Source organism: Cyanistes caeruleus, chromosome 6, assembly GCF_971803275.1.
Source record: "Cyanistes caeruleus chromosome 6, bCyaCae1.hap1.1, whole genome shotgun sequence".
In the NCBI taxonomy this organism is placed as follows: Eukaryota; Metazoa; Chordata; class Aves; order Passeriformes; family Paridae; genus Cyanistes; species Cyanistes caeruleus.
In genome coordinates this window covers 56,245,704-56,375,579 of record NC_141706.1, presented here as the reverse complement: position 1 = coordinate 56,375,579, position 129,876 = coordinate 56,245,704, and the positions used below count along the sequence as shown (strand labels likewise).

Below are 129,876 nucleotides of genomic sequence, written 5' to 3'. Positions count from 1 at the left end.
GCTGTGTATACAGGCAAACATGGCCTTGAGTGTACTGTAGTCTAAGGCCCTGGTTCTGCAAACACATGAATAATCTGAAAAGCAAGAGGACTTACTAATATGCTTAAAATGACACCTGCTTTTATCTTCATCTCTTCTCTTTCCCCTATCAGTATACTTCTGTTTCTGGATAGCTAGTTTGAGTTCAGTGTCTCAACTAAAATTTTAGTACAGAAAAAAGAGTGATTTTTTTTTTTTTACATAATCTCAATTTAGAGGCTGATCTCATCTACATATATTCAATAAAATAAATAAAATCCAATTGTGTCCTGTCCCAGCTAAGATTCAATATGACACCTTATCTTTCAGGAAGGTCTCAGGAGGGGTCATGCTTCAAAAAAAAAAGTTGATATACAAGGGCATTGCCATTTGGAAAAAATTGTCTTAACCTGAAGCAGAAAAATTTAGATATGTACTTCAGTAGGTGATTGCTTTGCTTTGCTTATAGACATTAACATATCTCTTAAAAAAATATATTCCTTGGGAAAGTATCTATTGAATTATTGAGCAATTTAGTGGAAGGCAGTGCAATTATCTGCAATTTTGAAGGGGGATCAGAAAATTCACAAAAGATAGAATGAGCATATGTATATATATATATATACACATATATATGTTTAAAAAATAGATTTCAAAAAACATTTCTGGGCTTTGGTGTGGAGGCTCCGAGCAGCAGCGGAGCTTCCTCTTCTCAGTAGCTGCAACATCATTACACAAAGATACAGAGACACGGGAGCCACTATTCAAATGCAGCCCCTCAACTTTGTGACCACAAGTGGGTTCTATTTTGGTCCTTGCTTTTGAGGCTGCTTTTGATGAAGGGATCAGAGTTTTTTAGCTCCCTGCCACTACATGTTGCTGTTGACCTCAACCTGCTTGTAGCTTTTAGAACTTTGTTTCCATTTCCATTTCTTTAGTGTGAAGGTTGGGGATGGGATCTGTATTTTTAAAACCTTGGTGCCTACTGCTGTGTCTGCTGTACTGTGGCTGACTTTTACTTCCCTTACATTTCCTCTTGTGTTTCTAGATCTAAGTTGTCCAAAGTATCTGCTGGAGTATGGCCTCTGGACCCACATCTCCTCGTGACCTGGTACAAAAACTGTTGTATGATAAATCCTGACTTGATCAAATTGGCAATAAAGTCTCAAGAATTACTTACATACCTAATGACCATTGGTTTCAGTATCAGCCAAGCCTCAAATTGAGAATTTGTGCATTGTTTTTCTGTGGCTTGGCGTGTCCCTTCAAAATCAGAGTATTTTCTAGACTTTTCTAGCCTTTTTCCTTCCTCCCCTCTGTGCAGACAGTAGCTTTGGTTACCCAGCACTGCTGTTGTAAGATCTCCAGGCAACATTTCCAGTGGGCTGTCAGAAACCTTCAGTCCTCTTGCATTCCATGTTATCTTCAGGCAGCCGTCAGGCAGGGTTACAGCACAGGCCACGGGTAAGGAGCACTCACCCAGCAAATTCAAGGGTGTGCAGGTGCAAAACTTGACTACCATTTCTGTATGACATTGGGGGAATTTACTCAAGCTGAGCCTTGTCTTGTACAGCTCAAGAGTAATCACATGACATTTTCAGATTGCCATTTACAAAGAGAGGTAGAGGTGCTGTTGGGAGGTGGGTTTTAGCAGTTTAGAGAACCATTTCTCAGCCTGGTAATCTTGCATTTTTGCTTCAGTCCTGCAGCTTGGCTGGGTGACCTTTCAAGGTTATAGGAACACCTTTTATGCCTCCTTTTTCTTATTATTAGGACAAGCATTTATATTGTTATACACCTTTGTAAACTACCTGGAGATGCATGGGAGACATAAATGCAAAAGTAATGTTATTGGTATTGTATTATTATTTTCCCCAAACAATTCACTGTTTTCTACAAGTCAGAGCACATGATTTCTTGTTTATTGTGTAATAATAGCCCTGTGTTGTGATGGTAAGTAGGACACAGATACAGCTTTTCAGTGATGTACAGTACTCTTTCTTATCTTTAATTAAATGCTATTCCCTTGTATTGGAACGCATTCTGTGATTACATGTGTTTACAGTCTCTAAGTAACTTACCATCAAATACACTAATGAAAATCAGTGCCCCAAAGCAACTTGTGCCTTTTGTCCTGTACCGTACCACACCTCTCTAATTTTTTATTTTTTTTATTATTTTATTACTGCTTCCAGTTTCCATTTTAAAAATTAAGGGGTTGAATTAAACACTTTTTTATGAATTTCCTCTAACCATCTCTGCTTTTGATCTAGGGACATGTATCTATCTAGCTCTCTGCCCTTCCCCAGAACAGTAACCCCTGGGGATACCATAGAGCATAGAGATGATACAATTTAATAAAGTCACAATAAAACATCCAAGGCCTTTCATACTTTTTCACTTTCTTTAACTCAATTTATTTTTCATTTCATGGACAGAGATTTAGTCCTGGTATTAGTTTATGATTTTGCTGAAAGAATTACCGAACACATACAAAAAGGGAATATTATTTTTATTATTTATTTTGTGCCATGTATACCATAGGAAAAAAAAAAAAAAAGAGTTGAAATCACTTCAGTACCGCTGTGTTTTTCATTACAAAGTTATTACATATAGAAATTACTCCAAATTATCTGAAATGAATGGAAATTATGAGGTTTAAATTCCCCAGGTTACTGCAAGCACAGCACTGGAAATTTATTTTGTCATCTTGCTGAACATAATTGCTACAACAAAATTTCTTCCATTTTACAACCACAGCATAACTTATTTATACCAGTGTTGTTGTAATTTTACATCAATAAGTTGCATGGGAAGGAGTACACAGGTGGTAATTGAAAACAATAATTTGTAGTGGGGTCCAGGTGGAACAGTTGGCTCAGAGAAGACTTCATTTGCTGCTGTACATGCTCCGCTCCTCGGTGGCCTTTGACTAAGGTGCTATCAAACTTCTGGTCCACTCAGCACTGAGGTGGCCTGATCATCCTAAATTACCTCTCAAAACAGCAGGGGAGGTGAGGGAAAGAACTGATCTGTCCTTGTGGCACTGACCTGTAGCTCACAAGCCAGAAGTGAGGTGCATGGGGAGAAGGTGAAATCACAACTGGGAGAGTGGGAAGCATGATCCTGGAGTCAGCAGCAGCATCCTTGAAGGAAGTGAGCTGGAAGGGAACACAATCCAGGGCTGGAGCACGTGTGTGTGTGTGTGCACATGTGTGTGTTCTCAGTGCGTTATGGCCAACATCAATTGTTGCCCTTGGCTTTCCTGCTCAACTGTTCTCAGCAAGTGTGGCAAGACATTGTCATTTGTTTGTCGAAGGGAATACTGTTATTTGATCATTTTCAATTAAGATGTGAGTAGTTGCCTGAGACACGAGCAATGACGCTAGCATTCATACTTTGCTCCACTCTTTATGAACAGGAATGTGTAATTTGGGTGCAATATACAAGCACTCCCCGGCCAGGCATCCACATTTCTGCGGTCCGCAATTGTCAACAGGAATAATGAAACTGCAGAGGCTGATACTGAACCTAGAAACTGATGAATTTCCCTGTTTGAGTTCTGTTGCGTGAGTTAAAATAGTAAAAATAATAATAACAACGATGCTAATTTGTTACTATGGATATACCCTATTTAAATAAAATAAGGTAGGATGAAGGTAGAAGGAAAAAGAACAAGAATGAATGAGTTTCCGCTCTCTTCTGATGTTCAGATTCAGATTTTCATGATTCACAAGGGACAGGCTGGAATGTTTCTGTCATTAGTTCAAGCTGAAGATTTCATTGCAACATTCAGAGCTTAGAGGCTTTTGTTACTTTAAACAATCTAAAGATTTCAAATCCTCTTAAAATCATCTGAGAAGGAAAAGAGAAGAAATTGGTTGAAACTTGCACTTGAAAAAAGAGGAGAGCTGTACCAAATTTCTGCTTAAGTTCTGAGGAATACCTGCAGAAGGAAGAGGGTTTCTTTGTCACCACCACATGCCAGCCAACCTGTACATGAATCTCTCATGCAAGACTATGTTACACATTTCCATAATGGACCAAGTTTTGAAAGTACTTCTTCAGATAAAAACAGCTCTCAAGTTCAATTGTCTTCAGGAGGTTTTCAGGGATTTTTTTTGGGGATGAATTTAGTGCTGGTTCACAAAACTTAGCTTACTGCACCAAGCAATGATGGCATTTGTTTTCCAAAGGCACAAACAATCCTTGGATTGAAGTTGTTAGGAAAGATGTGCCAGTTTTTTTTTTAAAAAGCCTCCCCAGCAACAGCGGGTTTTGCCCATCTTCCCTCAATTTTTTTTTTTGTCCTAAAGCAAGTGCTGTGTGGATGCACAAATGGCATTCATAGTGGGATGGAGTACTTATAGCAGATGGAATACTTGACTCCTTCTTGTGTTGGATGCTTGTAAAGCATATTCTTTGCCTGTCACCGTGACACACAGGTGAAGGGAGTCCTTTTCAGGATTAGTGAAGGTGCTGAACAGAATTATCTTTTAGAAAGGCCCTCAAGTTACAAATGTAGGGGCAGGTTTGGCTCTCCATGCAATCCCTGAGGTCCTGCAAGTGGTTTCAGAGGGGACACAACTGGATATCTACTGTCACAAAGTCTGAAGCTTAAAAGAAGAAAAACATAGACTGATTTTGCATTTTATGTGATTTTTAAAAAGCCTCAAAATTGCAACAGTGTTTTTCTTCTGTTCTGACTTGCTGGTTTCATGAGGGGTTTTTTGTTGGCTTGTTTGTTTTTTCTTTTGAGAAATGGCATTGTTTTGCTTCTGTTTGTTTTTATCAAAAATAGGTGTGGGGTAAAACTCAGCCCCAGCATTTGGACTGTTATCTAGTACATTTGACACTTGGAAAGAGCTGGAAAAACAAGGGACTCTGTGTGAACTGAAAAAAAAACCAGCAAAAAAAAACCCAGCAAAAGAACTCTCAGACTATTGACTGAGGAAGAGACTCCAAGGAAGGTTTAGAATGTAAATGTTGATAAAAATCTCATTTTCTAAATTCAGTCCTAGAAACATCAGCAAGTCACAGGCACCAAAAATAAGGGGACACCAAATGTCTTGAAAACAGAGTAAAATCTTCATCGCTTTTGCCTCAGTTCAAAAAGTCTTGGGAATGGGGCAGAGGATAATACATTATCCTTTTAAGCCTTCATTTCACTGCACTCTCAAATACACTAGTGTCATGGAAAAGAAAATCAAGTGAATAAATGTTGCAATTTATATATATTTGGATAGATAACAAGAACAATTTTACTGTTTGCCATAAATGAAAACCCCACCAAATCATTCCTCTAATTGAGGTTCTGAAGCTCTGTTTATGGCTGCAAAGTGATTTGATACAAAAAAATTACACATTTTGAGTTATTATATCACCCAGAAATTTGATGCCACTTAACTATGTAATTTTCAGAAATGATATAAAACCACTGCAGAAAAATATTCAGGGAAGCCCAAAAGACCTCTTTTTATCTGTTTTTATGGGTCTAAAATGAGAACTCGCAGAGATCCTTGCTCTGTATGTGAAGGCTGAACTGCCACCTCGGGAGCTTTATTAATATGTATGTAAATATGATCTGGTTGGATCCTGTGTTTCTGTGCCGTTTCACAAGGTGGAGCGGCTAACTAAGCCGAACAGATCAACGCCCTGTGTTTATTTTCTTTTTTTTTCCCTCCCAAGCAGCAACATTTAAGGATTCAAAGAGAATGAGGACAGCAGCCTCATTTATGTCAAGATTGTCTCAAAGCTTCCTTCCTTCCTTCCTTCCTTCCTTCCTTCCTTCCTTCCTTCCTTCCTTCCTTCCTTCCTTCCTTCCTTCCTTCCTTCCTTCCTTCCTTCCTTCCTTCCTTCCTTCCTTCCTTCCTTCCTTCCTTCCTTCCTTCCTTCCTTCCTTCCTTCCTTCCTTCCTTCCTTCCTTCCTTCCTTCCTTCCTTCCTTCCTTCCTTCCTTCCTTCCTTCCTTCCTTCCTTCCTTCCTTCCTTCCTTCCTTCCTTCCTTCCTTCCTTCCTTCCTTCCTTCCTTCCTTCCTTCCTTCCTTCCTTCCTTCCTTCCTTCCTTCCTTCCTTCCTTCCTTCCTTCCTTCCTTCCTTCCTTCCTTCCTTCCTTCCTTCCTTCCTTCCTTCCTTCCTTCCTTCCTTCCTTCCTTCCTTCCTTCCTTCCTTCCTTCCTTCCTTCCTTCCTTCCTTCCTTCCTTCCTTCCTTCCTTCCTTCCTTCCTTCCTTCCTTCCTTCCTTCCTTCCTTCCTTCCTTCCTTCCTTCCTTCCTTCCTTCCTTCCTTCCTTCCTTCCTTCCTTCCTTCCTTCCTTCCTCCCCAACTCCCAGACCTGTATCAAAAACAATTCACTTCTAACTTAGCATAAGCTTTCACATTAAAGACTGAGCAGAAACCAAAATCACATCACACAGAATCTGCAGCTACAAATTTGCTTCCACTGAAGAGTTACTTGACCAAATGGGGAGAAAGGGGAAAAGCATTTGAATTATCCTCCATGTGGATATTGGGACTTCCCCTTTACACTGAAGCTGATGTTACTTATGTATCTATATCCGTGCCAAATTTTAGCTAAAGACATTGCACGATTAAATAAAAAAAAATAAAAAAAAAAAAAGGAAAAAAGGAAAAAATAAAGAGAAACCCAGAAGGTGAGACTGTGTGCTGAGAGTTCTCAACTCAGCATGCCTCACTGTGTATAGGATAAAATGGAATATTTGACATCAGATAAGCTTGTTTTTCCCTATAAGGATGGTGTTTCTGTATGAGAACTCCTCAAATCCCTTACATATTACGAAGACAGAAAAGATTATTACCTTCATACAAGATATTTAGTGAAAGAGAGTGCTTTCTTTCCCCTAATTTAAAACAAGGGACCATAGTACTTCTAAAGCTAGAGAAAAGCTTGTTTTCTTCTTGCAGGTTATGCTCCCATTTTGCTTGGCCTTTTTTCTTTCTTTGGTGATATTTTTGTGGGTGTTTTTGGGTGTTTGTTGCTGTCGTGGGGAGTTGCCTCCCCGAGTGTGCAGGCCGGTGGCCGGTGAGCTGCATGCCCAGGAGAGCGGAGCGCTCACAGAGGGGCTCAGCCCCGTTTGCCGGCGGCGAGCGCCCGGCACGGCCGCGCAGCTCGGGACAAAGCGGGGCCGCCCCGGAGCCCCCGGGGACCCTGGGCCCTCTCAAGGGGCTGCTGCGGCGGCTGGGGGAGAGACAGAAGCGCAGGGCCAGCTGCAGATGGAGGCAGGTCGAGGGATAGGTCAAGGTTAGAAAGAGCCTGCTATTGATCTGGCTTTGAACGCGAGACAAGGAGAGCAGAGAGACTAAAGGGGGAGCTGTGAGACAAGACATTAACAGCTTTCAGTGCTAATGATCACAAGTGCCAGACAGGGGAGGAAAGAGAAGACTGAGAAATCACTTTGGAATTTTTTTTCCTCTGTTGGGATGTATTTTCGGAGGAGGAGGAGGAGGAGGAGGCAGGCTGGGGGCTCAACCTCCGAAGCCTTGCCCGCAGCAGGAGAGACGGGAGGTGACTCGCGGCGGCCCCGCTGCCCCGGGAAGCCGGGGAGTCCGCCTGGTCAATCATTGCCGGCCCTTATCTCCTGCTCTCGGTGCCCACTGGAAGACACTGGTTAATCAACAGATGATGCCCAGTAACTTCCCGATAAGCCGCGCTCCCGAGGGGTGCAGCTTCCTGCAGCTCGCTGAAGAACGGCGCCGGCCGGACTTTGCACCCCACGAGGGCCCCGCGGCCCCGCGGCGTGGCCTGGGGACGGGCCGGCCACACAAAGCCCCTCGGCCTCGCCAGCCGCCAGCAGAGCGGCACCAAAGCGGGGAGAGCCCTGCGGGCGGCTCCGTCCCCGCTGCCCGGCCCGGGCCCCTTCCCGCGGGGGCGGAGGTCAGCGAGGGGTCGGAGCCCCTTCTCCCGCCCAGCTCCCCCGCCGTGGTGCCGTATTCTTTATCCCGACTCGGGCACGGCTGCCCCGCAGGGCACGACTGGGGGCTCCCCCTCGGGGCCCCGGGGCCGTGGGCCCTTCCCTCCCGGCCCAGCGGCGAGGCCCCTGCCCTCACCACGGTCATTTTCCTTTGCAGGACCCCGCAGAACAAACCAAACACGCAGGGCGAGCAATCGCAGCGGTTTAAGCGCCGCTAATGGCCCTTGACGTGCCTGTGGAGCGCTGGTAGAGGCGAGGGCCGGGCGCGGAGGGCAGGGCCGGGCTGGCCCCGCGCCCACCGGCCGGGGCTGCCGTGCCCGCCGCCCTCGGCGCCCGCCGGCCCGGGCTGCGGGGTCTGGCAGCGCCGCAACGCCAGCTGTGAGCGGGTTGGCGGCGTGGGGAGGGAGAGGCAGATTTGCTGGAGGAGGCGAGAGCGATGCTGTTTAGCCAAATTCTTCTCAAAGCTGATTAAGGGCACCGAGATGAATTCTGGTCCCCTCAAGACTCTCATGCGATTTAACACGAAAAACACTCATATAACGTGGAAAGTGAATGACACGAGTGCAGCGCGGGTCTCCGAGTGGGCTCCGGGTACAGGCTGGTTCCTCGGTTTTCTGCTCCATCTGCCTCCGACCCCCCAGGCCTCCCCTCTCCCCGCTCCCCTCGCCCTGGCCAGACCTGGTGCTGAAAAGCTGTTTGCACCGAGCTGTTTACTTATCGGGGGAGGAGGGAGAGAGAGAAACAATCTCAGGAGATGGGCCGGGAGAGCGGAGGTAGAGGGGGGAAAAGTTGGTTTCCAAGAATCTTCCAAGTTAGAAACGCACGCAGTTGTGGGCATTTACCTGCGTGTGAAATAGGAGGACAAGTGCACTGGGATGCGGTTCCTGGGAACTCGGCGTCTCTCCGTTCGTGGCTGAGATTTAATTTCTCCAAGGAAAAATAGTCTCTGCCAGGATTTTAAGGGAAGGGGGGTTGGGGGGTGGGAGAAGGTCGGAGCGTGTGTGCGTGTGCGGATCGGGTGTGCGCGCGTGTCCCGCTACCATCGCACTTCGGGTAGGGAGAGAGGAGGGGGGGGGGAAAAAAATCCCTCTCCCCAGCCCACACAGATATTTGTGTTGTTGTAAAACTGTTTGAAAGAAATGCAGGGGGAACGCGCTCGCCGCCGAGATGCTGCGGCGGCGCCTGGAGGGAAGGAAGAGCAGCCCGCGACCCCTGGGGAGCCTCCGCTGCTGGGCACGGACGGCGGGAGCACGACCCAGCGCCGAGCCCGGGCGGCGGAGAGCGGCGGGCGCGATGAGCAGAGGCGAGGCGGCGGCACGGGCGGGCAGCGCGGCACGGGCGGGCAGCGGCAGCGCCTCCCCCCGCCGACCCCGCGGACCCCGCCGACCCCGGCCGCCTCCCCGCCCGAGCCGCCCCCGCTGCGGCCGGCGCCGGGCTCGGGGAAGTTTGGCCGTGCGTAAGGATGCGGATTTATTCCTTCCCCCTTCTCTTTCCCTGGCCGCCGGCGCTCGGCGGGCTGAAAGCGGCACTGCACAAAGCCCGGAGCGGCGGCGAGCCCTGCGTGTGCCGTAGTTGGTGTGTGCGGTGTGTGTGCGTGTGCGTGTGCGGTGTGTGCGGTGTGTGCGAGTGGCGTTTCTTGTTCTCTTGCAGGGTACAATGTTAAAAAGCCACCGCTAGTCGCCCCCAGTGCTCCTACTCTCTGGGTCTTTTTGTCTCTAGTGCAGATTAAACGTCACGTCCGCACTTGAACTTGAATTTTATCCCATTGTACAGAGGCAGCCCCAGCCATAGAGAGACAGAGCGCTCCCAGAGAACCAGGACTCCGCCATCTTCACATTGCAATATATAATAGTAATAGCCAGCACCAGCCCAGCTGCACTGGGGGCTTCCTTCCTTCCAGTCCCAGTGCCAGGCGAGGGGGGAAGAGTGCAAAGTGGTGCAGGAGCACTGGCAATCCAAAAGCACCAGGGCAAAGCAGTGCCACTTGAACTGGGAAAGAGGAGACACAGTTTCGGCTACCCCTTTTCAAAAAAATTCTCTCTATATATCTACCCAGCAAGGGTCAATCTCTGAGAAACATTTTTTGGCGATTTTTTTTTTTTTTTTTGTGTGGGGGCTATCCCAATTCTAGTACTTTTCTTCTTTTTTTTTTTTTTTTTTACTACAGTTTTTTCAAATTTTTCTTTTTTTTTCTTTTTTCTTTTTTTTTTTTTTTTTTAACCCTCCTGGTGGAAAAGCGCACTTGCCAATTTGCCAAGCACTCTGGAAAGAGGGAAAGAAAAAGTGTCACTGGCGGTGCATATCCTCCTAAGTTCAAGAAGAGATCTGGAAGTCCAAGCAGTGGAGAAAAGACAGTGTGTGAAAGAGAAAGAGAAAAAGAGCGAGAAAGAGCTTTTCCTGATGATGATGATGATGATGATGATTTTTAATTGAGAGGGATTCCCATCCAGTGCACCACAGCAGCAACAAAAAGGAGGCTTTTTTTTCGTTTTTGATTTTTTTTTGAAAGAAGAACTCGATAAAGAAGAAGAAGAATAAAGAGGAAAAAAAAAAAAAAAGAGGAGGAGGATCGGCCCCCCAACACATCCCCCCAAACCAGTGCAGCTCTCCAGGCGATGCCAGTGTAAATGCCAGGGCAATGTCCCGTCGCAAGCAGGGAAACCCGCAGCACTTGTCACAAAGAGAGATTATCACACGTAAGTTTGAACTTGGAACCAGACCGAGCCGAAATCGAGAAGCAAAATTAGGGAAGGGGAGGAAGCGGTTGGGGAGAGGGGGGGTTGGGGGGGGGGGAAACTCCAGGAGCAACCAAAGCTGGTAAATGACTTCAGAGAGAGGGAGAGGAGAAGGGAATTAAAGAGGGGAGGGGGGTGTGTGGCTGGGGGGGATGGGCTGGGGGTGGAGGGGGGGAGAAGCCCGAAGTTTGCTGTGCGTTTTTGCAGCGGTGCGGAGGTGAGGCGGGCAGGCAGGCGGGAGGGCAGGCGGCGTGGAGCGGGGAAGGAGCTGCGGGCGGGCAGAGCGCGGCGCGGGGAGGCGCGGGGCTCTCCCGGGGAGCGGCTGCGTGTGCGGGGGGCGGCGGAGCGGGGCGCGCCGCTCCGGGCCGGGCCGGGCCGGGCCAGCCCGCCGGGGCTCCGCCGCTCGCCCGCGGCCCCGCTCCTCGTTCCTTGCTTCGGGGGCAGTGCGGAGCGGTGGGAAAAGTTGGCCGAGAGCCTTGCCTCGGCGTGACAGCCGGGCCGCGGAGGAAGCGGGAGGGAGGAGGATCAAGGTGGGCAGCAAGGGAGGGAGGCGAGGAACGGCCGGGGGGATTTAGCGGGAAGCACATGGAGACCGTGGGCCGGCGGCGGCGGGGCCGGGCCCCCGGCACCGGAGCGCGGGGCAGGTAGAGGGACGGCTGCGCCCTGCCCGCCCCAGGTGCATCGCCGGCGGGGGAAAAAGAACTCTCCTCTGAATGGCGGGGCAAGGCAGAACCAGCTCGGCTGGGGCTGGAGGCAGGGCAGGGGCTGCCGAGGGGCCGGGTGCGCGCTGGAGCGTCTGTCGGTGGCGGGGGGCGCGAAGAAAGCCGAGGCGGGGACCGGGGATGGAGTGCACGAAATACGGGCCGGGCAGCGGTACCGGCTCGCCTGCAGGGCAGCAGTGGAGGCTGCACTTTGCTGAAGCTCCCATTGTAAGTGAAAACACACACATATCCTCCCCCATCACCCACCCCCCCCCAAAAAAAAAAAAAAAATAGGGAAGGAAAAAATAAAGGGGGGGGGGAGGGAAGGAGGCATCCCCCCTCCCCCCAGCACCAGAATCCCCCTCCTCCCCGTTCCCACCCCTAAAGCTGCGGGAGAGGGGCGAGTGCCTGCAGGCAGAGTAGGGGGCAGGTTCCCGAGCGTTCCCCACTCGGCTGCTCCGCCGCTCCCGTCCCCGGGGGCTTGTGCGGCGAGGCGGGGGGGGGATGTGGGGGCGCCTCCCGGGCCGGGTGGCCCTCAGCACTCCGCGCTGCTCCGACGCCTCCGGGGCACGGGGGAGGTCAGGGGGGTCCCCGTTTCCCTCCTATAGCGTAGGACAAGTTTGGGGAGCGGTAAGGAAATGCCCGGCACACCGTGGCCCCGCAGCCGGCGAGCCCGCTCGGACCCCTGCCCCCCCCGGCCCGCAGGACGAGCCCGCAAGTTGTTGTGCTGCGGGGGGCGGCGGCTCGCACGGAGCCAGCCCGGGGCTGAGCCTGAGCCGCGGCGGATCCGAATATTTATGTTGAGATTTTAAAAAATTTAAATAAATAAATAAAATATTTCCCCGGCTTCTCTCCCCTCCCCTGAAAGCCAAGAATAGGAGCCATCTGCCAGGAGCATTTGGTGCTTGCGAGCTCCTCTCTTTCTTTGTTACCGGTGATAAATTTCTGTTTGTAAGATTTCCTTGGGAATCGAGTTATATATGTGTATATAATTTTTCCACCTCCATTGGGATTTTCTTTTCATAGCGGAGAGCTGTTGGGGGACGGGTTGAGTTCCGAAATATAAATTTCTTTCGCTGTTTCTGTATTCTTTTTCTTTTTTTTTTTTTTTTTTCCCTTCCTTCATGCATACATACATATATATACATATATGTATATACGCATTTTTTAATGTAGGTCTTTATTTTTTAAAAAGTACCCCTCACCCCACCCCCAGCCCATCAGCTGGTGGAACCTTGATGAAGATGCATCTGGTATTCAGCTTTTTCTGGGGGGGGGTTGTTTTTAATTCATTGTTATTTTGAAGCCAGATTTGCATCACCATAAAAGGTGGATTCCCCCCTTCCTCAGCTCCCCTCCCCTTCGTTAATTGCATATTTGATTTTAACCATCCGGTTTGGAAAATGTCTTACCCTTTTTGTTGGTGGCTTCTCATTTTCCCCTCTTTTCTGTTTTCAAATTTTCTTTTTAAAAGAAAAAGCATCAACAGCCACCTAAATCGCCCAGTGTAATTTCTCCCACTTGTTTTCTGTCTCACTTGCGAGGAGATGTGGGGTGTTGAAAGGGGGTGTGCGGAAAATCTGTTTTGTTGCGCACGTCTGAATTTGTTTCAATGGGTGAAACATTTCTTTTCTCCCTGCTGTTGCTGCTGGGGGGGGGGCGGGAGGAAGGGGGGTGGAGAAGAGAGCCAGGTAGGTTTGTTATTCCAATTTGATCTCCTTTTCTGATCGCTGTAGTTGAAGGTAAATAATGAAGCAGGAGAGTATTAAAAGGTGCCGAGGAGCTGCGTGTACAATGGGTTTAGAGGGAAGGCTGGGGGAGGAATGGAGAGCAAAGCAGTACGAGCTTCCCTCCCTCCCCTCTTGTATTTATCTATCTCTCCATCCTGAGGAAGCTGGCGGAGAAATCAGGCTGCATACTGAACAGTGGCAGAAAAAAATGAAGGTATCCAGGGGAGGAGGTGGTGGGAGGCGGGGGAGCGGGGGGGAGCTGCGTCGGGCTGGGGTTGGGGCTGGGGAGCAGGAGCGCAGGCATTTCAGCACACAGGTCTGAGCCTCAGCTGCACGCTGGCAGGAGAGGGGGTCGCAGTCTCTGCACTCCTTGGGAAGTGTCATTCATGGGGGAAAAGCAGCCAGGCAGTGTCCTCTCTAAAGGGGAGTTTGGAAAAGTAGTGGGCAAACAGAATAGGAAACCAAAGCACTTATAACAAAATAGAGTCAATTCTAAGCCAAGCCCCCAAAGCCAGGATGAATCGATACTGTTTTCAGAAATCTTGCTTTTATGTTGTATTTAGCTTGGGCTTCTTCTCCCTGTCTCCCTTTTTGGCATTTGTCAGGGGAGTTGCATTTCGGGATGGATTGGAGGTCTCTGCCAGGCAGGGAAAGAGATGGGGAGAGAGACAGAGAGAGAGAAGGGTTTTCTGACACTGTTCAGCTGGAGTTTATTTGGTTTCATGCACTTGATGTTTGTAGAAACGTTTAGATCCTGAGTGTAAGACAAACAAACTCAAAAAGCAGAGAAAGTGCAATGTAGTTGTGCTCCAGAGTTGCAGCATCTCATTAGCACAGTGGTCTTTCAGACTGCAAAACGGAGCGGCCTGCCTGTCCTTGCCAGGCTCACCCAGGCAGCCTTGTAACGGTGTATGTGCAGGACAGAAAAAAAGAGCTGAAACACATGGGGAGAAAACAGCAGCTCTGGACCTTTCTTCAGTGATGGTGGACAGAGCAAACTTGATAGCCAAGCTCATTTAAATGGGTGGACTGTGCAAAAGAACTGATTATGTATAGAGGAGGAGGCTGAAGTGTTGAGCTGCTCTGTGCAAAGAAATGTTATTTTGGTTTGGTTCAAATTGCTGATTTTCCAGCTTAAGATCTTCCATTTTTAACTTAAGAAATCTGTTTTCAAACTAGCCCTGCATTTTGCATTTGAAGGAAATGTGAAAGGCAAGAGCATGTGAAAAGCTCGCCGGTAGCAGTTTTGCAGAAGGCGGCAAAGCAAGAACATTTCTGTAGAGCAGCAGCAAAGATTGAAAGGGAAAAGCACAGGAAAATCATACAATTCCAGGCAGAGAACCAGGTTTCCCAAGGCAGGTCTTCAGTACCTGGTCAACAGGTTTCCTAGGAAGAGCAATAATTTCCTGTATCACTTTGTTTTGTATGTAGTCATTAAAAATCATAACAAAAACCCCTATGATTTTTTGCATGTCAAAGTTTTGCAGATTGCTTCAAGGAGCTTCTCTTAAAATACATTTAAATTTAAAGCAATTAATGCACTTTCCCTGCAGAACAAAATCCACACCAATGTAATCAACTCTAATACAAAGAGAATGTAAGCTGTGACTGAAGAATTAGAGAGGAAATTACTATTATTTTAAGGATGGATGACTTTTTCATAATACCTGTATGGCTGTGCACAGAAAAGCTTAACGTGCTTTTAAAAGACATTACATGTATTTACTTTACAGAGGACAGGGGGAAAAAAAAATGTTGCATGTTGTCGACTCCCAGTTTGTCTTTCATTTGAATATATTTGTATTTGACTTAAAAGATAAAAAAAATACTGGCACATTTTCATAGTTTCTGCTCCTTAAAAATATTTTTTAAAACTGGTGCAGAGTAACTAGGTTGTGGCTGTGGGTTGTTCTGACCTTTTTGGTTGATGTGTCCGGTGGCTTAAATAGATATACAGTGGGTGAGAAACCATTTTGCAGTTTTTTTTTCTGGTCGGCAGATGCAGAGCATATTTTGTCAGGCTTATTTAAATACTGAGAAATAGAACTCTTCAAGATTTTACAAACTGTCTGCCTTTAATAGGGATGGTGGGAGCCCTTGTTTTGCACAAAATGCGTGTTTCTCTGCAGAACAACGGCTTGTCTTCTGGCATATTTGGCAATAATTATGACTTAGAGAAGTGTGCGCTCGAAGAAGTAGTACGAATTTTTGATATCATTTATAGACTGGTTGACTTCAGCTGCTCTTCCCAAGGCTGAGCTCGCTGCGAGCAAACATCCCTGCTTCAAAAATGCCTCGCACACGATGCTAGCCCGTCTCCCACATTTCCTACCTGGATCTCTTTGCTCTTTGTGTTGTTTGTTGATGGAAAATACTTTCCAAAATAAACTTCGCCGGCTGCCGGAGCCTGCCGTGTGTCCCGGCCGCCAGTGGCGGGGGTTGGCGACTAGGGGGAGCTCCCAGCCCGTGCGATGGCCCCGCCGCGGGACGCGCGGGATGCGCCGCCGGAGCCCGCAGCGCACCGAGATGGGCTCGCCACAAAGTTGGACTATTGATTTTCATGCGAAGATCTATATAGGGCTAGCCGAGAGAGGCTGACAGCGAGACAAATCTATTTTTAACTAAATCGCGGCTGATTAATTGACTCGGGTGGACAGGAGTTTTTAATTAAAATTAGTTTTTAACGGTGCTTTTTATTGTCAACAGACAATGTTTAAATTCTCAATTTGTTGTTGTCAGATAGCGATCGGGGTAACGTTACCTGCACACGAGTCAGCTCCTGTGTGGCGGGAAGCAGGGGGAACCCACAGAGATCCATGTGTTTGGTCCAGTGGATGTGAAAACAGAGTGAAGAAGCTGGAGTTGTAGGACAAGATGTGTGCAGCTACAAAGCAGACATACACGTATAGAAATTGGCTTCGATTACATATCAGAAAGCCACATGTGATCCTGACCAGAGGATTTGAGATAGTTTGCCGCACTTTGATCCTCCGGTCCTTAGAGCAAACTATCTGTAGTGCCTGCAAATGAAAATAAGCATTCTTTTTTTTTTGTTTTTCCTAGAGAAATAAACACAAATTCACATCTGTCACGTAGAAGTTGCTGCTGAGCAGCTCACAGGCTTCTCCGACGGGCTTGTGCTGTTCTCTGCTGCCGTCGGCTCGCGTGTCGTGGACGGACTTTAGCAGGACGCTTTCCTGCCCAAACGTAAAATTTAGTGGCGTACACACGGGAAGCTTTGCATATCTGTTTCACCCATCCTGAGAAGTCCATCAAGTTACAAGCGTCTTCTTATTTTTAGGGTGCAATATGTGCATGGAGGTTATCCTGTGACAGGAAAGTGTGCTTTATTCTAACCTTCAAGAGAAGTAAATTAGGTCAGACAAAGGATCAGGGCTGTCATCAGCTGTACAAAAACCCTTCACTCTTGGGTAGAGAGGACCAGTAATTTATCTGATGATTTCTCTACTTCATTTAATGTTTGAATTGAGCTAGTTGGAAGCATATAGACAGCAGCCAGTTCATTTGACAGACCGGTAAGCTGAAGAGCACAGTGCCTGGGCCGTTGCTGATGCTAGTGTTGTACAGCCATGGGGAAAACCTTCCTTTCTTCCCTCCCAAAACCTCAGACTTCACTTACTGTGGCTTTCCTTCCATTGCATGACTGTTAACTGTTATCAAGAGAAACAGCTATCCCTCTCTCCTCCCCCCCTTCTCTGCCCACCAAGTGCACATACACCCATTCTCCCCTTCCTCTCGTTCCCTCCTCTGCCCCCCACCCTTCCCACTCCCTCAGGTCAAAGTCTGGTGGAAAAGCTTGCTTGCAGAGACCTGTTACCCCAAAATTGCTCTCAGCCTCCTCACCAGAGCATTTCCTACTCTTTGGTTGCAGTTCGGTTTCTCTAGGGTTGTAGTCCAGTTGTTGGTTGAATTTAATCTCCCTTCGGCACCGTCCAGAGAAAGCATGTGGAAAAATAAAAGAGTGGCTGGGGTTTATCCACATGCTTTAAAGTTAGCAATGCCACTAAAGCACTTGGTGAAGCATCAGCATCGTCTGTAGACAGCTTTATATGTATGTATCTTTTTAATGAGGGAGGGAAAAGGCATCAATAACTGCATGCATTGATAAATGCATGATTCATTCAGCCGCTTGTACTATAGCACCTTCCTCCTCGGTGTTTATTTACTTCTTTAAAATGTATCTGGGCAGGCTGCACACCATTTCTCGGCACTCAGTTGCAGCCTCAGAGGCTCCTGAACATCAGTTAAATTTTCTTGCTGTCTGCCCTCCTTCTCAAAAAGCTGTTGCTTGCTCAGTACTGTAGACCCTTGCTGGAGCTTTAAGTAGCAGCTTATTTCTTTGCTTTTCTTTTTTTTCCCTTTCTTTTTTCTTTCTTTCTTTCTTTTTTTTTTTTTAAAGATATATAAAAAATGCCTAAAGCAGGCTATTCGAAAACAAATTAAAGTAGAGGGACACACTTCATGCATTGCAGGCACGCGCCAGTAGAAGGGGGTTAGAAGAATATAATCATTTTACTGGCAAAAGTGACACCAGATTGGGGATTTGATTAATGGTGCAGCATTCACAGGGACTTAGTTCTGTATTTTTGACACATGCAAGTCTTTTGTGTAGTTGCCTCAGTGCAAGAAATTCTGTTTTGGTTTTTTTCCTCGAGCAGCTGATAATTTGTGTGTGTGCTGGATATGCCCAAGGTACTTTCCAAAGACTAAGCACCAGACAGCACAGTACAAAAAAGGAATCCAAAGTTAAGGGAGAGGAAAAAAACATACTGGTTTACTTAACTTTTTTATGACCCCTTTTACTAAGCCACTGGAAGAAGCCATAAATTCGCTGAATGTTATAATGAGCATGTTTCTATGAAAGTAAAAAAAAAATAAAAAAAACCAAACCTCAAGAAAATCGTATATCAGCAACAGTGTGCCGTAAACAATTGAAAAATGCAGCCTCTTTTGAGTCTGATATTTAAGAAAAGAACAGAGCTGTGGTGTGTTTAATACATGCTCAGAACTAATTACTTAATTTTGATCATGCTTTTTAAATCCTTGGGTAAGAATCTCTGCTTCCAGTATTATTTTCTATGCCAGTTGAAAGCCTGTACCCAAATACCGCTCCTTCTCCTTTTGTGGCACCGAGCACTCCTTTCTCTCCTTGGTTGTCGTTTAGTTTTAAATAAAACAAATGTATTCACTGGGGAACAAAGAATGCTTTTATATCACATCATCACATCCCATTTTATCTACAGAGATTTACAGCTTCTGCAGTCTATAGAAGAGCCTATACATTTTCGGATTTCAAAAGCAGTAAATATTTTTTTATGAATGTATAGTTTACTTAAGAGACACACTACTCCCTTCTGTAACATTATACATAGTTTCTGCAGAAATAACATCTGACAAGTGCTGGAGATTTGTGCAGATTCTTGGATATTCTTGTCTTTTGTCCTGTTTGGGTCCGGCGTGGTTATTGTGACGTTTCCCTTCTTCTTTTCCCCAAATCCTGATGTGTTGGCTGGCTCTTTGTGGCAGTGCTTGGGCTTGTTCTGTCTCAGGTGCGTACAGAGGGTTAAACTGCTTTCGGAGAGATTCGCTCTGGTGCAGAAGGTGTCTGAGGTACCAGTGCTGCAGCACAGTCCTTCACCTCGCAGCCCTCTGCGGGTGCTGAAGCGTTGGAGTGCCCGGGTCATTCCTGGCCCCCTCTGAGCACGGCCGCGTCCCGGTCCCTTGCGGTGGCGGCGGGGGCGGCGGGCTCCATCCTGCGGGCCCCGGCACCTGCCGCCACCTTCGGCCCCGCCGGAGCGCGGCTCTGCGGCTGCCGCGGGGCCGCCTCGCACCGAGCGCCACAGCCGAGCCTGCCGCTGCTCCGGCCGCCTTTGTGCACTTTGCACATGCCGGAGAGTTGCTGGGAAAGTGAGGCGGAGTGCGGCCACCCGTGTTTCGGGGGCTCCTTCATCGAGTTGCCGCTTTTGGTGAACTCAGCCTCAGACTATGAATTTATGAAAGAATTAAGTATCGCAAACAATTGTTTTGCAGTGTTCAGAAAAATTAAAAATTGGTGGCAGATAAGCGGTGCCTAATGCCGCTGAGTGTGATGCTGATGCAATATGTAGGCATAATCTCAACTCTGCACCTTGCGGCTGCAGGGAGCTGCTGGGATGCTCTGGAAGCAGTTTATTGATAAACTTCGACGGCAAGGAGCCACGTCGCCCGCTTTGAGCAGCGTTAGTCTTTGTGCAGCAAGGATCCTGACACCGATCTCGGTGATAACCCAGCCAGAGAGCGTGTGATTCGAGCTATTTCCGTTAAGCATGTTGATGTTACAGTAAATGTGACATGTGGGTGTTGATTGAAGGGACATCATTTTCAGGCCTGCTTTGGGCCAACACCCTGAAGAGCAAGGCAGTCCTTTGTGCTTGCTCCCCAGCTAGGCTGAGCTCTCTCCGACTGTGCCTTCAAGACAGCAGTGACAGTGTGAGGAGAACAGTGCACTTGACATGCTGCAGCACATTTCTAGGCAGCGTCCTGTACCTGGCCACCAGGAACTGTGTCCCCATGGTGGACTCACCCCCAGCTTGTCCCAGAGAAGGGTGGCCCCTGGGGTGGCCTGTGCCTTGTCCCTCAGGTGGGCACAAGGGTGGGCAGTGGCTGTGGCAGTGTGCTGGAGCAGGCAGGGCTCCAGCAGCAGCTTTGCAGTGAAGGCACCGGCAGCGCTCACCTTCACCGCCCCGTTATTGATTTGTGCAGAAACCAGACACGGGGGGGAAGTTTCACACGCAACGCTTTGGCCCAACACCAAAATATTTCCTCTTCCCCATTTGCCTCATTTTGATACTGTAGAAACAGAAAATTGAGGAAGAGAATAGATGGGCAACTTCTAGACTCCTTACTCCAGATCTGCAGAGCAATAAACAGACAAGAAAATAAATGATTGCTGTCTGGACCCAGCCTCACCCAAACTCTGTGAACAAGCATCCATGAGTCTGTCCTTTAAAGTCTTGGAAATGATTTTTAGCAAAACAGTCTCTTCCACTATTAGTGGGTAAGATTTTAAGACAACTGACAGGCAGAAAGTAGTTAGCATGTGCATTCACTTTAATACTGGGCATGAGAGCATTGTTTGCATGGGGCACATATGCTCTAATGATGTCACCACGGTGGAGTGGGAGTGCTGGTGGCTTTGTGATAGTGCCTTTATGGAATTAAGGGGTTTGTCCACTGTATTTTAGTGTGGTAGGCAGCCAGAGATCTTGGAGATGCTGCTTAGAGTCCAGTCAGCAAGTGTAACGCTTTTTTAAGTAAAGCAAATGATTTAGATTGTCCGGTTGCATTAATTTCACAAAGCCATCATATAACAACAGTGTCACTCATGTCCCTGAAGACTGCCTGTCGCCAACTCACTGTGTTCCCTAGGCAGGCAATGCCAAGGTAATCCTCTGTGTAGGAATGTCTGGATTTAGGGAAAATACTGGGCGCACCTTAACACGCCTGAAAGAACCAGGGCACGAGTCCTGGCTGGAAATAGCTCATTCACTCTTTTTTTACTTTTCTCATGTAAGTGACACGAGATGTTTTCCCTTCTCCTATTTTGTGTGGCCTAATTTCTTCTTCTTCTTAAAAAATAGAAATTAATTTTAAATAAATACTTGTGAAGAAACACCCTCCTACCTCTAAACGCATCTACCAACAACAGCAATAAAACCACAGAGTTAAATTCAAATAATGTGAAGCGACTCATTTTAAACCCACAGACACAAGCAGAGTCAGAACTTTAGATTGAGACTGGCCTAAATTGCCCCACTGGTATTAAAGGGCTCCTTAAACAGCCTAAGATCTTGGCTGTTGTATTAACCAGGCATGACCCGATGTGTTATGGGCTGGACTTGCAGGCTTTTTTCTCTTTCCCTTTGTGGGTTTTAAATCTCTCCTGTAATGTTACTTGAATGTAGGTTTTTAATGGCTTAATTGAGTTGTCAATAGGAAGCCTTTTCTTTCTTGTTTTTTTTTTTTATTCCGAGTAAAAAAAAAATAAATGCAAATTGACATGGATAAAATGCATTTGAAGATCTATTCAGTATTTTGTTTTTCATTCTTTTATGTCTGTTTTCCATGTTGTGAATAAGGGGATGTAATATAGCTTCTGCATTGTTGGGTGAATAGCTGGTCTCATGATTGATGATTTATTAAGCTCAAATCAGAAATAGAGTTGGGTAAAAAAAATCTTTTGATAGTTTGAAACCCAATTACTACTAATCACGAGGGCTCGGCATACCAAGAAAACGAAAAGCTGATTTTTGGTGATGTGACGACTGCCAAAATATGAAGGAATACCAGATGTTATTTTAAAAAAGTGCCATTGCAGAGTCCTTGGAAAGAGAGAGTGAGCGAGTGTAAGCGAATAGGCATATGTGGATTTAACTAATATTCAAATGAAGTGTAGAACTGAAAAGAAAGAATTCGTAACAGTTTAGCTGTTCAAACCTCCTTCGTGTTTCCACAGATGCCTGGTCAGGACCCTTATCAATTGCAGCAATTTTGCTACGTTTTCTGAAGAGCACGATCTAAATCACAGGCAAAAACAAATATAAATCCTCACATCAAAAAGATAATAAAGTTGATATCCGTGCTTTTCTTTCTATTTTTTACATATATATAAATGCCAAAATTCAGCCTTTGTAATTTAAGACACGGACTTTAATCAAAAAGCTTTGCAGGAATGTTAGTGAAACTAGTAACAAGCGTTCTCCCCTCGTGCCATCTTTTATTCTTACGACCCTTGGTTCAGTTTCTGTTTTCATGTTGTCTTTTCCAGCTCTTTGTCCCATCTCCTGCTTGTGTATCTTCATGCCTGTGTATGCCTCTCTGTACGGTTTTTTAAAATATTTTGACACACTGCTCCCCCTTAATAGGAATTCTGGCTACAAATTGCGTGCACATTTCTAAAAGACCCTTTTCACAGTCCTTTTCTTTTGGCTCTAAAATGATCTATATATAATTGGTAATTAAAGGTGCAAGCTCTCTTCAATATAAACAATATTGCTCAATGTTAGATCATTAAAGGGAACTGCAGCACTAAATAATTACCTTTTGCATTGTGACACACTGTTCGCAGGTATCCGCTCCCTTCCCAGCAGTGCCTTTTCAGCACAGGGTTATAAGCACATTTTCACTATGGCAAAGAGACATCTTTTCATGATATAAATTGGTGCATTAATTGCATAGTATTGTCTTCAAACTCCTTTTAAACTTAGATTAAGGGAAAAAAGGTAATTAATGATTTTCAGAATGAGTGAGTTGGGGAACATAAGCCTTCTCATGCCTATCATTGGCTCCAGGAGGATGGTCCATGCCTGGCCACTTCTCTGGGGTCCCTGTCCTTTTCTGCTGGCGCTGGCGCTGCTGCTGCTGCTTTCCCCTTTGCTGTTAGAGAGCTCTGATGCAACTTGTAATACAGCTGGTAGATATGCTGATCAGTTATTTATTCTGGAAGGCAGAAGTGGGAACAATTCTTTTTCTAAACTACCTTTTTGCAAGGGCTTAAACATTTTTGTTGCCAGGCAATGCATTCCACCTTCTACCTCTTGCCCCTTTTCTATGTGTTTCTTTTTTTGTTTTTTTTTGCAATTGCTGAAGAGTGGGACAAAAATCCTTTTGTTTTCAGAAAGGAGAAGAGTCCAGGTCTGAATTATAATATCTGTCTATCACAGTCTTACTTCTTTGAGATATTTGTGTTACTTACTGTCCCAGGAAATCAATGAGGAAACTGCTCGGGCTAATAGAGAACATTTTTCCTCCTATTCCTTTAATCCTGATTCGATTAGAGGTCTCAGTCACTGATTTACATACTGTTAGTTCCTCTGTTTTTCTCAGCCCAAATTCTATAGTCCTTGCAGAGGCAAAACCAGCCTTAGGCAAAAGTCAGTGGAAATTTTGCCTGAGTAAAGTCCAAGGTTTGTATGATTTGGCAGTTACATGGCAGAACAAGAGAAAACAAACCCCAAACCATGTTTTGCCCCAGAAATGGATTGTGATCCACAATTATAGTGTAAAAATTATCTTCTAAATACTAATTTAAAACATACTGGGTTTTATTATTTGTGAAATGAGAAGTTACATATTTCCTAGAAACTGATTCAGGTCACTCAGAAATTCTTTCACAGTCTTTGGGGGTAAAGGTAGGAAATTCAACAGGTCTGTGGACAAGATTTAAACAAAAAAACTTTTATTAGCCTATATAGCAATGTCAGGGTTATTTGGCATTGGAAAAACAGGGTGGAATATTTCAGGCTCAGCCAATATTCCAGTATGTTAAATAAGTGCTTCATTCCCTTTCCCACTGTACACACTTTTGAAATCCCTTAAGTGCTCATGAGACCATTACCTGTTTATGCTAGTCTTGCAAGCAGTTTTTGTAATTTCTGCGAATGGGTGGTCATTTAATCTTGCTGGTAACTCTGTAATGGGACAAGGTGGCACTAATTTTGTGTCACACGGAGCCTGGTCCTTCTAGTTTGGTCCATAAAAGCTTTCCCCCTCTCTCTGAAAAAGAAGGGAAGATTTGGGTGCATAAGCTTTGCTGGATGGGGCCTCGGCCAGATGGCTGGGAGACGCGGAGGGAATGAGAAGGTGGGATAAAAAGAGAGGAACTATTTCAGAATGTGACTCGGGGCTCGAACGCTTGCAAAATGGCTCTTTGCTGATATCCTTGCAGTGCTGGCAGCAGTGGGAAGGAGCTGTCAAGAAAGCTATGCCAGGTCAGCCTTTCCATTTTGTTTCAGGCAGGCTTGGTTGCAAAATATATTGAAATCATTCTCGGAGAGCGGAAAAGCTGAAAAATAAAAGAAAGATCTAATCAGGCTTGGCTCCTTTGAGGGGGGTGGGGGGAGGCTGTGCCTCTGGTGATGCATCCTTCAGAGTCTGTGAACACTCAAAGCAATCTCTTTCTCTTTTCCCCTTGTCCCTTTCCTCCCTCTTTCTCCTTGTCCATGCAAAGCAGAGGCTGACCATGTGGAACCGGCACTGGCCGACGAGGACGAGAGCCTGGCAATAGCAGACCCAGGTGGCATCAGCATCGCCGCAGGCGGGACAGACCCCGACTTGTTAACCTGTGGACAGTGTCAGATGAACTTCCCGCTGGGAGACATCTTGGTTTTTATAGAGCACAAGAGAAAACAGTGCAATGGCACTGGTGGTGTCTGCTATGAAAAGAGCATGGATAAGAGCAGCCCTCCCCCCTCCTCACGCGCCGAGCTCAGGAAAGTGTCAGAGCCAGTGGAAATCGGGATCCAAGTCACACCCGATGAAGAAGACCGTCTTCTCACGCCTACAAAAGGAATTTGCCCCAAGCAGGAGAACATTGCAGGTACAGCACGTTTTACACTCAATCAACTTGCCTAGGTAATCTTTTAACTAGAGTCCTCTAGAAAGTGCCATGAAACAGGCTTCAGCAACACCTCTTTATCGGAGCCATCCATCTGGAGGATCCTCATGGCCCTGCAGGGCTGTCCACCCCCTGTTTAATCCACTGTCGCTGTCTGCGCAGGGCCAGCTGCTGGAGAAAAGGGCCTCTTATCAGCTGGAAGAGCTACGGGGCAGTCTGTACATCTGGGAAAAAGCAGAAAGTTGGGGTCAGAAAACACTTCAGGATCATCCTTTAGCAAGTAGCAGTGGCAGAGGGATAGGAGACTTTGGTGAGGTTCTCAGTTCATTTCTATTCCAGACACCCTTTGTCCCATCCAGACTCACTGGGAAGGACTGCATCCTGACACTGGTGATGTCAGTGGAAAAATCCTCTTCCCACTGACTGGTAGTGGGAAGAAGATTTTTTTTTTTTTGTGAGGGCTAAAGCAGGGTTTCATTAAGTCCTTCATTTTTCCTTTCCTGGGGTAGATGTCAGCTTCCTGGCCTGCGCTGCTGCCTATGCTGCCTGTCCTGGGTCTCCTTAGATGGCTTGGGTTGGGTGGGCAACACCTTCACTCTCATGCACAGCCCTGACAGATCTTCTGAATGAGGATACAAGAGCACAGGCTGGCCTGGGTGAGCAAATTGCAGGCATTTCTTTTTCTAAAACTCTTATATGTGGTGAAGTTAATGTTCATTCAGTGGACCTTCTCTGTTTAGATGTGGGCAGGCAGGTGATGATTATCCACCTAGGTGAGGTGGTATGCAGTCGTTCCTGCAGAGTGCCTGGCATGGGGCTGCTTCCATCAAGCAGGGTGTTTTTCCCCTCTGCAGTGGTGAAAGGATGACTCTCCTCCCTGCTAGTGAGTGGGGGTTTTATGTTACACAGCAGGATCTCCCCTCAAACGGGCCTTTTTTGTTCAAACCGACTGCATCCCGTACAGAAGACCAGTGACAGTTTGTCTTTGCTGCCACTATCCCAATTTCTCTAGGAATTGTCCTTTGGGATTAGATCTGACAGTCTGGGATCCCGCCTGTGGTAGAGATGCTCCCATGAGGGGATCCCCAGAAGACTGGTGAGAGGCTCCTATCTTTACAATTGCGGCTGAAGAGATTCCCGCTTTTAGTGTTGGAGGTCTCTGAGCCAGTCCCCAGCATCTCTGACAAGCTTGGTCATCACATCAGTGAGGATGTGGGCTTTAAAATGCTGCAGTCTTCAGACCTCCTGTCTTTTAGGATAGGGCATACGATACTCATTGACTACACTGTTTTCTTCTAGGAATATTCTTCTGGGTGCAGCCACCATCTTGACATGGGGCAGCTGATAGCTTTGAGAGCATTAGCTGTGGCAGGCCTGTGCTGTAGCATTGTAAGCACACCTAACATAAGGCCTGACCCCATCTTTTTCTCACCCTTTTTCCGCTTTCCTCATCCTTTTGCACTTGTGAATGCATTTCTTGGTAGAGATGACTACATCATGGTGTAGCAGATTTGAGGGCTAGATTTCCTTTCCATTTGGTGGGAGCAGAAGAGAAATATTCAGGACCTTCTCTAGTCTGCTGAAGGCTGCCTGAGTGGTGCTGAGCTATGATCCTCATAGCTGTTGATCACTGTGCAAGCTGATGGTGCTCAGCCCCTTGGGGAGGGTGTGCAGTGCTTAGTACGGCTGGTTTAGGAGAGCTCTGCCGCAGCTGAAGTCCAGAGCTCATCTCTTAACTAATCTCTGCCCAGGTTCAGTCCATAGTACCTCAATGGCTTCTCCCAGAGGGTGCTGTCAAATCCCAGCTTCTGGGGTCAGCAACAACTTTACCAAAGCTTTTGCCATGCAGAAAATCTGCTGGGGTAGGAGGTCGTGAAGGAGATGTTCACATGTGGAAAAGGCATAAAAAAATTAAAAGCCAATCTGGAGCACCTAATCTCTTTCAGACTAAACTGAATATCAAATGAAAAATATGTAGGAAAGATTTTGAATTGAGAAAAATAAAAGGGTTTATCATTTGATTGGCATTTTCTCAGCAATGTATGGAGATAGGGGCATCCACTAAACAGTGCTGTAATAATACTTTCTCAATTAGGAGCCCAGCTCTGAGATAAAAAGGTGCAGTGTCCTTCCACATTTTTTTTTAATAGCAGCGGATAGTTTTCAATAGTAGGATAAAAGCCTCACATTACAGCCATGGAGGGTAGCCATGAAAAACCCACAGAAGTCATTCACTGGAAAGGCTTTAGTGGGATATACCAAACCCCTTATTTATATTTCAATAGAAAGGCTTTCTGCATTAGCCAAGAAAATCAGAATCTGCATTTAACATTAAAGGTATTTCCCAGTGAGCGGCTGTAGAGCATTGTTGTTAGATTTGTTAAAAAAAGAGACTAAATACGATTTCATAAAAGGGAAACTTAATCTCTAAGGCAGCTTTCTCCTACCCTGCCACCCCCTCCCTTTATTTTTTTATTTTTTTTGTAATAATGCAACAGCCTACAGTATTTTTACTTTATATGTGACGAAAGATATTCTTAGCCTTTCTGTACTGCGACAGGAAGAATGAATTTCTTTATTCCACCAAGAAATATGTAAAATAATCCCTTAGAAGTATGGGGAGATATGTTTGTTCAAAGCATTTAAAATGTTATTTTAATCAAAGGCACAAAACACTCTACATGCTGTGTCAGCTAAAGGAGACCATTACATTTTAACAGCAAATCATGTTCTTTTTCCCCTTCCTAGCCAGCCCCCCCTTTGAAACTAACTTTTTTTTTATTAAATAAAAAGGCGAAAAAGATTAAAGAATTTTAAAAAAAAACTTCAGTAGCTCAAATGTATAAAGTAATTTAATATGGTGGAAGCATTAATTATTTTAGCTTAATTGAATTCTGAGGACTGCAGTAGTTGCATTTTTGTAGACAAGCTCTGTTTATTATTTCTTTGTGTAGATTAACAGTAAAGGAAACATAGATAACTTTCAGTTATTTATTGTAAAATAAATGTGTCAATTCATGTGTAAAGCAAGCTGTTCAAAGATAATTGAGTCTTTATATTTGAAGAGGGAAACCAGAAATCACCCACTCGCCACTCCGGCTCCCTGAAATATGCTGCCACCACTGCTGTCCTCGAAGAGGTTTCAGCTCCTCTCCTTGATCCTGTGTTATTTTTGTAGACATTCTTATTTGGTCAGAATGACTTGTACAGCCTTCTGTAGTGTGACTAAGCCACCAAATCTTACAGCTCCCCATGGCTGAATGCTCTGAGGGTATGTCAAGTGCTGAGCTTGGCTCTGCCATTGTACCTCTCGGAGTTCTGGGTGTGAGGAGATTGGGATGCAGAAATCGCGCTGAGTATCCATCCTGGCACAGGCTGCTCCTGAGGTCTTTCCTCCTCTCTTTCTTTTAGTCTTTTTTTTTACTTTCTTGGTAGCTCTTCTTGCCCCAATCCCTGAATGCCTTTTGACCAAACAACAGACCTGATGCTGCTTTGAGGGACATGCTGAGGCAGAACTCAGGAGTCCACGAGAATTTTTATGTATACAACACAAATCTCGACAGACACTTCTATATTCCAGTGGAGACAAAGGCAACTTTGTCTCTGTAATCATCTTTTAAAGATCTTCTGATAAGGAAATCTGTCATCTTTCCCTGACTGGTAATTTACAAATCCAAGTTTTGAAGGTGTTTTCATTTAGTTACCACTGTCCATAAGATGTGTGGTAGCATGTTAGCTGGCACTGCGAGGACGTGACTTGCTTAGGAGCAGTCTGCCCTGTAAAGGGTTTGTTGCTTTCTTTTTTTTCTTTCTTTCTTTTTTTTTCAAATTGGCTGACCTGTTTGAAAATCAGTTCTGCCTCTTGTGCAGAGGGTGTGATAGTATCGAAGAGATGTACCAGATTGTTGCACAGCAAAACATAACCAGGCCAATGAGTTGGCGAGCAGTTATCGGTCACTGCTTCTTTTATTTCACTGCTGGCAGGTATTTTGGAAAAAAAATAGACCACTGTTGTATTTTATACCTCTTTTTATCTTTCATATTTATCAGATCTTGGGCATAACCAGGTGACCTGTCCTGGCTGAAGAATGACCTGGGAAGGTACTCCCACTGTTGTTTGACTGATGGTATCTCATCTCCACTCCATGGCCCTGTGGTTTGTTTGTTAGCAGGATTCTCTGAAATTACCCAGGTTAAAAAAAATTACCACTCAGCCTGATTTTAATGCTGGGTGGTTTCATAGAACCTTAGCAAAGAGGAAGGAACCTCTGTGGGGCAGGCACCACTTGGGCCAGGCCTTCTCCAGATTCACTGGCAGGTCTGCACCTTCAGGCTAGCAGACCCTCAGAAACATAACTACAGCAGCAGCAGAGGTTCATTAAGATGGTGAGCTAATTTTTGCAAAGATAGTGCTAGGAAAGGGGATGGAGTTGATTGGAATTCCTCATTCATCCTGTCCTGGCCACCAGTGCTGGGCCCCATATGTTGTACTAGATGTACATCATGAAAAAAGGCTCCCTGTCAGAGGCAGGATTTAACTGCAACCCCTGCTCCATGAATGTTCATTTCAGGCTTTTGAATGGTAAAACTGCCAGTGAGAGAAACTAAATAACTTGCATGTGCTGGAAGCCAGAGATAAACACCGCTGCAGGTTGCCATGAAATGGGCTATTTGATATATTTAGAATTGTTATTTTTCTCCAAATTAAGATTAGTTAAATCCATGTGTGTTGTGTGAGTGACTGTTAACTCAATGGCATGGATTATCCTTTTTTCAAATCATGACAGCTAATTATTATTGCTGTCTACCCTGAGACATTCACTTACAATGTACCATTATGGACCCGTGCACCCATATTAACTGCAGGACTCAGCCAGCCATCGTGATGCCTTCACACGTGAGGGGAGGGAAACACGAGCTGGAACAACCTGAGGACTGCCACAGTGACATCAGACAGGTTGGCAAAAGGTGTCCTGAAGCTGAGCTGGCACAGCTGGCTTGGTGGCTGTCCTCTTCCCAAGGCTGTCATGGCACCAGGTGCTGCTACCAGAACCTCCCTGGGGTAATGGGTCTTGGGAGTGACTTGTAAAAGCGAGGCCAGGAGAAAACGGTATGTGAAGAAAAAGAGGCTTCTAAAAGTATATGCTAACAGTGCCTGAGAAACTCGGCTGCAATCCTTTTCATGAGGCTTTTCCAGGCTTGTTTCTTCTGTCAATCTGCTAGGGTTTTCCTGAGCGCAGAGGAGTTACCTGGTCACCTCCTCCTACTCCTTTGCTGCTTCAGCAGGTATTTAGCAACACGTCTTGCTAATTGGTGTTGCTGAACAGTAAGGGGAGGACACATGACACAAGGAAGGTGTCAACTGACAGTGCCCTGAGAGTGGGTTAACGAGCAAGCTTCCTGCCCCCGGGACCTTGTTGAGGTCCTTGTTGGGGTGTGGAGAGAAAAACAAGCAGGGTGATCTCACCCAGAGCCCTGCGTGCACCCAGGGATGGGGGTGGAGGGTGTGCTTGGGGAGCTTGTCTCTCCTCTGGGGACAGGGCACCCCGCAGCCCACAGGAGCAGCCTGCAGTGGCAGCTGCTCTCCCCTGCTTTGCTGAGGCTTCAGGCTTGAACAAGGCTGCTGAACTGTTCATGGCTTAAAGTTTTAAGGCTGATGGTGGAGGCCAGCTCCGGGCTCTCCAAGGAGCGGGACTGCACCCTGCGGGAGATCCTAGGAGAGGGCGGTGTGGAGGGTGCCTGTCAGCTTGCCACTCCCAGGGCTGCACCGCAGGGCCGCGGCGCCGGTGTCTCTCACCAAGGCGGCAGCACGGACCCTGCTAACCCCGGCAAGAGTTAAAGGTGAGAAACCTGCCAGTTACCAAACCTTCCTTCCCTTGTTTGAACTCCACCACACCCTGGGGCCCCACTCCAGCACCCTCTGCTCAGACCCAGCCCGAGGCCACCAAACACCCTCTCCCTGCTGCCATCTCAGCCTGTCCCAGTTGTGTCCTGCGCAAGTCAGGCCCTGCCAGGCACCAAGGTTTTCCCAGCATCTGCCAGTAAAGAGCGAAATTAATCACACCGAGTTTTAAAAGCAGATTTAAAAAAAAAAATGCTGAACATATTATGCTCTTGATTCTCCCTGCTGGTCTGAGATTTTTGTTTTGTTCTTCTCACCATCCTGTTTTTCAAAGTTACCTTCCGTGCCCTGTCCGTGGTTAGCAGGATTCCCACAAGGCTGCAGGAGTGCTGGGGTCCTGTTTACCCCGCTGTGCCCCTGTTCCACGCGAGGTAATTCCCCTGAAACCGGCAGGACCATGCTGGATCGGCCGGGTGGCACAAGCGGGGACTTGCCCCTGAGTGCATGGTGAGCCGGACTGAGAAACAGGAGCTTGCTGCTGCTCTTTTCTCCCTCTCTAATCTCTCCTAGTTATAGTCATCTTCAGTTTTATGAGTGACAATGCTGGGTAAAACCTTTTCGACAGAAGTGCCATTTTGCAGGCTGATGCGAGGGGATTTAAGAAGGTCATTCAGTACACATGGCCAGAGTCTTCTTGCTCTGAGGTGAATGCGTGTGAGGAGTCACTCTTTAAGAGCAAAACTTGCTCCTCTGTACCACGTTGGCACTGCTGTTAGCCTCTTTTAATTCGATGGAAGAACCCTGGACTTACTCAGACTTAAAACCCACTAAAAATGTCACCCAACAAAGTGGCTTTTTGCCTTTATTTAATTCCTTTTGTAAAATTACTTGGGCCATGTGTCCAGAAACTGTATGCATATCTGGTTATTATTAACCATGGAAAGATTGGTAGATTTTTATAGGGAACAGTAACAGTGAATGGTGAAAAGAAACTGTTCAGCCAGCCATTACTCATTTTTCTTGACAACTTTGTGAGCAACTTTTAAGAGCAAAGTAAAAGTAGTGCCCAGCCAGCTTGTGGACTGCTTTGGCATTTGTGTAGATGCAACAAATAGCAATAGGCTTGTGCTAGGTGGAGTGTTGACTGCAAGAAAAAGCTGTATGTGTTTGCAGGGGAATTTTGGATTGGGATGTAGCTAAAGGAAAATTGGGTGTGTGGAAGTATTATAAAAGAGAAAAGCTGTCTCCAACGATGTTCCTCTCCAGCAGTGGATAAATACATAAAGGCACAGAAATGGTTCCTTTGCTTGAGCAGGACAGAAGTGTTGCTGTAGCATGAGGTTGCCTCCCTTCATGTGTTTTCCATAGATTGTTTTTCTTTCTCAGTCAGTGTTTGAACTGTGCTGCCTATACACACAGTGACCAAATCAGCTGTGACATAAAGGTTGAACCTTTCTAGGTTTTTTCTGAGATTGGAACATTTTTCTATCATAACTGGAGAAAAAAAAAACCCAACCCTGTGAAGTAATCATACTTTTTGTACAAGAAAGGCTTGGATTTCTATGTCATGTCACATAACTTCAAAGGGCATAGATTTGGGGCTGACTTTCAGCATTGGCTTCAGTGGCCGAGTGGGAAGATGGGAGCCCAGAGGGTAAGAAATGGAAGAGAGAGGCCAGGTATAGAAATAAAACCATGTTTCTCAGCAGAAAATCCTAGAAGCCAGGAGAAACTGGGTAACTCTTGTCTTAGGAGATGCGTGTGCTCTCTCCAACGAGAACATCCTCTTCTGCATGGCTTCTTTTCCCCATCCCCTCCCACCCTCCAAATGGTAATTGGTGGGCTGTGCAGTAAAAATGTTATAAAAAAAAAAAAAATAGAAGGAAAACTGGGTGGGTGGGGTATCTAGGGATTTGGTGTCTAAGCTCAGGAGTTAAGCCGGAAATCCCAGAGATGTAATGAAAACAAAACGGACTTTTCACTCGCGCTGTGGCATTCTGGCAGTGAGAACGCTTTCGTGAGCCAATGTTTTCATTGTAGGTTTTCTCGAGAGAAGTAGTGGAAATGAATCGTTAACCCCTTAACAGGAATGAATGTGGTTGCCGCGTGAGAAGAGGAGAGCCGTCTTGGCTCCTAGTTGCTGTGTTGCAGAGCTCGGGGGTGTGTGTATATTTGTGTGTAGTGGGGAAGGTGGGGTAGATACTGCTTGTAAGGAGTTTAATAATGTTAATGGCAGATGTGAAGTGGTTACTTAGTGGTTGTTGTTTTTTTCTCTTTCCATGTACGCCTTTGCAGAAAGATTCGAGCGTGATCAGCACAAACCACTGTTAAGCCTAACAGCTCTTAAACCCGCTCCTTCTTCTGGCATTTGGTAGCATATTTCTTGAGCGAGCAAAGGGGGACACTGCTCACTGGTCCCTCGGCAGAGTCATAAAAGCTGCAGATGGAAAAGACCTACCAAGAAGCAGATCCCAGTTTTCTTGGAAAGTGGAAGTACAGGATGTGTGTCTGTAGCAGGCATGCTACATATATAGCTTTTAATGTCCAGCATTCTTGGATGGTGTGCAGCCTCACAGGAGTTAGCCCCTGCTTTAAAATTAAGGGAGTTTGGAGAGGAAGAGAGCTGGGAGTGATTAATTTACCTTAACAGCCACTTTTGGTGACAAGATTTTTTATTCTTGTCTTCCATGCAGTGATTAGGCTGCATCTTATTTCACTATTTTATTTCACCTTTTGATCACTGCTGGCACTTACCCTATTTCTCTCTCCATTCTCTTGCTAGCGTATTTTATCCGCATGTATTCCTGAAAGTGGTACAGAGCATCAGCCCCTCTGCTCTAGCTAAAGAGCATCTCAGCTACTGTTTAGCATCTTGGAAGAGCAATTAAAATCATTACAGACATTCTCCCAGCTGCCCTAGATCCTCCAGTCCAGCCCTTGCATGCAGGTTGTGGGACTCTCGGTGCTGTGCAGGCTTTGGATGTAATTGCATAGCGGCTGCAAAGGGCTGAGTCTCTGCAGCTGACCTTGCTCAGCTCATCTGGCCTCTGAATAGATGTTTGCCTTCTTTCTTCCCATTTTGACAGCTCCCCCCCTCTGCACTCCAGTCCCTCACTCTGCTCCAGCCCGCTCCTTTTCTGATCAGGCTGGGAAAGCACGGCCGCAGCCAGGTATTTGTGACTGAAACTGCCTTGGCAGTGAGGAGATCTTGAAGGAAGCACCGGTTCTCCCACACACCCTTGTTTGAAGAGGCGAAAAATAAGAAAGGAAAGAGATGCTGTTTAATAAGTGATGGTTCTACACGTTTTTTATACCACACTGCTTTTGTAATGGTCATTTAAACAAGGTGGAGTGGTGGGGGAGGAGAGAGCAAGATGAGGCTGCAGACAAGGATTAAACAGTCCTCTTCCTCTTTTAGGACATTTATTATTTTCAGAGTCAAACCTGTAGTCAGCTAATGTAACTGTAAATGTCTCCTTTGAATTATTGCCGAGGTGCTCTGATGTCTTCTATTAGAGCTGATGTACTTGTGTGCAGGCAAAATCTAGATTTGAATTCAGCACCTTCTTGTTTTATTTTCCTTATTAAACCAACTTCTGGTTCATTTTTTCCTTTCAAGACCTACTTTTTGTTTCCCATTTTCTAGACTGCCCTATTACTAGCTCATAAAAAGAGTTAGAAACTGAAGGGAAGTTTCCTGAGCAAGAAGGAATTTTTTTTTCTTTTTTTTCTTTTTTTTTTTTCGTCCCCCTATGTCTTGGCCTGGAGCCAACCCGTCTTTCAACAAGTAGAGAGCCATTCCAAGTTGAAATTTATAGAGCAGAGTCCAGGTTCAAGGGCTGAAGCCCGCCAACAGCTCCAGTCTCTTTGTTACTGATTAATTCTGCAAGCGGTTCAGCTGGTTTGCTCACTTCTGCCCGCTCTTCACAGCACCAAAGCGCTTCCGAGCCGGCTGCCGCTGCTTCGCCCTCCCCTGCTTTTCAGCAGGGCTTTATCCCCTCATTGTATAGCATCTCCCCAAATGTATTTTAACCCTATGCAGTTCAAGCTGCATTGAGTTGACTTTATAGCAAAACTTATAAAACATCTTTTCCTTCTTTCCTCCACTTTTTTCCCTCCTTTTTAATTTTTATTTTAAATTTTTTTTTTTTCCTTACAGCTGATTTTATATGTCTGGAGCTTCCCATTTCACCTCAGCTCATATTAATGATTGCTTCTTGGCATCGGTTGGAACCCAAGCTCCCAGATTTTAATTAGTTTACTCAAATGCACACAGTGGAGCAAAATAGTTTCTTTCAGCTTTACCTGCAAAGGATGTTTCCTGTCTCAGTAAGGGGGGTTTTCCTTGCGGAGGGATTTGAAAGGCAGAAGTTTTCAAGTGGTCTCAATATGAGGCCCCATAAGCATGAGTGTGGGAGGTGAGGGGGAGAAAGAGCAGAAAGAGAAAAAGAGAGAGGAAAAAAAAAAAAAACCAAACAAAAAAACTAAACCAAAATAGATTTTGGGAAAGTACCTTGAAATGAGGAATGGTCCCAATCCTGCAACAAATTGGATGTCAAAGCACAACCTTATTGACGTCAATGGGGGTTTTGCCATTGGCTTCGGCACAGGCCGGATTCCATCCTTAGCCTGCACCGAGCTGTAGGTACGCCAACGGCCCTCTGCAGTCAGCGGGATTACTGATGTGCAGAAAGTTAAGCATGTCTGTAAGCGTTGGCAGGATTAAGATCTGTGCTGGTATTTTCAGACCAAGTGAAATGCATGTGGGAGTTTTTTAAAGAAGAAAGTGCATGGGAGTTTTAAAAATGGGAGAATATAGCCGAGCCTGCCATTTTTAAGTGCCTTGGGGAAAAACCTGGGTTGCTATTAAAAATATCAGAGGACTAATGTGTTACTAATTGTGACACAATTAACTTCTTAACGGTATTGGATTGTGAGTCCCAAGAAAATAAAAAGATGGAGATGAACAGCTAGAAATTCAGGCCTGTGTTTCAGTTAAAACACTTCTTTTCTATTAGTTAGAAATAAAAGCAAGGCTAGAGGTTCACTTTACTATGCATCTTGGTTACTTTGTTCCTAGAAGTCTACTTTTTAGTGGGTTATTTAAAGAATTAAAAAAACAACAACAGGGAAAGAAAGCTCAAACCCAGTAGCTGTCTGAGACCCCTGTATGTGGCTTTACCACACAGCTCTTAAATTCTTGTTTAAACATTTCTCAAGAGCTGTTTCTTGGGAAGTAAAAATGTGTGCTGTTTGTCTCTAGCAGATTAAAAGTTTACCTTTAATCTGACAGCTTCTCAAATCTAGTGTCGGAAACATGCCTCTATTTTATGGTGTTATGAAACAGGTCTGGAGCAGAAACAACATATTTAAGTAAGAGAGAATGAGATAGAATTTGTGGGTTTCTTTCTTTAATGGTTTATAACCAGAAACCTTTTCTCTGTCTGTCTCTGAAACTTTTGTTCATACAAGTGGCCAGCACATGTAAACCACACTTTGAAATTTAACAGTTAACCTTAAAAAATATTAAGTTCAGCAAAATGGCTTTTTTTTTTTTTTTTTTTTGTAATCTACAGACAGCTCTTTGTAATGATCTGGCAGAGGAATCTAAAGTTGCTTCTTTGTTTTTTGTTTTTTTTTTTTTTCTCCAAAACATTAGTAATTTCAGCAGTAGAAATCTGAAGCACACCCGAGCTCTGAGAAGGCTCTTTCACATCTGCCTCCGCCTGTGTGCCGATTCCCTGGGGTCCCATTTATAACAATCTAACAAGATAGAATCTGCCTTTGAGTATCAGTAAATATGGCTAAAGATCACAAAACTGTACTCATAATTGTTCAAGACTAAAAGGCAGAATATAGTGTTTGATTAATGTTTATGGTACAGCCTTTTTGCAAGAAAGAAGTTAAAACAGTAAGCCCCAAAACTCCCTAAAAAAACCCCTGAGCCCCCATTCCATCTCCCAGGCTCTGCTGAAGGATGTTATTCTCATTGTGCCAAGATCAGCATTTAAGATGATGCACGTTATTTTTGATTTTGGAGCTAATTGAGGATTCCTGTTTGGAGCTCATTCTCCAAAGGGGTGCACATGAGGGTTTTCTGTAAGCAGTGCTAGTACACAAGAGCAAAAGACATCTTTACCAGCCACCAGAAGCACACATCCCTTCAGGGGGCTTTTGACAATGCATTGTCTTGGACTGGCCTCAACCTTACCATGTCTGCTCTGAGGGTAAGGAAAAGCAGAATCAATCCTCAATGCTCCCTATCTGGCGATTAACATTCATTAGAAATAGTTTGGCACGGGGAGGGCATGGATGCAGTGGTGGTTGGAGACCCCTAGCAAAGGCACCTGCTTGTTTTGGGAAGACTGACAAGTTGGATTGATGAAATCTGTGGGTTGGGGTCTTGAGGCTGCTTGGACTAGGATTTTTTCCAGGCAGTTTGCAAGATGCAAATTTCCCGGGTGGGGCAATTCACTGATTGTCCTCACTCCCTCTGCAGGAAGCTTGGGAACTGCTATTGTCTTCACTTCTGGGAGACTTCTCTGCTATCTGGAAAGGTTTACTTCTTTGAGAGATAGTGAGCGGAGAATACAATACAGATGGATCTGTTTCTCTTTCATTAGCTCTTTGAAGATGCTTTTCAAGTGGTAAATGTTAGTGCTTTAGGTATCACCGCTAACAAAATATAATTTAAAAAATAGATCTTTGAAAATGCCCAGGCCAGGACTTTGTTAAAATTCTGGTCTAGAAATGGCAGAGATCCCTCTGGAAATGCACAAAGAGACGATGTGGGGGAAGAGTCAGTGCTAGCTTGCATTTAGGGCTGGTCCCTCTCAGAGGCTCCTGCCAGAGCAGGTCCTGGAAGGAGCCAGTGGCGAGGCTGGGTGCTGGCCAGCGTGCCTGGGGAATACGCTGAGAGTGGTTGTGACTTCTGCAGTGAAAACCCCATCATCTGGGGAATGGGGTAAGGATACAGAAAACTTGGAAGGGCAGATGTGTGTCTGCTCCAGTGGAGTTTGTTTCTTGCTGAGGAGGCTGTGGCCTTGGTGGTGAGACAGTAACTGGGGTGTGCAGAGAACTGTGCTAGCAGAAATACCACCCCACTGTGCCATGATGGGAGAACCCTGGTACTTCTAGAATCAAGCTTAAATACTTCTGTTTCCCACCCTCCTGTCCCTATACTTCTCCCAGCCCTGGCTGTGTGATGACTGTGCAGAGCAGAGCCTGTCCATTTTAACCCTTCTGTAGGACTGGTTGGTGTGGTTTGATGGGTGAAGCACAGGGGACCATCAGTCCTTTCTCCTACCCCGCAGCCCCAGCTTTGTTTCTGAGAGGGGAACAAGTCCAGGAATTTTTAGTGCTAGTTGCTGTTGGTTTTAGCTTTCCCATCTCTTTGCCAGCACCAGCTTTAAGACGCCCACAGGAGATATGCACTCTCATTTCTCAGATGAAGCAGAAAAGATGTGAATGGGTTTATTTTCCAAAGTGCCCAGCTGTGTCCAGCAGGGACTGGGGGCAGCCTGCAGTGCTCAGCAACCTTCTGGATGAGGCCAGAGGCATTACTGTCCAAAATTCCAGTGGGGAGCAGGGAAGGGCAGAAGGGCTCTGGCTAGGAGAGCTGCCCTCTGGTTCACTGCTCACAGCCCTACCCATTCGGGTGTGCATGGGTTTTTTTGAATAAGCCCTAATCCTTTTGAGCCTCTGTGCTGTTAGCATGCTCCCCCCACCCCCAAACACCTTGGCAAAGAGTTTGGATTAAACAAAAATTAAATCATGGGCCAGGCACCAGGGAAGGCAGTGGTGTCTCCCATCCCCTCTCACAGCCTGCACTGTTGGTTGGTGAGGATGATGGAGGATGGGAGGCTTTATGCCACTTCCTGGAGCCTCAGCAGCATTGCCACTGTGGGCATAGTGCCAGGAAATGGCCTCTCCCTCATAAATGAAGGATCTAAGAAAATTTCACTTGTGAACACATGATAGGGCCCTTTCCCGTGTGGGTAGGTATGAACCCCAGAGCTGGGTGGCTCAGGTGAGACCTTGTCTGAGTTTGGCTGGGTCGGATGCCCTCACCTCCACTATGGGTCTTGGTTCCAAGAGTGAACTCCTTGGGAGTGGGACAAGTGGGACTCCTCTATGCTGTATCCCTGCAACTGGATGCTGAGGAAGAGGAGGATGCAGGGGTAAGGGTGGGGGGGGTGGAAGAGAAAAGATCTGTGACAAAATCATGCGACACCCACGTAAATATTGTTTGTATGAATTGGGTCCTTCATCTTTTGTTAGCAGCAGCTTGTTAATTAACAGCAGATTAGTGCTGCTTTCTTCTGACACATGAATATATTTTGGGCTAGAAAATACTTGTACTCCATAAAACTGTGTGACTGAACAATTCAGAAAGTACCAGCGGAGTGCCGTAATGGATTCCCTTTTCATCCCCTCCCCCCTTCCTCCTCCTCCTCCTCCTGCTCTAAATGCAAGCAGATTTCTGCAGTCTAGTGCAGAAGAGACATGTTAAACACAGCTAAATAAATCATGTTTACTCTTGGCGTTCTTGGTAGTGAAAAATCTGTTGGCTGTTTTTACTTCCTTATTTCTCAGCATTTGCTTCCTACCTGTTTTTGAGCCTGTGCCCAGAAATAGTAGTTTTGTCAAACGAGTGGATTATGCCAACCAGCAGTTCCCTCTGCCAAGGAAGCTGCTGGATCGCAAAACCCGGTGACTTCTTTCTTAGAGTGACACTGAGATTCCCACTCTTCCTCCCCCCACTTCCCATTAGAATATATAATAAAAGTATAACAATTTGGAGAAAGAGAAAATGTAACCAGATCCTGGCAGTTAAGAGCCCAGATTAAGGAAAGTTGAACTTCTGTTCGAGAAGCCTTTCTTTAAGCTGTTTGTGGAGGTGAAAGTGCTGGAGATACTAATAATAGGAGCCAGACATTTTTCTTTTCCCATTACCATTCCATATCCCATTCCTCCTCACAAATGGGAGTGGGTTTTCTTTCAGAGTTTTTATTTTCTTTTTTTTTTTTTTTCCTTCTCTCTACAGAGAGCTTTACAGCTGGGAAAGAGAGGTAACTAAGCCTTTATTTCACCAAATTTGCTCTGCTGTTGCAGGCAAAGGGTGAACTCTGGTTTTGGTCTGAATTCTGCTCCTGACCCTGCATTCTTGGCCCTATAAACCTCCTGCTTGAGTGAGGGGTTGAGCTTCCTTTGCAAGATGGGGTAAATGCAAATTTGACAAAGCAATGCACAGTGCACGTATATATCTATATCTATCTACCAATATAAAACAAATATGTATAGTGTGGCACATTTGCTGTCATCAGCTGAGTTGTGTCAAGTGGAGGGGAGTGTAGCCCAAAAGATAAATAACTCCATTTTCACAGAATCCTTGGTATTAAGTGCTGCTCTTTGACCCCAGGTGGCAACTTTTTAGCCTGGACCCATTTTCCTCACTGCTGTTATCCCAGATGTCAGTGATCCCAGATGTGACTGTAACATGGATTATGAGCCTGGTGGACTCTCCCTGTTTAGTTTTAAAATTAGAAAAAAGATCCTTTTTCCCATCAGAGCTTTGCATGTATTTACTCTTTGATCACATTGGAAGGGCCTTATCCTGTCTCCAGAGAAGCTTTAGTTCTGCTTTCAGTGGTAACAGGGATCTGGCCCGTGCTGAATATTAGCATTTTAATGGCTGACTTAAAACCCCATTGCTGGTACACTCACAGGGCTCCCGGCAGGAGGAGAGTCCAGCTCTGGGGTTTTGCAAAGCGATGTTGCAGGCTGCAATGTCTGCTGAAAGAGAGGAGTGGGGATGGCCCATTTGTCATAGATTATTAGTATTGTCAATAATAGCATGTCTACAGAAGCCAAATTAATTCCTTCTTCCACTTAGTACTAAGTCCAAGAAATGCCAGATCAGTTTCAGAACAGGGGAAAAAATAAACAGAATCAAAGTTTGTATGTTATGATCCCTCTGAATTTCTGGTGGGAATACTCTGTGATAGAAATGATATTTCCATAGAGGCACTGGCTGCCAGTTTGCTTAATTACATTAAATAGTGGTATAAACCTCTGCAGAACATAAACCTCTGTTACAGCCAGTCATTAGAATATTGAATAAGGAATAATGATACCAGTGCTAACGGGTTACAACAATCTTTATTATATTAGTGATTGAAGTGTTATTTAAAAAATAAGGTTTGTTGTAGTGGTTTAGGTGTGCATGCATATTTTCTCAGATCACCTATTAGGAGACTGAAGACTGGATTTGAATTTATTACAGGCAAATAAAGGGCTTGCTTCGAGGAAGAACTACTAGATCGCTGCTTATGATTTTAGAATTTGATTCCACTTGTCCTTAAGGAAGGTTCATAATGCTTACTATGGAAATACCATCTACATGTAAAAAAATAGGGTTAAAAGGATGACTTTGTTGAAACTAATTACAGGCTGGTTCAGTTTTTTAGTTGGTGACATTTTAGAGATTTTGCTCATAATGCAGGAGGTTACAGAAAGATTTGGTTAGACTGTGATATAAAGCAATAAGCTGTCATTTGAGTATATTGACATTTTCATCAGAAACAAAACAAAAGTCTACTCAGCTTTATTTTACTGTGGTGATAAGTATGAATTTAATATTGCTTCCTCATCCTAACTGTGTATTTTTGAAGGAATTTTCTTGCCTCATCTTGTTTGTACAGTATGTTTTTTTATAATTTTTATTTTATTTTATTTTTCTTAATACACTTTCCTACGTAAGTGAATTCAGTTGCCGTTTCAAGCAGACTTGACTTGGTAATAAAAAAGCCTTTTTGTGTCTTTTATGTTATGGAGAAAGATGCTATTCTGTACAAATAATGAGTAAATTGAGAGTTACGGGGAAATCTAGTCCAGAAAATATATACCTCAGAAAAAAATTCTTTATGTAGACTTTATGTAGAATGGCTCTTGGTTTCTTGTACTTCGCTCTTAGTTTTGTGTCAGGGTGAAAGGATTACAGGGTTCTTATTATAGTGCACTTGTGTTTTACCTCTCCCGGTGCAGGCTTTGGATATCCTGTCTAATTAGTGCTTGTGACTGGCCAAATTCTGTTTGGGTCCAAGTCTTTGGGTAAAACTTCATTGTTCTATTTAGCAGAGGGATTGGGCACAAGTTTCCAGTGTACTTCCTTGTGCAAATGAAATGCTGGTTCACTATTTCCATTTTTTGGCTTACATTATAGTATGAACTAAGTTCCTGGTTGCTGGTTTATTTATCTGTTTGCTTTCATTATTTAAAAGCTAGTTAATTTTCTAGCCTCTTTTCCATTCAGAGAGCATTATTTGCTTAGTTGTGCTGGTGTCCAGTGAATTGAAGACTGAATCTTTAGATCCTTAGTGTTCTTCTCATTTGGTGGATTGTTTTACTATCTCCAGATGATTGCTCTGCTCATTTAATTTGACAGATTCAGTTAGCAGACTTGGGTCTGCTCGTACACACATAGCTGGAGTAGTTTTCCCCTGAGAGATCCAAAACTCAAAGGGAACCCTCATTTAAAAAATCTCTGCTGCTCCCTCCCTCCCCAGTCGCTCTCTCTGATTTGTTTTTTCAAGTTTGCTTGCTGTTAGTGAATTGCTCTTCTAAGCGTGAAAATGCTCCATGCACAAGGAAAAATTTGAAAATCGTAAACGTGCCTGTTAATGTCCCTCCCTTCTCCCACTTATTTTAAAGTTATATTACTTTAAGTCTGGGGTATGCATTTACACTAGGCAGGTAGACGATTTTTCACATTGAAATTCAGCACTTACAAAGTGTCTGCACTTACATTGCTTTTGGCAAGGTGTGAGCCAAAAAACCAGAAGCTGTGATTCTCCCCCAAAGCTAATTGTTTCTGTATATTAAGTTTGTCCATCTGTGCTGTGCAGGGCCATGGCATCACCTGATGGTTCTCCTTTGCTTTTCCAGCAGTGAAGCAGTTAACAGTGCTGCTGCTTAATATATTGCTCTTACAGAGTCTTTTTAGTTTCCAGGACATTTAACTAAATCAGGTGGATGTCATTAGCCGATTTTCACAGATGGGGAGACTGAGGCACAGAGGGGCAGAGTGACTTCATCTGCTTCTTTTTCCCCAAGTTCCCTCCCATTCCAGGAATTGATTTTGCTGCCAAACAGCTGAAGAGCTGCTAAAGCCTCATTTTGCCTAATTCCATCAAGTTGTGTTTTTTTTCTTTTTATCACTATTATTTTTTATTGGGAGAGATAGGGACAAAAATTAAAACTACTAGTAGAAGGCAAACTTCAGAGCGAGGCAGAGTTACTTACCCAAGCAGCAGATCCTGCTGCTCTCTCTTCCAGAGGCCATACTCACCCTGAGGATACATGTTTGCACTGCAGCATCTGCCAGTGTGTGAGTGGTACTCAGCTCTGAGAGGCCAAGGCAGAATATCCACCACTGTTAATGACTCCTACTTATTTGTGGTTCTTCCCTGGCCACTTCAATTCCTTCATTTTAACCTCTTGACCATCCTTTTGTGGTCAAGCCCTCTGATTATTTCCAGTGCCATTTCTTGCTCTAGCTGCATATATATATATTATTTTGCCCTTTGGAAGCAGCTCTTTCCATCCACTGAGTTCCTTTATTAATTTCAGGGCCTGTTAAATTGCTACAAGTGTCTGTTGGGGTAGTTATATGTTTCAATTACATCAGAAATATTTGATGGTAGATAGAAATATTCGTGATATAATCAGGTCTAAAATTTTTAGTACCCACAAGGACCCACCCATTGAAAACTTCCCAGGACTTAATTACAAGAGTTGAGGAAAAAAATTGGGAAAATTGATGAGCTGTTTATTGTCTGCCCTTTATGCCTTTTAGGAAAAAAAAAAAACCAACCCAAAAAACCCCTCCATAAATCAGGGTGATTATAATTATTATTATTTGTTTATTTTTGTTATTATTTATTTATAATAATATATTTATTATTATTTGTTAGTGGTAGCTTCTGGACATTGCAGCTCAGATCAGGCCACCCTTGTGTTAGACACTTGACATTCCCAGAGTGAGAGCTGAGCTTTGCTTGAGAGTGTGTTGGGGCTGAACAGACCAGACAGGTGGTCAGTGGGAAGGGGAAAGCTGAGCTCCAGGAGAGCATATGCCACAGCCTGTGTGGCTCATGCCCTGGGTGTGCACCCCAGCCTTCTTCCCAGCCCAGTGGTCTGCAAGACCACCCTCTCAAGATGAGGAAACTCCCTGGTTTCCTGTGCTATATTTTTAGCACATCTATTGATATGTTGTATTTACTCATGCCTTATGATGTTTTTAGGCCAAATCCTGCCCTGTTTCCCCTTGCTTTTGCACCCAGTTGCTCTCATGGTAAAGGGACGTGGTCCTCCTGGGGCAAAGGCTTGTGTTTGTAGGGTGGGCACAGGGCACAGCACAGGGAGGTGATGAATGCAGCCTTGGGGTAGGCCAGAGTCCTTTGTCTTGTGTGTTTAATTGGGGTGAGCCAAGATGTTTCAGTTTTTCTCTTTTCATGTTCATAGCACAGACAAGGGGTGAGGATCAAGTTTAGATGAGCATCAGGTGGGAGGAGGGTACAGGTGGTCCTGCAGGAGCCCCTGTGGAGACCTGGCTCAGAGGGATGCTGCCATGTGGCACCTGGAGACCCCTGGGGACCACTCACCCTGGCCCCTGAGTGGGGCCAGTGGCAACCCCCGCCCCTGTTTTCTAAAAGAGGGGGTTTGGCACTGCAAAAACAGTCCTGCAGGCATAGTGTGAGCTACTTCTGTGAATTCACATGGTCTCAAGGTAAGTAAAATTCTCCCCAGCCTGCCCTTGGTGTCCAAGCCTCCAAAATGTCATACACAAATATGTGGATGACATAATATGGATTTTTACACAGTGAGAGGAATTGCATGCTCTTTAGATATATTGGGATATTTATTAACCACATGGGGTGTTCCAAACTCAGTTTATTTATCTTTGTAAAGTACTTCCAGATCTTTGCATGGAAGGTACTAGAGAAATGAAAAGATTATTATTATTATTATTGTTATTATTGTTGTTGTTGTTATTATTACAGCATCTAACTACTGACAGGCAACCACAGCTGCATGCTCAATTCAAACCACTTAAATTTAGGGGCTGATTTTTACAATATGGACTCTTAATGTTTTTCTCCATTGACTCCATGTGCAGAAATGTGTGTTCACCTGCCCTGCAGAAGTATCTTTATTCTCCAGAAATATGTAAATGGGGTACTTTTAAAGAAAGGCTGAAAATATGGAATAAATATTCACAGTTCACAGTATTCACATTTATTTGCTAGAATTTAATGGCCATTTAAGAAGGGCTTCAAAGCAGCCAACTGTAGGAGCTGGTAGTTGCTCCTCTGTCATTAAAAAAGAAAATGCGCTGATTAAAACAAAGCCAAGGAATCTTGTAGACAAAGGAGAACATTTTCGGTGTTCAGGGGTCTGACACGAGCTACAAACAGCCCAGGAAATGGAGATCTGAGTTTCACAGTCAAGCATTTTAATCTGTACGGTTGTGCACAGCCACTGCCGCGTGTGAGTTATGTAATATCACACTTCACCCGCCCACACGCACCCAGAGACAACAGACATCTTCGAAAGGTCTTGGCATTATTCAGAGGAAAGACTCCCAGCAATACCCTGGCATGGTGTTTAACCTTATCTTTACTTACATTTAGGCTTTTTTTTTTTTTTTTTCTCTCCTTTCCTTTTTTTCCCCCTGTTATTTTCTGTGGTACATCAAAAGTGAAATATTTTTGTATTTCCAAAAATGGAGCAGATACAGAGGGAAAAATCCCATTAGCTACATAATGTGTTTTCATGACAGCTTTGAAGGTTCTGATCGTGGCCATTTTTTGCATTTTGTAGCATTGTCCACATGCTGTTACTGTTATTATTTTTATTGTAAGTATAGTTGAAATTTTTAATTCTGAAGTCACAGTTAATTATTAAATGGTACCTAGCCTATGCTTTCTTTAGATTTTTAAATAAGAAATAATTAACCAGAGTTTTTAAAGGTCTGCAGAAAAGGCAAACAGGCCTCTGAAACCCCAGGATCTAATACCAAAAAGGTGAGTTGGTTTTCCAGTGCCCTGAGAGTTTGAAGATACCCTTACTCTGGCTTTTGAGTAACAGAAAGAGCTCAACCACATTTCATTCTGGTATAATGTAGCCCTGAAGTTAACTGTTTTTCAAAGAAAGACAGAAAAAAATTAGCTGGCTGCTAATTAGATGTATTTTAACTGCAAAGTCATTTTAGCAGCTAATATTGTTACTATGTGCTTCAGTGTGAATCCTTAGTGAAGCTATTAAACTGTGAGAGCCTGAACTTATCAGACATTTTCTAATGTGACTGAATTTTTGTATCCTTGTTCAGAAATCTGTGGGGAGTGGAGGACCTTTCTGGCTCAGACATGGAAAACACATTTTTTACCAACTGATTACCAGGGTGGGCAGCTGAGACCTCCTTGCATCCTCCTTTTCCGGTTTTTTTCTTGCTTTCTTTTCCCTGGCAATAGTATTTCTTCTTCCTGTTGCACTCCCTCCTCTCCCGGACAGCAGTCAAGCCCTGCAGTGTGCCCTTTATCCAAGGAAAGGGATTTAACAGCAGGGACTGGTCCTGGTGATTTCAGGATACTTTTGACTCCTGCCTGTTGTATACAACAAGTTGGCGATTCTCAGTAGCCAGGAGGCTCTCAGCGTCAGGCAGGGTCCTGCTTTTGAAAAGCAATAGCCCACAGCAGACGGTGGACTTAGCCATCATTTTCCTATCGGTTTCTCACCCAGGATTCTTACTTTGTAATTGCTGGGTTGTGTTTCTCAGGGTTTGGATATTTCCACCCTTCTTATTGCATCGGTTGATTTTCTTCTCCTTTGCACTCTAAAACAAAGTGACTGATACAATATCCAAACTGATGAAAAAGAAGGTGATTTTCCCCCCTTTATTTGCTCAGATTTGAATTAGGTTATCTGCCTATCTTGTTTATGAAATTTTGTGCTGTCTTTTCTGCACAGACTGTGACTCCCAAATCTTCCACAGCTCCATTTCCATATTCCTGCGTGCTTGTTCTTTGTTAATCACTTGGCAAGCGCTTATTTGAATATTAAAAATTTCTTTAATCATCAAAGGCAGGAGCACAGCTTCATGAATATTCATATTTTTTCCCTCCTCAGACTGGATTCTAGTTCATTACCCTGCAGTAAAGCCAAACAGTCATCAATCGCGCTCATTACAGCCGCTGGCGTTTTGATTGGCTGCCTGCTGCTGGTAGCCCGCGTCCCCCATCCTCCCGCTCTCCTCCATGAGCTGTCGTGTACCTGCCAACAACAACAACAAAAAAATATATATCAACAATGCAAGAATAAAATTTCTCCGCTTGAAAAACAACTTTGCAAACTTGTCAAGCAGTCCTCATCACTTTTTTTTTTCCTTTTTTTTTTTTTTTTCTGGTTTTACACCAAAAATTAAAAAAAAAATTAGAAGGGAGAAACTTGAGCTTTAGAAATGAATATTTGTCAAGAGAGTTGACGTAAGTTTCATTTGCATAATGACTTTGTACTTCTGCATTAATAAAATTTGCATATGAAGCCATGTTAATTACTCCTGATCATGCTTTTTGCATTCATGCATAGTAATTTTCTCCGACTTGTGAGAATTAATGTCTTGGCATGGGGGGAGGAAGGGGGGGAGTTGGGGTGCTGTCAAATTTCTGTGCCAGTGCCCCTCACTCACACTCTTTCTCCTCCTTGCTCACCACGTCGCCGTTCTTGATCTATGACTCATTTATGCATTATCATTTGAAATTCTTGGGAGAAAGAAATGTATCAATTCAAAGGGAATCCTTGTCTGCCAAAATGAAAAAATCCCTGAGCAAAATACAACAAGAAATCTCTTCCCTGCTCTCCTTCTTCTCTTCCTGGTGCAACTTTTGCATTTTCAGCTTGAGCAAAGTTTTTGTCTAAGCATCACAGTCAGTGTGGGGAAACTGCTCCTGAACCGCCATGCGTGTGCTGGGGAGAGAGGTGAGGGCTGGTGTGCAGGTGCGTCTGGCTGAGTGCTGGACTCTGGGTGTGAGTGTGTACAGTTGTGTGTCTGCCCACACCAGGGAGTCATTCTGCCCTTCCTGGGGGATGCTGTGTGTATCTACCCCTCGCAGGGTGTGCAGGCATTGCTCTGCTGGTCGCTCTTGGAAGTGTTTGTGCTTGTGTGTGTTTGGAATTGTGTCTCTGTTTGTGTATGTGTGTGTGCTTGTGTGTATTTCCCAATGCTGTAGGTGTCTGCAAAAAGAGACATGGCAGAGAGACAATACTATCAGGTGGGAACAGTCCACAGGAGAGGGTGTGATACACAGAAGACACTTGTTTTAGAAAAAGCTTGGAAAAAAATCTGTTGGAGAGATTAGTGGATAGATTTGTCTATCATTTTTGGAAACCTGCTGCAATGGTTCATGTAAAACCCCTCTCAAAACATCTGCAGTATTTTCCCTGAACATGACGGGCACAGGGCAGGGATGATGCTTCAGCCCGCACTCCAAATTTGTCGCCGTACACTGTTTGAACAGATGTTTTTCTTTTTATTGAAAGAGAGTTTTTTAATAATGGAGCCGAGCTTTATTCTCTAACCAGCTATTGATAGGATTTTCTATCCCCAGACAGGCACAGAGAAACACGTAGAAGAACTTGGTTTGTGCCCTGTTAATCAGCTCACACGTCTGCCTGTGCACCTGCCTGTCTGCCTGTACACAGTTACACACCCAGGCACCCACCCAGCCAAGCACACAACCCCCAGGACACACCAGATACGTGTGGCTGCACTTATATGTGACATGAGTTGCAAAGCCAGGTCACTTAATTCAGGATTGCTTCTCCCTGGTCTAAGCCATCATGAGGTGGGATGTTTTGGATGCTGCTTTGGCTCCTTCTTTGTATTTTGCTCAGGGACTTTCCTGCAGATGTGCCAGAGGAGCATGGTGTTTTACATACACCACATCATATGGCCAGTCATGCCTAGGCTTGGAGAGGGGCAACAAAAGGATGCAATTTATGCCTTGATTGTGGCTTTTGTCAGGTTCATCTAGGCTTTTCCATTTTCCATCTGGGGTCATGTCAAATTTACCTTATTTTCTTCTTTGGAAATTTAAAAATAGCAGAGAGAAAAAAAAGAATTACTTTTAGTGGTACGTTGCAGTCAACATCACCTGTGAGCTACTACCATGCACAGGTTCTGAGGATATGCTGAGCCTGTTTAAAGCATGAGCACAAAATCTTCCTTTATCATCAACAATACATATGTATTTATTATATGGTGGCAGTCCCTGTGCATGTTTTACACTCATGTTATGTGCAAAACTCCTTTGCATCCGTGCAGAATGAATGCAGAATATATAATTGAGATCTGCAGTGCAGGTGAGTGATTTCCCAGTGCTGACCCAAGAGGAAAATCGAGCACCACACATCGTGTCAGGGATGTCTGAGCAACACAATGCTGCATGTGTGTGCCTGCTCTCCCCATCCAGATGGGATATTTGCCTCTAAGATTGCACTGCAGTTCTTGCGGTTTGCTTTCCCTTTAGTGCTGATTGTGGCTGTGCCCTTTGTGGCAGTCAGGGGCTCGCAGGTGTGTTTTCTCTTTGAAATCTCTATGCAATGTGATGTGGTCGATTGGATGTAGAATTCCAGAGATCAGCTCTACTCCCTTGCCTGTTGCTGTGTGGGCTGAGCAAAAATCTCAGCACCACCTTAAGATTCTATCTGTCTATCTATCTATCTATCTATCTATCTATCTATCTATCTATCTATCTATCTATCCCATCTGTCTCTCTGTCTCTCTTTATATCTTTGTTTATTTTGTGTTTGTCTGTCACCTCTAACAGTTAAGTTGAAGATCCTTCATCTTCATTTTCAGCTTTAAATAGACCATTATGGGATAATAATCACACATAGGATCCCACAGAGAGGAGCTAGATGAAATGGGAATATGTTCCTAGCAAATGCAGTCTGAGTGTTTTTGAACACAAGTGTTATTTTTCCTATAGCTATGAAGAGGTATCATATACCTAATGGTGGAGCCCTCCTTTTCTCCCTGCCTTTTCTTGAGGCCATTGGATATGATTTCCATCTTTGTGATTTTCCACTTGATCTGATTCTGTAGGACTGTCCTGATTAGTAAAAAAGAAGTAAACCTTGAAGTGTCAGTAAAGAGGAGGAATCACTTGATTTAACTTTGCTTGTAGGGGCAGACTTAAGTCTCCTGGTCTGGCAACTGCACAATATTTGTCTCTTAGTGCTGGATTTGGGAATGCTGGTGGTAATCCCTGATCATCTGCCAGAGTCCCTCTTGGTCCACTCTTCTTCTCTCTACCAATCCTTTCTTTAGTGATACTAGGAAAGCAATTTTTAGATTTCCTCAAATTTACATCAAATCACAGAATCATAGAATGATTTGTGTTGGAACAGATGCCCCTGCTATGGTAAGGGACACCTTGAAGACCCATCCAACCTGGTCTTGAGCACAGTTCTCTGGACAACTTCTTTCAGTCTCTCACCACCCTCACAGTAAAGGATTTCTTTCTAAAAGAAAGTCTACACCTACCTTGGTCAGTTTAATTCCATTGTCCCTTGTCCTATCATCACACGTCCTGTAAAAAGTCCCTTACTGTCTCCTTTGTCATCCCCCTTCAGGTACTAGAAGGCTGCTATAAGGTATCCCCAAAGCCTCTCTTCTCCAGGATGAGGACAAAAAAAAAGAACTTCTGAATGACAGTTTCAGTTCCATCCACTGGCTGGCATCTGGTTCATACAGTGCTTCTGGTAAAATTGTTAGGTACCCTTTTAAAACAGATTGCTGTTTTGTCCCCAGTAGCACTGTTGGGAGGCTCTTAGAGGATGGCTTTGACCAGATGGTGACAAACCTCCTATTTGAGACCTTTATTCCCTTTCCATACTAGAGATGTGCTGAGTAAGATCTGGGAGGGCCTTCCTTGATGAGAGTTTTTTGCGTCTCTCACACCTCAGGGCTGTGCACAGTGCATTAAATTCATTGCCAATGGACGTGTGGGACACACCAGGGCTTGAGAGGAGGCCGTTACTCTCAGGGCAGTGTTGTGTGCCAGGGCCCATGGACCTCCACATTGAAGCCCTATGCAGTGGAGTCAGATGATGCATTTGGTGGGCTTCATATAGCTTCTCTGTGTGATAATCTCCGTCAAAACCCATAGTAAGGCATCATGATACATAGAGGGCCAAGTGACTGCAAGACCTGTGTCCTTAGTCATGGTGAGACTACAGACACATCTCAGTGTAACTTGAGATGTAGCTGCCCTGTGCTTCTACTCTAAATCCCCATGTCAAGCTCACAGATTTCCAAGCAAGGACAGGCACCCAGGCAGCTCAACACAGCCTAGCAGTTTTTATTATATTAGGAATATAAGATACAATTGTTAAGTCATTGGAGGGAATGTGTATTATTCTTTCCTTATTCCATGAAAAAAGCAAACGTTACTCATATTTGTTACAGTTGGAGTAGAGTAGTGCCTACACACACAGAATCCGTGTCCAGCATCAGTTTTCACGTGCACATTGCCAGAAATGCAATGTAGGTATGATCTGGATAGCAGATACCTGCTTGTATAGTACTTCCAGAGAGATCAAAGAGTTACAAAAGTCAAACAACAGAGCCCCCAAAATAAAAAAAAGGTCCTTCCCTGTCCCACAAGCCACAGAGATGGCTTCTATTTAAAACCAGTCCTCACAAAACAGCACAAATTTTATCCTCAATGCTTGAAGCTCAAGTATTTACACAGGGAATTTAGACTCTTCACTTGTGGTTTTGGCAAAAGCTTCACACAAATGTTTTGCACTGGTGGTCTCTTAGCCATTTAAGATAAACGCCAAAATCAAATGCAGTCCTTGCAGACTGGAGTGCTGGATCCTGTGCCAAGGATGAAGTATCTCCATTTGCCTCACATGTGTAGCTGTCAGATCAACATGCAGGCCTGGTTTCCAAATAGGGACTCTCAAGGTGGAGAGACTCCCTTGAAAAATGTTGCATGTTTAGGGTCAGAAGGAGCATGAATAAACATTATTCCTTGCTGCCACAGTGTAGGTTCCTTTAGGAAATGTTTTTTCTAGGGTTGGAGGGAACACAGATAAATATTTCTGCTTGCTGCCATGATGTTTGCATCCATCTGCAAGGTGCACACGCATGCACAGCCAGAGATGCCACCATTTAGAAGGAAAGTATTTGAGAGAAGGTGCCCCACAATTAGCACACGTATTTCCTGATCTAAAAACAGGGGGAAACTGTGGTTTCTGATCTACCACTGTGCGGTAGCTGTTGGCAAATGCCAACTTTTTAATGGCAGCTACTCCACCACATATATTCATTTTGAAACTGGCCTTGATTAGTAGCTACCCTTTAGTTAATAACTAAGTGGCAGGAATCATTTGAAATGGAGGGGTTGGGATTCCCAATGGATGGAAAGTGGTGCCGTTCACTCAGCTTCCCATTACATTCTGCTAATTTGTGCCAGTCAAAAACGTGACTCCTACATGATTCTGTATGTGTGTGTGTGTGTGTCTGTATTTGTGCAGGTGTATGTTGGTATTTAAGACTTGTATCTTAGTTTTTCAAAGCCACAGAGTTCAGTTTGGACTAGTGCCAGGAGGAGCAAGCGTTTCCAGTGGAGCAGGAGAAAACTCTTAAATGCAGCTTTTAAATGGCAGGTGATTCCTAGAGGGGTTAAAAATAAATAATAAGGTTGGAGGTTACAATATCATCTTTTAGCTACCAGGAAAAAGGTTGTTCCCTTCCTCGCAGGCTCAGTAGGGAATCAGCCTGCATAATCGGGGCATGCAAAATGCACAACTGGCTGCAGCTCAAGCGGGAAGGCAGCGCATGGCCGCCAAGGCTTCCTTCTGGGAGCTCGGCTCCTGGCACCTCACTGAAGCCATTTGAGCTCTAAGTCACCGCACTTTGTCCGGGCTGGTGTGTGGAGCCCACTTCAGCAGTGGCTCGGCAGAAAGCCTGCCCAGTTTTTTGTCGGCTCAGTGCATTAACACAGCCATAAAACAATTATCCCCCTTTTGATTTGGTCCCTGAGCAAGCGCTGGTGGCGACATCCGCCGCCTCTGGCTCTGCTCAGTGCCAGGGCTGGCCATCCCCCACCCTCACCCCGCTCCATGCCCACACAGGCCCTCAGCCTGGGTTTGCAGGTCCTCCAGGTCTCTTCTTATTCTTCCCCCAACCAGCGTGAGCCCACCAGCCTCAGCCGGACCCAGAGAGGGGTTCAGACCAAGCGTGTTGTGCGTTAGGCAGCCAGGCCCCACTTCGCTTGTTTGATGCCTCCTCTGTCCCTTCAAACTTAGATCCGACTGACAGTTTTTTCTATTGTTTTTTCTCCAGGGCCGTCCAGGCCTGCAAACCTGCCGGGGGCTCCCATAGCTGCCTCCTCCCACCCTCACACATCCGTGATCACGTCACCTCTCCGCGCACTGGCCTCCCTCCCGCCCTGCCTTAGCCTGCCCTGCTGTGGTGCACGTGCAGTCTCAGTTGGCGGGACTCAGACTGAGATTCAGACTGAGACGTCAGGCACATTTGGATGTCATTGTCAGTTGTCAGGTAATAGAAATACTTTTTTTTTTGTTGCTATCCTAAGGTCAGTAGTGCTGCCAAGTGATGTCGTCTTTGCTGTGGGAGAGCTGCCTTTGCTGGGTCGCATGGGGAAGGCAGAGAAAATGCCCTAACCCTCCTTCCTCCCCCACTTCCCTTCCTGCTTCCCTCTCCACCCTGGAAGAGGATGGGGAGTGGGAAAGGGCATGCGACTCCCTCCATTTCCTCATCCCTCCCCTCCTGCCTGCCCACCCTCAGTTGTCACCTGCGGCCACTGCTGGGCCGTTTGTGCCATGTTGTGAACAAATGTCTGAGACTCCTTGCAGAATGTGATACCCCAGTATCAAGATTTCATCTCTCTAGGCTGTTTATTTTAAGCTTAATTGGATAACATTTAACATCTGAGGTATTTTTATTTCCTTCTTTTTTGCCCTTCCTCCTCAATCATTCATATTAAAGGCTCTCCTCCGCATCCATGTGCACGCAGGATGTATGTGCTCCATGCTGTTTTCTCCCTTGCTTTGAGAAAATGCTCCTTGGTAACTCACCATGCATCCCTGGCCTCTTACCCCATCAGTTTTTCTTTTCCTTTATTCCTTTTGGATGCCTGACTTTTATCACCACGAGGAGGGGAAAGTGATGTGAAAATGAAGGCACACCAAGCTAGCCAAAGAGAACACAGACATATTGTCACCAGACCCCATCATTTCAGACCCAGTGATCTCTTTGAAATCAGTGGGTGTTTCTGAGCATGGCTCAGTTGCAAGGCTTGGTCTGTGCTGAACTGTGGGCTGGTGAGGTGAAAATGGGGAGAGTTTAAAAGAAAATACAGATGCGGCAAAATCCACAAATGTTTATGGACTCGACTCCTCTGTGGTGGGCCAAACCCCACAGCTCTCATTCATGGTAATGTGCATGTAGTTTAATAAGGAGCTCCCTAAATGATGCTGGATAAGTGAAGTGTGAGGACCAAAGGATTCAGAGAGACAGCAGTGACTGTCAGGAGTAAAGCCTTTGGGAAGTGGTTCCTCATTTCCCCCCTGAAGCTGGCAAAACTTTGTTGTGCTTGCTTTTTCCTTCCACAAGCACTGGTACCACTTGGCTACAGTATGCTGTGTCTCACGAGAATGTTCCTGTACATCTCTCGTTGATGTGATAAGGTGAGATATAAAGTTTTGAAAGGAATTTAAATTTGTATCTTGGAAACCCTGGGTCTTGAAAGATAAAATATTCTCATGAGGAGGCTAAGAGCGCTCTGCAGGGTGCTGTGTAGATCCTGGGTGAAGCTCAGGGTGCACAGAGAAGGCTCCTGTGCTGCCTGGAAGATGCTCAGCCTGCACCCATCCGCTTGCACTGGTGCACAGGCTCTGGGCTTGTAACAATGTGCTGTGTGGTCAGATGCCATCAGTAAATCCGGGGTCTGGTTAAATTTTCTATCCAAGCTGCTGCATGCTGTGTGGCAGGGGATGCTGTTTTAATCAAATTCTGCTTCATCAGCCTCGGCAGACTGACCAACTGGCCACCACAGACGGATGTCGAGACAGGCTCTTAAAAATGGTGAGCGTTGGATCAGAAAGTCAGAAAGCTTCTCTGCCTTCTCTTCTCCCAGCAACCAGTAAACCAAACTGGAACTGGTCTCATGTTTTGCTGTCCTCTGTCTTCGCTGGTGCAGTATGCACGTGCATGCCTTTGGGAGGCACATAATTTTACCACTGAACTGGATACCCTGGTTCCCTCTTGCTTCTGATGCCAGCAGCTAGTGGGAATGGAAGCAAGTGCACCTAAAAATAGAAAAGGAAGGAAGGAATAACTCATTAAAGAATGTGGGGAAGGTGAGGCTTTTGTACTTTGCGTACTTGGAGTTCTCACTTTGGAGTTCTGTGCTGTGAGTTTTTGGAATTGTCTGTTTGCTGGGAGAGCGATGCCAGCTCTGTGGAGAGGGAGACCTGTTATCATGGCTTCCTGTAATTACTGCTGCAGTCTGCGACACTTAGAGAATGGGTTTTATCAAAGTGCATGCTACATGTTTATGACAGTAGTTGGTCAAGGTCTGCTTGAAAGAAACATTTTCTTCCCTTGAAAAAGATGATTTCTACTTAACCCTTTCTTAGCTCCCATAGTATTCACTGTACACAAGCCTAGGCATGGCTTAAACCCACAGCAAGGGTTATGAGATCTTTCTGTTGCCCAAAATGTTTTGTGGAAATGATAGAAAAGTGAGTTCTTTCTGTTGATTAATAATCTAGTGACAATCCCTGCATTGTGCCCTCTTTTTTAATATAGACATTTACAACAGTCACTTGCTCCAGCTTTAGAGATCAACTTGTCTCTCTGACTTGATTAGCCTTTTATTCTGTCAGCCCTGTTCTTGCTTCTGAGGAATTGGCTACCTCTTTGAACAAAAGCCATCAGCAGTTCCCGCCTCCCCTCATCCTTCATCATTTCTTACCTTTCCTGTTTTTCAGCATTTATTTAATTCAGGACCTGGAGATTTTCCATGCAGTTCTCAAGCAGACTGAGACTCTGATGGCTTGAAGTTGCAGGTACTCCAAAAGCTTTGCTGGGCACTCAGAAACCGGGCCCTCAAGAGTCCCTCACAGCTGTCTGTGCTGGAGAATCCAAATGTCTGTCTGCTGGTGGGATTTGGGGTACACATGTGTGAAAACTGCATTTGGAAATCTCCGACCTCGATAAGAATGATTGTGTGGGATGCCGAGTAGTGTTCAGTCATGCACAGAGGAAGTCGTGCTGCCTCATCCAGAGCTGTTAGCGATCTTTAGAAAATGTGCTGCTGATAGTTTCAATCACAGCAAATGGTGCTGGGAGGTCTGCTTGGATGTCCACTGTGCTGCTCAGCCGGTGCTGATCGTGGTCCTCTCTGTCTTTGTTCAGTTCTTTGTGTTCAAGGCACCCCAGGATGAGGAATTTGCAAGTAAAAGTCCATGTTTTTTCATGTGACTTAAAAAAAAATTCTCTACCACTGGTTCAGTCTCTCTCAGTGTATTTATTTATTTATATATTTTGCCCCAGAAGCTTTTGTCAGTTGAATTGGGTTCTCCCATTCAAATGTTTTTAGTGCCTATTTAATTAGAAGTTGGAATAGAGTGATGAAATTCACAGGGTTGTGTAGCTTGGATCTAAAATATAAATGGGCAAAGCATTCATTTTGCTTTACCCTTTGCCAGATTAGGGTGCTTTTTTTGAGCATGCTTTTTATTTCATTTCAATGAATTGCAACTGCTCAGAGTAACTGTAAAACACACACAGTTTTTTTTTTTTGCATAACAGAGACATGCAAATGATTGTTGAGAGACATAATTATGTAAAGAAAAGTATATGCCTGTGTGCATGCACACATATACTGCAATGCTTTTTGTGGGGCTATTTTTTCACAATACATCTTCATAAGGCTCTTTTTATGATGCTGATTTATTAATATTGTACATTAAGGCTTAAATTGTCAAAGCTGCCTAAGAGATTTGGATGCCCATTTCCCATTAAAGTTAACGAGAAATGAGCATTGAAAATCTCAGTGCAGAAGTGCATGGCACTTTACAGTGTGTTCTCCAAAGAAAAAAAGTCTCTGCCTTGAAGATACTATGGTGCAAAAGCCTCAGGAAGAGGATTGTAATCAGCATAAGACAAAGGGGATCGTAATGGCACAGGGAATAATTTATCCCCTGTGCTTACATTCAGATATATACCTAGTCCAAATTTTTTGGACCTGGGCCTACAAATGAGGGTTTTATATAGCCCTGTAAAGATAATTAAATCTGTCCAATACACATATATTCATCTAACAGTGAAACTGCTTCCTTCCCACATGTAGGCTGATGGAAGGAGGTGGAAAGCAATTATGATACTTAGTTGCTTGTATAAAAACAGCAAGTGGGCATGGACAGCAGTGATTAATGGACAGGGCTGTGAAATTTAAGGTCTAAAATAGAGGAAGGCATGGGGCCGTATCTCGGAAGAGAGGAACAAGCTCCTGCTAATTCAAGGAATCAGCTGTGTTAGTCATTAGGACATTCTGAAAATCACAGTCATCTTGTAAAGCTAATATCAATTTACTTGGCTACTGAAATTCTACTTACTGCTTCATTTAACTAGTCTGGTGTTTTCTTGGCAGAGGTTAAGGTGACAGTAAAGATAAAAGCAGTCACTGTAACTAAATCATAGGTTTTAAAAGAATACTTTTTCCTCCATCTATTATATCACCGTATTCATTTTATGTTGGTTTTATAACTGGAGTCAGCCAATGAAAAGAGCTAGATTAGACCACCCTGCTGTAAAAAGCTTGATGCAATTAATACAGTCTGTCTAGAAAGAAGTATTATTTCAAAAACTTTTATGTTAATGATATGGTATGCACTCAGCACATTTCTTACTTGAACAAGAAGCAAGCTTTTGTTCACTCCAGACTGGGTTTTATTAACACAGGAGGATCAATGGAAAACAAAACAGTAATCAGAGCGGAGAATGCAAACTCATCCAGCACAAACCTTCTAACTCATCGGGTCCCAGGACAATGGCTGATATTTTACTCCTCATTTTCTGCTGAGTGGAGTCTCAAAAAAAAAAAAAAAAATCAAAAAAGGTGCAAAAAAATTGATTTCTCTTCAGCCCTGGGTGCTTTATTTGAGAGGAGAAAGAGGAATTTGGTATAAGTGTCAGAGGACAGACAAAAGTCTGTAGTGTCCCTGAGAGTCTTTGTAAATGTATCTTTTCATTTTGCTGCATAAAGAAGAGGTTTGTATAAAATACTGGCTAACATTCAGGAAAGATGTCCCTATGAGTCATGGTACACGTATTTATTTATTTTAGTGAAATATTTAATGCATGCTATAGTAGAATTGACTTTGTGGACAGTACTTACAGAGTGCAGGGATGTGTGAAAGATGTATACACTAAAAAGAGTAATGCATCAGTCTGAGTGCACGCATCCATCTTTACACCTATCTATCAATCTCTGTGTTCATTCATCTATCCAAGTATTAAAATCATATGTGACCTGCTGTCTATGCAGCTCCCTGTCTCACTAGATATTAAAATCAGATCCAAACTCAAAATAGGTGGATCTAACACAGACTGTTTTTTTGACTGAATGGTGTGTTTGTCAAGAGGCAGCGAAGAGACCTTAAAATTGCAAGGAGGTGACTAAAATGAGAGTGCTGCATGGGGCAGGGTCGCTGGCAATGTGAGCATGGCTGTGGCTTTGTTCTAGACAGATGGCTGATCACTATAACTTTGTAAGTCCTAATTATGTCAAGTTAAGAACCAGCAGGAGCAATAGTGATATTTAAAGGTGCTTTAAAGCGGATGCTTGCCATTTCCAGACATCCCGGGAAAGAAGAAAAACCCTTAATTGCGATATTAATGGGTGGAACTGAATCTGGTAGTCTTGGGACGAAAAGGTTCAAGGCAGCATTGCCTGCAGTAAGGACAATGGTTCCAACGTTGAGAGAGTTAACTCAATCGCATACCACTACACTGAGCCCGAGAGTCTGAACTCTTCAAACGCTCCAAATGGAGAGCTAAATCAAAGAATCCTGTTTCAAATCCATCCAAGATGTTGCTGTTTTTCTCCTCTGACAGGAGAAGCATTTGGAAGTGCAGTTTCTTTCTTTTTTTATAGCTGTCTTAAAAAGGAGTTTGGATGTTTAGCACAGCTGGTGCTCATTACATTATGCACTATCAATAAAATAGCATGTGTAATTAATTTTTAATGCAGTGCTGTATGCAGCGCTTTAAAGCAGTTACTGTATGGGGAGAGCTGACACCGGTCACTGACATCAGAAATATTGAAATAGAGGGCTAGATTTTGCATTTTTAAAGGGTGTATGTGCGTGTGGGGGAAGGGTAATTCCCAGCTAGCAATTCTCTGGCCACAATCAAATTTAAAAATATAGGAACAAGATGGATGAAGGGGATTTTATAATTTGCTTATTGGAATGAATGAATGAATTTTTGTCCTTTTGGAGTTTGCTGAGTGATGGCTGAATTAGGAGAGGTGACTTCAGAGTATAGGTAAGGACCAGGGGAGCACACAGCAACAGATCCATATTTGTTAAAGCACAAACAGGCTTTGGTGGTATCAGGTGGGAGATGAGGCAAAAAGGGAACTTACGGGGATGCAAGGGAAGGACATTTCTGTTCTATCTCATTTAACAGTTTTGTTTTTTTCATTGCAGGGCCTCTTTCTTGTGCCTTGTTGTCTCTTGTTGCTCCCAATAGTAATAGCCCCATTTTAAAACCCTTGATTCATTAAACATTTGGGAGCACTGCTAGTCTGGAAGGGAAAGAATAGCTTGATTACAAAGAGGCATCACTGATGACACGGTTTGTGCTGCTCTGACAGAAGACACAGACAAATTGGGGTCTTCTTTTTGCATGGCAGTACTTTCTACAAGACACCAGCGTAAGTGAAGATTACTTTAATTAGGCACAGTAGGAAAGGTTTGGGCACCACCACAACTCTCAGCAGCCACTGTGTCTAGAACCACCTTGGCTGACTGAAGGAGGAGCAGACCTCTTTTTGAAGTTGTAGCATGGTGTGTGTCCATGCTCAGCAAAGGGATGGGAATGGCTTTCATGTTCCTGCAGTGGAGTAACAGCCAGGGATGGTTTGCAGAATGGGACCAGCCTCTTCCCTGCTGCTGCTGTTTTCCCATCCATTTTCAGAGAGTTGAATGCCTCTTGGTGAACACTTCCTAAAAGAGAAGAAATCAACTGCAGGAAGAGAAGGAAGGAAGCAATCACCTAAAAAGCGACAAAATTAGGGGTAGTGCTTGTCAGGTGCCTTGCCTTTTGGTTGGGCAATGCACCAGCTTCCTAAAAGCTGATTTATTTTTTTTTTTTATTCACGTGCACAAGGCATAAATGTTTGTAATTATTCTTTCTTTCTCTCAGCAAATTGCCATTCATTTGTACATAACATATGCTAAACAGTTCACTTGTACAGCCTCACCTGGCGTATTCAGGATGGAGTTTCCTCCTGCCCCTTCAGCAGTAGCTTTTTCTCATCACTTTTCTTCTCGCTTTCTGTCAGAATTGTGCGGATGTGTTTGTGTGTCTGAGCCAGGAAGTGAATTGGCCTGTTCAATTTGTGAGAACAGAGATAAATCTCTCATGCACAAATATAATGCTCAGTGTCAAAGGAAGTAGGGCAAGCTATGGTGTATGGCGTAGGTAGCTGTGATGAGAACTGCTCTTTAGTTCACAAGCCAGAGTGGGAAAGTTGGAGGGAACAATGAGATGCTGTACATTTCGTAGTGAAATCACTTAATTTTATTTTATTTATTTTAGAAGAATTGTTTCATTTATTCCTGGGGTGGCTCAGGTTTAGGCCAGAGAACTGCAAAAAAATTACCATGTGTCCCACCAAGGCTAATTCAGAGGACCTCTGCTTTTTTGTTTTCTGTATGCTTCATAAAAATAGATGAAAGGAAGGGTTCTATGCTCAGATGGGATGCTTTATGCTCAGAATGGGATTTGAGTCAAAGAAGCCATGCTGATGCACCTTGTGTGTGCCCCACTGGGTTCCTGTGTTCCGCATGTCGGTCCTTCTTTCCACTGAGCAGTAAACAGCTGAGCAACTGTTAGCAACATACCTTTTTATGCTGATTGCCTTCTTTTGGAGAGGCTTTTTCTAAGCATTTTTGCAGTACATACAGAAATCTGGTAGCCCAGTATATGTTACATGCCTTTTGTAACTTTATTTTCCTCTTGTTTTTGTCTTTAATCAAGCCGTTTCTCTGGGCCCCCATTCCAGCTGATGTAACTCGCCATAGCACAGGCTGGGTAAGCCAGGTTCAATGAGACACTACAACACACACTTGGAAGGAAGCAGGCAAAAATCCCACATAGCATAGGCTTGCATTTTTTATGAATTCAGCTGTATGAGTCAGAGGTCCTGGGACTTCAGGAATGAGGTTAATGCAGGCACTAAGCAAGGAGATGGGGAGACAGTCACTGCAATTGTGCTGTGAAATGGTGCTTTCTAAATTACTGTCTTTGCTATTAACATAAAGGGCCTCTGGTTAGAGAAGAGCTGGTTTGCACAACATACCTGCAGCTTTAATTCTTGTTTAAACGACACCTGGCTATTTTAAGCCAACTGTAAATGTATTATTTTCAGTACATCCCCTTGGTAATGTGAGAAGAGTATCCCATCCTTCCTGTGTGTCAGACTGTCTCTTTACATGTCCTGTATTGACCTAGATTACTTCATGTGAGACACGGATCTAAACCTGATCCTTACCTCTCTTCCACGGCTGCGTGACAAACGTGGAGCTCCCAGGGTGTGCTGTGCCATGCCAACAGTCCACTGAGAGATGGGTTAGGGGCTGCCTAGGGATGCTTGGCTGAGCATCTTCCTGTGAGGTGTTTCTGACTTCAGTGCTGTTATACTGTTCTGCCAGCTGTGAACATGATCTGTGGAATTCCAGGATGTACAAGATTTAAGCAAGAGTCAAAATGTTGGTGGGGAATACATATAATTTAAAACTGTCCATGGTGATGAGAGTAAAACCCAAAAATTCATGGAATCTCGTAAGACCTCAGTATAGCACCAGTGCCTCCTGCCTGCAGGGGAATTATTTTTTTCAGTTTGCATCTTCTAACAGAGTTTTGGGTTATTTTTCATCCCTTCTGGTTGAATAGGGAGACAGGAAGTTAATTTATTGTGGCACAGACAGGCTTATAATATAAAGTATGTCCAAAAATTAGATCTGAGTGTTTATGGATTGATTAATCCAAATCCTTCATAAAAATGTATGAACTGTTGATTAAAACTAGGAACAGGACCGTTGTGGACATACAGTGAGTACAAGACTAGTGAGTAACTTTACCTTCCTGTAAAACCTAATTCAAAAAACATCAGTCTTTCTCTATTTTTGTTTTCTTTTCAAATGGAACTAATTCCTCCACTGTAAATTTGAGGTAGAATCTTAAAAGCGCCACAGTCTATTGAAGCCAAACACTTCATTATCATTATCAATAGATACATAGAATAGTTGTAAAACAATCCTGTGAGATTGGTGTAAACTCCTTCCCAATTTCCTTCACACTTTCCCTGCCCATTTTCCATGAAGAGTGCTGTGAAAGCTGCATCCATGCTGCCCCTGCCTCTATCACCACTGTCACTATTCATTAGTGCAGTTGAGCACACTCATAAATGTCTGAGCTCTTCCCATATTTAGAGCTGTCTACCCAGCAAATCTTCCCTTCTGCTCTTCCTTTTTGAGAAAAAACCCAACGGTCAGAGCTTGAGGTGGGAACTTGAGATATAATTTTAACTCAGTGACCTGGTATCATCCAGACCTGTAAGGGAGAGCAAGGGTGTGGGAGACAGTACCATTACTGCTTAAATAATTTGCTCCTTGCCCTTCCTGTCTAAGTTTGTCAGGCTGTGTCTTGTGATTTTAAACTGAGATTTCTTAAATTTGTATTCTCCTTAATAGGTAAAGATAAGCGAAAGCTGTTTTTCACTTTCTCCTCAGTCTTTCTTCACAGATGTCTTTGCTCTCTGGGACTGGCTGGCACTGCTGGGGAGGTATTTCCCAGGGGATTTCATTGCCCCAGGCTTAGATTTCTCCATCTACACAGCAGCATGGAGCTGTATTGCATATAGCTCCCTCCCAGCAAGTCTCAGTGAGTCACCATCCTGCTTGCTGGCTGTCTGATGGGAACAGGATTCTCTGTCCCAGGCCACCCTGTCCATGAAGCTTCTGCCCATCTGCATCTTTCCCTTCCCCTGCTCTGCCCTGGACATTCATATTTATTTTTTTATTTTATATATGACATTTCAATTTTTCCATCAGGTCGGTCCTTCATTCATTGCTGTCACTACCAGTGGTCCCTGAAGTCGTAATTACTCCACTTTTTTCCTAAAACACAAGTCTAAAGTGAAATTGTTCTTTTTAGTGTGGGTTTTTTTTTTTTAACTTCACATTTTTTAAAATGGAAATGACTGCTGAAAATAAACACAGTTTTCAACGTACAGACTTACTGAGCCAGCATGAATTTCCTTAATAAGCTGGGGTATGTGTGTGTGTGCCTGCACGTGTGTGTTTTTCCCCCCTTAAACCTTGGAATAAGAGTGCTGTCTCTTTAAATCCTAACTCAAACTTTACTGGCGATTTTACAGAGCCTGGTTTCATTTATAGTGGAGCCAGACTTGCTGTGTGAGAGCCGTCCGCATGCTGGAATTAGTCTTAAGCTCGCTTCTGTGGCGTTGCCAAATTCCATGTTTGTGTTTTATTTAGAATTCTTTTCACGGCCAGTCGAATCTGTTCAGGCACACATAGGCAGTGTTGCGCCCCATGGAGAAAATAAGCAAGTTTGCGTTTTCTTTGGCATTGGCCATGGCCACAAAAGACTGCGGTCTAAAGAAACATTTTTTAAAAGCTATTTTAACCCATAACAGATGTATAAAGTAGGCACACACATGCCAGCTTCCTTAGTTTTAATTAAAAAATAATTATGGCTTTAATGGGATGCTAGTGACAAATTTGGATGAATGGTGGGTGACATTATCTCAAGGCTTGCTTCAACTTATAAATTAGTGCATTTCTCTTGGCCAGTGGTACAGATGAAATTAAATGAAGGAACAGATTAATATTTCTTAAAGTTACATTGAACCAAATGAAAAATCCAGTCAAATAAAAAAACATGGTCCCTTCCTCCCTCTCTTCCTCAGATCTCCATTTGCATGAGATCACAGAGCACAGAGGAAAGTTATTCTCTCTGTCTGATAATTGATCTGGCCAACGATAAACTGGACTTAGGTTTTCAAGGTGCCCGTCCCTTTTGTAATTTTGCATTGGTAGCCACATTGCCAAATTACTGTGATTAATATCAGCAGGTGCTTCCATTTATAACCACATCTAACCACCTAACACAGTACCTTCGAGCCAGGAAATCTTAAATATAAACCCAAGCCTACATGTTTCATGTTGCGATGTTCTCTTTCCATACCTTGGCTAACTGGTGGTGATGCTGGCTGTGATTTCTCACATCTTTAGGCTATTTCCAATTTGGGGCTTTTAAGGCTCACCAGAACTGGGCTAGATGCACAGGCTCGCACAGGTAGCAACAGCTCATATTTATGAAGAAGTAAACAAAGGAGTAATAAACACGTAATGAGCTAACCCCAGATGGTATCTCTGCTGTTATTAGTCAGGTGTATGTAGAGTTGAGGAAGGGAGATTGAAGGATCAGCATGAGTGGCTCTGGATATAGGTTCATTGGAAAAAGTGTCTTTCCTCCTTCCCATGCATCCCACCCATGGACACCCTGAACAGATGCTGAGAACAAAGGCGATAAAGCAGCACAGCTTTCCCAGGCGTGCAGCAGAATCACATTTCCTCCAGACCTGCTTGTCCCACCCTAGTGCTCTCCAGCAGCAAAGGCAGCCCAGCGTGGGATGGGGCTTTCTGGATGAGAGCAGATGATCAGCTTTACGATCTGTGGCACCAGCAGATGAGGATCATTTTGGTTTTGGATGGCAAAACCCTGTTTCCTGTTCTCCAACATATTCTTTCATGAAACTTCTCATCTGCTAACATTTAGCTTCCATTGTAAAAGACAGCCCTGGAATGCTGCTGATACATGTAATCTAGATGTTGGGAACTCTTCTTCACTTAGGCAGTGCTAGTTATCTCTAATGAATACGTTGAAATGTTTCCTTGATAAAAAATAAAAGTGACTTTTGAAAAAAAGCAGATTAAGGAAAGAGGGAGAGAATATCAGGTGCTTGGTGGACAGCTGTGCGCCTTCCCCATGAGCAGTCTATTCACCTTGTGACTTACAAATGTTCTGCTACTAATTTCCATGCAAATGTGGCAGGGTTCCCCACCTTGCCTGCTTAAAGCTATCTGCCGTGTTAAGCTGGGGAAATACAGAAAGAGGAAGCTGCTTTGCTTGGTTTGAGCCAAATCTGTAGAATTTGAGCTCTTCAGGGCAATCCATTTGATTCCTCAAGGACGGCAGTGTCTCTTCTTGGTGTGCAGGATGTCCATTGCCTGAAGCTGAACCAAGACAGGCTCTCTAATGACACAATTCTCCTAGGCTTTCTTTAGCTGTAGCAAAAGAAAGATTTTCCTTTGTCAATTGAATGAGAATTTCTGTGGTATCATTTCCCTGAGCCTGAATTCCTCATGAGTGAAAATGAAGCTCCAGCATTAAAAACATGAGTCATGCAGTGCACATGAGACTAATTTTTGCATTCCTGGAATTTTTGGAAGGGAAACATTACATTCATGATAATCCTTTCAATTATACCGTATTGCTAATATAATCCATAAGGCATTCTGCAGTAGAGCCCTCTGCTATTTGGTTACAGTTGAGGCTTTGAAAATAGCACCTGAAAGCTTTTAGACTCCTGTGTGTCACTATCTTAATTTCCTTTTTATATTGATACACACAGGATGGTCTGCCATCCTTTTTATTTACTCCTTAGGATTTTTTTGTTTAATAAATAAGGCTAATTTGATTTGTTCTGATCTGTCTCAAGTATCTAATTGCTGCTGTAGAGAATGATTAATGTCCAGTTGAAAGGATTCCATATCTATAAATGAGAACTGAAAGCAGATGTTAGTTTGATGAACGTGTGCTGCCCATTCCTTGCCTGCACTGGCTCAGAGAGCAAGCTGCTGAGAGACTGCTATCTATCAAAAGAGAGATGTTAGATGCCAAACACAGTTCAGAGTCACACACCTATCACGAGCAGAGTGAACAGTTAGCAAATAAAATATCCCAGCTAGGTTCTTCTCTGCTTGTGAAATGTCTGTACACAAGACAGTGTTATCCTCAAATTGTCAGAAGCACTCGACAAACTCCAGTTCAGGGGAAGGCACTGTGAATTGTTGAGAAGGACTTTGTCTCTGAGTCTTCACTCAGGGAGTAGTGCTGGTATATTGTCCAAGGACTGGAAAGTTTCTAGTGCATTGTGTGCACAGTGCTGATTCTGAAGTGGACTCAACCCCTGAAAAACCACCCTACAAAACCAAACTAAAGCTGATCCTGTCTTTGCTATTGGTGGTCTGGCTAGGTGCTCAGGCATTCTTGGCAAGCCAGGCCAAATGCTTTTCAGAGTTTGCTAGCTTGAACTCATGCAGATCTGTGGAGAGCAGACAGCAAAAGACTAAATTACCTGGGCACAAGATCAGGTTTTGTATCATCCAGGCAACTTTGACGTGAACCGCACACAATAAGTGCAAGAGCTTTTTAGATAAAAGCAGGCACAGACCCTTTTTACGTGGGCTCTTCAGTTTAGTAAAGATGCTTTGCAGCCCTTTCAAAAAGCGATGCTCTCTTGTGTTCAGTGGGCTGCTGGAGTTCACCTTCCCAGCCACTGTGTCACAGCAGGTTAGTGGCCAGTGCACAGAGGAGACATTTTGGCCAAGGGCAGGAAATTCTGATAATGGCAGTAGGACTGTCAGTGTTTCCAAAAACCAGAGTGCTTTCTTTGTAAAACCTCTTTTAAAAATCCCAGCATTTTTTTTGTTTTTTGTTTTTGTTTTTTTTTAATTTTCAAGTAGTTTTAAAATGCTTATCAGTATTACTGTGAGCTAGAGAGAAAACAACAGATTTAGTCACTGTTGTTTGTTTGTTTGTTTTTTTATTATTTTTTGTGTGTGTATGTTTGTGTGTGTGTGTGAAATAGCTTTTGCATTTTTACTGTTTGTTAAATTGCTGTTCAGGTAATATCTGTGACAAGAAAGCTATTTCACAGATGGACAGACGGAGATGTAAAGACCAACATAACTCTTCCTTGATGTAGATAAGTCAGGCTGACCTGGGATGTGTGCATCCCAGACAACAGAGAAGAGAATGTTTTTTTCAAGCTGTTTTTTTCATTTGGGGTGTAACTATAAAAACAATAATTCCAAATATAACTATTTGTGTTTTGGTGGTTTTGTTTTTTTAAAACTAGTACTGATCTGAGCAGTGAGACTTTTTCAGTTAAAGTAACTATACTTTACTGGTGTAAAACCTGGCCTTTCAGATTATTCTTGATGATTTTCCCTCACCTAAATTTACCTGACTGTGCTATGATGTCAACAATTCCCAGCTGATATATCTTACAAAACGACTGGAAATCAGAAAGTGGACCAAAACAAAAGAAATGGTAACTCTCTCCCTATTAGAACATACTTTCAAGTTACTAAAAAACAAAATCTGCTTTTTGTCTTCCTTTACTTCTCTTACTTTCTCCACCTTCTTCTTAGCTTTTATTTTCTTATAGGGAAGAAATGGAATTGGTGCAAATATGACTATCCTAAATTGAGCTGGTGAATTACTCATGTAGCTGATATCATTATTGATCACCCTGTAGTGCATGGCAGACTTCATTTCTTTGGAGAAGAGTCGGGACTGAAGTCAAGGGATGGAGCACAGCTGACCATACAGTCAGCAATATATGTTGAAATTCCTTTTTATCGGGTCTCCTGTCTGGTTTCTTCTATATCTTTATGTGGAGTATGAGAAAATATCTTTAAGAAAAGGGAGGTATCTTTTATGACATGGTGACTTTCCTCATTGCAATGAACTCAGGCTGCAGAATGAGCTGTGAGTGTGTAATTTTTGCAGGACAGGGCTTGTCTGCAGTATTTTATTGTTTCTGGAAGTGGTCACTTGAGCAAGTACACATGTGCTATGAGTAAGTATTGGTTTTCTCTGGCTGCTTCTTAAGCAGGTTTTCCTCTGAATAAAGGTGTGCCTGGCCCTGGGCAAATTGTGGAACTCCCTCATGTTGGCAGTGGGAAGGTGTAATGGGGTTGGGAACTTCACGTGGTGCTCATAGCTGAGTGCACACCTCAGGCTTAGCATCAGGAATCTCATGTTTGCTCTGCATGGACAAATACTCTGTTGGCCTTACACAACTGCAGGCATGGCTGTAAGGTTTAATCATGCATCTAAATCAAAGGAAAACACCGCACAGGGAGTGTTCCTTGGAAAAAGCAGCTTTAGGAGACCAACAGCAGGCTCTCTTTACAGGTGGGAGAAAATAAAATGCTCTTGTCTAGGGGTCCCCAGTGATCTCAATGTAAGGACCCTGTATCTGGCTAAAATAGGAATATCCACATTGAAAAATATTGTGAGAGAATGTGAGAATTTGCTGTATGTTTTTATTATTATCCAGTGAAAAGCATTGATAAAGAGAAGATTCTTGCATTTCCTGTCCTATTCTCTGTGGTGTGGAAAATTTAAATCTAAGCCTTTGTTGAATTTTCCCTGTGATCTTGGAGAAGTTCTTTAATTTCTTCATGGTATGCCTCCTACTTCAGTAAGGAATTCCAACTCTTCACTCTTGGATGGAAATATTATGAGGATAAAGATGTTGAAGTTTCTGAGGTGCTCAAATACTAAAAATAATAAAAAGCTACTGAAGTATATAAAATGAATGCAAATAATTTAGGCTAATTTTTGATGAATTGCTTGTCCAGGGTTTTATTGGATATGATGTAAATGAGTCTGAGGGCCATTGATAGTGATTGATGTTTATCCAACTGTTACTTTGTTTAAAATACTCACAAATATATAAGAGGTACTGCTGTTACTCCTCTCTGTGAAAACAGTGGATGAAATTGTGCTCTCAGGTACGGCAGCTCAAGACCATTGCAAATTAAGCCACTGGAAATCAATGGGGTTGCACATTTGTAACTGAGATCAGAATTTGCCTTGGCCTTGTGAGGTGCTCTGTGTGTTAATTCCTGCATCTGAAACTGGAAGAAATGGCTTTTTTATTACAGCAGTGCTTGAAGAGACCCCAGGAAAGTGAGATGTATATATTAGAGGCTGCCAACAGCTAGTGGCAGTTTCGGCCTAATAAACTGGAAGTAAATAACTTGGTGATTAGCTGGAATTGGCAGGCCACTTAAACACAGCACTGACTGGGTACATGGTTTTTCCCTGTTCACACCTTAATACTATATAAAAGCATGGATGGATGCCTGGAAAATACATGACCCTCAGAAGAACTTGCTCTGAATCTACCTTTACACTTCTATTTGTGAATAATCTTAATGATAATGACAACAACAACAACAAAGTACTTGTCTAGAACATTTCATTCTGAGGAGCCCAGATCCCTTCTAATTTGAAGAGTGAGCAAACAATAAACAATAAAATCCAAATCATTACAGAAGGGGTAATTTTGTAGTTCAAGGGATAAAGTAGGAAGACAGTGAAAACTGTGTTTTCTTGCTGCTGCCCACACCATACCATCTCTCTGTGACCTGTGGCTGCAGTGGGGATTTGTGAGGCTTAATCTCAGGAAAAGAGTTTCGTGGGTAAAGCAAGCAGTGCAAGAACCCAAACAGGATTATTGTGAATAGACTTGCATGTTCAGAGAAACTGAACCCATCGAGATCCATTCTAAGAAGAAATATGATCAAATAGTGAGAGAATAAATGAACTCTTTCAGGGAAGGACATAGATGAAGTCCATAGGAGTTATCTGGAGAATCAGCTGTTATTGATTCAGGAAGCATTAGGTCAGGTTGCTTGCTCCCTGACTGCTGTTAAGTTGTATTTCAGGAGACAACAGGGCATTTTGACAAGGGCAGTAAGAGGAAGTCTGGAACAGTCAATTCATTTTTGCAATTGCCATGCTCTTGTCTCACTTCTCTCACATCTTTTGTACCATAAATAGCAAGAGAAGATTCTGATGCAGTTGTATTTGCCACCTTTCTCAGTCCTACTTTAAGTTCTAATACACAGGCTTGCTTTAACATTTTGTTTCTCCACTGGATTACTTTACTTTTTCCTTTGTGGTTCCTGCTGCAAGGAGGAATTTCCCTCCCCAATGCAATAAAATGACCAGGCTGGGTTAGCATTCTGTTCTCAAAGAGAATACTCATACAGTGCCAGGTTCCCTGATAGAATTAATACTTCACAGTATTGTGTCATTCCTGCAGCCTCTTCTTTTCAGTTACCCATCCCTCTTAGTCATTTAATTAGTCATTATTTTTGGAAAGGGGTGTAGCAATCTGGCTTGATTGGAAAGCACCAGGGTAAAGTGTCCAGATTTGTTACTTATAGTGGTCACCACGTTGACATGTAGATTTCTAAGGATTTAAGCTATATATGGGTCAGAAAGTGTGTTACTTCTTGATTGGTCTGATCTCTGAAGTGTAGAATTTTGGTGGTTTAGAAGTGGAGCGATAATCCTTAAAATTGCTGCAACTTGCCTGAGATTGTGTAGCATCGTTCATCTTTGTGGTTTCTCCTAATCAGCCCTCACAGGTGTGTATGACCATTTTACAGGCAGGAAAAAAACAAAGGGCTTGGGCACAAACTTGGTTAATAAGTTCCCAGCCTCTAGAAATCTGGTCTGGTCACGTTGCTACATGAACAAAAGGCATAAAATGAATTTACTGCTGAAAGTGGTTTGCTTTGGGTTTGGATTAGGCCCATAATCCAGGTCAGCAGTCATCAAATTATCTTGCAGAAGGTAAGAGTATTTTGACCCAAAGTAGTCAGAATTGAAATGCATGACAGACGTACATCTACAGTTCTTGCTTAGGCATGGAGATACTGGAGCATTTTGGATCAGATCATGGGTTTTAATTTTTACTGTAATTGAGAATATATGAAATAAATTTAAAAAAAAAAAAAGAAAAAAAAAAAAGAGGGGACCCGAAAGATTTAAATGCAATTAATTTTATTTAGTTGAGATTAAGTATTTAATACCTGGAGCCTGCTAAGAAGGCAAACCAAGTTTGGCTCTAGAGTGCGAGTCTCCAGGTTTTGAAGAAGCCAAGAATCCATGATGTCTGCTTTATGTGAGTTTTCCTCATTTCTTCAACCTCCTGGGCGAAAGTCAGGTCTGTGTGAAGGTAGGTGTGCACAGTATTTTGCAAGCAGACATGAGCTTGCTCTGCCTGTGCTTCAAGCAAACTGGACCCCAGCCAGCCTCCAGCGGAAGCTGTACAGCTGCCTGAGCGAGGATGTTGAGCCCCAGCCCCGTTTCTCTGCAGGGTTGGTTAGCTCGGGTTTGGGGTTGTACTAACCACAGCTACAGGTCCTCTGCGTTGGGGCTGGCTTGTGCCTGGCCTGGCTGGAGTGCAGGCAGGGTGAGCCTTTGTCAGCCTGCCAGGTACCATGTGGACATACCCTTCCTCACCCTAGGTAGCAGTTTCTCAGGCACTTAATTTTCGTTGAAGTCAGCATGAGCGAACGTTAGTCATCTTGAGCAGTGGTTGCCAAAGGAGGCCCTTTGTGTAACGCATGGATTTAGCAATGCAGGCACTGACTCTGCATTACTAATGTTTGGTCTGCTTTCTCCCAGGCCTTTCCACTTTCTTGGTCACTGTCAACCCCCTTTCCTTCTGGCTGCTCCAGCTCTGTAATTGCATCTGACTGCAGTGATACAGTTGTCAGCCCTGAAGAAGTCTCTAGATTGTATTGCTACCCTCCCTCAGGCGATGCAGTTTACTACCAGCCCTGAGAGGCTGGTTTGGAGTCTCTTGAAGTTGTTGAGATCTCGATAGTGCTTTATGGTGATATTGCCCTCTCTCCTCACCTTGAAGAAGGGAGTGGTGATTTAGCCAGAAGCGAACAAGTGACTTCAGCAAGCTGGTGCTTCTTCCCTAGGGAGTATAATAAAAGTTTCACCCTACAGGGTACAAACTATGCTTTGCTGAGTAAAAACAAAGAGTAAAAAAGAAATTGGTGTTGGCTCATGCTTCCAAGTTGTCTGAGCTTTGATTGGTCTCTGTAATTCAAGGAATTGTAGATGTATATTTTATGTTTCCTGTATGTTACTAATTTATTAATATTCCTTCCTTGGCTTTTTGTTGTGGAAACCTGAACTTCATAGTGATATAAAATCTTGAAATTGCCTAGAAAAATTAATCTTCTTTCACTTTTTCAGATACTAGCAATAGTGTTCTGAAAAAACCCCACATGATCTACAAATGAAACCATAGTCTGTAAAACCCACCAGAAACTTCATGGTGACTTCTGTAGGTTTTTCATAAGGGTTTGCATCCTAAGAATTGAAAATAGCAAATGTTCACTTTGCAAAATTATTAAGGTTTGAAATTGTGGGGGTTTTTTTCTACTGGAATGAAACCCAAATGTAGAGATTTCTGAGAAATTAAGCTTTGTTTTCAGTTTGTTAGGCAAACACTCAGTATTTTATATCTGATGACTTTTGGGTAAGTACCAATAGTATTTCAGCATTTTTCTGTCACTGGGTTTGTAGTCTGACAAGAGGAGTTGAACATGGGGCTCAGGACCACTCTCTTTCTCAGCCTTTCTGATGAAACTTCACTGAAACTCAGCTCTTAACACAGGTCATATTAGCTGTCAAGAATGTTTGGTAAAAATGTTCTGAGCAGCTCTAGGTTGTTGTCTTCTGACTTGTTTTAACTTTAACCAAGTCAGATCTGTAAGATAGGATATGTGGTCTGTGAGAAGAAGTGGGCTTTACATGTTGACTAAATTGCTTGGCTGGTACAGTACATCAAAGAGCATTTTTAACGTGATAGACATAAGAAAAGATTTCCAGTTGTCTCTTCCATGTCCTGGCTATCCCAGCTAGATTACAAATAGGATATGAAAGTCCAGGCATGGGTCACTCAGCCCTGGGGTATTATGGATGCCCTCTTAGATCTGTGTGGAAAGTGGAGGAAACATACCTTGTAGGGTGGATGCACTTCAGAGTTGGAGAGAGGTAACCTAGTTTGTCAGCTATCACAAACACCCATTTAATTTCCATTGCTACAGTTTTGTCTAGGACTGTTCAAACCCTGCAGGGTCCAGTTCACAAGGTTGTATGTGAACTGAACCCTGCTCTCAGGTTGAGGAAGGGTGGGTGGAGAAGCAAACCTTTCAAGATTGCTTAGAGGGATGAATCTGAGAAATTCACACCTTCAGAACTCCTCATCGTCTTCTTCTACTCACACAAGCACTGAGCCCTTTTGTACTCTTTACTCAGGACTTTGAAGTGATCCTGGTAATACTTTCTCTCTACTTGTGTTTCTGTCTTTGCTGAGTCACTCACATGCTGTACAGTGCTTTCCTTCAGGGCCCTGGGTGCTGCTGCTAATTAGCTCTTGCATTGCTCTAATGTGCATTCAGGATCTGCCCCATGCTGTAGGATACCTCGCTGGTGATTTGATCTTCTCTTGGTAATGTACCCAAATTCATGAGAAGCGTGGATTATGTTTTGTGGGAAATACAGTAGGATATGGTTCTGCTCAAGCTACTGAGAATACTCACCATTGCAGTATTGTGGCTCATTAAGGTTAATTGCAGCAGGATCCACATGCGAGAAATTGCCAGCCTAAAATCCAGTAGGCAAAACCATATTAATGTTGCATACCCTTGATGTGGCACATGCAAGGACTCTACAGTAGCATTTTTAATTCACAGCTGTGCCCCTATCAGTGTCCCCTTCTTTAACTTTCATAATAATTTCCAACTTAATTTCAGTGTTTTGTCTGTTTTCTGTTCCTGCTTACATCCAGTTGATTACCGGGAATTAAATTCTTGTAATAGCAAAACATCTCAAAGATGAGATAACAAAATAACAGTTTTTTGTGTATGCTTTCAATTACCTTAATGAGTTTATATATTTTTACTTTGGCTGTAGAGATGTTTTAATGTGGCTCCTCAACTTGGCACAAAGTAACTCCCTTTCTTGCTACTTTCTGTAGGTATCTTAAAAAGAAATAATCCAAACCTGTAGAGTGTTTTACCTGCATGGTCCAGTTCACTTTTCTCACTGTGACAGTATAATTTCTCTGTTTAAGTGCAGTACAGAACATGTGGCTTTGAACATGTGGATTTTGGTGAAAGACAAAGAGATCCTTTCTCCCTTGATGCTAAAAATAGAAATAGCACTGAGCAGTCAAAATATTTCAGTCTCTCGTTCTAACTCTATTTGAGAGTGCCTGTGTTTCATGTCCTGTTATCATTGCAGCAAAGAATCCCCCATGCTTGATAGCTTTTTTTGGTGCTTTTTGCAAAGATGAGACTGAAGTAGTAAGGGGGAGCTCTTCCACAACAAATATCACTGCATACTCTGGGATCTTTGGGAAAGAAACCTTTTTTATTTTTAAAATTTATATTCCAACAGTCCTTATTATTAAGATATTCATTCTTATAAAGGGATGTTAAATAATTAAGCCTGTGGAAGGGGCAACATCAACAAATGCTGGAATATATTTAAATAATGAAGAACATCTTTAATTTGTACATGTAAAATAATTGTGGGCCGATGGCAGGTTAAGCATTCATATTTATTAAAATGTACTTGCCTCTGCTTTAGAGGAAGGAGGTTGTCGTTTCATATACTCTCCTTCAGCCTGAGCCACTTCAAGACTTCCTTCTCTTCAGTCAAAAAGAATCAATTATGCATTGTGGTTACTTTCCCCCAAAATACTTTGATTGCCTCATTTTGTTTTAGCTGAGAGCACTCAAGTCATTCCTCTTTATACAGGAGGGAAGAGGGGTGTGGAAATTACCCAGTCTGTAACCAAATAACCTGGCCTTTAGTGAGGATTCCTAGTGATTCAGAATATTGACAGCAATCAGGAGTCTCAGGCTGTTGAAACTTCCCCTCTAATTGAACTGGGAAAGGTAAACCAGTTTCAGTGCTCCGCACGCTGTAATTGCAATAATTTAATTTAGCTATTTAACCTGTAATTCAGTGGTATTTATTAAAGAGCATAGGAGAAAATGAGGCCATTAGGAGCCAGAGATGAATACATTGAAATGAAAATGAACACTTCTAACTGCTAGTTGACCTTCGTTTTGTAGCAGTTTTTATTAGGCTGGTCACGGTAATTACTGGGACGTGAATCACGAAGAAAAGTGAATAATTCTGTAATGAACATTTTTATTCATTATCTCACATTTTCAGGAATCAGAAAAGTATCATGTAAAAGTATCTTCAATGTTCTCTGCTTATTTGTTTTTCAACAAATAATGGTTTGTAGACAATAGCCCGGTGCAAAGCATCACTCCAGAGTGAGAATTTGAGTCAGACTGAATTGATGGGCCTGCAGCGTTCCAAATTCAGTGTGCATGACTGCAGAACATGCTCAGGGAGACTTAGAGGTTTGTAAATCAAGCAGGAATCATATTAGTAAACATAGGACATGCTGGTCACCCATGTTAACACTTAGGAGGGCACATTTTGGGTCAAAAACTGAAGCACTGAAACTTCCCAGTTTTGTGCTGGGCTCTCTGGGCTTGAGTTCTTTTACCCTGGCTCTTGCTGTGGGGCAGTCCTTTTGAGAAGGGGTCTTTCTGACCATCAGCAATCTGTTTTGGGGATCACAGTCGGCATCTGTGGAGGCTTTCAACTGTTTTTTTAAGACAGGAGTGAGGCACCTCCCAGCACCACTATGGGAGCAACAAAGCATCCTCCATTCCTCTTCTGCTTTATCCCAGTCCAGCATTTCCCACACCAGACTAGCTCTGGAGTACCAAGCTGCCTTCCCAGGGTAGGGTAGAGGGAGAACAGGAGTGGGTGTCTCTGTCTTGAACACTCTTGTGTGTTTCTTTTTACCCCTCTTGTTTTCTTACTAGTTTTATTAAACATCAGCCTCTATAGGGACCTGGCCTCCTTCACTCCTGTAGTTCATAAGATCTGGAGGGAATTTTAATTTGCTTTTTTTTTTTTTTAATTTATTTTTTAAAATTCTCTCTAGTTTTGTAAATTACTGCCCAATACAATGAGATGTAAGTTCAAAGAGACCAGTGTGATGAGCAAGATTACTACCCAAATCCCTGCACCTTATTTACACTATTCACAGCCACAGTAATTCTAACATGGACAGAGGGGGTGAATTTATTCATTGTAATTATCCATCCTGAAGAGGTTGTTAATAGTTCCATATTTGAAGCTCTTCGTGCTGGAGATGATTTCTGCTAAGCATTCTTTTTTCTACTTAAAAGTGGCCAATAGACCTACACTAAGAAGCAGTGATTAAAAACTCCATCTGCACTAACCTCTTAATTTCCTGAAGTGTGTTTTCTTACTTGAAACTCTGTTTTTCAGCCTGACTTTGAAAAGGAAGATAGGTCTCATTTAGCTTTAAAGTGTCCCTGTGATGCACATTCCCAAGATAGTTTTCCTAATTTCTTTTGCTGTCTTCACTTTGAGGCAGATCTCAGGCCCTCTGGCAGATCTCTCCCTGGGACTGACATTGACTTGAGGTTTGGTATTCAAATGGATGAGGCTATATTGTGTGGGTTTTAGGTGGTAAAAAACAATGTAGTTCTAAGTGGTAAGATGTGAATACTTTCAACATTCACCTGAGGTCAGAAATTGAACGTAACTTAAAACCTGAGGTTGGAACCCAAATGTGCTTCCTTATGGAGAGGCACTAAGGAGCTGGGCTGAAGAAAAGGAATGTGATGTTTTCCAGCTGACTGATTTTCCTGCCATATCCCCTTATCTGCCAGCTACCTTTTACTGCTCAGCCTAGAATCCCAAATGGGTAAAGATGCCACTGTTTGCACCAATTTTCTCTACCTGATACTGATTTAAACTCCATGCCACCAAAGAGTCTAGCCTCTATACTTGCTGAGGATTGGAAAGCACTCACTCCCTTGGAATTTGGCAGTGTGATCTTAGGGTAGCTTGCCAAGTCTTTTGTAGGGGGGTTTAGTTACCTATGACTAGTTTTCTTTAGAATACTGCCACATACTTTTGGGCCTCTGTGGCTAAATGGAGATGTACAGATGCATGTCTGACCACCCCCATTCAGTGATCAATAAGAAAACTTAATCTTGGTTCAATGTAACAGAGTTTAAATTTTATTACTAATAGTTTTCAACTGTGGTGGCTAGTTGGAAATTACAGATGATATATGAATGCTAACTAAGTATTATTAGGATAGTCCAGGATTTAAGAAGGCTTAATAAAGCTCAGAGTTTAAAAACAATTAGCAGAATCTGCATTTCTTTTAAAGATATTTGCCTTGTATACTCAAATGACTAGAGCTGAATGGCCTTACTAGAGACACTGTCTTTGCAAGGCAAAAGTTAAAAATCCTTATGATTTTTTCTACATCTATGTCAAGGATGCTATAGTGGTGAGAGTTACAGATGTGTGTACAAATAGATACACATTCAAGATATTCCTTTTATATTCAATGTATATTTTATACACACACATATCTATCAGCATGTATATGTGGGCCAGCAATAAAACAATTTTACCAATACATTTTTCTTTGGAAACAAATGCCAGCCAGTGATAATGGTATACTTTTTCAAGCATAGGATCTTTTTAAGCCATAGACTTTGCCACTGGGGATTGTACTATGAGATAATTGACCCACGTGAGTTATGTGTCCTGAGTCTAAAGCAAGGGCACACGTGGTGGCATCAAAATCAATTATCTCACAATACATTCCCCAGTGGAAAGGACTACTGCAGTTAGAATAGACCCATGAAAAAGATTTAGGTATTTTAAAATGTTTTCAGTGACTTAATTCTTATAAATAATGTTCTTGCATTATGCAAAAACAAAAACCAAACCACAATAACAGTGGTGGATTAAACTGCTCTAAGTGTACCTACTGATGTACTCTGTATGAGCACTTGCTCACTGGGGATGAAATCTCATTGGGGTATCACTGATGGAGAATCACAATGGCTGTATTAGCTGGGCTGCCTCCATTGCTGCTATGCAGGTGACTGTCAAGTAGATGCATCTTCATTTCCTCTGTGGTCATCATCCTCTTGTGTGTGTCAGGGAGCAGCAGAAGTAATGAACAGAGCTGCCAAGCTCTGAGGACAAAATTCTACCTCCGCCAATCCTTGCAAACACTTGCCAGGGTAAAACTATTTGGAGAGAGCAGAGGTATTTAACTCAGGGATGGTGTCTCCAGTCAGAGCCTGATCACCCAAATGATCATAGCTAAATTATCATGTACTGGAACTTTGAAACTCTTCAATTGCCCCGTTGCTTGGTTACAGGATCATTAGTCATCTATTCTGGTAGCAGGGTGAGAGGTGGGGGAACTGGAGGGAAGGGGGGAGAATATTACATGTGCTGTTGAAAATGCAATGAGCACATTCGATCATATCTAATTCCCATTTATATTACTGTGGACATCCCTACTGCCCAGCTGCCCTCTCAAAGACTCAGAGCTATGGGATTTTTTGATGCATGAATGAAGACTGGGAAGAGGGCCAGCATGCTGTTCATAGGCTTCTTCATCATTTATTACCTTCTAGTTTTAATTGTTTCCCTGCTTCTCCCGAGATATTTATCTAGGAGGAATTGTACTATGCAATGCAGACACGCGAGGTGGCAACTGAAGATTGCCTGTTAGCTCAGTGCACTGTACAGTAGATGGATCTTAATAAAATGGGGAAGAATATTTACATGAATAGAAGAGGCCCATTCATTTGTAAACCCTTTATTACTGAAGTACACAAGTTTGATTCCTGCTTGTCCATTACAGACTTGTGGATTATATAATAATCTCCACATATCTGCACTGTCTATCCTAGTAATGAAAATCAGATCTTTCCATATACCATGCTGTTGCATCCTATTGTGTCTGCAGGGCTACATTTATCTCTGGTAAAAGGCTCTGGTAGATTTATAATAGGACAAAAATTTGGTCTGCTTAGTTTCTGCCTGGTAGTCAGTCATGGAAAAATTAAACAGAAGCTCCCATAAGAGAGCTTGATAATAGGAGGTAAAACAAAGGGGAAGTTGGCAAAGGAGGGATGGATAATTAATAGAAAAGATATGAATGGACTGTATGTTTCAAAAAGTGAGATTTGAAGGGAAGAATGCAGATCTCTCATTCCCTGTATTTCAGTGGAGCTCTACAGTGTTTTTCTTTGGGCAGCTTTCCAAAGTCACCCTTCCCTTCCACTCATCAGAGCCTGGTAGCTTTTTCACAGGCAGTACCTCTGTGGCAGTTACCTTTTGCTGTCCTCATGCTGCTTCTAAGCCCTACCCTGTCCTACTGGAACTCTGCTTGCCATGGCCACGGCCTTTCCTCAGCACACAGCCGAGGTGTGCAGAGGAGCTCGGTCTGCCTCCAGATCCAGAAAGCACATAAATCACAAACACTGGTGTACCCAAGAGAGGGAGAGCTGGCAGTGTAGAGCTGTGTGGAATATGGCTCCAGCCTCCACCAGTTGTTGCTTTGTGTTTTTAGAGAATCTTACTCTGTGCAGGGGATGTGACAAAGCGCTCCCAATCTCTGAGGAAGGTCAGACCATAGGCTGAAGCAGGAGTGACCACTTTGATTTAGGTCCTCTTTGATTTGAGGAGTAAAAAGATGCAAGTCCCTTTCCATGCTTTGATGACTAGAGAATTAGGGGTGCTTTCATACCTCTGTTCCGTTTTAGTCATCAGTAAGGCAAGGGTTATGCATTACTCCAATTTATTTTTTTAAACGTAAGAGTACAGTTGAGAACAGATGTGTGTGCATTGGGGCTTAGAAGAATTGAAGGCTACTATTTGTAGGTGATCTTAGGTGAAGAAAGTGGCTTTAGAAACAGATATCTTTGGATTGACACACCCAGAATTATTTTATTATTTCTCCCAACACTTCAATTACCTTGAGTGTTTATCTCACCTCTTGGGGAAGTTGATTTTGTCTTCATAAACGTTCATGTTATTCACTGCAGCAGTCAGGACTTCTTTGTTTGCCTCATACCTAGAATTCCCTGTTAGTTAATTGGGAGAGTATTTGTTGACTTAGATAGGTCTGCTGAGCAGAGTCCATGTTGCCAGGTTCAGTAGACAAAGCATATACACCAGATTTATCCATTCCCCATCCATCTTGACAAAGGGACAAATATTGACTCAAATGTTCAATCTTGTTTCCCTCCCATCCCCCTTCCCAGCAAAACCCACAGTACATGTTTTATGGATAGAGCCAATTGACCAAGCTTAGATAAAAATATCTCATGCTTGTAGTTATGAAATGGCATCAATTAGTCTAAGTAACAGGTCATCTTGCCTGAGACAGCACACATCATTAGGTCTAAAAAGATGATAATATGTAATTTATAAATATATATCATATGTTTTTCTTAATGAGTTAGGAAAAAACCTTTTACCATCATATATTTTTAATTATGTAATGTATGAATGTTACAGTATGTAAATCAGCTTGATTTAAAAATACAAAAGAGTTGAAGTACCCTAATAATAAATCTGTAGGTGTGTGTTGGAAAGGAGATGCATTTCGCGTGACTGATGAGATATTAACAGTTTTGACCCGATCTCTCAGTGACTGAAATTGATAACACTCATTTCTAGAGCACACTGAGGCTCCCATACGGCACAGCCTCTGTTGAGGTTGGAGGGGGTGTGTGCAGCTCGTGCTGAGTCCAGTGTTTCTAAATGAGGTGCTTGGATCAACCCGATTCATTTTTGTGAATCACAACTGTAAATTTAGAAAGCAGAAAATGCCTGTTTCATAATGCTGCCTGACTTTGGCAGTGGGATGTTATCGTTGTGTACTCTGAAGTGCTCCTCCTTGTCTGAGATGTCATTTTCTTGGGGCTCCTTGCAAGGATTTGCTGGTCTCAGAGTTAGGAAATGGTTTACTGATAATCAGCCTATACTGTCAGTAGCCCAATTAAATCTCATTACTTCTTCTTATATCCCAGTGGGATCTGCAAACAGTTCCTCACTAGTCTCACTATCCGTCCCCTGTCAGACACCTGGATGATGGGAGTGATGACTTGAGTCTCCAATGAAATCCTGGCTATAAGTCAGCCTGATTGCTCTCTGCTTTGTGCATGTCCAGGGCTCTTCTCACTGCTTTGCATCCCATATCCCTCAACTGCATTTTTCTGTAAATCTGCTGTGCCATGATGTTTTGGCTAGAAAACAACTTCTTGTAGAATTAAACATCTGTCTGAGTGATAAAGGCAAAACAGTCCAGACTGAATGTTGTCAATCAGCCCCTCTGTCACCCAGATCTGTCTTCTGGTGTCAGGGGTAGGGGAGGGAAGGCTCTTCATCCAGGGACCTTGACACAGAACTGTTGAAAATAATCTTACTTCTCAGTTAAGCACATGGGCCAAATTCAGTCCCTAGTTTCAGCATCCCAAGGTGTGATCAGCATCCCAGAATGTGATCCTCAGCAAGACTAAATGGGAAACTATTTTTTCCACAGAACAAAGACCTAAGAAGGCCTATGATTTTGTGCACCTTGCTAATTGGAGGGTCTTGTCAAATTGGAGGTAATTCAGAGAAGAACAACAAAAGTGATTAAAATGTTGACAAGATTTTTTCAAAAGGAAAGATGAAAAGAACTAAAAATATATGAGCAAGTTAAATAAAGAGCAGGGAGAGGAATTATGATTGAAGTGTCAAGGAACATTGGGGATGATTCAGTAGTGTGACAGCCCTTCCAGGCCCCATTTTCAGAAGGTTTGGAGGGAGGTTTCAAAGTCTGTGAAGCCAAAGAGACTTCAATATTAGCCTGATGCTACACATAGGTGTATTTTCAGAATGAGAGCTACAGCCATGAATAATCGGTAATGAAATGAGTATTAGAAAAAAATTCCAGACTGTTACTCATTTTCAGGTTGTAGAGTGTTCTTAAGAGGTGGAAAATTGCCAAGTTTCAGCAAAGTACTTACAAACCCATCTCCTAGCATATTTGGTGAATATGTCTCCTTTGTTTAAGCCTCAACTAAGCTAGGAACAGGACAAGAAACTCTTTAGTCAATCAGAAATCAAGAGCAAACCAAGGGAAGGATGATCTGAAAAGCAGCTACCATATCTCACTTGTGCCCAATCCTGAAGTTTTCCATTTGCTGTTAGTTACAGTTCAGTCTCCTATGGGATCAGTAAGGATTTGGTTAAAGTGAGAATTGTGTAAAAGCAGGCAGTGTGATTTTTCTGTCCATATTTCTAGAAAGTAGCTTGTGATGGTCTGCTGCTGTGACCTGCTCAGGTTACACTTGACAGTGCAAGTGTCTCTGTTTAATTCCCCGTGAATCAGGCAGCAGACCTAAAACTGATGTAGTTTTTTGTTCACAACAAATAGAGGTGTGGAACTCATTGCTGCAGGTTGCTCTGGGGGCTAAAAATAACAAACAAGCTTGGAAAAGGGCTAGGCAAAATCAGGAAGATTTTGTGGGTGGTTAATAAAAATGCTGATCTGGATTAAGCTGTGTCACTGCAAGACTCTAAATCATTGATTACTAGGAGCTGGGAGGTCTGGACAGGGTCTAGTTGTGAACTATTTTCTACCTTGATTCACAAGCTTTTCCCCTAAGCTTCAGCTGGTGGCCATGATTGAAAATGGGTTCCTGCCTGTGGGCATGACCCAAAGGGTTTATGTTCTTACATGAGCAAGAGCAGAAGTGTATGGATGATAGTATCTCACTGATTTCACTCAGTCCAGAAAGAGACCTTGGGATTCAGCCCAGAAAACCATCATCTCTCTCTTCTGTCTGAAACATCATTTGGGTCTGGCCTGAACGCCTCCGTCCACTAGTTTAGCTAAAGGTGTCTTCCAGACAGATAATCCAGAATACATCAGGGTATAGATTGTTTAAACTGATTGCCACTCCTTGTTAGCTGACCTATTTTAACATACCTATAGGAATGTACAGTGAGAAATTTCCTGATACAGCCAGTTTTAAGCTGACAGAAATAGCGGCTACACTGGGGTTTGCACTGGTTAAACTGAGTCCTTTTGATTAAACTGGTGCCAAATTCTGTGTGGACAAATCCTCATATTGTAACAATCCCACACATCCTCCCTTTCCTCTGACAATCATATCAGGCTGGTGAGTCCTATGGACCCAATCTAATAGAAATGGAATTTTTACCATGCAAATCTTATTACCTAAAGTGCCAATGAAACTAATGGGATTTTGGATAGTAAAAAATACTCTGTATGTGATACATAGTTTGGAATATAAATTCATAGGGTTGGGGGAGGAATATAAGGAAAAGGAGCTGTTACTGCGTGTAGTCCTTTGTGACTTTGGAGGACCTATTCCTCCCAGCACCTCTCAGCTCCCACTTGATTTCAGTGGGACCAAAGTGATGTTTAATATCTTCCTGAAAATACTGAGCTCCTTGCAGAATTTGGTTTTGAAATTACACAACTAAGTGTCTTGTTTGCTTTAGAACTCATATAAGGAAGGGGAATAGAGATAAAAAATATCCCAAACACTCCACTCCAAGGACACACATATAGAGGAATACATATTTTTCCACAGGGAACCATTTTTACTGTGGAGGTTGACTGAATGCATAAAGAACACAGGGAACATTTGGACATATTTTGACAATCCCTGGATTAAAAAAAAAAAAAAAAAAAAAAAAAAAAAAGTTAGAAAAAAAAGCTGAATCTATTTAGATAACACTTTCATTTAAGCCCCCTCTCCAATATACAAACACATATATATATGCTAGTGTCCTCAGGCTTCCAACCTGTGTGGCAGCTCTCAGCCTGAGGACAGTGTCAACAGACAGATCTAAAGTTAATAACTGAAGTGTTGCAAACACTACATCCTTTAAAACTGTTTCCTGTAGTTTCTATGTGTTGTAATAACACAGCACATCTTGAGAAGGGTTCAACACCCCTTGTCATTACTTGGGCATAATTCCTACTGATTTTTCTGGGTGCTTAGTTTATGTGTACATTCAGGCCTAAAATATTTTGAAGTAAAATCTTTTCAATAAACTACAGCGTTGTGCTATTTTGATAGTGATTACTCGGTGTCACTGAGTTTAATCCCAGTTGGCAGCTAAGCACCACACAGCCGCTTGCTCACTCCTTTCCAGTGGGATGGGAGAGGGGAATCGGGAGGGTAAAAGTAAGAAAAATTGTGGGCTAAGATAAGAACAGTTTAACAATTGAAATGAAATAAAAGAATAATGAAAATTTATAATCAAAAGGAAAATAACAAAAACAGAGAGAAGTAAAACTGAGGTAAAACTAGTGATGTGAATATAAACCCAATGCTTACTGTGAAGAGAATGATGAGAGTATAGACAAGCAGCAGCCCCCAGCCAGCTTTCCCCATAATTTATATACTGAACATGAGGGCATATGGCATGGAATGTCCCTTTGGTCAGTTGAGATCAGGTGTCCCGGCTGTTTCCTCTTCCAGCTTTTTGTGCATACCCATCCCACCAACTGGCGGGGCAGCATGGGAAGAAGAAAAGTCCTTGGCTTCGGGTAAGAAACTACAAAAACATCAGTGTATTCCATATTACTCTCATTCTAAATCCAAAACACAGCTCTGTTCTGGCTACTAGGAAGAAAACTAACTCTATCCCAACCGAAACCAAGACACTTGGTTTCCTGTCACTTTGGAAGCAAAGATGCAATAAATGATACCTTTATTTTTGTATTTATTTTAATGAAATAGGCAGAAAAGGCACTTCAGAAAAGTGTAGGAAAGAGGAGGAGGTCAGATATAAACAACTGCAATGTGATGTACGTTTTTGTGGCGTTGATAGTTATTATTCCCAAAGAAAATAATGCCCTTTTTTATTTGCTTTTAACATTTCGCCCTTGGCATCTGTTCCATCCATTGTGGACTAACCTACACTCTGTTCTCTGACGATGGGTTAAAGCAAGCACTTACTGAAAAGCATTCTCTACTTAATTACTTTTCCTTCTTCTGGAAGCTATTTTTTTATAGTCACATGTTAATTGTGTATTAGTAGGCCTTTCTGATTAGTTGAAAACATAATGAAACCTTTGTAAACAACAGGGAGAAAGAGGGAAAGAGGGAGGGAGGGAGCGGGAACGGGGGAGAAAGGGACCCAGAGAAAGAGAGGTGTGAAGTGGGGGCTGGATCGGTGGGGAGGAGGTCAATTTTGAAAGGCAGAAATTATGCAAGTGGAAATTTCTGGTTTTTTTGAATGACAACTTCCCTCTCCCAAATTAATCAACTTACTTAACGAGAAATGAGATGCATGGAGATGCAAATTGCTGTTGATCTCCAAAAGCAGGGTGGCAAAGGCAGCAAGTTGGAATGGTGTGGAGGGGGGCTGAGCCGCAGCTGTCCACTAACAAGTCAGTCCTATTTGTAAAGGGCACGGAGCTGAATAACGGTTTTGTTATTGGCTTTCTCTCTCTCTCAGCCGTAGGTAGAAATGCTGCATTTGTTTCCTGGTACTATTTCAGTGAGATAGATGCCCTTCTTTTTCATCTCTCCTGGCAGTTTGGCTTTCACAGTGGAGCCCTGTGTTCTCCATGCACCCCAGCCTCTTCACGATGAGGCAAAAAATTGGGGCACACGAGGAACACAGGCTCAGGTGCTGTGTCTCAAACATGAAAGGTAATCCCACAAATTATTAAGATATCTTCACACCCCTCAGAAGGGCAGGAAAAATTAAGAAGGAAAAAAATACAAGAAAAAGCACGTAAACAGTACTTAGGTCCCAATTCAGTGACGCTCAGAGCCCAGCCTGTTCAGATCAGACTCGGTGAATCAGCTGAATCTTCTCGGAGATGTTTTTTCTTTCCCTGGAAAGCTTCTCCTTAAACACAATTCACATTGGTTGTTTTTAAAAGGACTATCCTCTGTTTGCAGCGCTGGATTTTGAACGGGCAGAGCCTCCCCCTCTCCGGTCCTCCGCCCCCACCCCCTTCTGTTGCTGCTTTAAAGAGCTGTGCTTATAGGGATTTTGCAGCTCTCCGTGTGTTATTAGAAAACGTGTGGCTGGGACGGTTAAAATGGGAGTGCTACTGTATGCAAGAGCAATGTTCACTGTAAGCAATCCAAGGAAATCCTGCCAAGGCAGTATATGAACAGCAGCCAAACAAAACACAGGCGCCTTTCCAGTGAAAACCAGCACACTTCTGCAAATAGAGGAAAAATTGACTTTCTGATTTGGAGTGTTTCTACAACTAAGAAGAATTACTACAATGATTGTTCTAAAAATATTTTTCAGCAGCACATTCTCCAAGGGGTTGGGATGCTTAGCATTGTTTAATTATGCTCCTCTTAGGTGATCAATCTGGATTGTATGGAAATAAAATACGAAGTTTTTAGGACCTTCTTTTTAGCCAAGATCGGCGTTATTTTTCTGCAGTATTATAGTGACATAAACCATCACCTATTTAAGGAGCAAAAGTGGTATTTTTATCTTTGCACTTCAAGAAGTATGACTGGAGATTCATCTTTTGCAACTTCATAGTCACAGATTGCAATTTAACTGCTTTATCTAGAGCATACCTCAAGATCCCTACCTCTGTAACTAATGGGTTTTATTTTTCATCTGGGTATTTTATACCTTCCTTCTTCCCTTGTCCCCCCGTGTGCCCCCTCCCCATTTAGGCTTTTAAAGCTTCTGTTCATTTTGCTTCTTTGTTCACTCAGACTGGATTTTCCTTTGCAGGAATTCTGAGTCCTGTAGGAACCCTTTCGTGTAGATGTGTCTGCAAATATTCTGGCATTCAAAAATTTCCATAATGATGGAAATTGAATGGGATTCCACAAATTTGTGTATTGTCAAGAATAAATATGTTATTAAAAATTGTTTTGCAGGTCTCAACAAAGGAATTCTTAAAATGGAGTTTAAGAATGCAGTCAGTTTATCTAAAGTAAGCTAAAGAAATAGAATAGACCTAGGGAGAACTGATATTGTCCTTTGCTTATTTCCAAAAAACAACATAATATCAGCAGAAGAAAAAGCACCAGAATTGTCAAGGATTAATTTTAGTTTATGTATTTCTTATATTTCAACTGTTTTTCCGTTTAACTAAAGATACAATAGATACTTTACTATCTATGTCTCTATTTATTCCTCTAAAATATTTACAGCTGAGTTCTTTAGGCTTGTAGCTGCTGTAAAATCAGTTATCTTCTTTTAACTACACCACCACAACCAGATTTATCCCTACATTGAAGAGAGTGTCTTGAGACTAGCAAATCCCAGTGCGGAAGAAGACTTGCTTCCAAGAGCCCATTGAAGCCAGTGGAAAGATTCATATTGACTTTGGTGGGCTTTGCATTGGGATATTAAACATTCATTTCATCTTCTTTTTATTTTTTTATTTTTAATTTAACTACTTATTCTCAGAGTGACAGACCTCACTTTAAGAAAATCTTAGTTTCCCTAATTTACTAAATTAACTTGGGCTTTGTTTACCATTCAGACAAAACTTCCAGTGAGATGAAACTTGCATATACTTCTCCCATGGTAAGATCATGTGTTTGAAGGTCTAGTTTAATTAGCTAAGGAAGGATGGACCTCTGCCCTGTCCAGAGCCCCCCTTCTCCTTTGTGCATAATGCTGTACTCATAGCCAGTCTAACAGAAACCAAATAATATATTTATACATATATAAACACACATATATGCATACATGCACACATACATTTATATATGTGTATGAATAAAAAAATAAAAGAAAGCTTGAAAATGTAGGTATTTCTGTCTTGACTGTAAAGGATATCATCCTCTGTCTTCAAATTAGGACAGGGAAGTCGTGGCATATGTCATGTCAAGGCACAGAGTGCAGTTCTGTATCTTTAAATGTTGATGCATAGCAGTGAAACCAGGTGAGATCTGGCCCCAGGTGCTGGCTGCTGCATGCATTGTTGAACAATTTTTAAAGGATGCAGATTGGGTGGTTGGAGGAGGAAAAAAGAGGTCTTTTTCTAAATATAATTTTTTTTTACAATATGTTTTAGATTTAATGAAATGATTAAAAAAAATTATCAACTTAAGCTTCATACATTCCTCTAATAGCTCTATATAATCTAGGCCTGACCTAGCTTTCCCTGATGAGCAGTACTGGTTGTCAGGCAGCCCCATTTATTCCAAACAGAGGGAAGATTTTGTTGAGACCATGCAACTCATTTCACTGGTGGTTGCACATACATGCTGAAATAAGGATCCTTCACAGAACTGTTTAGAAGGGAAAGCTTGTATGCTGAAGAGCTGCAGCAAGGACTGCTTCTGCTTTTCCTGTCTGCACATCGAGACCCTACATGGCTTGAAAAACTGTTCCAAAGCAAAGTCTTTTCCTTCATTCCTTTTAATGTAAATCCAGTTTTAAATGATTTTGCATTCAAGGTTCAAATTCTGTGGTCACCAGAGAAGGGGCATCAGATTTGCAGATAATTTGGGTAGTGGCCCATATTGAAGGTGTGTGGCTTTTAAAACCTAATTAGAGGTGTAGTTTGTTGCAGGCAAAAATTATTGATACACAAGGAAGGTTTTATTCAGAGACATCTGTAGGTTGGCAGCTGTGCCAGCCATGTCTGTTCTTCTAAGTAACGGAAGCCACACGGCCGGGAATAGCAACGTTTTAGTGACAAGTGTTGAGAATATTGGTTGAATTGCACTATGAAAATATTTTCATTATTTTTATTATTACTGTTCTGCAAGCGGATTTGAGATACGTGCCTATGTCTGCATGCTCGAGCAGATGAGCTGGGGAGGGAGGGCTGTTCTTTCTTTTCTTTTTTTTTTTTTTTTTTTTTTTTTCAATCACACCTCCTTAGCATTTTGTACATATCAGCATTCTAGCCGAGCGATTTGCTAATTGCACTGGAAGACCCACTTTAAATTCAGGAATACTGAAACTTTGAAACTGTAACATTTTGACTGGCGAGAATGACCAGTCTTCTTTTCTCTTTCACAGTGAGCTAGTTGAAGGAAGCTGGCATTGTCGCAGAGTGAAAGCTCTGCAGAAGTGCCGCAGGTTTTTCATATGGAAATGTGAAATAATGGGGTGATTAAATAGAGCTGTATATTAAAGTACATCTGACATTAGAATTAGCATAATGTGCTCTAGCCCTAGGCTGAGTACTTTATTTGCCATCTGCGTCGGACCAAAATCCCCTGGGGAAGCGCTAAAATATTCTGAATAAACTCAGCCCGAGTTCTTATTGAGAGTAAAATACCATTTGTGGCACGTCGTATTGATTCGTCTTAATTGCGGTGCAGAAAAGAACATTCAGTTGCTGATGACTTTTGTACTCTGTGACAAGTCGGCTGGAGTTATTCTAACACTGCAGTTGGTTAACCTGAACAGACTGTCGTGCTCAGAGAAGGAGAAAACCTTTTCTTCAGTACCATGAACTATAGTATCATCTCCTGGCTTTACTCCTTTCTATCTTGATGGAGGGTCCTGTTTTTTTTTTAAAAAAAAATTATATTTTATTTATATTTATTTTATTATTATTCCCTGAAAACAGCAGCCAATGAACTGGAGGGACAATGGGGCTTCATTGAATCAGTCCAAGAAAATTCACATTCTTACCTAGTTATTTTCTGCAGTCTCCCTCCCTACACTCCCACCCCCATATCGTTTTAAAAAAAATCCAGGAACATCTGACCAGCTTTCATCTAAGGGAGTGAAAATCAGTGGAACTTGTCCTTGAGGATCCATCTCCGGAACCATTAGTTCAAGAGATTTATTATGTATATTCTGTAAAAAGCTGTGGCTTCTCCTGTGCATAAGCCCCGTCTTAGTTGGCTGTAATGGTTTGATTTTTGTCAACTCTCCGCTCAAATAGGTTGCTGAATACCTTTGAAAAAGTGCTTATAACATGCATAAAAGATAAATATTTCATCTGAAGGAAAATACTTTGATGCTCCATGCAATTCTGTAACATTCATAAGGTCCAGTTTTTACCCTATAATTGCCTATCATTATACACAATTTACATATTCAAACATTCTCTACAAACCTTAGTCTAGCATGTTTTTATTACAAATTCAGATCAAGGGAATAACCTTTAACTTCAGAGACAAATGAGACAAATTTACAAGTGCATGTCTGCTGTTTTCTTGTGTTTTATAAATCCCTGCAGACCTGAACACTTTTGCTATAACGCCACTCAGAACAATATACATATATTACTACTTGTTTGTAGTGCTTCAGTAATGAGTCCCCTTTGTATTAGATAACCTATATAATTCAGCATCTAGGCCCTCCATAACGTCAATTATCTCCTCATAGCTAAATGTACATTCCATTAAAACAAGATTTACAGCCTTTACAATACTTCTTAGGCTTGAATGTGGAGATTTTGTGGATTTAAAGAAGCAGAGATGGGAGTCAGCATTTGTTAAAGAAGCAATGAATTAAAACAAAAATGCTATTTCATTTACTAACTATGAATAGGCATCTAATACCCTTAAGAAATAGTTGTAGTAAAACATAAGTACTCCTGGGAAAAAAAAAAAAAAAGGAAAATTTGTTTCCACTCTTTGGCTTTTTTTATTGTTCCCTAATTTACTCTTTGTTTTTCCATTATATGACATGGACAATTTCCTTCATGTACCCTTCGTTTAGTTTCTATTCATATTACTGAGAATTCTTGACTGTAAGATGAGAAAATGGCACCTTAGAAAAGTCTGTGGGAAAAAAAAAATCCCAGCACTTGCCAGTTTTCAAACAAAACTGCTTACAGGAAACCGATTTAAAGGGAAGCTGCTGGCATATTTCATATGTTGTAGAAAAGACTGACATTATTTCAAATGCATTTGAATACCTTATGCAAAGAAAAGGCCTAAAAGTGTCCTTGAGCAGTACAAGGGTTTTTCATGAGTGTTGTAAATGGGATCCTATGTATTAAACCACCAGCCACGGGTAGTCCTATGGTCTTTTAATCTCACAAGTGTGTACGGTGCCCCTCTGTATCACCCTCCCCATTTCAGCTCATAGTTTTCACTATTTTATGCAGCAGGTTTGTAAAACATCCGTTCAGTCTGCTAGTTGATGTGTTAGGTTCAAAGAAACTATCTAAAAGACACAAAGCTGTTTAGATGCTAAAGGTGGAATTAGTTGAAACTGTTGTATCACAAAGGGCTAATTTAAAAGTTAACTCATTCACTATTGATCTTTTAATATTGATTTTCCTGTTTGCTCCTTACTTTTCACACTTCTCCCTTCCTCTGCTTTATAAATTGCCTTTGCATTTTAGATTTAACATCAATTAGGAGAAGGTGTTCAGAGATGACAAACATGTTTTTTATCTTCCATTTAAATAGTGCTTCTGGGTAAAAATCAGTGTGCCACAAGTTCCAACTTTTTTCCTTTTCTGCACTTAGTAAAAGCATTTCTTATACTTCTGTAGGCTGAACATTAACTTCCAGTAAGCCAGAAACTCTTTTAAGGAATGAGAAATTGGACATCCAGAAGGAAGTTGCCCAAAATGCCTATTGACGTTTTATACCTAAAAATATAATATTACCATTTTGTAACGCACTAGAAATTAAACTGAGCTGTGCATTTGGTTCATTTATGTGAATCTGGCAGTACAGATCTGAGGTATGATTAAGTCTCACAGAAAATGGGACCATTGAACACAAGCTGCTTCAGCCAAAGGTCGCCCGTGTCCATTAAGAAGCAGGAAGCATCTGTTTATGTTATGCATGGCTGTAGTCTGCCTGCAGCCTCCTCCTTTTTCGTAAGTATAAATGCCAGAGAGGACATATAATATGCTTCTGGGAAAAGTTCAGTGAAAAAAAATTAATTGCAACTTGGTATATTCATGTAAGTCTAGTTAAATTCCTTGTTAGTGACAACATGGTATAGTTTATCTGGAAAAATTTGAAATAGTCTATGTTGGTGATCATCACAGCTACTTTGAATTCATAGAAGGTAATTCAAATCAGAGTTTGGTGAGGTGTATCAGCTTGATATCGCTAAGACTTTCAAGGATTCATGCTCTTTGTTCTTGGAATTCTGAAAGGTTGACTGTTGATAGCATGACAGTCTGACTTCTCAGCTCTGTGACTGGTAATTAATCCATTTGGTTTTCCCCTCGTTTAATAAAATAGTTAATTTGACAAAGTAGATATTATTACAAGAGTGATAAGCAGATTATTTGCAGTTCTGCCTAACGGGAAAAAAACACTGCTGAAATGGCTTCAGAAAATAAAATAGTTTCCCAGAAGTGAGGCAGTACTTAATCCACCAAAACTAGAGTTTGACAGTTGGCTTTAGCACAGGAAGAATTAATAGTACATTGTTAACAGTACTGTAATATTGGTATTTTTTAATGTTTGTATCAAGCAGTACTACTGTAGATATTTCCAACAGGTAGAAAATGCTCTCAAGAATATTCACATCACTAATCAGAATCAGTGCAGGGAATAATGGGGTCTTGTGGGGTGTGTAGGTTCTCTTGGCATAAAGCTTCTTGCATAATCTCTGTTGAGAACTTCCATTCTCACTAGTCAAGGTAGAAAGAGGATGGAGAAAGCTGTAAAACGTACAGGCAGTGTGTGGGAGAAGAATATTGCATGAAGTCGTGATTTTTCTTCTGTTGAAGATGGCACTGGAGGAGATAGGCTATCAAGAGGCAAGGTAGGAAAAGAGAACAGGGCCTTGTATGGGAGGAAATAGGATTCTGTAACTGAGAAGTAACACCTCACGATTACTTCGTACTTCAGACACCCTGATTTTCTGTCCACCTCTTAAAAACATTTCATTTTTGTTTCCCTGTCACATTATTTTCTTTCGCTGACCTCATCCTGCGATTTCCCATTTCCAGATGATGACAGGCTCTATGGCCCCTCATGCTTGGGCTTTTACACCTAAACCTTCATCTGCTCTTCTTGACTGAGATGCACTTCAGGTTGGCTGAGCTTTATGGGAGACAAGGGCTGTTTATCTGAGTGTAGAATTGGAGGTGCGTGGGTTGTGAGACTGCAGGCAACTTGTTAAGTCATAAAATACCAACTTTAGCTTCCAATTGACGCTAACTTTATGAACTGTTGGTGATAGTCCCTGTGACCCTCAGCAGGATGTGCTGCAAGACTCTCTTGAGCCCTTTCTTCAGATGAGGCAGTATAGGGATGGATGAACTGTGTTAGCTCTCGGGATGGATAGAGAGGAGTTGTGCCTGTTTTTCATCCTCAGTTCTTGCTGCCATCAAAACAGAATTAATATGAAGAGAGGTGTAAAGAGATATGGGACCTTTGTGTTTGTTGTTTAAAGCTAGTGACTGGCATTGGACTGGCAGTGGTGCAGACTAGGACCCTACTTTACATTTCTGTCTTTTTTATTGAGACTGTCAGTCCTTCTGAAATGGAGGTAGCAGCACTTCCAAACAGCTCAATGAATGCAGGAAGGGAGGGTAAAACTCTCAGTATTGCGTGCTCTCAGATTTATGTTTATTCTATCTGTTTATTTCTATTATTAAACATCTATTATGTTTATTCTATTATAAGTGAATAAAAGTTCTTGCTAACTTGGAAAATTTAAAGTTATAATATGGCTTATAAAACTCCTTTAGCATAAATACCTATATTAGAGATATTTTTGCAGACCCAATCAAGCACCAAGCATGAACTGATAGGTTACATGGTGGATCCACGCTGCAGACACATGAAAAACATTTGGCCCTTGTCTGGGTGATATGTCGAACCACTTATGACAATACATTTTTTTCACCATGCAACATAAATCTTTCCAGTATTTAATGCCCTTCTCTTTAATGTCAGCTGGTCTTATAAGGAGACTTGTTAAAATTGTGTTCTCAATTATGGCATTTTAATTTAATAATAATTCAATTAAAGGTGTGTTTTTTATGGAGCATCCACACTACCTTTATTGGTATTATTAGCGTAACCATCATAATAACAAGGGGTAATTATTTAAATATTCATTAAAAATCAAGTGGTAGAGAAGAGAGAAATATCGGAGAAGAGATTGTAGGAACCTGATACATGTCTGTTCCTGAGTGCTACAATAAAAGGTGTCCTTTCTTTAAAGCTTGCAAGTTTCTACTTTTCCTGAACTTCTAAGGGTGCAATAAACCAGCATTAAAATTCGTTAACATTTTTATTGCTGCTGTTGTAACTTTGTAAAATGGAACCAGAAACATTATCTGGAAAGTACTGCTAGAAGTAAAGAGTGGCAGTGGTTATATGGACCTGACTGCAGGTCCTCTCTGCAGTCCTGGCAGGGGTTATGGGGGGGTGATTAAAATGAGGGGGAGTTCATTCCCTGTTACAGCTAATGGAATTATTCAGGCATGCTGAGGGGAGGATTCATAAGGCACTGGATGTCACTGTAGCTCAGCAGAAAATAATGTTCTTATCTCATACTGTTCAACAGTTCTTATCTCACACTGATTATTGTTTGATGGTATCCAGAATAACTGAGGATATTTTGAGGGAAATTTTTATCTCCGGGGTAAAGGAGCTCAGCATTCAGGGTATATAGAAAGTTATGTACCAACTGGGCAAGGAAGATCTGCATATCACTAAATGATACAAGTCAGACTGCAGGGGACAAATAAGTCAGGGATTCAGGCTGACTGGTGCAGCGGGGTGGATGTCTACAGACCCAGTCTCTTTCTGTCCTCTATTTTCTCACTGTCCCCTGTAAGGGAAGAATTTGGGAGACAGGGTCTGAATTCAGCTTTGTTTAGAGCTGTTAATGAAAGAGAAAAAGGCTCATTATTGCTTTGACATTTTGAATGGAACATAATCTGTCATGGACTAATCAAGGGAACACATTTTAATGTTTCTGGAAAAGACCATCTTTTGTCATAGTATGCAGAAAAGGCAAGAGTGTTCAGTAAGTTTCAGTTTATAATTACCTGCTTTGGGAGAAGACACTAGAGAGATTTTTAAACTCCTAGGTAAAATACAGCAAGATCTCATGGTTGGGAGTTGAACTCAACAATTTGAATTGGAAAAAAGACAGCTTTTATTCTCATACTGAAAGCAGTCAACATGTCCACAGACTACTCCAATACAAAGCAAATTCTCCCTCAACATTTCCAAATCAAACTGGGAGAAGGGGATGCTAAAAGACACTAAGTGGCTCAGCTGCAGATCTTTAGGTTGGATGATAACTGTGAGGTGCAGTTATCATCCAGTTAACTTGTTTCCTGTGTTTGGCATGTACATCTGGGTAGGACAATATATTAAGATCTTAAATTGCAGGAAGAAAGATTTAGATTAGGCAATTGGGAAATCTTAATGATGGTAAAGGAGAGAAGGAATGAGGTAGACTTTAAGAAGATTGCAGACTCTCCATTTGGTGGCCTTTGAAGCAGGATATTGGAGCAGCTGGCATTGATATGAATAGATTCATAGATATGGACATGTAGTGACAGGACAAAGAGGGAGCTAAAAAAGACAAGGTTTAGAACAGATATTAGGAAAAAAATTCTTTACTAAGAAGTTGGTGATGCACAGGAACAGGTTACCCAGAGAAGTTACAAATGTCCTATCCCTGGAATTGTTCAGAGCTAGGCTGGATGGAAGTTTGAGCAACCTAGTCAAAGAAAGGTGTCCCTTCCCATGACAGGAGGGCTGAAACTGGATGAACTTTGAGGTCCCTTCCAATCCAAACCATTCTATGACTCTGTTATCCTTTGGGTCAGGAATCGGATGAGGCCAAACCTTAGGGTTTATCCCAGTCCTCTCATCCCTTAATTTGATAATCCTTCTTAGTCTTTAAATGGTATTTCTGAATACCTGAAATACCATTTCAGTAGGTTCTAGTAGGATTCAGCTCTACAAACCTCTATCATTTCTGAACTGGCAGTATTTGTTTGGCTTTCCTGCAACCTGGAAGCTGTAATTGATTGCTCAGGAGTTGTGACCTGGATGTCTCATCTCTATACATACACCGTATCTACCAACTACTGTAAAAATAATTATACTTCAGCTCTCAGCCCCAAAAATTCCTGCCTGGTTACAGACTGTAGGATTGAAACCATGTGCAATTCATCGAAGAGTATTAATGAAGTCTTGGCTTGTGTTTGACTCTAAGCACATGAATAATTTCATCACTATCCAACAGAGCACTTCAGCCTATGCTTAAGTTTCACTGATGTTGATTACTCACATGCTCAAAGTCAAGCACATGCTAAAGTGATAAAGACTGCATATGGCAAAGACTACAGAGCTAGTTGTCATAAAGTGGGTATTTAGACAGACTTCAGTGCAGGTGGCAAGGGATTAAGATAGCCATATATCAAAAGTCGCCTTAGAACAAAGACTTTTATAGTGTAGGTGCATTATTAAATATAAGGATCATTCTTGAGCAATACATGACTGTTTCTGGGCATGTTTAAAATATTTAGCAAGTTTTTGAACATAAAAATGTTCAGAGTGGATCTTCAAAGACTTTTTGACATTGTTCTGTTCTTAAAAGTGAGCATCTACACAGCTCAGGGCAACTTTTAGGCAAGATAACCATGAAGTGATAATATGGTAATTAATTTTTTTTTTTCTTATTTTTTTTTTTTAACAGGGAGTCTGGGGAGAGTCTTTGAGGGATGTGAAAAAACATACATATATATATATATATATATATATATATATATATATATATGTATGTATAGGTGTACACATATGAACATTCATGAATTAGTCAGAGATTGGTAGCCAGGTAGCCTACAGTCAATTTTGCTGTTGTGTTGAGGTCTTCTGAAGTGCTAAGGAACATAAAAGCTAAACAAAACAAACAAGGGAGAGAAGACCTATGACTGCTAGTTTATAAATCTTAGATCACTAGTAGCACTAATTTTGTCTTTTTGAAAGAAAACTAAAAAGTGGGGACTTACTTTCCTCTCTTGAATTTCACAGAGGTGAAGTTTTGCAGAACAAAACCATTTTTTATTGGCTGTGAAGAGACAGCTTCACTGAAATTGGGGTACAAAGCTGCTATCCACAGCAGTAGCCCTACTAAATATCTTACTTCCATGTAACATGTAATAGCAAGCATCCAGCCAGCTGCCATTTTGAGGGTAATTTTTTTAATCAGCCATTTCAGTTTTAGGTTGGCCTTGATCCTCAGCCTGCTAAGGAATTTTTCTTCTTATGTATGTGCCTTTTCTGAAGTAAACATGTTGCTGTTGTTGTCGCCTAATACACAGCTGCTTTCTTCCTCCTGTCAGTTCTTGAGCTAAGCAAAGAGAATGCATGCACATACACAGACACTCAGTCACTTTATTTTTTTAAAGAAAAACAACCCACAACAAAAAAGAGTGCATGCTGTGACTTTAAAAATGAAAGAATTGAACAGCTGTGGGTAATAAATCGATTAATTAGAGTGGATAAAGTGAAGGTGAAGGGTGCAGAGCACTCTTTAATTTGAAGATATATGACCTTGTAAGATGCTGCACTTCATTTGCTATTAGATCACACTTCGTAAGGGGCTTTATTAAAATCTATTCTAGGGTGAGCTGAGGTAAAACATATTGTTTAAAAAAGCTTTTGACAGAGTATGTTATATACTTTAGTCTGCTTCAGTGATTTCTGTCACTTTTTATACTACACATGTTGCTGTGCAAGAAAAGTTAAAGGTCTAGACATTTTCATCATATTTCTGTAAGAAGCAGAAATTTAAATATTTCAAGTAATAATGGGAGCATTTACTGTTGCTTTGGCTTCAAAGCTGACATAAAACTTCCTAACTGCCTCAGTGCTGAGTAGATTTTTAAGGGATAATGTATCAGTTCCTTTCCATGTTTGTATGTGACTTTTATTAATGTCAATAGCAGTTACAGACACTTTTTTCCAAGCCAATGGTAGTTCTCAAACTTGTTTTTTTTTTTCCCAGTAGCAATTGTTATAAGTTAATCAGAGCAACTGTGTCTGGGCAATACAGACATAGGGTGTGAGGCCAGGGCATGGGGGCCACGTCAGCCAGGCACGAATGCCCACTGTATTGTGTGCATTTTTTACTGGCTGTGAAGAGACAGCTTCACTGAAATTGGGGTACAAAGCTGCTATCCACAGCAATAGCCCTACTAAATCAATAAGTGCATGAAGAGTTGAACCACATTTATCATCTACCTTTGTAAATAAGTCTTGATCTGATACATACTTTTTCCTCTATGCTGTTATGGATGTATATTGGTTGATAAGATTAAATAAACTGATAGGCTGATAGGTAGGCAGATAAACTTCTAGCCTCCTTGTCTAAGATCTTGTAGGTTTTGTTAGCAGCAGTCATCCTTGCGACAGCCAGAAGAAGAGGGGAAGAGGAGAATTCAATCAGCTTTTTTTGATGTGCCTCTTTTTTTTTTTTTTTTTTTTTTTTGGCCTGCTATGACTCATTCCTCTTTACAAAGTAGTTTCAATAATAAGCTTCTGTTCACTTTATAAACTCTTTCATTTTCAAATTCATGCAACAGGCTTTTGGGAATGGCAGCCCCCTGTCTAGAAAGGGTCTGTTAGTTCACCTTTGGATTTAAGCTCCTGTGGAAGAGCTGAATCAGGCATTGCTTGGGTCCTTGTTGCATCATGGGTCAGGCAGGATGCTTGGTTTAACTACTGAACTTTCAGGAAGTTCTGTGCTTTTAGGTTTAGTGGGGCCATTGCTAGACAAAATATGTGCTATCATAAACAAGCAAGCAAGGAATTAATTTTAGATTTTCCAAAATGGGCAGATTTTTTTCAGGAATCCTCCCACTCATTTAAAAACAAGCAACAAAACAAATCCTGGATCACAATTTTCAAGTTGACACATAATTATGAATTTATCAGAGTCTTGCAGAAGCATTGAAAAAAGGAGCAGGGGCAAGGAGGGAAGTGCTTTTTGCAGATACCACATAGTTTATATTATGCCCAGGACAGGAATTTTCTAGCTAGCAAAATTATGACTGTGATGCAGGCTTGTCCACACCTGTCTTTTATGTAAAGCTGAATCAAGGTTAAAGGAATGCTTTCCACCTTTATGCAGTTGTTCCAAGAAGCTAGAAAAGCAAACAGAACAATGTTTTTGGCTCTGGTGAGCATTTCAGCATTGGAGGGCAGGCTCAGGCTCAGAAATTCTTGGGACCCAGTTCAAGCACGGCCCGACATTTGTTACTGTTAATTGCAACTGTGCTGTCGGCTTTGATTACCGGATGTTTCATTTGAGTGGCTTCTTGGTGTTTTGGCAAAAAGAGCGTCGAAGTGGTTTATGCAAGGGAATGTTTTCCAAGCTCCTGTTGACTTGAATAGGACTTTTGTGGCTAAATATCTACATAGTATTTTAAAAATGGAAGTGCTGGCATGACTTAAGCATGTATAAATTAAATTCAGCAAGATCTCAAGGGACTGCTGCATGAAGTATATAAAACGAGAGAGTGAAAATGACACTGAAGGTCCTTACAGGTGCCTTGTAAAACCTATCACACTGCATTTTTTTTGTTGTTGTTTTTTTTTTTTTTTCCTGTGGTCATAAATCCCTTGAAACAAATTCCTTTTTGTGGAATAAACACATGAAAGGATTTGGATCCTTACACGTCATAAAAGAAGGTTTTATTTGCAAATTAGAGGATGTAAACGTATATAGCACAAATGCGTATGTGTGATATTTGTCATACTTGTTAAGTGAATAAGTGCAGTGAGTAAATGTGCTGTTCAACAATTTATATCAGTCAATACGTTGCAATTAAATCCTTCTTTCAGAAATGCCAAGGAGGAAATGTGTTAGCAAAATAAAGAGAATGCCAACTGTATTTAAATGTTCTCCGCTGTATTATTTTTTAATTGTTCTTTCTGCTTTTTCTTTTATAGGTAAAGATGAGCCTTCAAGCTATATTTGCACAACATGCAAGCAGCCTTTTAATAGCGCTTGGTTCTTGCTTCAGCATGCCCAGAACACACATGGATTCCGCATCTACCTGGAAACAAGCCCTTCAAACAGTTCCCTTACTCCACGCATCACCATCCCTCCTCCTCTGGGACCGGAGACTGTTGCACAGTCCCCGCTGATGAATTTTCTTGGAGACAACAACCCTTTCAACCTTTTGCGCATGACAGGACCCATCTTGCGTGAACACCCTGGCTTTGGTGAGGGTCGGCTCCCAAACACGCCTCCGCTGTTCAGCCCACCGCCTCGTCATCATCTGGATCCACATCGCCTTAGTGCCGAAGAAATGGGGTTAGTTGCCCAGCATCCCAGTGCCTTTGACAGAGTTATGCGTTTAAACCCCATGGCAATTGAGTCCCCAGCGATGGATTTCTCCAGAAGGCTTCGAGAGCTGGCAGGAAATAGTTCCACCCCTCCGCCAGTCTCACCCAGTCGCACCAACCCTATGCATCGTCTGTTGAATCCTTTCCAGCCGAGTCCTAAATCACCTTTTTTGAGCACCCCACCACTGCCCCCCATGCCCCCCAGCAGCACTACGCCTCCCCAGCCTCAGGCCAAGAGCAAGTCCTGTGAATTCTGTGGGAAAACATTCAAGTTCCAGAGTAACCTTATCGTGCACCGGCGCAGTCACACAGGAGAAAAGCCCTACAAGTGTCAGCTCTGTGACCATGCTTGCTCCCAGGCCAGCAAGCTAAAACGCCACATGAAAACGCATATGCATAAAGCTGGCTCCATGACGGGCAGGTCAGATGATGGACTGTCCACCACTAGTTCCCCTGAGCCAGGCACAAGTGAGCTCACTGGAGAGGGACTGAAATCCAGTGAGGCAGATTTCAGGAACGAGAGCGATCCTTCCCTGGGCCATGACAATGAAGAAGAGGAAGAGGAGGAGGAGGAGGAAGAGGAGCTTGAAAATGAGAGCCGGCCAGAGTCGAGCTTTAGTATGGACTCAGAACTGAGTCGTAACCGAGAAAACGGCTCCAAGTCGCTGCCAGATGAGAAATCCCTCGTTCTGGGAAAAGTCATCGAGAATGTAAGTCTAGGTGCCATTCAGCAATATAACGACATGTTAGCTGAGAAACAGAAGAGGAGTAGCTTCATGAAAAGGTCCTCTGACCAGCGAGACTTGTGTCCTCGAGACCTCTGTCAGAGAGATCCGGGCGACGAAGACTCAGTGGTAGGAGAGCTGGACCGCACTGAGGAAGGTACGGTCAATGGAAGAAACTTTGGCCCGGGTGAACCCTTCCCAAACTTGTTCCCCCGCAAGCCAACACCTATCACGAGCCCCAGTTTAAACAATTCCTCTAAAAGAATAAAGGTAGAGAAAGATTTGGACTTGCCACCAGCAACGATAATACCTTCCGAAAACGTTTACTCCCAGTGGCTGGTAGGGTATGCAGCATCGCGGCACTTCATGAAGGATCCGTTCCTCGGATTCACAGACTCCCGACAATCCCCCTTCGCGACCTCTTCCGAGCACTCATCGGAGAACGGGAGCCTGCGTTTCTCCACTCCGCCGGGGGACATGCTGGACGGGGGGCTCTCAGGGCGCAGCGGCACGGCGAGCGGAGGCAGCACCCCCCACATCAGTGGACCCGGCCCCGGGCGACCCAGTTCGAAGGAAGGACGCAGGAGCGATACATGTGAGTACTGTGGCAAGGTCTTTAAGAACTGCAGCAATTTGACGGTACACCGTCGGAGCCACACTGGAGAGCGGCCTTACAAATGCGAGCTCTGCAACTATGCATGTGCCCAGAGCAGTAAGCTGACGCGCCATATGAAAACGCATGGCCAGATAGGGAAGGAGGTCTACCGCTGCGACATTTGCCAGATGCCCTTCAGTGTTTACAGCACCCTGGAGAAACACATGAAAAAGTGGCATGGAGAACATTTGCTGACAAATGACGTCAAAATTGAGCAGGCAGAAAGAAGCTAAGGCCCCCCCCCCCCCTCCCCCCCCACCCCCACCTCCGCTAGGTTAAATTTCAGGGGTCTAGGTAACATTTTATTTGTACAGTTTAACTATTGCCAACTGAGAAAAGATGACCTAACTTGCCTCCGTAAACATAACTTAGCATAACTATGGTAAGGTGCCAGACTTTGGCACTTAAATATAACCTGTGTCTACAAAGTTCTATTAAACCCGAGGGTTGATTAAGGCAGTAAAAATTGTGGAGCCTTTTAACTGTGCAATAATTTCTGTATTTATTGGGTTTTTGTAATTTTTTGGCATGTGCAGGTACTTTTTTTTATTCTTTCTGTTTAAATTTCTTTTAAAATTTTGTTGGGTATCCCTTTTTAATTTTACCCAGTCGTAGCCTGAGATTACTTGCATTATAGGAGAGAAACATATCTTTTAAAATTATAATTTTTGGGCCGCTGCTTTGTTGAAATTTAAGCTAAGTGTGTGTAATTTCTTGTGAAGAAGCCAGCATTTGAACTGAAATATTTTTCTTTTTTTCTTTTTTCTTTTTTCTTTTTTCTTTTTTCTTTTTTCTTTTTTCTTTTTTCTTTTTTCTTTTTTCTTTTTTTTTTCTTTTTTCTTTTTTCTTTTTTCTTTTCTTTTCTTTTTTTCTTTTTCTTTTTCTTTTTCCTTCCTTCCTTCCTTCCTTCCTTCCTTCCTTCCTTCCTTCCTTCCTTCCTTCCTTCCTTCCTTCCTTCCTTCCTTCCTTCCTTCCTTCCTTCCTTCCTTCCTTCCTTCCTTCCTTCCTTCCTTCCTTCCTTCCTTCCTTCCTTCCTTCCTTCCTTCCTTCCTTCCTTCCTTCCTTCCTTCCTTCCTTCCTTCCTTCCTTCCTTCCTTCCTTCCTTCCTTCCTTCCTTCCTTCCTTCCTTCCTTCCTTCCTTCCTTCCCTCCTTCCCTCCTTCCCTCCTTCCCTCCTTCCCTCCTTCCCTCCTTCCCTCCTTCCCTCCTTCCCTCCTTCCCTCCTTCCCTCCTTCCCTCCTTCCCTCCTTCCCTCCTTCCCTCCTTCCTTCCCTCCTTCCCTCCTTCCCTCCTTCCCTCCTTCCCTCCTTCCCTCCCCCCTTCCCCCCTTCCCCCCTTCCCCCCTTCCCCCTTCCTTCCTTTTCTCTTTCCTCTTCTTGAATAACCTTGAAGATTAGGGAAAACAAAATTGTACAGCGGATAACAATCTTTAAAATTAGCACTTTCTTTTGAAATTGGATAAAATACGTAGCACTGACAATGTCGCTGAAGACAGAGGCCTTTTCTAAATGGATTTCAGCACTAAAGTTATGGCAACAAAAAAGACATAGATGCAGAAGGCTGCTACACTCGAAACCCAGAAACATTCTTGATCGTGCATTGCTATCAGATAGTTTTGACTTGTTAAAAGCTATGGCAAGATAATGATGCCAGTATATGACTTTCTGGAGTGTTTTTCCCTCCCTCTTCCGCTACTCTGACTCTTCCCAGAGACAATAAATGTACATCTTGAGCATTTTAATACTATTTTCAAACCTCAGAGGAGCCAAATGCCATATTTTATTTTTTTTTTTTCCTTTTAAAATCACAAAACCATAAGTTTGAATTTAGGACGTCTACTTTAGTCCATATTTGCTGTAGTTGATTACCAAAAGATTGGAAAGTGTGAATTTCTAAATGAAATGCCTCAACTCGTAGGCATTTGGTTTATGGATAGAAATATTAGAACAGTCTTAGATGCTGTACACTGATGTTTTTGTAGAGAAAGGAAAGAAAAAAATCTGGTTTATTTACCTGTCTTGGCAAGATTCTGCTCCTACTGAAGTTGGTAAGATTTTTTCCATCTTAATTAGGAACAGACAGAATGGAATTGCATTCAGATAAAAGCATTATGACAGGGGAAAAAAATAAAACAAAGAAAAATGCACCTGCTCTACTTTCAAATTCCAAATTTTTAAAAGCCCTTTTCAACTAATATTAGCAAACAGTAAACAATTATGGTTAGAGATTTTAATTATGTTGACCCGCACTTTAAATATTTCGTTTGTGGTTAAAAGAAAAATGGCTTCTCAACAAGAAATTACATCATATTCTATTTGGCCCAAAGGTGGGTTAAAATGTAAGGGAACAGCTGAGATTAAGTGTCAGTGTTGCTAAGCATGGCATTCACAATACTGGCACTATAAAGAAAAATAAATAAAAATAATTTATTGGACAGTTTTTCTACTGCCATTCAATTTGACGTGAGTGCCTTGAAAACTGATCTTCCTATTTGAGTCTCTTGAGACAAATGCAAAATGTTTTTGTGAAATGGAAAGACTTTTAAAAAAAAAAAGTAAAACAAGAAAAGTACATTCTTTAGAAAAAAAAAAAGAGCCACATTTACTTTAAAAAAAAAAAAAATTACTGGTTGAAGATAGTGGACATGAAAATGCCATAAGACCCAATCAAATGAAGATGTATACCCAGCACAACTTCGGACATACATTAGCTGAATTATTCTCAGCCTTTTTTTTTTTTCAGGACAACGCTGCTTAGGAAATGGAATGGAAATGATTTACTGCTGAATTAAAACTCAAATGACACAAATTACAAGTTGCTATCATTGAATGAGAAAAAGCAATTCAGGAACAACGGCTAATTTTTTTTTAAAAGTTAAATTTAGTGCACTCTGTCTTAAAATACGTTTACAGTATTGAATACATACAAGGGTAAAAAAGAAATTGTGTGTATGTGTGTTTGAGCAATCTTTTTTTTTTTCAAAGTTTGCTTAATAGGTTATTAAAAAAATGCCATAATGGCCATGTGTATATTGTTTTCTTTTGGTGACGGGGTTTTAGTATATATTATATATATTAAAATTTCTTGATTACTGTAAAAGTGGACCAGTATTTGTAATAATGGAGAATGCCTGGGCATTTTACAAAACCAGAAAGAAAAAAAAAATTTTCTTTTTTCCTTGAAAATGTTGCAGTAAAATTTAAATGGTGGGTCTATAAATTTGTTCTTGTCACTGTAACTGTAAAGTCTTGAGTTTTAGTAAATTTTTTTCTGCCTTGGGTGTTGAATTTTTATTTCAAAAATGTATAGAATCTTGTATTCGGGGATTAAAAGGTGATTGCTACACCATGTAGAAAAAGTATGTAGAAAAAAGTGCTTAATATTGTTATTGCTTTGCAGAAAAAAAAAAAAAAATCACGTTTCTGACCTGTACCTATTTTTCTCTTTTTTTCTCCCCTTTCCCCCTTCCCTTCCCCTTCTGGAATGGATATTGATATTGGTTGATTCATATGATGTAGGCACTTGCTGTATTTTTACTGAAGCTTGTAATTTTTTAACTGTACGCTTGTCCTTTTAAAGGGATTTAATGTACCTTTTTGTTAGTGAATTTGGAAATAAAAATAAAAACAAACAAACAGGCTGCCATAATATATTTTTTTAATTTGGCAGGATAAAATATTGCAAAAATAAAAAAAAATTTGTATGTGAAGTCCTTATTGTACAGGAAAAAAGGGGGTTGTTAGACGACCTTTGAGTAAAAGAAACAAAACAAAATAATTAAGTGCTTTTTTATTTTTTTTTTTTTCTTGTTGTTGTTCACAAATAATTTTAGTTGTATATATATTTTTTTTGTCAGAAATGGCCTACAAAAAAGTGCTGTTCCCACAGGGCTCTAAATAACTTCAAAGTTGCCTGGACCCCTTGCATCAAGGTTTTACCAGGTATGGTTGAACCAGGCTGGATGGATATTGCCCATTAGTGTGAAAAGAAAATCCGTTCCTGGAAAGGTGTCTGGGGTGACATCCCACAGCTTCCCTGCAGATTTGAGAGAGAGAGAGGAGATTTCTTCCCCTCCTTCCAAACAAGAAGATGTCCAATACATCTTCCCTCTCCTGGCCAACCCCCACTCATTGCTCCTCACACCCTGCCACTGCCCTCTGGAAGAAAGTCTTTTTATAGCAAAAAGTGAGAGCTGCTGCATCCACTTTGACATAAAATGGTGAAATAGCCTGCTGTTGGTACAGCTGTAATCGGGTTGAAGTAAAATTAGTCCAGGCACAGCCCTCCTCTTCCCTGTCAGAACAGGACCGACTCCGTGTACAGGTCTTGCCAGTCCATGTTATTAGCTGCTTTGCTGCTGTTCACTTCTAATTGTACATTCCATAAATTTCTGAATGTTTGAGGGACTGGGATGAAATCCTGTACCTTTTGATGTTTCTCTTCTTTGCAGTCTTTTTCTCTCTCTCTCTCTCACACTCTCCCTTTTGGGTTGAGGGGAAGACGTGGCAGAAGAGGCACTAATGCTTTAGTGAAGGGGAGGAGAAAATGATCACCGCTCTTGCAGAAAGTAAAGGCAAAACTTGAAACAAAAACAAGATAAAAAATATATTGCCATGTCCAATTATTCTACTTTCATTGGTGCAGAACCACTGGAGCAATTGGAGAGGCATGGGTGTGACAGTAGGGACAATTTGTTTCACCTACTTATAAGATAGATATATGCCTTCCTGGTTTGAATGTCACACTCTTAAGTCTTCTGGACAAATTCTGTATCTCAATTAAACTGATATAAATCAGGAATTATTCGTCATTCTTAGTCCTGGATTATTCCAGCATAACTGAGGTTGGAGTGTGGTCCCTTAAAGGCTCATTTTCCCTTTTTTTGGTGAAAATCCAGATCTCTGGCTTTCGTGTAAATCCAGTCATTCCACAGAACTCAGAAGAGTCTCTTGGACTTGCATCCGTGCAATGAAGATCAGAAGTTAACTGCACATTTTCAGTCCACAATTCATTGATTAAAGAAAGAATTTCACTTTTCATTTTACTGTAAGTTGTTTAGGAGTTTCGGTCTCCCTGTTGTTTTTAATTATCCAGGATAGCTAACACCAGCAGTTGTCTAATTTTGTGACTTAGATCAGTGAAACTAACAATAAGTCACCCAAAAGCACAAGGGTTGTGTTTCTGCAGACTGTAGTGATACTGAAATGGCCCTCCTTTTCTTCTCGCTTAGAAGAGCTGTAGTTTACTAGGCCATAAGCACAATATAACATGGACATAGCTAGAATGCTGCCGTAGTTCTTTTCACGCTTTAAGTAGTTTTACATTTTTTTTTAAGGTTGAATTTATTACTGTCATTGTGTCTAGTCCTGCTGCCATTGAAGTCCAGAGCAATACTCCAGCTGACTCTCTGGCAACAGGACAGGTGCAGGAACCTGGTTTTGGAAAGAAAAATAGAAAATTTTAAGGAAAGGGTCAAAAAAAATCAGCATTTCATCCCAGTCCTATGTAAAAGACAGTCCAAGGTTTTGTTTATCACAGGCAAACTCATTTTTATGGTGCTCTTTGTATTTTAGAACTGCAAAGCAAAGTAACGTTGATTTAAGTTGTTTGCATTTGTACCGGCAAGGCAAAATATTTTTATTACCTTTTTCTATTACTTATTGTATGAGCTTTTGTTGTTTACTTGGAGGTTTTGTCTTTTACTACAAGTTTGGAACTATTTATTATTGCTTGGTATTTGTGCTCTGTTTAAAAAACAAGAGCACTTTTTTTTTTTTATTATGGATAAAATGTTGAGATGGCTGGAGGTCATTTCAATATGGCTTAGTGAAATATTTATTGTTCCTTTTATTCTCTGTACAAGATTTTTGGCCTCTTTTTTTCCCCTTATTGTCACAATGTTGAGTTCAGCATGTGTCTACCATTTCATTTGTACGCTCGTTCAAAACAACGTTTGTTCCAGTTTCAAGTTATAAAAATAAATTGGACATTTGACTTGATCTCCAAATCTTGTCTTTCCTGGTTTTTTGACATTCAGGGGTGGGAAGGGGAAAAAAGAAGGGAGCAAGGGGTTGAAGCCTCAGTACAGATAATAAAGCTCCTGCCATTTTTTCTGTCAGTTCTCATGGGAGTCCATCAGGAGAGAAATCTTGTTTGAGAAGGATACATGAGAACCTGAATGATGCTAAGCAGATGCTCAAGTCCTGCTTACATCCCTTGGTCTTAAGTTGCAAGGTATTTCCTGAATGGGGGTCTTAAGAGAAAGTGGTAGAATAGTGCTTCAAACAGTCACATTTCTCATATGAAATTATGTTATGTTTGGGGCCATTATCTCAGTTTTCTGAAGGTGCTGAGAAGTGCTTTGCTCTTTTTTTCTCTCCATAGATGTAACTGCATGGTGTACACACTCAGGTTTGTTACCATGTTCTGCTTTTTGGATGCCAATACAAACAGGGAGAACACTTACCAATTCAACCAGGACCTGAATTTGGGCCACAGACTGTATTATGTGAGAAGCACCATAATGTAACTGCAGCTAAACATCTGCTCCTCCTCCTCAGCTAGGGACAAAGACTTGCACATTTAAAGGCAGAATTTTGCACAATTTGCAGTTTGAGGATAAGAGCAGACAGCTACAGGCAGTTCACTGTCCTGATGCTCTTTATCAAGCCAACCTGTTAGCTAATGCATGGAAATCTTAAATAAGAGAATTGTTATTCAAACCATTGCTGGAAAGCATAGGAAAGATTTGGAGTGTTGGAGACCAGATTCTGGTTTCCTGGAGGCCCTGGTCCAACAAACCATGTAACAGGCTTTTGATTCAAAGCAGGCGGGTAATTGAAATTCATTTCAAAAGAACTGCTCCTGGACTTTAAAGTATTTGGCTCAACTCAGAAGTCAGGAGGGGAAGCTAAGTGGTGTGTGCTACAGAAGAGCTCCTACAGATGGTCCCTTCCTGATCTCAGGCTCCCTGAATCTACAATCTAAATTTAGGTATGTGTGTAAGTGCTTTGCTGGATCAAGGCTTCAGAGTGATATAAAAGTTACAGGCTTTGAAAAGTTGCACTCATGAAAAAACAGTGAAAATGAAATCAGAACCCAACGCTGACAATTATATTGGGCAATAGTGCACGCTATAATTTCCCAAATGCCGTGTTCATTTTGGGTGCCTTCTGAAGTGAGCTCTAAAGGCTGTTATATTTTACTTCTAAGTTTTGTACAGTTTGCATTTGAATGGGGTGTTTTTGACACCCCATAAACATGACTTCACTCCAGCCCAGCTTTACACCGCCATGTCATTTTGTCAGCTGTAAAGACACCGCAGACCTTGCAGATGTTGATGTGGTGTTAGAAGATTTAGCTGCAGCAGCCACTGCTGTGCATGGCAGCTTGTGGCTGGCTGGGGTTTGGAGGTACAAGGGGTTTCTGTCTACTGCCCCTGCTAGGGAAGGTGGTATCTACCTGGCAAGGGGAATTCTGGACCTCCTGGAACCTGTAATGCCTTAACTCGTCAGCACTGGATCTGCTAGAGCTTGTCTGTCAGCCCTGGTTACCCACACACATTGGCATGAGGGAAAAAGTAGAATTAGGCCCTTTTGACGGAGCAAATGTGAGAAATCACAAATAAAGCTGCAAACAACTAAATCCAAATGAGTCTCTTTGTGACATCCTTGAGTTGGATACTCCCATTTCACACATGCTTGCGTAATCCAAGAACTTCATTATAATTGGTAAAGGAAGAGGGCTTAGAAAAATCTTTGTGAAATCCAAGTTAAACCAATGGAATTCAAACTTTGGTATAAAAGGAGAGGTAATTAAACTCAGCACTGTAGTTATAATGAAAAACTATTATAAAGCAAATTTGTTTTCTCAAGATCCTTATTCTTCACACTGATTGTACACCATATTACTTGTTTGGATTCAACACCTTTACTCCTGATTTGCATAAGCATTCCATGGACTTGAATCTGGTTTAGTGGTTTTATGTATATAAACTTAGATAAATGATAGGAACATATAACAGAATGGCAGTGATCATTGAACTCCAAGACAATAACTGAGATTTTTCCTTCAGAAAGTGGAGTCCAAGAGTTACATTTAGCCTACCAAAGGACAGAAAGATGCCATGTGATCTGTACACCCAATTAAAACAGCTTGAAAACCAAGCACCCAAAATGAAAGGCTTGTGAACAGACCAATAATTACATACAAAAATCATTCAGGAAATAATTCTGAATAATGAATATATTTGAGAAAATTGTGATCTATTTGCAGACAACTTGTAAGCAAAAAAGAAGCTACATTTGCCTAATAGTTGATTTGCTCTGAATTATTCTCCTAGCTCAGCTAAACACTGACCTTTAGCTACTCAATGACAACATGCATTTCATTGTCTGGCAGATGACAGACCATTCTTTGGGATCACACATGTTAGAGATGGAAAAGACCAGTTCATTCTATTTGCCAATGCTTTACCAATGCAAGACTATTTCTTTCAGTACATTTCCTAAACAAGCTGTTATGTAGAACAGAATGAAATGTAATTGTACACTGGAAAAAAAAAAAAAAAAGGTGGTAAGAAAAGATTCTTCATCGAGTTTTGCCACTGTCCATTTCCCCATATGGCTTTAACCACAGGTACTAAATTTACTGAGAGCAGACACACACTTCAGGGCTTTGTTGGACTGCAGTTTGAGGGTGAGACTAGTTTAAAAATGGTTCTGATTTTTCTCCTTCCCAAACTAATAAGAAGGCCATTGCAATATGCAGACCAGGTATTGATTCATAGATTACTTCCCCTGCACCAAAGTTAGATTCAGGTTTCCTTCTATGTGTGTCTTTTAAATTATTTCCTATTCTGTCAGGATATTTGTGACAAACTTCCATTGTACGTGAAGATCACTTGCATATTTTCAGATGGGGTTGGCATCATCAGAGAACATAAAAGCTAATGAGAATGTGAAAGAAAACAATGATGATTTAATTATTCCTGAAAACTGACTAGGAACTGCAATAATGCAAAAAAACCCATTGCTCTTCAAAAATGTTTTAAGCATAAAAAAATAATGTACAATGAGCAACACGTTGGATCTGTGTGTGCAAAAACAATGGATACATCTCTCTGTACCTAGCTTAAATATTTGTGTACCTGTGGAACGCTAGAGTGTAATATTGGTTTCATTTGAATTTCCCCTAATTAACAGGACAGTGTAATTGAGCTCATTTTAGTCCACCACACTATGTTCTTAAGATTGCCAGTTTAGCAAAGCTGATTTAAAATGGATATTATAATGATAAATGAAGACCCCTTGCTTCCCCTCTGGAAATCACAATTGGAGCACCCATTGCATGTGGCCAATGTTTATATAACATTCTACTAGAAACTATTAAAATATTTAAAATGCTATTTTTCACTAGAAACCAATAGATCATAAAGTAAAGTTCAATGACTAGGTGAGATAATCTGGTACATGCTAAATTTCCACAGTATCAAAGTACCACTAGGATGTATGTTGGTAATTCTATCCCCCACTGTATTTATTTATTCATATATGAAGATGGATATAACTACAGAAAACTACAGAAAACTACATGTGGGGGCTTTACTCATCATATTAAAGAGATCTTCCCAACAGGATCAGATGTAGAGAGACAAAGTGAAACTAAGATAAATTGTGAAAGCCAAGTAGAACTGAAGCACAAAACAAAGAACTCAGGACAAGCTCTCCTCATTTAACTCTCTGTGATGTTATGTGAGAATTGTTGGAGTGAGAAAGAAGGCCAAAAGAGTAGACTCTTCATATAATGTATTTCCAATGTGAACCAGAAGCAAAACCAAGGAAAATTTATATTGATAGCAATAGTAGTTTCTATTCAGGATGTGGCTGAAGCAATGTAATCATAATCCAGACACTTATTACAGAATACTTTGAATTCTTAGCAATGATGTAACATAATGCAGCTTCACAGAGAAAAGCACCATTCCAGTAAAATACTCCCAAATGACTGACAGAACAAAATGACACAATTACAGAATTAGAAGAGGAGAGGTAAGGAGATGTTAAGAGATATAAACAAGGGAGAAAATCATGTTTCACATGGTAATCATGCTCAGATGAAAGGAATGTGTTGGAGGATCATTGATGAATCAGTACTGTTAGACATTTCAAGATACCTAAGTGAAATGGGGTTTTAAATTGCATTTTAGAGGTAACTTGAGTTCTAAGACCCACTGATTTTTAATAAGCTTTACATTTCCAAATGAATATTGAAAAAAAGGCAGTGGTCCAAAGCTATTTTAGAAAAAAAATCTTGTCATAGATACTAATCTGCTCATATTCCAATGGCTTAAATTATTGCTTTTAATGTCTGAACATTTTAGAGAAATTGAAATGCCATATCCATCCTGTTTCAGTTTGTGGCTTAACCTCATCTTTACTAAAGAGAGGCATAACTCCTAACTCCCCATGTTTCTGGTGGAGAAACCCATCACTGCACCCAACAGATAATGCAAATTCTTGGTTAGCAGCATATGGCCAAGGCAGTGTTTTAACCATTTCGCTAGAGGCAGAAAAGGCTGCAGAATTCAGAGCAATATGACTATTGTTCCAATAGTCCTATGAAAGTCTTGGAATGACACCCTGGTGGATACCTCTCTCTACCTGCAGGAGGCTGAAATTGAGATGTGAAATTTGGCTTTTTGCAAAGACTTGAAGTGATAGTATGAAATTGTAGCTATTTAAAATGCCCAATCTACAAGTGACAAAAAACACGAACTTTCTTGTTGAGGGAAACACATTTTTAGTCAAAAATTCATGTTTCTGTGAAAAATGTTCTCTGATGGAAATGTTGCTATGTATGCACTAGTTTTGAAGTTTGATATGTGAAACATTTGCAGTTTACTCCTCTGCCATGGTTTATTCTTTCTAGAAAAGAGTGTCAGTAGAGCTCACATCGGTGCTCCTTGTTCCCTCTAGTGCAAAGTCAGGTAGATTAACTAGTTCTCTGCTGACAGATCAAGATAATCAGTGAAAAACAGAGGACTTCAGCAGTACAATTTCAATTAGAACACCTTGTTCTACAATATATCTGTGATGATGGCTGTAGAATGTCTTGTCCATGCTTCACACTGGGACACTCCACAGCAGATGAATACAGAACAGTGGCAATGGCCAGTGGAGATGGGGCTGTGTTTATGAAGATGGATTGTCTTCCCAGATGTGGATTTTAAAAGCTGACTTTTTCCCCTTTTTTAGTAGTAAGATAGAGAAATGAATTTTCTAATTCTGCTTTGTGGGGGAGTAAACTGAAGTGGGATATGTGCTGATGTAAATCAGCATTGCTCTGTTGTGCCAAGGCAGAGAGGCATATTTACTTATTAACTGAGAGTGATTTTCCAATTTGTGCTATCCAACTCAGCTGGGTAAATGGTTTTAATACTGAATATATTTTTTTAAAAGACTACCATGTTCTTCAGACTTTTTAAAGCAAGAGGTGTTTTAAACCAAATTACCTGATTGCTTTGTGATATTGAGTGTCAGTTCCCAATAAGTCAGTCCTCAAAAAGAGTAGTGGAAAACATTAACTCTTGGCAAATTGAGTCCACTGTGCATGTCAGTAGGAACTTCTGTGAGGTATGTGAATGATCAGCCAGCAGAATGAAGTAACTTTTTTGTCATTTCAGTCTGATGTAATCTCTCAAGCAATTTTTCCCAGAAGTATATACTTGTCTTGATATGCAAAAACCTTGGCCAGAGAGTTCACATGATTTTCCATACTCAGACTGCTTCTTTTGTTAGCTGTTATTCCGATGTGATTTCATGTTAGCACTTTAACCTGCTGATGAATGATTCCTCAGTGTAAAACCAGTATATTTCTCTTCACCATGTTGTTTTCCCACAGGTGAGGTTTCAGTCCTTTCTCTGGCCCAGAAAGACTGGACATTAATTTCTCCCTAAACTACTAATGTGAAGTAATTTGTACAGGTAATTGTGCCTCGAGTGAAGTTTCTTGATCTGTGAAACACTTCTGGCCCAGGGGTCTGGTGATCTGCTTCTGCAGTTGTCCTGTGTAACAGCTGCTTAAGTGAAACAGGAGCTTAAAGAAAAATGAGTTCAGATCCTCTGAGCACAAAGGACACCAGAACAACCTGCATACCTACAAATAAAATGTTGTTCAGCTTGCCTCTGTGTCTACCAGCCAAATATCATATCTCAGTTTGCTTGTATTACTACACTCTCCCAATTTTCTTTTCAAGGCACCTCTGCTGTTCAGGAAGAGAGAGACACATACAGCTGGAAGGGAACAAAGTCATCTTGGAGAAGCCACTCTCAAAACAGGTTTTAAGTGGTCAGTACTAGGGCTAGTTCTGTGCAATTAAATTTAATTTCATGACATCCTTAGGTGATAGACTGAAGACAATTTATTATATTTGCACACCAAACCAGGTTGTGAAAGATCAACACTTTGTTGAAGGCTGATGGTGGTGTTCAAAGTGATCTTAATATTTGATTAATTTACTAAACAGCCATTGGTCAGAGAAAAAGAAAAAGGATATGAAGGATCATAAGTGACAGGGAGACAGCAATATACTCTTTCAAAAAAGACAGATATCACCATGGCATGCACCAACGAGAGTAGCCTGTAAATGGTGTGGTGTGTGCTCTGCCCAGCATTAGTGAGAACTTTGGACATCAAGCTATGGGTTTAGCTCATACAAATCAAGAAAAATGCAGTCCAGTTGGAAGGCTGACCTAAAGGGAGCAAAGGAAACTGTGTGTGTTTGATGAGAAAATATTGAAATAATTTGGGTTGTTTGTCCAAATATGAGCAGAAGGACCCCAAGTAAGGAGGAAGATAACTCTTCTCAAGTAAGAAAAAGAATGTTATAAAGGTGTTCTCCCCCTCTGTGGTTACATATGATTCCATGGTATTTGGAAGAAGAAACAAATCCTCTGCATCTTCACAAGGAATTTTACCTTATGCCATTCTCAGAACCTTTCCTTGAGAAACTCTTCCTTTCCTCACAAATCAGCTATCATGGCTCCCTTGAATGACATCTTAAAAGAGCAAGGTTGTAATTTTTTTTAATGTTTACTTACCAAGGAAGTTCAATGGCAACCTTGCTTTCACCCAGGCTTCATCAAACATAAGAAAAGACCTGTGGACCAGATTCAGACCTGGTGTAAGCAAATTCAACATAACCTTTGAAAGAATTACCCCTTCTATCACCAGACCTGATTTTAGCCCTTAAATTAACTCAGAGAAAAATGCAAATTAGCCTAATTAAATATACAGTTCAAGCAATCAAGATACTGGTTTTTACTATATTGATCTATTTTAAAATATCAACATAGGACAGTTAAAAGCAAAGGGGGCAATTAATGTCTTTCCCTGGAAAGGTGTGAAAGGTACCTGTCAGGTTTCATTAAGTGTATTTATTCTTTCCCTTCAAATTGTCTCTGCTTTGAGCAGACCACTCTTCTGGGTTAATGGTGACAGAAGACAGCAGCACTGCTGTATGCATTCTATACAGCAAATGTAGCCTATTTGTGAAAGATGGGTAATCTTGAAAATTAATTACTTTATAGCTAATAACTCTGATATGCCCCATATGCTTATAACTGTCCAAGACAAGCAGTGCTGGAGCTTGCTACCTCTGTTTTTGTGAGAGACCTAATATCTTTGGCAGCATGTATTAACAGTAAAAGAAAAACCAATTATAATAGTTCATAATGGGGATCTGAAGCACAGACAGATTAACTCATTTGTTGGAGATCATACAAAAAATTCTATGAAGGAACCAGAAATTTTGTGCAGCTCTTCCGAGTTCAGCTCTGGTGGGTTTTGATCTCATTCTTTAGTCCTAAGGGACATCCTTTGGGAAACATGTTTTTATGGCATGGTTTTTATGTCTCAAAGTGTAAGAAATTAAGTTTTTCCATCAAAGAAGCTTCACTCAGAGCTCACCTAAATTGGTGAAAAATGTCCTGTTGGTTTCAGTGGGCCAGCGAAAAACTTCAGGGAGCAAGGCCATTCTCCAGTTCTGGTGTGAGCACAGCATAGCTGCATTAGACCTCATGGGATCAGCCTGACCTTGGCCAACCAAGCTGCCCTGATGTGGAGAGGGAGATGGGGGGAGTTTTCTAACTGGACATGCTCCAGTGGAAGGGATGGGGCTAGAGCTAAAAGAAGGGAGAAGAGGCAGTAGACAAAGAGGAGGGTCTGTGTACTTCCCAGTGAAACCTGCGCTGTGCCTTGTGTGTGTTTCTGTCTGTTCCTCTGGAGCAAGTTCTGCAGGGCTGTGATCACAGACATACAGTTTGCAAATAACCAACAAATGTGAGCAGCCATAGGTCTCTGAGTTGTGACCTTTGATGGGGGAATAGATTTCCCTTGTGATGCTGAGATTCTTTGACAGCTGATCTCGACTCTGAGTTTACATGTTTTGTCAGGGCAGCATCTCTCAGGGTTTGTGGTCTGGGTGGCCTTGGTGACAGTCACCGTTTTCAGTTCAAGATGTGAAAGAGATGCTGGGCTATAGCAGTAATTCTTTGGATATTTCTCCAGCTGAAAATCTGCACGTCTCTGAGAATGACATTTTCTTCTCAGTAGCTTTTAATGTTACATGGATTTTTAAGAAGTATAATTTATTTCAGTGCCATTTAATGATGCACCTTTAACCAAAGATAAAACACTACCCACGTTGCTTCTGATTTAGCCTTTTTGGCCTGGTTGCTGCAGATCGTTTTAGCAAGGGAAAGGTTGTCTGCAGTATGAATCCCCCAACCAGTGAAACTACTTTGTCTTAATTACCTCAGGACGAGAGAGTGCCCCTGAAGCAATCATCTTTGTTTGTTAACACACCCTATCTGCTGCGCTACTTCCCATAAATAAAACATGACCAAGATTACAATGTCATGTTCCCGTGGACTCTAGACCCTGGTAACTGCTCAAGTAGAATGCACAAAAACATCCCACAGCAACCCCGTGCATATCGGAGGGCATAGGAAAAGGATGTTTCTCATTCCTAAGCAACCACATGCATACCGGCTTCTAATATTAAACACGATGTTTGCTCGGATGCTAACAGGATGCATAAGACATATTCTTTCTCGCCTTTGTCGCGGGAAATCAGCAGAGCTCAGGCCAGATCTGTAGGTGGTAAAAATGGGCAGAAGCCCCGAGATCCAGCCCGGGTGTTTACCCCTTGCAGATTGCCTAATTGGAGCCCATACCTACCGTGTTAGCAATTACCGAGCTGGTGGCAGAGGGCTGTAGGTAGGTTGAAGAAAATTTAAGGATTTGTAGGTGTTTTGTCTTGGTTTTCTCTTTTTTTTTTCTATGTAAGGGTTTGTCCATTAGTGCACTGCCGCTGTTGGTGTTCTCCCCAGGCAGGGTAGCACTTGACTGCATAAACTAGGATAAATTAATACTATAAACAAATAGATTGGCCTCTTAAGTATCTGTGAAGGGGCGGTAACAGGTACGAGATGTTAAATACCTGTGAAATACTTCCCAGGCTTTGATTCTTAGAGGCAAAAGTGGAGGGTAGGGTTCTGCACGGAATAGCGTCTTAATCTGTGGTTGATCTTACTAAAATTAAGGGGCACTCTGGAGTTAAAGATGGTTTAATGGAGGTTAAGATAAGGGCAGTTCGAAATCACCTCTTCCAAGATAGAGTAAGAGGGGAATGAAGCTACCCAAGTAACTCAGAGGAAGGCAGATCTTGCTGTTATCCCCTAAGGGGCTTTGACTTTTGGTGCAGTGGCCACCTGGGCTGGTGTGATAAGACAGTAGGGAAGATGGGTTGGTCAGAGATCTGGCATCTTCTGCCTGTTCTGCTGGGCTGCTTCAGCACGATGGGGGCTTCATAAGAGTCGAGGGGACCTCTTCTGATCTTCTCTTTGTACAGAACATTTCTATTACAGAAATGCTGTTACACCTGCATTGCATTTCTACAAGTATGTCAGGCCCAAATAAGTTAATTTCGGTGTACTCTCAAATCTTTCCTACTTTCTTTTTCTGAAAGAAATGTTTTCCATTTTGCTTCCCTCTGTCACTAAGCCCCCTCCCCCATGCACACAAAACTGCCTTCCACTGGTCCTCAGATTAGATACAAGGACCATTGGTGGTATTTGCTTTTTCAAGTGGTTCATCATGGTTCTTATTCAGAGAAGGTCTACAGGGAGGATGCAACATATTGAAAGAGAGCAATTAATAAAAGATGTCTGCAGACAATGAAAAAGATTTGAGGTTCATAAAAAGATGTTTATTGATAGGGATGGATGAAATGATGATGGCCGGAGAAGCTCAGAAGTGATTTTTCACCCTTCATGCAGGCAAGCCAGAGCACTCCTTGATTCATCCCTTTATAAAGGTTTACATGCCTTAAAGGGAAAGCTTTCCGAGCTTGCAGAAAGGAAACCTAAGGATTCCTGAATACACAGAAGCCATCTTTGGCCCAGGAGGTTGCTGAGGCACAAAGGGCTGGGGACAGGAAGACTAGAGAAATGTTGTACGTGCTGCCTTGATCTGAGCTGCTTCACATGCTCCTATATTTGGGCACTGCTGGAGAAAAAAGGTGCAGACCTTTGTCCTGATCCCACACATTGCTGCTATGGTCATACTTGGGGGCTGACAGTGTGGAAGCTGGTGTTGTAGACTGGTGTATGCACTTCATGGCAGCTTGCTAAAATTTTCTGATGCAGTCTCCAATGGCCTTCCCAGTGGGGGTCATGCTATATGCTTGTGATGCTGTATTTGTTCATTTGGAAAATCTCTATATCTGTGGCCCATATTATTAAAAAAAATAAATCTCTGTGCCCAGACATCTCTCAGCGCCTTTGCTCAGAGAATTGGTTGTGCCAACTACCCTGGTATCCTTTGTAAGAGAGACAAGTATCTCCTGCAAGGGGAACCAACAGCTCTTTTTTATACAGGACACTAAACAGACATCAGAAGGAGCACACTGCTGTCTGACAGGCTGTTGCATGGATTATCAAAGGCAACTGCCTGCCAGTGCCTTGACCTACTGTACGCTTTGGTCAGGCCACGCATTTCATTCATTTGTGAATTCAGAGGTGCTTTTTGAAGGCAAAACCTCTTTTTTTGGCTAGTTGCTATAAACGCAGGACTCAAGTCTCTGTAGAATACTTCAGTTCTTTTAATGATTTGTGCCCTGTCACTTACAGAGTTCTGTCTTTTTCCCAGCACTGCAATAAAATGTTATTTCCCTCTCTTGTGCCTTCTTTCTACTATAATACTTTTAAGTTTTGTTTTGTTTGTTCAGTGTTTTGATAAATTCCATATTGTTCTTCCTGGTTTTCTCTCTCATCTTTGTCTTTATATCTTTGTCCTGATTTACAAAAACCTGCTTTATTTCTTGAGGTTAAATCTCTATATCTGCCTTCTTATCTCTTGCAGTTGCCTTGTTTCCTCAGATACATCCCTGGCTTTTATCTGGCATCTCACAACCTCTCTTGGCAACTTTCTGCTAAGTGTCTTCTTTCTTCATTTGCAGCACCATTTTTCACGAGGGTTTTATTTTGAGATTTGCTGGCTTTCATTAGTCAGGATGCCACACTGGGAGTTATGTAAGCAATGGACTTTTTAAATTTTAAATCTATCGGGTTATAATGTGTAAAAAAGAAGGGAGTGAAAAAAAAAAAAGGAGTGGCCATAGCAATAGAATAATATCCAGTCAAAGTTTGCTGCTAGAAGAGAACAGCTTTGTTTTTACAGAGAAATGTAGGGATAAAAATGGCCCAAGACCAAACAAAAAAGCAAATCCCCATATTGCATAAAATCAGCGTGACTCTAAGTCTCCACAGCTGAGGGCTTGGCCCTGGCTCTTAACTCGTTCATCTTGCTCAGAGACCTATCATCTGAGAATATTTCAGTCATTTTGCAGCTGGGGAGAGAAACCTGTTGGGGCAGATCTGTGTCCGTGCAGAGGAGTGAGGATGCTGCGAACCTGTGCCCAGGTGTGCGGGTGGAGCCCAGCTGCTCCCCGCTCCCACGGGCTCGCAGGGACACGGGGCTGGCACGGGCAGCTGCTGGGAGATGCTGCTGCTAGACAGAGCTTTCTGCCCCAAGGAAAGGGCAGGAGTGGGGCCTCTGTGCTGCCGGGGCTGTCTCTGAGCAGCTCAGCCTCCCAGGGCTGCTCCTGGGCTGACTCGCCGTCATCACCTTCTGCTGTCCCAGGGCTGCGCCTGCGGCACCATCAGAGCCATAATTTGTTGATGAAAGGATCTCTTAATGTGGAAAGTCTGAGTTACTGACCTCCGAGTCCTGTTAATTAAAGTTTGGTAATCCAGGAGGGAGGAGAACCTGGAAAAATCACACTTTGTCCTACGTAAATGTTGGTTGCAGGAGGCCACTGCTGTTACGTGCTGGCACTAAAGGAGACTCCAAACTGTACAACAGAGTCAGCAGACAGAAATTTGCCTTGTAAATCAGGATTGCCAGTTTTTGTGACAATGAACAAAAATGTATTTTTTTAACCAAATGTATGTGTCATAACTCGGTGACCTCAGTGAATACACTTTAATTAAGTCCTTTTGTTGCTTTTTACCCTTTTCCCGCAAGCAATTCCAAGTTTTTGAAAGCAGCCAAACAAAGTCTGTTGTGATTATTTTGTATCTGACAGAACTGTGAATGACCCACAACTATAAAAATATAATATACCAGCTCCTGTCTTTGGCCTTTAGGCAGAGTTAGCCATAGCCATTACTGGGGTAATGAGAACTTCTCAGTGTGATGTGGTGCAGTCATCCCCTTGGGCGAAGCTGCCTGTGAGCTGCTCAGCTGCCTGGAGCCCACGGCCTTCCCCTGAAATCAGGAGAGCCAAGCTGATGCATATCAGATTCAGATTTGGCCCAAAGACATCTGCTTTTGTCTTGGGAAAGGGATAGTCTCTAACTGTACCATTCAAGTTGGAAACCTGACCTAAAGGCATGTAGCAGAGGAGATTGTGGGAGCTGCAGGTGGGATGGAGATATGGAAGCCCTTCAAACGAGTTTGAAGAAGAACTTCAGAAAGCCTGGGTGATGTGGAGAATGCAAAATAGGGGATAGGCCAAAAGAAGTGAGGAGAGAACAAGGAATGCATGGGAATGAAATCAAGGGCAGGGAAATGATGGGAAGGCAATGAGAAAGAGCAGGGAAGCACCTTGTAGGAGGTGAGGGTCAGTAGAATGGTTAGGGAAGTTTCACTACTGGGCACCTGAGCAAAAAGTGGATAAAGGAGGAAATATTTGGGAATTGGAACTATTAATTTAATTTGAGATAATAAGGCATGAGAGTGCCTGGAAGACCCAGCAAGCCAGGAACTGATGTGATCTGAGGCACAGGCCAATGACTGGGTCTGGAGAAGTGTGTTTGAGTTTACAATGCAGAAGCAGAAAGAGAAAGGAGCTTGACTGAACAGGCAATTATTCTGCTTTTGCAGACCTATGGATAATTTTCTAAACTCAAAAGAGGAGCACAGAGGCACAGACCATTGAAAATAACTAAGTGGATGATCTCATTCCATTATTTTTAACTCCATATACCATTGATAATTAATTTGTCTGTAACCACATTGATTTTCTGTCTCATGTTTTATTGTCAGTGTTTTGTTTGCAATATATAACTGGTGAAGTTACAATTAACCCATACTGCCCTGTCCAAACACACCTTGGCATGTTTAGAAGCACAACAGAAATATCATGGCTTGAACTGGTGCATGCAATGTACAGTGAAATACTCGTGTGTGTACAAGAAAAAAAAGAAAGATGATGGGGTGCTTTAATGGATGAAGGTCAAGTTAGGACTGAGCCCTGTTTAGGGAGCATAGGGTAGAGTACATCTCATCATGGAATTATTCCTGTTTCACTCATATGTAGGACAAAAGGTCTGTGCAAAATAGTCCTCTGTGGATTTTTACCTAACTGGTTAGTGTTTGTAAGGGAATACTTATGCTCAAGCCAGATCAGGATACTTTACATTTATTGTCAGAACTTCTCCTCTGATAACATTAAAAACCTTGGTATGCTTGTGCTAAATATGTGATTCTCCCCACTCTTCTTTATGGTCTGACATTGTTTTTATTGTCTTAAATGTAAAATTTCTTGCTCTTACTTAAATTTGTTTTGAGTTTTCAGAATAACTAATATGTGTATTTACACACACACACACTTCATTTTCTTTGACTTATTTTTCAGTTGCACACTGTGAACCTCAGCCACCAGGTACAGTAGTTCCTTTGGGCAATTTACAACAGAGTCACTGAAATGCCAAACCTATACAAGCAGCAACACCCTCCCATGTGCCTTGGCTTCTGCACTGTCAGTTCTGCATGTCAGAATGGCTTTGCTTTGCCATCAAAATTCACAGGGTCATCCAGATACAGTCTAAGAGAAGCCCCTCCCAGCCATGATGAGAGTATTCATAGACCCCTTGTCTTCTCAGCTGTTCAATCTCCTGCAGCTGAGATACCTGGACCTTCCAAAATGTTTAATCCATCTGCAATTTCCCTGACTACCCAAAACTGTCCTTCCCAGCTGCCAACAGCTCTCACTACATCCTGGAAGTGAAGCTGACTTTACATCCTCCTTCCTCTCATGATCTATGCCAGCAATCAGTGTTGTCACATCTTGCAACTCCTTCTCCTGAATTTTACATAGTATTATGGTCATTAAGTCCTTAAATTCATTCTTATTTGTATGTAAGTCTGTGGTTAGTGTTGGTGTGATTTGTGTTCATGCTGGCATAAGGACCTTGGAATAAGAGCCTGGACATCTGGGAGGAAGAGCAGGCTCCTGGCTCTGAATCCCCAGCCTATAAACCAAACAGGAGTTCAGTCTTAGTCAGCAGAGCTCTCTCCTGAAGTTAAATAGTGAGAACATTTGTTGCAGAAGTTGGTTTGGGTGCTAAATAAAATCTATAGTACCTTTTGTTGTCATGGTTCACAGTGTGAGGATCACTGGACTTAGTAATTTCTAATCAGAAATGGGACCAAGCCCCAACTCCACCCTTGAATTATTTAGGGATCACCTGGGGTTTATTCACTGAAGTTTCTAGAAAGCTACACAGCTGGTGTTCTGGTAGTGGACACTGATCATTTTTCTCCCGTGGCTCAAGAGAGCACTCTTCCATTTGGATAAAACTTGTCTGCGGGGGAAACAAAGCCTTAGGGAAGCTCTCCATCAGTTAAAACAAAAGCCTGAAAAGCTAAGGACTATCACAAGCCTCACAGTCTTCCACTCCAAATGTGAGACATGCTTTGTGACCTTGCTTTATCCAGTATGCAGAAACATGTGCAGACAAAACCAGAAAAAACCCAGCAATCCCTAGGAAAACAAGAGGCCTGGCGCCACATACTCCTCCTCCTCCTCATGGGGACATGATGAGACAACAAAGAGCATGAGATGGATGTGAGACACATCCCATATTGTGATGTCCTCAGATACTCAGATGAGCAAGTATCTCCGCTGCAACAGGACAGAAAGGCACCTGAATTTCTGCAGCAGATTTTAATAGAAAGTGAAGATGTTGGAGTGAGTGTTTCAGTGCCATAGTGATCTTCTTGCAGTGAATGTTAATGAATTTCATGAAATTTAGTGGTTAGTATAGACATGTTTTCTTCTGGACATTTCATGGCATTCCTGACTTTATTAAAATCATGTGTTGTACTGCTGTGCTTTTTTTTTATTTTTTTTTTATTTTTTTTATACTTTATTCTTCCTTGTATGTAGAATGTCCTAGTTTGACTGCTTGTCTGGTGGCTATTTTCCAGGAAAACTGTTTTGTAACAGCTGGCACATGTTTCTCAACTTTAGCTCATAGACTATCAGAGTTGAAAGTCTGCCTGTAATCATGTAATGGAGACAGGACATGTTTTTAACTCACATAGTGAGGCTGAGGCTATGACAGCAAATATCACTTTTTTTACAAAGGAAGCTATAGAGAAGCAGAGGGAAGAAAATAATTGTGACCAAAGGAAGAAATTCTTCAGTTCTTCTCCCACACTGAGTAACTGGAAGTCTGTAGGTGCATATTCTTGGTACCTGCTGTGTTTGCTTGCCTGTGGAAGATAATTTTCACACAGAAGGTTTAATAATAAACAATTCCAACATTTCCCAAAATCAGGAGCAGTTTTCAATGGGGAAAAAAAAATCTTAATTGCCTTTTGGAAGTGGAGCTTTGAAGACAATACTACTGGAAATTAAACTTCAGTCAACCAACAGCCATCCTTTAATAGTAGTCTCATGTAAATTATACATAGAGAATTGAAATGATAAAGGGATTTAGGAATTTGCTGTCCATAACCATCAGACATATTAGAGTCAATCTTCAACCACAGTTATATTGCAGAGACAGTTGAATGTGATACTTTTCACAAGGTCTTATCATGGAATTTAAAAGGTGATTTTTCAAGGTGTAGAGGAAAGAGTGGCTCATTGGACAAGAGATGCATGTGAGTTATTCAGGGGAAAACAATTAACAGATTTCTTTGTCCCTCTGAGTGTTGTCTCACTTGGTGGGGATTTGTGTAATGGGAAGCTCTGATATTGGCTGCCAGAGTCTTTCTGTCTTCTTCACTTCCTCAGCTGGTCCCTCTTACATGATTTATATTGTTCTAAAAGGACAGGCCAAAATTCCAGGACATTTGCAGCAGCTTCCACACCTGACTTTCTGAATTTGAGCTGACAGGGAAAATTCTGGCCTCAAAAAGCTGAGCTGACTCTAGTTACCCTCCCATTTTAAGCTGTCCTTTCTGACTGGAGCTGAGAATCAGAGGTTTACTTCACCCATGGCAATTTGCTGCTCTGCAAGCACAACATATATATCCAAATCTGCTCACCTTGTTTGCTTATACTGGGGTCCTCAGCCCCTCAGCTTTTTCTCTTGCATTTCATCCTCCCTGGCAGAAGGCAGCTTTCTGGGTGCCATCTCTTACCAGATACCTGCTGAAATGAGACATGCTGTTCTAGCACAGATCCAGCCTGCCTAGAGTACAGATTCAATCTGGAAAGCAGGCTCCAAGGCACATAATTAAAATGGAAGTTAAAAATTATTTAAACATGAGTCTTAGCAGGGAAAATCTGTAATCCGAATATGTGTTTTCACTCACTGCAAATATTTAGTGGCTGTAGATACACAGAATGGATCCAATGGCTTGGCTTCCTCCTGTAGGTGGGTGTATTGATATGGCGTGTGCGCTGCACACTCATTCGACACGTAGGAGGACATAACCCTGCTGAGCTGCAAAAAATGGAACATCATAAACAGTGGGACAGTTGTCTGCCTTCTTGACGTCAGCATATTTGGGTTCATTATCAGCTGGACTTATGTCAGATTTAATACTTTGTTGACTGTGGTTGAGCGGAGTGTGGTTGGCTGAGGACACTAGAACATCATTCATTTCTGCCCACAGTACTGCATAGAGACAGGCTGTGTGATTGCTCCTATCCTCAGTGGAAGCTGGTCTCAATAGAAAAGTTATTTCAAAATACTGTCATTTTCTGTAGTAGAAAATAAGAAATTAAGTGTTAAATTTTGGGTCACGGCGTACAAAAAACCACGATGTGAAAAACATTATGCGTTGTTCCTGCAGATAAAATCCCAATAAACAACAAAACAAAGGTCCACAGATGCCAAAGGATCTGCTAGAGACAAATGTGAAGTCCTGTTTAAGAGAAAAGAAACAATAAGTCTGCACAGCACTAACAGGTAACACAGCATGTGAGCATGCTGACATCTCTTCAGAACCTCAGACAATGTCTTCTCTTTTACAGCTGCTGTAATTTTGTTTGAAGGACATTAGCAGCTTCATCTTTACTGCACTCTTGGGAAGAAAGGAGAAGAGACAGCACCTAGAAGTTATACTTCCCTGAAAGGATGTGTTAAGTGTTATCTGGTAAGCTTAAAAAGGTGAACTAAAAGTGAGCTGATGTCCTTGGTGTTTGATGTTCAAGCACAAAAAGAGAGAGAGCCAAAGTGGTGCATAGTTCAGTCTTAGTCCTTCCTACACGTATAGTTGGTGTCCTCTATCATAGGCACTTCTTGAAAGAAGATATTTTAAAGATACTATATATAATATGTATGTGTGTGTATTTATATAAAAGATACATAAAGGTATCACATAAGCAGTCTATCAAAATACAATATCCCTTCTATATTCCTTCTTGGGAAGCCACCTTTCCTAATGTGATTCTCACTGTACTTAAATTGGCAACATTAAATGTGGTTAGCAGAACTTTCTTCTACACTTAAAATTCTCCTCAATTATATAACTTAATACTGTTTCACACCAAGTTCTCTCTTTGATAGCTTTTGTGAGCTTCCAGTTTGCTTGGAGAATTAACGTGTTTTCTTCTGGGTTTAAGAGAGTTACTTTCTCATGCCAGTATTGTACAAAGCCTTGTGTTTACCTTGCAGGCATCTTGATGTTGGTGCCAATGCAATTTATTCTTGTGATGATAAGAGGCTGGCTTGTACTTGGTTCTTCTGTTAGCAGGGTGTTTTGAAAGTCTGTTCTGATGTTTACTGGATGATTTTCTGCTATGCTCCTTTCCACATCCTGCAGATTGAGTCTCAGTACCACCTTCATGTTAATGTCCTGAGTTTGTAATAAGTGTGTATCTGTGATTTTTGCAAATAATATACACAGCCACTGCTGTGTGACATGATTGAAGCTTTATCTGTCCAACACACGGATCTTCCTCACAAATATATTATTTCTCATGAGGTAGCATTTGATCCCAACAGGGGTTTCTGATGGTAGTTTTGAGATGTTCCTGGTTCATCACCTGTTGTATGCTTTGGAATCAGGAAGTCTCAATTTTTGTCTCACCTATCACTGTTGGCCTTAATAAAGCCCTAACAACGCAGGGACTATTGGCATGCATCTGTATATCAACCGAGTAAGATCATGTTTGTGAGAGATCCTCTGTTTTGTTCTTTGTTTAACTTTTCTGTAATAGGCTGAAAATATTTTCCTTTCTCTTCTTGACCAGCTTTCACATTTCCTGGTAAATTGCTCAAACTCGTTGCTAACAGACTGGTGTCTATTGTCTGGAATTGCACAGTGTGGGATAACATTTGTGATGAAATGCTTTACTGCTTTGTTTGTGATGGTCACTGTGGTAGTGTCTGACAGCTTGTCTTGGTGCCAGGAGGAGGGTTTTATATAAACAGTTTAGCATGAGTGTATCCCTTGTTTTGACCAGATCACTTTTTCTCAAGATGCTTCTCTCTGCAGTGCCCTGGCCAGACTCCAAGTCAGGGAATAATTTTCTCTCTATAAAAATCCCTCTCAAAGCTGCAAACAGTCATGTCCTAAAGACTCTTGAATTTAACTTGTCAGGTCAAGGAAATGTCAGCTTAAGATAACAAGGAGAAAGTGTGAGATGTTTATTCCCTTTTTTAATTTTTCTAAATTTTGAGGAAATTGAACTTCAGCTATTATTAACTGCAGAACATTTTCAAATGGTGAATAAATTTCTGCTGTTTTTTTGACATATCTTCTGTTTCAGGCAGCTGTTGGGGTGTGTATCTCACAAATCAATCTGTTCTTCTACCATGAAAAAGATGTTATGCTATTGAACTCTTACATCATTCTGAAATCATGTTTTCCTGTGTAATGGATTATCAATTTAAAACAGTTTTGTTGATGTGTTTAATAGACATTTTGTCCAAAAGTTTAATTTTTTGAAAAAAGTATTGATCGAAGAAAGAAAATTCTCACTTTTAATTTCTATTTTCACTGACTGAACTGAGATTTTGCTTCCATGCAAATCCTTTCCATATAAGATTTTATCACTTTTCTTATTGCATAACTAAAATTTCCCAATCATCTCCAATATTTGAGCAAATGGTTTGCAAAATTCCTGCAACGAAGAAGGCAGGTATGATTTATGAGAAAAAATTGGCTTGTGCTTAGGCAAAGATGCCTGTTTATCAAGGCTGTATGGAACCCCAAGACACCGGTAAACAACTCCCAAACAAATGCACATTGGCAGTTTCACAAGAACGAGAAGGGTAGTAGAGAATTTGAGTATGTATTGTGCTGCATGGAACAAAATAGTTAAAGGTTGACATGTTATTTTTTGGAACGAGAAAAATGGAATTAGTGACAAGTCCCTTTGAGATCCTTTGGGATGGAAGATGGCACATAGTGGCAGGATGCACAGTATTTGCTGTATTATTATAATCTTTCTAATTGTTCAGAGAAATAAAATGTACTTTGCTTGCCATCCTGTCCCTCAAATTTCCATCCCCTCTTAGAATATGCATTTGAACAGTATAAAATGATGTTTTGGCAAGCCCTGTTGAAGATAATTACACAGACACTTTATTTAGGTCAAAGCAACTGGGACTACAGTTTCTTCTTCCAAGTTCCTAGAGATTGTTATTTTTGCGGAGGGGTCATCTGCATAACTTAGAAATGAAGAGGCCCTTGCATTGTATATGAGGCATAATTTTGTTTTTTTCCCCTGTTTGCCTTTGATCTGCACAGAATGAGGAAAACCTCCTCCAGTCTGAATTTCAGAATTACACGAATTCCGAGTTTGGAGAATCACAGTGTGCTGGGAAGAAAGGGAGAGCTGGTTAATCCTCTGTAATGCTCTCTGTATGAAAGGAAGGAAATATCTTAATAGCATGTTGCAACAAGAAGTGCGCTGCGTGTGCGGGTGCACGCGGGTGTGCGAGTGCACGAGCACCCTCCTGGCCTGTGGAGCTGGCACAGACAGCCCAGCTGCCACACAGAGCTCTGATGGCTTGTGTTAACCATTGCTCCTCCTGGAAAACAACTTTCATGGCCTCTAGTTTGTAACACTCACACAGTACTTGGGCGGTTAGTGCTCTCCTTCTGGGGAAACATCGCGTAAAACACGAGACATTTCTCTAAGCAGGGGAAGAGAAACTAATTTTGGGGTTCTCCAGATTTACAAGGTAAATTAAAAAATTCTACAAGCCAGTCCCAAGCTATGTACTAAAAGTTGCAATTATTGATGCACCCTAAGTAGAACATGAGGCTTGTTTTAAAATAAAATTACCAGTGAGCTGCAAGCTTTGTGTGATGTGTGAGCATAGGAAAAGCTATGGCAATTCACTTATCATACAGTTCAGGGATGCTCTAGAAAAGATTCATTTGTCTCAACCTTTTTTTCAGGAGAGTGATGGGATGTCACATATGTTGATAGTTTCTAAGTCACTGAACTATGATCTCTTCATACTTTCCCACTTGCTGTATATCTGATGTGTTTCATATGAAATTATTAAATAATAGGACATCATGGGCACAACTCTAGTCCCTGACATTACCGTAGATAATTTCCCAATGTTTTTATATAGGCCTTATAGAATACCTATACCATTTTTCATATCTACAAAAGCATAACTGTAAATTTTATGTGCTTATTATTATAGCTGTACTTGTAAAAAAATTGTCCTTATATGTTAGATTATTTATTTATAAATATAATAAAGGGTCTGAAAAGCTTTTATTGTCTTGAAAGGGGAAAGTGGAAAACAGTTGGGTTTTTTTTTTTTTAAATAACATCACAGAACTCCAAAAATCCTTCTGTAAAACTGCAGCTGTGTGGTGCTCTTTGGCTGATAGCCTGTGCAGTGGAGGGATGGCATCAGGCTCCTGCCATTACGTACTAAATGATTCCCTCCTTGGCTTAGTGATTGAAGAATATTCTCTGTTAGCCTAGACATTATTTATGTAGAATATCTTAATTTTTGGAAAAGAATGCAGGCATTCTTTAATCTGGAGAAATTTAACAAATAATTAAGTAAGGATATATGGAGGTGGGTTTTTTTTTGAAAACATAGGTGCCCCAGGGATCTTGAATTCCATAACATTTTATTTTATTTATTCTTCAGAATCATTTTTCATTCTTATACTTCCTACCATGTGATAGGTGCAGGAGCAGAGGGATCATCAAAAACCAAAAGGAAAAGAAGAAAATGAAAACAACTTTGCTAAGATGATGGAAATTTGTACAGTCCTTTATTTACTCAATCAGAGTACTATATGGCAGTCCTGTGAAGTGGAATCATTTAATTAGGAGATGGTACAAGTATTCAACCGAAGTGCTACAGCTAAATTCTGTAATTGCCACATGGAGCATCAACTGTGTCTTCTTGTATGCTGTCTGCTCCTATAAGTTTGCATCAGAATGATCTATTGTGCCATCAATATTGTTTCCCATTTTCAGAGGGAACTCCAGTGAGACTGTGCAACATGGTCAGACTCTTGAATAATTTTGAGTTAAGTACAATAAAATAGGATCAATTATTAAAAAAAATTATGAAGAGTGTTATCTACCAAAATTGTCTTCTGATAGCATTTGTTTATTAGCTTTGTTGGAAGTATCCCATCATCCAGAGAGACTCTGTTTTTAGATGGCAGATGGAATTCAATGGTGGTAACTGCAAAACAGTTACAGAAAGGGAGGAATTCTCCCCAAAATCCTTGTCTGTTCTTGTCTATATGTATCTATGGACAGGATGGTGTAGCTGCCCAGAGAAGTTTAAATAATTACAAAGATGTGTTAGGAACAGTAAACTCAAGAAAGGCAAAGGGAAGATTAGGAATATTTAGGTAAAGAATAGTGGGAAAAGTAAGCATTGTTATGTTCATGGCATATCTGCACCTTAAAAACTGAATGCAATTATGGAGAAATGTGGTGTGTTTTACCA

General features: G+C 42.0%; 1 protein-coding gene across 4 annotated transcripts; it reads left to right on the top strand.

The window, feature by feature from the left end:
* The first annotated feature begins 9,698 nt into the window (after nucleotides 1–9,698).
* Nucleotides 9,699–102,109, top strand: BCL11B (BCL11 transcription factor B). Of its 4 annotated transcripts, none has more exons than XM_086892822.1 (4): nucleotides 9,699–10,643; nucleotides 24,125–24,490; nucleotides 52,768–52,983; nucleotides 99,402–102,109. In XM_086892822.1, the coding sequence occupies exons 1-4, from the start codon at nucleotides 10,586–10,588 to the stop codon at nucleotides 101,411–101,413; spliced, it is 2,652 nt and encodes an 883-aa protein (XP_086748948.1). In that variant the 5' UTR covers nucleotides 9,699–10,585; the 3' UTR covers nucleotides 101,414–102,109. The 4 variants fall into 4 exon arrangements, with proteins under 4 accessions (XP_086748948.1, XP_086748947.1, XP_086748950.1 ...); XM_086892821.1 differs by having other exon boundaries at nucleotides 24,122–24,490; XM_086892824.1 differs by lacking the exon at nucleotides 52,768–52,983.
* The last annotated feature ends 27,767 nt before the right edge of the window (nucleotides 102,110–129,876 follow it).

Excerpts from the sequence above, each read along its gene's own strand:
- BCL11B (XM_086892821.1), top strand. The coding sequence starts at position 10,586 with ATGTCCCGTCGCAAGCAGGGAAACCCGCAGCACTTGTCACAAAGAGAG. Across the intron at positions 24,491-52,767 it reads CAAGCAGGAGAACATTGCAG|GGCCGTCCAGGCCTGCAAAC; the intron begins GTACAGCACGTT and ends TTTTTTCTCCAG. Across the intron at positions 52,984-99,401 it reads ATGTCATTGTCAGTTGTCAG|GTAAAGATGAGCCTTCAAGC; the intron begins GTAATAGAAATA and ends TTTCTTTTATAG.